Source organism: Anomalospiza imberbis, chromosome 4 (genome assembly GCF_031753505.1).
Source record: "Anomalospiza imberbis isolate Cuckoo-Finch-1a 21T00152 chromosome 4, ASM3175350v1, whole genome shotgun sequence".
Classification (NCBI taxonomy): Eukaryota; Metazoa; Chordata; class Aves; order Passeriformes; family Viduidae; genus Anomalospiza; species Anomalospiza imberbis.
In genome coordinates this window covers 15,913,433-16,057,611 of record NC_089684.1, presented here as the reverse complement: position 1 = coordinate 16,057,611, position 144,179 = coordinate 15,913,433, and the positions used below count along the sequence as shown (strand labels likewise).

Here is a 144,179-nt window from a genome sequence, read left to right as displayed (position 1 = left end):
TTTGTATAACACACTGTCAGGTTCTGTTCTCAGTAATGGAAGACTTAGTCCATTTGGTACTTGGAAAATTGAATTGTAACTTATAAAGCTTAAAAAATTGTCCTTATCCCTGTAGAATTGAGATGGTTTTGAAGATACTAGCTCACTTTGGTAACTCACTTGTCGTGACTATCATTACCATCTAGTGGCCCTAGAGAAATCACAGAAGGTGCTGTCTTGTGACCTGTATGGCTGTAGCTAATACTATTAGTGCTGCAGATAAAGTGATTCAAAGAGCTACAACTGTTCTGGTAGCAGCTGTTTCAGTGAAAGTGACATGATAACCTCAGCACTCCTCAGGCTTCATTTAAAATTTTAGCAGGAGAGTATGAGTTTGCAAGAATAATTATGTGAAATTGCTATAGTGGAAGGTTTGCTCTGGCTTGGATTTTGACAAACAGCTCAGAAGAGTAATGCAATGAAGCTGGTTCTCTTTCAAAAAAAAAAAAAAAAAACTTAGTAAATCAATAGATTCAGAATTTGAGTGATTCTAGTAGCACTGTTTGAAAAAAAGATTGAGAAACCTGGAAGAAGTTAAGACTCCTAGAGGAGTTTTTCTTAGAGTTATTATACTTAGTATTGCAGGTCTATCACAAGCAAACTGACACTACCTAGAAATTTTTTTTTTAAATCTTCTTAATTCAAGTGGTCTTTAAGGTTATTACGGAATGTCTTTATACCCTTGAAAAACAGTTGCTGAAGCTCATTTTATGTGGTCAATTTTAAACTCTGATACATGATGGAGTCAGCTCATAAGTGAAAGGAAAACAGATACATTCCTACATCATCACTGCCAAAATCCTATCATATCCAATAGATTGGGTTACATATAAAGCCCTGCTAGGTGCTAAGTAAATCACAATATGTTTTACTGCCCTCTGAAGCAATGTGAGAGACTTTACTGACTTTCACAGCCTCCAGGTCAGAATCTCATTCAACAATCTAATAGTTATACAAATAATTTGAGACATTATTGCATTTGATGGTTGGACCCCGTGGTGGATAAGGAATTGGCTGGATGGTCACATTTAAAGAGTTGTGGTCAACAGCTCAATGTCCAAGTGGAGACCAGAGGAGTGGCATTTCTCAGAGCTTGGTCTTGGCATCAGGGCAGCTCAGCATCCTTGTTGGTGACATGGAGAGAGGGATCAAGTGCACCCTCAGCAAGCCTGCTGACAACACCCAGCTGTGTGGTGCAGCTGACACACTGATGAAAGGCATGCCACCCAGAGGGACCTTGACAGGCTTGAGGTGGCCCCATGTGAAACCTGTGAAGATCAACAAGGCCAGTTATAAAGTCCTGTACCTGGTTCAGGGAAATTCCAAGCTGGAAAATAGCCCTAAGGAGTAAGAACTGGGGTGTTGATGGATGAGAAGCTTGACATGACCTGCCAATGGCCTCTTGCAGACTAGAAAGCCAATGATATCCTGGGCTGTATCAGAAGTGTGACCAGACAGTCAAGAAAGGTGATTCTCCCCCTCTTCTCTAAGGAGACCCCACCTGAAATACTGCATCCAGCTCTGGGGCCATCAGCATAAGAAGAACTTGGACCTGTTGATCAAGTCCAGAGGAGGGCCATGAAGATGGCCAGAGAGATGGAGCACCTCTTCTATGAAGACAGACTCAGAAAGCTGGGGTTCAGCCTGGAGAAGACAAGGCAGTACACAGAGATTATAGAAGCCTTCCAAAACTTAATGGGGACCTAAGGAGAGCATGACAGGGTGAGGGGGAATGGCTTTGTACTGAAAGAGGGTAAGTTTAGATAAGGAAATGGGAAGAAATGTTGAGAATGTTGAGAACTGGCACAGGTTGTCCAGAGAAGTTGTGGATACTCCATCCCTGGAAGTGTTCCAGGCCTGGTTAGATGGGGCTTTGAGCAACCTGATGTAATGAGTGGCATCCCTACATGTCAGGAGGAGGCAAACAACCATATGATCTTTAAGATTCCTTGCAACTCAAACCATTCTATGATTCTGTGCTTGTATCATGACTAGAAAGTATCATTGAACTAAATAGATTGCAAGTTTAAATTAGTTAGAAGAGCTCTCTCCTATATTTGAACATTAACCGATTTTTAAATTAGTGTTCTGTTCTACCAAATTGAAGTTCCTTTTAAATAGGAAATATAATAAGGGTATTGAACCAGCGGAAATTGCAGCTATTAATTTTGCATGTCTGGACACCTGAAAACTATTGCTGTGACTTTGTACAACTGGGACAGAAGAAACCCCACAAAAAATGAGGCATAAAATTAATATTCCATACAGTCAAAGGAACATTAACAAGCAAAAATAATTAAAGAGGTGGCTATTGTTTTCCAATGAATAGCTGCTAAAGAACAGAAGTCCAAGGAAAGTAACACCAAAAAATCAACCCCTTAAGCATGTTGTTCTATACTGCCTCTTTGTTTGCTTTGCAAACACTATTAACCATGAGTTACCCCAATTACATTTTAGTTGACTAAATTACCCTTTATATAACTTTTACATCAAATTCATTAAAGCAGTTCTGTTGTTACAGCCTAACCTCGCAGTCTTCTTGTCAAAATAAGCCCATGGCAAATTAACCTTGAGATCCAGCCCACAAACAGTCCAGTCCAGTGAGAGATTGAATTTATTTGCCCTCTCTCCTCAAAAAGCTATAGTAGTTTACCTTGACCACCCTATGTGTAATATGCACACCCAGTGCATACACCCAAGTAACAAGATTTCACAGCTGTAGCATAGCCAACCATGCAACATTTCATCTTTGTTGATAACATTTGGTGTCACTTTTCAAAGGCTGAATTAAATTAGGTGTCTGTCAGACTTCCACAGACAATGTACCTGAGCTTGAGCTATCTCCTACTTCAGAAGGACAAACAATACCTCTCAGCTAATTACTCTCCCTTCTAACACCTCTGACTCACAACTAATGGGAAATGAATTGATGGAAAAATGCAGGATTTAAAGAAAAGGACATGGCTTCCCAAATAGGCATCCAATGCCACTTTAAATTCCTAGGGTATCCTACCTGGTATACAGCTGCCACTGCAGAAGGGCATAGGTCTCCCATATGTTTGTGTCATACCTGCCAGCTCCTTGCAGATGTCTTAGGCACTCAAGGGAATCTAAAATATCCCTGGGTACTTCAGCTTAGCCACTCATTTAACTTTGATATCAGAAAAATCCCACAGAAGTGGAAAAAGTACTTTCTAATTTAGTATTTTCAAGTATTACACTTTCTGGCCATCAACTAGATTTTTATACTAAACTCCTCAGAATTTCTTATTCATTTTCATAGTGTTGTATTAGTTTTGAAATCTATCAGAATTCATGTTATTGTTTTTAATCCTACACATAGTGTTTTGAAACTATATGGATTGACATTTCACTGTACAATAACTCCAAAACCTGAACATGTTTATGGTTTAGCTGCCGTTTTTCTGGCAAAGATTGGAAAAAAAATAAAAAAAAAAAGGCAAAACTGGTTTCTAGAAAGATACACCACAAATCCAGAGCAAAGCTCTGTTACCTGTGTGTTCTGGATGCTACTGACTGCCCCCAATCACCTGTGAGGTGACACTTAGTCTGCCCTAAAAGAAAGCTAACAGAATCATGGACAGAATATATTGTTCCTTCTATGCTCCTGGAATGGACTTCAGAGAGGAGAATGAGAGTTCTCTGGTTTTTCTCACTCAAAAATGAAAGCTCATTTTCTGCTGGAGACAGAAGAGTTGTTGCTTTGACTTCAGTGTCAATCAAGAGAGAAGGGGCACTGTGCAGCTCTGATTAAGCCTCGAGTTCTTTACAGGCTCTGAATAAATTACAGGAAAAACCATGATGCTGTAAGATTGCTGAGAAAGTTTAATCATGAGCTATTCACAGTGGATTCAGGAACACACCACTCCCAGATATCTGTGTTTGATATACCTCCTACAACTAAAATGACATCCAGACCTACTGCAGCTCTCTTCTTTTCCATCTGCATCCCAGCAGGCTCTGTTCAACCCCTGTGCCTCAGCACCCTGGTACCCCAGTCTGCTGGGAATTGCCTGCTGTGGGTGTCTTGGCAAGCCAAGAGGACTTGGCTCATCATCCAGCTACTTGGGCTCTACAGTCCAAGACAGGATGTTCTGTCCTCCTCAAGAATGACAAGAGGCAGCAGGGGCTCCTCTCACAACAACAGAAAGCCAGCATTAAGACCAACATGGTTACTTGGTCTGTCTTATAGTTTTTTAATAATCTCTTGATCAAAGTCAATTAAATAACTGGTCCAGTCTCACAGAGGATTGGAAATTCCTTTATAATAGGAGTTTTGGTTAAAGCAGGAGCACTCTCTCCTGCCCCCATAAACACTTGCAGTGATTAACACAGCTGTGGCTCCTTGCCTGCACACCAGTCCAGGTCAGTGCATTAAACCAGCCTCATCTCCCAGTTGTTTGATTTTTTTTTCCTTTTCAAAAGCAGGGGGCAGAAGGATGCACAGCTCTCTGCCCTGGAAAATAAAAGCAAGGCAAAAATTGTCTCCTGTTCCCTTATCATACATGAGGGAAAAACTAATTAGGTTGCTGAAGAGTTGCTTTCCAGAGCAGCTGCAACTGAGACTGCAGCCCTGGAGATACAGCTAGCCATAAGAGTCTTCTTCCACATGGACCTGAAATCTCTAGTATATTTGCATATTTCCCTTCATCATATCCACATCTCCAGCTGACATCCTCTCCCTTTGAGACTGGCAATGTTCTCTGTGCCTCATACTACAGATCCCCCTTGTTCAGTCGCTGTTTGATGTTGTTTGCATAGAAGAAGGTGTCTGGAACTGAATTTCTGGGGGTCTCAAGCTGTGCGTATGCTTAACTCATGTGTCCCCAAAACTGGCTATCTGTAAACTAAACTTAAAACTCAGCTTGAGGGCTGAGACAGTGGGGTTGTAGCTACAGAAATTTGGACCTAATATTAAACTACTCCTGGATTTCAGCAGATAAACACAAGCACTGAAATGAATCATGCTGGCTTGAGGTTTAAGGTGACTCTGACTCAGATGTTTCACTGAATTTCACTGCAAAGAAAGTTGTGCTCTTTTACTCTGAGTTGCATGTGACGGGAAATAATTTTATTGTGCTACAAAAAAGGTACCCAGTGGTCTTGTGAAAGCTGATAGAGCTAAAAGTTCATGGCTTTTGGTCTGCAAACCCCTGAAGAATCAGCTATGAGAGGAAACACTCCATGCTTGGCAGACAACTGAGGATGTAATATCCTGCATCCAGAACCCAGGGCTACACCAGGGAGCTGAAGAAGTGGTTCTGGACATAAGTAGGAACAGGCCTGGGAGAAAATCACAAGCCCATATGAAGCTACTGCCGTGATCCCTTCTTCATTTAGAAGAGCCAGCAAAACAACAGAACTTCTCTTGTATTTAAATGCCCTGTAGTGTTTGACTGACCTGCTGCCTATAGTAGGTAATAAAATGGATAGAGTAATATTTCATTCACAGCTCCCTACTATTTTATTATTCACAAGACAGTTGAAAAAATCCATACAGAGGAAGATAAGGTTACTCGGCCCATGATCAGCTAGCAAATCAATGGCCATGCCAGAGATAGTAAACGTGTGTGCTTATTCACATGCATTATCCTCTGACAGTGGTTGCGATGCCTTTCAACCTAGCTGGTGTTATTAAAATTAGATGTGGGTAACAGAAGCAAATGATAGCTTATCTACATAATAGACCTGGAAAACAGTGTGTTTCAAAGCCTTTATTGTCAGGTGAGGACCATTAGTGAAGTCTTACTTACTGCAGGGAGAGAATATTGAAAAAAAGTCACCTGAGGGTCCAGTCCCCACTCATTAATTTTACCTTTTAATTTTATCTGTAGACAGCTTTAATTTTTATGCTAACATAATTTCCTTGATTGCTTTTGAGGTGATGAATTAGATGTGACCAATCCTTACTTTTTGCAGAGGCTAATGTTCCTGACCCTTAATAAAATTATTTAATAATAATGTAACTGCTCATGGAGCCACCATCTACTATGTATTTCCTGTTTCTAAAAAGATCTTCTTTGACTTAGTATACAGGAAAGAGCCAAATTACAAGTTATGTGAGGCATCTTTCAAATTAAAATTACATTTACCTCTTAAAGCCAACACAGGTACATCAGAATAAATTTAAATATAGCCCATGTATTGAGCTAAGCCTGCCCCTCACCACCAGCTACTTATGAATGCACGAACAAGATTCTTGCACCTTTCAGTCACCATGCACTCAAACTCTGGCATTAGGGCTAGAGTTTGGTGTCTATCCTCTTGCCCTGTAAGTTGCTGGAGGCCATTGTCATGGTTAGCTTCACGCAACATTAGCAGACGCACCTGTATTCCTTCTTTGGTGATGTAAATCCCCGAGTTACAAAAAACATCTTTTCACCATTGAGAGTTTTGGGATATTGATCTTTACCTCATCTTACTTCATGCACTGTGAAAGAGGGAAAAGTTTAAACTGAATGTATTTTAATTGTGGAGGAAATGGGAAAATGAGCTGATTGATGCCAATTTGTGTGACTTTTCTTGCATAGTCTTCAACAGATAACTTCTGTCATGAGTTTCAGTATTTTGATTATTTTTCACCCATGACTGTAAGTTGTTTTTAAAATGTCTTATTTTCACGGACCTATTTTAATAGAATTTTCTATTCAAATGAGCTTAAGAGATGTTTCTGATTGATAGAAAAACAAGACATCTTGCAAGTAATGACTGCAGTTCCATCTGTCTAATTTGAGTGTGAAAGACACTTAAGAGCCACTGTAGTTCCTGTTTGATATTTGAACCCGTTGTAGATTGACAAAAACCATAGATATTTGCACAATAATAAGGAGAAAAGCAGATTTTATGCAAACCCACGAAAATATTAGCCTCTCCACTGCAGAGGACTAGTTGTTTATTTGGAATGCAAGTATTTCCTTGCTGAAGTGTTTTATACCATCAGATATAATATAATGCTTCCTTGGGTATATTGAACTGATACCCCAGAAGGTCATGCTGCAGGAATTGTGCAACAAATGCTTTACCAAGGAAGAAAAAGCTTAGGAACAAAATTGTTCCTAATTGTTGTCTCTCATTTTCCTGCTTTAGGTTACTAGTTTTTGCTACATACGTTTTTTATTACTCATTTAGAAAGAGTAGAATAAGAAAAAAAATCTTGCATTTTGTGTCTCTTTCAATCACATTCCTGTTTAGTCTCCATTTCCCTGACTAGCAATCCCACTTTATGCACTGAAAGGTGTTCAGCTGCTGACAGGAATCAGCCATGTGCTGTGTTGCCAGGGCAGCTCTGTGCAGCACCGCCCTGCTCTCTATTTCTAAAGATAGCCCTGTGATGATATCAAGATCTAAAAGCCTGTTATTTAAAATGTCATTTAAAATATCTATATTCTGAATATTTTCTCCTGTTAATTTAATTGCAAAAAAAAAAATGACCATTTGCCCTTTGTTTTTGTCATGCTGAATTAAATTCTTGTTAAAAGATGCATCTGGATTTGTGCAGAAAATCAGCCCATTAACTGTAACAAGCAGCTCTGCTGAGTTACATTTTCTGACAGCAAACCCCAGACTTTACCAAAAGAAATAGTTTATGTACATTTAATCTCTAACTTGGCATATACTGAAACACCAGTCAAGAAACTGGGGGTTTTATGTTCTATTACAACTGCACTATATTTCTGTGTATAATTGGATTAATCTTTCTGAGTTGTTACTGTTGGAGGCTCTTGAGGAAGATAAAGCTTATCCAGTGTAGATCTGTAGCACCAAAGCAGTCACAGTGTTGACAGAGGAAATTATATTTCACAAAGGCAGAGGTGAAGTGAGTTCTTTCAATCTAAGTAAATTCATGTGATGCTGTGAAGGTGTCCTCACTTTCCTGTTCCTAAAGATGAATAAATATTCCTTTTTGGGATGAATTTATGACATGGTAGTACTTTAAAATGAATTACTTCTGTACCCCAAGTCACTCAGTATATAAGCCTAGAGTGGAAGGTTTTACATAAGGCATGGATTTAATTTGTTGGAAGGATAAATAATCATAATAATAAATTGCACTGACCTTTCAGCTAAAGAGGGAACAAGAATACACACAGCCAAGTAAAATATGAACACCAGAAAGTAAACACTGAAAATGCTTGAGAATGTTGAAAAACAATAACCCAATTATGCTAAAATCATTCAAATTGAGACTTTTTCCATGCCTTGGCCTAAAAGATTAGTTTTCATTTAATAACAAGTAGGACATGTAAAAAATTCAAGTTGTGTGTTTATGATGATTCACATCTGTTTCTTCTGTATTATCCACAAGTACTAAATTCCTTTCCCATAGACTTTAACCCAACATTTTATTCACTAGCCTTTATTTCAGCTTGTCCCTTGATCATTACATTTCTTGGGAATGAGGGCTGGGGATATCATTCCATACAAGCTGTCTTCAAGAACAGACAGTTTCCCTTCAGCAGCAGTTACTAGATGTATGCTTTGAAAACCAGACAGATCAAAATTGCATATTTGAGTTACTTAGTTCAAGCACCTTAGATCTATCTCACTTCTAGTGGTCAGGTTAGACAGACGTTCTCAGGCTACGCTGAAATTCACACAAAAGGTATGAGAGGCCAGACCTTCAGGCAGGTACTGTGTTTTTGCAAAGACTCAGTGGTTATAGGACTCAGAAGGTGAAAAATCTTGGTTTATAGCTTCATTTTGTTTTATATAAAATAAGGAGCTGGATGCAGTTTTCTTAGAAATGAGCAAAATTCTGCGATCATCAGGAGCTGTTGTACTAAGAGGAGATAATCACAATCTTTTCTGCTGGAGATGGTTAACTTACTACTAGTGACTGAATATGCATTGAGTCAGATTTAAAAAATGTGCAAGGAAAAGGTTGAGTCTGTAGACCAGAGAGTTATGTTCAAGCCTCTGACTGAATGAATCTCAAATTATTTGCTCAGAGTAATAACAGGAAGAGCATTTACTCTAACTGCCTCAAAATCATGTGGTGTAAAGATGTTTTCTTGGCACTTGGGGGACCAATGGCTAGTCCTGAGGTGAACTTAAGCAAAGCATGGGCTGAAAGAAAGCCTTCCATCCCTAAAAAATATATTATATTAGTGTCTGAGATTTTCTTAATGATGTCCTTTCATGCCTCCATGACAAGATGGCCAAGAATCCTCACCAGACGCTTATCTCTCCTTATGTTGCTGACACGCAACTGAACTTTCATGGCTTCCATGTCTCCAGGTCTAATGAGCCCAAGGAGTTCAAGTTATGAACTTTTTACTCTTAGCCTTTCTTTCTCTTTCTTTCTGTTTATACATTTTCTCAAGTGTTATTTTTATGCTTTTATTTGCTGTATTATACAGGTAATAATAGCCAAGATGGCAAGATGGCTACATACTTGCTTTCCATCGCAACCAAACTGTTGTGAAGTAAGTCCATATATATAGATAGATAGATAGATAGCTATAGATATAAAAATATGGATATACACACACACATATGTTTACAAGCACTGATCATTCAGTGTCATTTCACTCTAATCCACCCCAAGGGATCTAATAAAAAGAACTTGCATTCTTCTTGCCCTCTGGAGTGTTTGGAATATCAACACTCACTGTTATTTGCAACCTAGAACTGGAAGCTAAGAAGTGGGTTATACAATGGAGGAGTTTTACCATTTCATGTGTAAGAAATTACTAGTTTTTTTAAGAATAATCCTTATCTAGTCTTTGCTTTCTTTATGAAGCTTATCTTTTAATGCAGTTGAAACACAGTTGCTGCCTGAAAAACTGCAGTTATGGACATATGGTTGAAGAAGACTTTCTAAAAAGTTGTTGCAAGAAGTAATTCTCAGTTGTCACCATAATAGAAATGCCTTGGATTATACAGAAGCAGTTGACAACAAATCTTTATCATTGCTTTCCACGACATTTATAGTTCTGTGTTTGACAGATAAATGTAAATAAAATATATGTTTTATACAGTAAATAAGCCCAAGCATGGTCAAACTTTATCCTGTAAATAATTTGGATGGGAATTTGGAAGAAGGATGTAAACTTGAAGGAAATCTTCCCCATAAAAACATCACAGTTACAGTCTGACTATGAAGAAAGAAACAGATCTTTAGAGCAAAACCATGGCCAATATATCTCCAGGAGCAAAAATGTAAAGCAATGTAAACACAGTAGCAAAATGTAAAGCTTGGGACAAGTATTTTGCTATTGCTCATTATCTGACTCACCTATAAATAGTTTTGTACAAAAGCAATTATGATGTAAAACATATGTTTATAGGCAGCTTTGTGTCTAAGTTATTAGGCACCACTAGTAGTGATTCAGAAGAAAAGTTCCTTTGGTGTGTGTTATTTGTGGTCTCATTTGCAAACAGCATGACTCATGAATAAGTCATGAAGCTGTATTGGAAAGCTGCTTCGAGCATTTATTTAGCGAGATTACTTCAACTACACGTACATGCATATGCCACTGCAGGAACACTAATACTATATTATGCTTTATTAAAGCCACGAGATAAAAAGCATGTGCTGAACAAATATAAAATTTCAAGAATAACTAATGGAATGACAGTTCATATTTGAATAAAGATTTTTGACCTTTCATTTTTCTGAGCCATTAGTATTCTTTCCACCTGGATATACTGAGTGCTCTGTCACTCTTCCTCATGCCATATCATAATTTACTGTCAGAAGGCCTTTTTTTATTGTAGGAGAAATCTTTAGAATTGTAGGTGAAATAATGGCAGGTGAAATCCCTACCATGCTGTATGATCCTGTGACTTCATCATATATAGGAGATAAAAACCTCAGTCTCATGAAGTCAAGAGAGGAAGTCAGGCTGATTTCAGGGGGATCCAAACAGCAAATGATTGCAGTGTTTGCTCTAGCAAAGCGCACACTGGCAGAACAGCAATGGTGATGGTTAGCATATGCTGAGTTGAACTTACAGTGAAGCACTTGCTCTATCTTCACATATATTTCAGTGCCTCTTCTGAATCCCTTGTTTGAGCTGTACACTGCCGGCTTTGAGGATGCATCTGCAAATATACTTCTACTGTCTCAGGTAATAAGGGGTTGGAATGTGACAGGAAAGAAACTGCTGTGAAATCTTATGCATTATAAAGGATATTTACCAAATTGTTTTACTTGTCAGAGTGCACGTTTTGAATAAGAAATAAATCCACTAAAATTAAAAATGTGGAAGATGTCATGTTGTAGACAGTGGTTTAACATTAATTACTTGCTTTCTACTCCACCTTAGAATGATGTAACTTGGTTATTGAGTAGGTTTGATTGCACTGAGAGATGATAGAGAGTAGACATGGAAAAATCACAGCAAATAATTTCATGCCATCTTGAAAATGTAAAAGATAAGGGTTGTGTGCATTGGCACAGGCAGGCATCTGGGACAAGCACAAACTCATGAATAAAACACAAAGAGTAAATTTATTTCAATTACCTTGCTAACCAGGGAATCCCTGATGCAACACCTGGGCAGAAGTACAAAAGTGGAGACACAGGCACTGTTAAACGTGGTCTGTTCTGGAGGATCATGAGTTTGCTGTTCACACAGGCTTATCAAGAGTAATTCCTAGCTGCAAGGCCACTGGAGTTAATTATAATCTTTCTTTCCCGTCTTCTATATTTAACCCCTTTCTCCCAACATTCCATGCCTCGCTCAAGAGACCATTTAATAAAGCATGTAGAAAAAAGAATAGCCATCCAAACAATGGTCTGAGCTGTGTCCCACTCTTCTCATCAGTGAACTAAACTTGTGAATTAGCCATGTACTACTGTGTAGGTTGTTACTCCATGTGTTCGGTCCTGGGGATGTTGGTTACCAACCTCCCTGCCAGCTGATCCAGCAGTCAGGTTGAAGGAGTCAGACTGAAGCACCACGTGCCTTGCAACTGAGGAAAAGCTTTATGATGCTGAAGACAGAGGTATTTCTTCAGTAATCAATGCTGTAAGTTTCCTTGGCACACAGCAGTTGCATTCCTACCACAAAATTCATCAGTGCAAACCATTCCATTTTACCTGGGGCTAATATTTTGAAGAAGTGCCATATGGAAGAATTTCTTTCCTCAGTGTATTTTGTACTGGAGATCTACAGTCACATTATTTTGGCCTCTGGTTCTTTCAGTTTCTTGCAGTGCCTGAGCTTTTAATTTGTTTATCCATCAGAGTATAATGAAGAATTGTAATGTCTTGGACTAAAATCCTACAGATTTTTAAATCTTTTTCAGTTGTCTGCCATGATCCCTACAAGACTATATCATCTAGAATTTTTACTTCTAATTCAAAAGGATTTCCCTGTCTAGGAGTATATCATTAGACACGGTCAATCAAAGCATTTTTGTAGGTGTCAGAGGCTTCTTTTTATTTCTTGATCCATTGCCAAACAACATTTTTCCTGGTCCATTTCTCCTGTCTTGGCATTTGCCAGGTAGACCCTCACTGTGGGGTGGCACATGGGATAGAGGGGAAAGAACTTTTTATTTGTAGACACTAGATTTTGCCAATGACTAAACATTTCTGATGTGATCCCATTTATTTCTGGTTGTGGGACACCATCTTGCATAAGATCCTTCCACACTTTGTCATCTGTGAGGTAACTTTGGTTTTGCCAGCTTATTTTCATTCACCACCTACACATGTGGTTCTGAAATTATGCTGTGTTTTCTAGGGCATCTCCCAGTAGCACTAAGACCAGTAGCTAATAGCTATCCCAATCTTCCTGCTAACTCACAAGAAGACTTTGATGTCACTTTCTATGGCAGTCTGCACACAGCCACCTGAATCATGTGAGGGATAACCACCATCCCATCCCACCATCCCATGTCAGGCCATGCTTTCGGTGGAGCCATTGTAGCTAGGAAGGCAGTCAGAGGGGCCCAGTGCTCAGTTCACCCAGAATGCAGGGTGTCACCATCACACTGACACCAGTCCCCAGCTATTCTGTTAGCTGTAGGAAGGCAATACTGCTAGGAAATCTGACAATAAACACCAGTAAATAAGAAACAACCCTTGCTGCTCTCCATAAACATGAATTCCTGCAGCTCAGTGCATTGATCTGTGAATGGACTCATTTAGGTTTCTCTCTTGTTATCATCGTCAGTAACACATTTTAAAAGACATTGGAGTTGTGCTGATCTCCCTTAAGCAGTTTGAAATTGCTATCATTTCTTCCTCCTTATATTTGAAGCAGAGACAGTTCTCATTATAGTCATTATTATATTTGCTTCCATCGTTAGAATTCTTTGGTTTTTGGTCAGTAAGGTAAATTAACAGTATAGATACAGCCACCAATATTTTATTTTTCTGCTTAATTATATTTAGTAATGTTTGCCTCTCCTGACTTTCCCTCACTCCTAAATATTTTCCTTCCAAATTGGAGGTACATTTGATTTAATAGCTTTCATTATCTGAATTTGTCTAGTAGTCGCCCTGTCCAATAAGGCTGTGCCCTTCTTTCTCTACAGTGTTGCTTGAAGATAATATGTCAGGCTTTACTGTTTTGGCATCAGTTTAATGAGCATGTCAGAGAAATGTGAGAAATGGGAGATGTCAGTTTTCAGTGACACCATTACAGAGACAATCAAACTTTTCAAGACAGAATTATGAAAGAATAATTCACTGGAGGCTATATGCAAATACAGTCTGAGTTTCTGCCCTCAAAGGAAAAGCAATCAATTTCTATACTAGGTGGATCTGAAGGGCTCTTCAGCCTAGTCTTGTCCTCTGCTGCTGGGAAATCTGGAGGCGTGTTGCAGTTGGACAGAAATGGGGTGCTGCCCTTCTGTCTCATACCAGTGGAACACCATCCTTTCACATGTGATAGTCCTGATGCAGAAGGGGAAACAGTACCCACTGTGAGCAGGAGTGAGAGTGTCTTGGGGCTCTGCACTCTCCCATGCCCTTCTCCTCAGACAACAGCACTTGAACTTCTTCCCCTGCACTCTGAGGGGAAAGGTTTTGAAAGACTAAAGTGCCCTGCTGAAAGACAACAGCATTGCACAGAAGAGCAGCTTTTCAGGTGCTCTCTGATAAAGTTTTTCCATAGTATGCACGAACACCTGCTATTAGAAGAAATGGTGTGGGTCTCTCCATGTGGAATGGGGCAGGCCAGCTCTGGCCAGCATGGTCTGCAGTGCCGGTCCCAGGGTGCCAGCACTGGGCAGTGCTATGGCAAGGTTTCAGTGCTGGCTGATTGCTCTCTGCTGAGAACTTTGCTGGAAATTTTTGTGAAGCACCCCCTGCATTAAAACCAGAGGTGGTGGTGGAGCCCAAATATCTACAGTTGCTGTAAAAATGTGACTCACCATCCACATGCACATCAAGGCCTCTGGGCCATGACCCCCTTGAAATTGTGCTGGCAGGGAAAAGCCACAGTGTGACAGGGCACATCATGCTGAAGGCAGCTGCAGAGAGGGGAAGAAACACTGTGGTCTAGGAGCTTGCTTTCAGAAGAAGAAAATTTGGAGAAGGAGCTTTTGATAAGCCTGGTACAAGTGCATTGCCTTGGTTCCTGATCTTTTATTCTTCTCACTGCTTTATGCCACCACAACATGAAAACATCAGGTAAGCAAGGCTCCTGAGACTGTTCCTCTGACAGAATTTTGCTTTTCATTGCTTCAGTTTGTATGGCATGGCCATCCTGTGATGGTAAACAGAAATGCTGTTAAAGCTTACCAGGTCTGAGAATTTTGGGGGAGTCTCAGCCTCTGTATTTAATGTTCAGTAGTTACTTGCAGGGGATTGAAAGTCAGGTCAGGTACCTCCTCATGTTAACGTCTAGAGCTTTCCACAGATAAAATAAAGTGCATTCACAGCAGCAGAAACTGAACTGTAGAGCTGTCACTCATGGGAAGAGTTGACTTAGAATAAATATTATGAGGGCAAGAACACTTCTGGGCTCACACTTTCTAGAAGGATATAAGGGAATTAAAAAAAAATATTAATCCCTTCTTGCTGCATCATTCATTTGCTTGGGGCAGGATCTCTATTAAACAGTAAATATGAAATAAAATATACATGATCCACAGACACAAATTCATGCTGAATGCTCTTTCTACTGGAAGGCAGAAGCAGGTTGGGGGCTATTTCTGCTCTGAGATTCCTGGCCATTTCTCCAATAGACAAGCTACAGAAACAGGAGCCTCACTTCTGAAGAAAGGGGTGATTTAATGCTGACCCTTTCTCCTGCCTTTCTTACATTGTGCAATACTGTTGATTTATCACAATGAATAATTAGACTGCTTCAGTTCCTGACAACATGGTGATTACTTTGGAGAAATGACTGATGGAAATGATTTGTTGGAATATCTCACTCTCAGCAGCAGCAACTCAGGAGCTTCAAGGAGAGGGTACTATTGACAGTAGAAGAAACAGGATTTCAGGTGGGAGTCACAGAGAAAGGATATTTTTCTTCTGGTTATTGCATGCTTCTATTGCACCTACATGTGGGTTATAATAATTAATCTGCTGTCATTAACTATTATTTATCCACAGCTAGGTTAAGCTGGTCTAAAGACATCAATAATAGGAAACAGCAGAGGAGAAAAATGCTATTTTCTGGAGTGACATTAGGTCACATGAAGACAAAGTTTGTAAATTTAAACTATGTGTGTTCAGAACCATATAGATTAAGTATAATCTTCCAGGGCTCAAAACACAAGCTCAGAATTTATTCCATAGACTTTAAAAATCCACAAAATAAAGGCAAAAGAAAACCCAAAAACCTTCCTCAATTGGTGACTAAGTCAGACCTTACAGTACACCTTAACTTCTCAGAAGTAGAAGCTTGGATATGTCTGTATGCTCCAGCCACAGTTCCTGACCTGCTTTACCTTGCTGCCTGCTGAAGCACTTTGATCTATTCTGCAGCACAATACAGGATCCAAGTGCCAACATAGCAAGAGATATATTAAGAAACAGCTAATTCTGTCTCAAGTTTAGCACTTCACAATTTTATATCCTATCTGGCATGATAGATCATAAGTGATGGACCTGGGAATAAACAATGAGAACATTTCCCCTGTGATGTTAATGGTAAGCAGGGATTTAAATTCCACTTCATATCCATCCCTTGCTTTTCTTCATCACACCACTTCCCCTTAAGTTGTTTATAAACAACTTATTTTCATTATCTGGAAACAAAACATGTTATACAACATAAAACTTTTCACAATGGTTTTTATTTTGTAAATTTGTTATTTTGACTTTGTAATGGCAAAAATAAAGTTCTACTCCTAGCAGGACAGGACAGTGTTCTGCTTATTTAATTTCTAGAAATGGAATTGAGACATGCTAGAGTCAAAGATGAGTTATGTGAGGCATACAGCATCAAAAGATGCCTATCAAATACCTCTCTGAATAACTTTTAGATAGATACAGCAAAAAAGAGCCAGAAAATCAATTCACTTTAGAATAAAGTGTTCTTTTTAGTGGTATATAATGAAAGCACCATTCTGCAGTTGTCCACCAGGTAGACAGACAGACTCTTGAAAAACAATAGACTGAAAAAAAGCTCTTCATTGTGAAAAAATTCCAAGTTTTTCAGACACTTATCCACCAGGCTGCATAAAACTTTCCCAGTCATTTCTTCAGGTTTTCTGCTTGGTAAATCTTTCAAACTGAGAACTGCAAAATTGCTTTGAAGATATAAGGCATAAAATGGAATTATCTTTTAATAAACACACAAATTGTAATAAAAGCATAAAGGTATTTGAACAGGTTCACAAACACTGTTATCTTGGTTTTCCTCATGAGAGATAAAGAACTGCAGGCACTGTGCACGAGGCAGTGAGCTGCTTTCAGCACAAGCACCCAGAACATGACATGTTCCTGGGCATTTACTTTTAAGCAAACAGTTAGCTGATGTATCAGAGCATTTGGAAGGACAAAGTTAGATCCAAAACTTCATAATATGGGAAAAATCTTAATCAGCATTAGGATCCCTCTTTTACTGTGCCTGCTCACTGAAATGAAAAATTAAGAAAAGCAAGAGCAAAAGGAGAAATATACCACCTTCCCTAGCTCCAGAGAGAGCAGTGGGAGCAGGGTAGAAGGCAGTGGTTCCTTTGATTCAGGAAGCTGTCAGATCCAAGCAGCCACCAAAGCAATGTGCATGCAGTGACTCCAAACCTTGGCAAAATCTCTAAGGCTTTGATTTCCATTTTAGACTCAACATGTAGATTGTACCTGGAAAGGTTCTCAACTCTTGGTCAATCTTTCAGTGGAAACCGATAACAAAGGAACTGATTTGTGATTGTGCTTTGAAACTGCCATGCACTTGCATTTTCTTCTATTTCTTTGTTTTTGACACGGAAGCAGGTGAAGCCTCGTGGTTTTACCTGGATTCTATTCAGAGGTTCTGTGCATTTTGAACCTGAAAGAAATGCAGACCAGGAGTTGCATAAGTTTTGTGAGAAGATTTAAACCGCTAGAAATATGATATAACACAACTGTTACGTAACATGTTGTATTTTGTAGAATTTTCTGGTACTTCAAATTTATCGTTTCCCTAAAAACAAGAATTTGTTACTATTCAAATACCTTTGAAATATTTGCGATTTTTGATAAGCTAAGACATATGCCTAGTTTTCCCTTTTTTCAGCAGAAATCTAGCATCTGGAAAGGACAAAAGCACACTGTAATAGAATTAAAAATACCACATACTACTGAAAGAAATATGTCTTTAAAATATATCTATTCTACTTAAATAAAATGCGCTGATTGCCTTTAAATCAGCAGCAACAGACTACCATTTATACATTTCTTTAATGATGTATGTTATACATGAAGAACTTTTAAACCATAGCATAAAGTAAGAGGCTTCAACCTTTGCCAGTTCTTCAGTTTCTCTGAGTGTTTAGGATTCAGCAAGGATGTTCCCACTCTGTGTTCTAAAACAGAGACTCAGCTGCAGCTGGGATCCCCTGGGCCGGGGCAGGGTAGGAACAGGAATCTCTTGGGGATGCTCCCAGGCCCCTCCGGTCTCAGTTTTGTGTTGTTAGCAAGCCAGGATCTATTGAGAGCAGGGTGTCTCAGAGACAGAGACTGCCTCCAGCTGCAGGTGCCTTTGCCTGGCACTGCCCAGCACGACAGGATTCTCGTTCACTTGGCTATCTAAGTACTTGTAGATAATGGTATTGCACCAAGAGTCATGCACTGACACACAGAATAGGCAAAGGTTTTGTATAGGCTGCCTTTCATTTAATGCTATCCATCTAGCCTGTGAAAAAAACTCAACAGCTAACCTGAGATGAAAATTTGTAATCTTATTATTGATATTTTCCTCATTTCTTCTGAAATAATTTAAGCAAATTGTTTTGTAGCTGTACTTTCTAAAGCTTATACTTTTGTCTGTTTTGGCATTTTTTCACAAAGGTTAGTTGCTCATAATGAGTCATATTCAGTGATTGGCATAATTAAATTAGCCTTTTCTCCAAGACAGTTCTGATGAGTAGGTTTAATTAGTACCTGTGTTTATTGCAAAGATTTACTTTGATGCTGTGTACCTGCTCTCCCATGCTATGACAGTGGCTTTAGTAATGAAGACAATCCTGGCAGAAACCATCCTGTAAAAAGCAGTATCACAAGGCAACAAAACAACTAAGTGACCTTTCTCGATTCCAGCTAAAATCAACAATTTCCTAATGTGGCTAGCATCAATATATAACCCCCCTTCATTGAAGTTAGTTTCTCTTTGATGTTAAACATCACTTGCTTGATTAGCTTCTAAGTAACAGTACCAGCAGCCATGATCACCTATCATTGCTTTGTCTTTTTTTTAAATCTAAATTAGACACTTCTGATTTTTATTTTATAAATAGCTTTGTTGCATTCCTGTCTGTTGCTATGCCAGAAATGAGAAAGATCACTACCTCATCAATAAAAATAGAAACAGCACAGCTGTTCAAATGTCTCAACAACTATTGGTGGAACAGCCATTTTTGCAACAAAGGCACCAAAGTAAGTTCTCGAAAGAACTTGGATTAGTTGAAAAAGACTTTTTTTATTCATCCTGATAATTCTATTAGAAAATGGTAAAGCTGTGTGAAAAGGGAACACATTGCTGAGAAGAAAATATATCAGTCAATATTTGTAAGAAATATGTAGGAAAAAAGATTTTAAATAGCAGGGATAAAAGAAAAAAAATAAACACAAGAGTAGGCCTCCAGAAGAAAAATGGTTTTCTATCCCCAGGAGGATTAATAATTGACATGTAGCAGCTTCTGAGGCAGCCACTAAGCTGGGATGGATATGGTTATTCCCTGTCATATATTTACTAATGGAAAGTTCCCAATATAAACATTAACGTAGTAAGAATTGTTTTATGCTCTTGAGATTTTTAGATTAATAAATATTTTTGGCAGCTTGGCTAAGGGGATATAATTCCTTGGCCTTTAATTTATTTCATAATTTTAAAGCACAGTTTCATTTCCCACAGAGCAGCACACTGAAAGCACAGAGCCCGTTGCCTCGTGTCTGAGAACACTGTGCTGTCTCACTGCCTCTCTGAAGAAACACATCCTGTGAAGATTTCCTGCCTCTACTTGCCCATGCATTGTAAGAGCAGGATTTAATATAATATCCTTGGTTTGAGGGGACTCAGCACTTGTACTAAATGTGTGTCTGTATTTTTATAGTATTGACATTTAGCATGTCATCTGGTACACTAGACTTTCCTGTGTTGGTATGCAAACAGGTGAATATTATTCTTCAGTTGTTTCCTAATATATACTATTATTTCTATTTTATTTCTGTTATACTATTTTTCAATTGAAAAATCTGTTCTAAAAGTACAGAACATACTGCTTATAGCTTTCAGGCTGCTTTGGTGAAAAACATGCTTCCAGGGGATGCAACGGTTTTTGCAAAATTTTCATCTCTTAGATATCCTCTTTCCTCATACATGTATATTGACCAAAAATCCCTAGAAATATTCTTCCTTTCATTAGTTAAAATTAATTCAGAAAGTATTTGATTATTTGTAAAATTAATATGGATCCTACTAAATGGGATACTTTTTTATGTCTCCCCCCCAAAAAACCCACATGGAGCATGTTTCAAAACTCTAGCTCAAATAGCTCAAGAGAAAAAAAGAATGATCTAGCTCTCTAGAAAGAGAGGTCTTACTAATTTAAGGATAACAGCCTCTACTTTGTCTCCAAGTCTCAGATGTATAAATACAAACAACAAGCCTTTAGTCTATAATCTTATTGTTTTTCTTCTACTGCCAACTGTACTGATAAACAAACACTCTCTGTTCTCTCAGCCTTCCTGATACATCAGTTCTTCTTCTAATGATCAGTGTTTCTAAAATACTTCCTAATCTGTGGACTGTAAAGTTAAAACAACCAAGCAAGGTGTGCAAGGGCAAGCTGCACTGTCTCCCATAAGAACACAAGATTACCTCTTTTTCTTGGTGGTATCCATCTGGTCAAATATCTTGTGGCCACTACAAGATGATCAGAAAGGAGAGACCCAGCTCATTCCCCTGGGGCACCCACAGCCTCCCAAACTCATATTGTGATAATCTCACATGCTTGAGATGTCACCAGGACAAATGCCCATCTTCATTTTTTCCATTTGGCAAAAGATGTTACTGCCTTCAAACCCTCTTTGAAGCACAATTTCTTATTCGTTGGATCAGCCTTGACTCTCTCTTCTGTATTATTTCTGATTGGACCCACAGGAGAAGACACATTAATGTTTTCCAGGCTATGAGGAGTTAGCATGCAAATAGCTCTAGTATTTTCGTAAAATTGTATGTGCAGTTTTTTCTTCTGTTAAACTGAACGTGTTCTCTTATATGGCTTAGGGTTTTGCACAACTGAGTTCACAAAACATGAGTATTCTTAAGACAGGATTGTTAAATTTATTGTCTGAATAAGAAAGAGACTCAGATTAAGCCATGAATAATTTATAGGCTTACAAATGTCAGAATATTGATTAGGGCAAGATTTTTCTTCCCTCCTTGCATCTAAGAAAACATTGATTCATTCAGTAAGGGGCTATTATTCTGGTACTGATTCAACAGTTTCTTTCCCTTTCTTTCATTCTTCCGCCCAGTGTTCCCAAAACATACACTGGTGGGGGAAGTTCATACCCTGGAAGCTCAGTGTTTCATGTTTGGCCAAAGCAAAGTTAGGCTATTACAGTAAAACGTCAAGATAATTTGCTTTTTAACGATCTAACTTAATTGGACACAGGGCTTCAGACAGGAATGAACTTCAAAGCTGGTTTAGAAAAGTAATCTCAGCACAACGGTGCTGTTGACATATTTTTGCTTTCAAGTACTTTTCATGAATGTAATAATGATGATTTGAAAGTTTATAGGGATTTGCCGTAATTACTGACTGAAAGCATGGAAGAAATGGTGAACCTGCAACCACAGGAAAGTCAGGTTGGCCTCCAGTAATGGGTACCTATACTGCAACACCAGGAAAATATAGGCAAACAAATATTCAACTTCAATTTTATGCATTTAAATACTTTCATTTTTTTTTTTGTGCTGTGGTTGCATTGAATTAGAAAAGTATGTACATGGTGCTTGGCTACAGTTGAGGTGAATGTGTACCTGACAGACTCTGTGGTTTGAAATAATCCTTCTAAATAGATCAAGCTTTTTAATTTTTTTTTGTTTGAATTTCAATCAGACACTGAACTCATGGCAGATTAACCATTTTATTTTTTTCAGTTCTGAGTTATGTTTCCATTGGTTTGGTTTCTTCTACTGAAGAAGGAAATAAAAAAAAACTGGGATGAAAAATCATCAGACACTTGTGAACCAAGGAATTTTCAAGTTTTACCTTTCTTCCACTTTTTTTTGTTATTTTAATAAGGTATTTACCTGGTTTTAAATAACCTGTATTAAACTTATATATTAAAAACATAAATCTGGGACTGTAGCTTGATTTCTTTAAATGGTTCAAATAAAATATTTTATTATTTTCTTCATTGCTGCTTAGTGCTGGCTTGGACTCCCACTTAGACCTTCCCTTCTACTTTTGGCAACGTGTACAGAACATCTGGAATTTTTTCACATTATTGGCTGGGTGGGAAAACTGTCAGGCCCTATTATTTTGGCAGTTTTTTAGGCAAGAAAAGGCCCTAGTAAAACCTCTTTTTTTAAGCCCCAAGTCAATATTCGTTCTGCTGTAGGTAAATCTTTAGAAGGAAAATTTTATTTCTTTGATTTCCCTCTGAATTAGAACATTGTGTTCTAATATCCACTATCCACTGTATTACCTTTCCCATGTGTAAAATTCTTGCAAAGTGATAATCCCTTTCATTTCCTGCTTTTTAAGGAATGGATTTTATATAACTGTTCATTAGTGTAATTGTTGTAGTTTTTTTTTTTTCACTTCATTATTTCCCAAACAAAACTTCTGCCATGGCTACTTTGTTAGCCAAACAGAGTAAATTAACCTCAGCATCTGTGAAAACACTTTGTAGATGAGCATAAATAAGGTGTATGGCACTCTCTGCAATAGAGTTCTTGCTTATGCTCATCCACAAACTAAGCTCAGCATGTCTAAGGACACATTTAGGGGCTATTTAGCTGACACCTAGAGACATCCAGCTCTTTAACTTTTACAAGACACCTCTTTGACATGACAGTCAGCTCACTCTAGTAGGGTTCTCTGATAATTCGATAGAAACTGACTGAGAGGATGAGAGCTCTGTTTTGCCACTAACAAGTTTCAGTAACTACCAGTTTAAATGAGAGCTGAAATAGCAGTCTGAATTACTCCAATGCTAATAACCTCAGTTACTCATTCCTTCCTAATTGATAGCCTTAGAAATTGCTTGAAGACCAGAAATAATTTGAGCGTCGAGCAAGTACCATAAAGAAGCATTCTGTCTCCCTCAAGGCTTGTTACAATTTCCCCACTTGTTTTTGATTTACATATCAGTCACAGACATGCTGGTGCTGTTCTCCTGAGCAACATCTATGCAATTTCAGAAGAGTAAAAAAAAAGAATGGTAGGACTGAAATAAAGGCAGACACTTCAAAGCCTGAATGTGAATAGCTGGGAGACCAATAAGATGAGAATATATAATAATCACTTTATGTTAAGAGATGTTTAAGCTTCTGTGACACATTTATTGTGCAGTTTGAATCTCTAGAATGAGCCTCTCATGGAGATGTCAAACCAGCAGCAGAAGCTTTATTAGAAGTTGTGGCTGTTTACTCTCTGTCGATAAAGGCCAGTCACAAATACCATGAATTTTACATTGTTGCTATTTCTAATCAGTAATAGGGGATTTAAGAGTTTATAAATGAAATCTATTTATGCATTTCTAGCAAGGCTATTACAATGGAAAGCAGCAATAAAATTCTATTTTCTGCTTTATTTCATTATTTTTTCTATTTTTCTCTCTATTAATTTCATTTCCCCCTGACTTATTCACTTGTTATTTATTCCATGTCAGGGTCATTTACACATGGAATCCTGTATCTTGACTTGGGTATCAGATGGCACCTGGATATGTGCCAAACCTTTTCCACTGCCTCAAAAAACTACAATTAATCAAAGGAAAATTAACCTTTACCACAATAAGATAGGTATTAAAAACCAGAATAGATTAATTTCTAAAATCAGAAATTAGAAATCTAATTTCTTTTCCTTGGGCACTTTGTTAACCAGAATTTTCATCAAAATAGGATGAATAATTTTAAAGAACTTCTGGCTATTACAAGGTTATGGTTAACTCTATTCATGCTGACCACTGATTAAAACATTGCATTTTAACTTTGAAGCCTGGTATTGGATAGAAGGCTATCACAAAGGCAGGATACAGAAAAAACACTTGCCTTATAAAAAACTTTACAGGATGTCATAATTATGGGAGTCTTCTCTGTAAGACTGCAGTGGAAAAGAAGGGTAGCAGTGAAATTTTTTAAGACTGAAATACTGGAGTAATCATCTTTGCCAATATAATTCTACGGGAGGGACTGGGGAGGTTCTACATGAGGACTGTAGGGGTGGTGATGGAGATGGAGCTGAGGAGGTGGGCAGAGGAGCAATGGGTCTGAGTAGATGAAAAGAGATCACTAGTTACCTCAGAGGTGAGCGAGTGGGACTGGGAGGAGTCAGTGGAGATTTCAGCTTCCTGGAGAAAGAGAATGACCAGTAAGCAAGGGTCAGAGAGGTTTGAAGAGCTCTGAGTGAATGAAAGCAATGTATCAGGGAGCTGTGGAAGCCTGGCTGGGCAGGAAGACCTCATTGCCACTTTTATTCTCCCCTCCTCCATGTATTCCACCATGCCTCTTTTCTCGGGATCCCTGTCTACTCTTCCCTAGACTCAGAAGTCCCACTCCCCACTCATCCCCATCCCAGCACCTCAGACAGCCATCCTCCAGGCCTGCAGGATGCAAGAGTCCTGCTGCTTCCCTGCATCTGAGCCCTTCTTGATCTGCTGCACCCTCTGGGCTGGAGAGAAGGGATGGAGCAGGGCTGGTCTGCCAGATGGAGACTGGAGAACCTCTTTGCTGTTGTCATCCCCAGAGGAAAAGCTGTGACTGTGACACCTACTTCTGTTGGGAAGGGCTAGTCCTGATGCAGTTGCTGCTGCCCCACTCTTTATCCCTGCTTTAGCAGCAGCAGCAGACAACACCAAAGCTTTGCAAGCAGGAGGTGGGGATTGGCACAGGCAAAGAGCAGTCTGTCACTGAATCCAGCCATTCATGATCCATTAATGCTCACAGAAATCAGTGGGAGTTACTCTAAATGTGGGGTAAGTGTAAGAACGGGAATACAAAACCCTGTCAAACCTAAATTATTTTTCTCTGCATGATTCCCATGCTTAATGGGTTGAATATAATTAACAATTCCTGGGTGTCTTCTACAATTTTATTTTCTGTGTAGGAATGCCCAATACAAAGAGACTTTTTGATGCTCCATGCTAAAATCTCTCTGCTCAAGCAATGTCATTTCTGGCTGTGGAAAAACCTCACACTTCAGCATGGTTCAAAGAACTTATTGTGGCCCAGACTTAGGTATTCAGATGCTTACAGATGGAAACTGGAACATAAGACATCAAAGCCCCAAACTCCCACTGATTCACTGATACATTTTTAAATACCTCCAGATCAAAAAGACTAAATCCACCAAGGAACCTAGATCCTACTTGCAAATTAAGATGTGTACTTTCAAAAATAAATTACTATTAGAAATTTCAAAAAGTCTAAGTAACTGCTTCCTTACCCCCAAGGTACTTAGATTCTGCTGATATGCATCCAAAACAGCCCCTCCATGCCTCGTTCTATCTGGATTTTGCAAAATTCTGTGTGTGCCGAGGAGATCCAGACTTACCAACTAAATACCCAAAATATCTCCTAGATTAGTTGTTCTCAGACTGCACATTACTCAGGCAAAAGAGAAGGGATTGCACCTTCCACAACAGCACACTCCTGAGGTGAACAAGTCCCTGTGGCACATAGGACACAACTGTTCAGTCCCTTCCCCTGCAGAACTGGAACAGATGCTGAAGCTGCATTCCTCTTCACTCAAGTGAATACACAAACAGCCTTTTCCACTCTGTGGTGTTTTTTGGCTCCATGGTGATACTAAGAAATCAACTGTCTGTCACTGAAATTTCTTCCTGATTTTTGGTTGACTTGGTGCCTCCTGGGATTTTCTTGTGGGTGCACAGTGTGGTTCCTACAGGTCACTGCACTGTTCAAAGATTAGGCTTCCCAGTGCACATTACTAAGTTTTCCAAATCCCTTCCAGGCATTTTCCCAAGTGGCCCACTTCAGCACTTTGGCTTCCTTAACTCCCAACTGGAAAGTTTCTCAGGCTAACTTCTCCCAGGTCCACTTTTTTGCATGTGCCTGGCCCTCTCCTGATTACCAGGGTTATCTGGCAATCCCAACACAGAGATACTGGAAGCCACTTGCCTCTTTCTCCTAACTCTTTCCAAAGGGTGAGACACTCAGTGTGGGAAACAATGCATTGTAACAACCCTCAGCATCCTGCCAGGGTAAGACTTAATGTTTTCTCTTCAGTACCTGTAGGATTTGTCTATGGCCTGTGGGAACTGATAAATGTTTTAACTGCTGCAACTATGTCCAGCAGGTGTGATAAGTCAAGGCATTCTGCTTCTTAAGCTCATAGCCCAGCCAGTCAATAATGTAAGCTGAAATCAATGCCCCAGGTCATGAACAGGGCACACAACCTGCAAGCCATTGGACTGTCTCTGCTGCAGGAGGAATAACCTCTGCAGAGAGAATGGATGGGCAGCTGGGGAGAATAACCTTTCAAACTGCTCCAACACGCATTTGGAAAGCCTATAAATCTGAATCCCTAAACACAAATTCTCTGCCATGAAGAGTAACTGCAAGTGCCTGACACAGGGTTTTTTCTATATTGCAGACTGCCAAAGACAGACAGATCACTCAATCTTTAAAGAGGTGCAATCAAACCTTTCGACCTGTGGCTCAGTGCAGTTTGCTTGAAAAGAAACTGACCATGGTTAGGACCACTGTTAGGACCACTGACTGATAAAAATGTAGAGATTGCAGTGCTCTCCTCAGGCAGTCATTCAGTGCCATGTGCCAGAGGCTGGGCACATACTTCCTTCAAGAAAATAACCCACAGCTGTCCCTTCTCTCTTTTGGGTCAGAACAACCAAACATCTGGCTCTGTAGCTGGATGAATGGCTTTTTGTTTCACTGGTCAAGACAGAAGCCTGAGTTCTGTCTAGATGAGGAACTGTACTCTGGAAGCATTTTCAGAACAACACGGATGAATTGAGCTAACTGCATTCAATCTCATGAAATCTGAGCTTTCACATCAGTTAGAAATTTTTTGTTCTCTGCTTATGATGCCCATATAGGTGGGCCTATATTCATAAAAATGTATTGTGAAATTGTGACATTATATCCCTTAAAGCAGTTTAATGTCTTTTACTATGTTAAGACGTAGAGGTCCTCTGAAAGCAGTGATCAGTGACATATTAAGTTGCAGTCCTTACTGTTAGAGGGCTGCAATAAAAGGGTTAACATTGTGCAGAATCTCCAAGAATTTTAATTTCCTTTGAGATAAGGCCCAAACAAACTGTTCTTTAGAGTGCTCCACACAATCTACTACAATATCAAGATTTTTACTTTAGCGCCTGTTGAATAAATTAGGAATATCAGTATTTCGAAGTTTGCTTCATAGCTACATAAAATGTTTAAAAAAGTGTGGACTTGGATAGTGACTTGAAAAAAACACAGCCCTTTATAAAGAATAATAGAGGACACATATTATTCAAGCAACAGTTCTATTATTTTCCAGCTACACTATACCTTTCATATCCACGTGCACACAGAATAAACACACTGTGATTCTGTATGTAACAAACTCTTTTTGTTATATGTTTAGGAGATCTGTGTTCATTTACATTGTTTGCATTCCACTTTATTTATAATTAATTCTACTCTCAGACAAATTTCATTCTTTATTTCCCTCAAAATTACTTGTTTCTTTTGGGGTTTTATCACATTTTTGTACAATCTTGTTTTTAAAAGGGCACCACAGTTTCATGACTTGTCTTTCCTGGTATATAAAGCATTTTTGTGATGAAAGATCTAATAAATGATTTACAAATAATTTATTTGACAAAGTTAAACCAGGGACACTATCCCCAAGATAGATTAGTATGGAGGCAATTACAATGTTACTCTTAACAGTGATTATTTATTTGATTTTTTTTCTTGTGCAAAAATCAATGAAACTATTTCAATTTTTCTGAGACTAATTTTGATCTTGATCTGAACCATTCTTCTCAAACACCATGAAGTGCAGTAAACACTTCTGATATGCTCCCCCAGTCTGGGAGAATTGCTCCTGTCTCCATTTTTATATAGATGTTTGACAGGCTCACCAGGAATTAACACACGTGGCCTACATCCCACCTATTTCACTGCTGGCAGCTTGAGCTGAGCATGAGTCTGAGCCTGTTTCAAATGTCCATGTTCACAGAAATTTCTTGAGGAGGGATGAGATGCAAGTCAGGGGCGGGTCTGCTACTGCAAAGAAGGAAACCTCTGCTACCAGTGTTTACCTGAGTGTCTGTCTCCATTAGAAACCATCATCACTGTTGAAACAAACACTACACTGCTGTCTTCAAAGGGAAACACAGCAACTGGGAGGAGGACCCTTGTAAGAGAAGAGTTGTACAACAGGGGGTAAGGTGTTATTGCTAAGCTGTGGCTTGCAGGTGCTCAGAGTCCATGAATAAAGGAGACTTTGCCTCCACTGATAGCCTGAGGAGCAGTCAGGAGTCCTTCAAAGCAGGGCCAGTGCACTGCATGGCAGTTTATTTCTCAGCTGATGCCAAAGGCATCGTGAAAGAAAAATCTGGGATATAGCCCAGCTGAAATGTTAATGCCTCCCAAACTGCAGACAGGAGAACTCCTGCCCAGAAGCAGCTGAGTGGAGCAGAAGTTGATTGGCAGCTTTCCTGGGGTATTGAATAGGGGTCATTTCATGCTCATTTGTGCAAGTTAAGTAACTTCTTTTGGAGTTCTGTTAGCTTGCAAGCATAGAAGGGTCTTGAATCAGGAGAGCACCTGAACGTAAAAGATTAAAGTAATTCTTAGTCAGGACAGTGTTTTCCTGTGCTCTAGGTAGCACAACAAACAGGTTTATTTTCTTCTACTGGATTAAGACTATGATGCACAGTATTGCCAATCTCATCTTCAAAATGCATGCAACTGGAAAAACATCACAGTTGTTTAAAAGTCGCAAGATGTTAAGCTGTGCATTTTTTATTTACTTACTATTTTATTCTTTAGGCTACATTTCTGAAGCAGCTTCAAGCCTTTCCTTGAGATCAGAATGACTCAGAATGTACTCAGAAATGACAACTCCTTTGCAATGTCTTGCTGCTAGCATTTGGGACTTGAAGAGAAAGCATTAACAGTTGTGATACTTGCAATAACATTAAAAGAATTGGCAAAGCTGCCTCTGCCTCTGTCTAAATTTCAACTTTCCATATTTAAATTTTTTCAGCCAAAAGCAAAAAAAAAAAGGAAAAAAAGAGACATAACCATTTCACAGGTGTGGATGTGTTCAATTTATGTTATAGAATTTGCTTCTGAACACTCTCAGTAACCACATCTGGCTTGGCTAATGGTCCTTTATAACAGAACTATTTATTCCCTTCCCCATATCCTCACAAGCTGTTTTAGATGTATCTTTTCTTTCTTTTTCCAAGATGCATAGAATATCTTGCCTTATGAGAGAAACAGATTAGCTGAAAAGAGGTATATCATGTTATGGCTCATGTAAAAAAAAAAAAAAAAAACAAACAAAAAACTATGCTGTTGAAAAAGCCTGTATATTTCTTCAGTCATCTGAAGTTAAAGCAAGAATGATAAAAGGCAGTTGCAGTAGAGGAGAAGACAAAGAAAAATCAAAGGAAAGAACACAAGGTTGACTGTACAATGGATGTATACTGGCAAACTTAGAAAATTTGGGCTCAGGATCCACACAGAGAGAAAAGGAAGGGGAATCCATCTGATTGTAAGAATAATACAGTTTTACAGATTTTTCCTTAGGATTCAACCTGTGATTTCCACTCTGTACTGAATCAAGATTAGGTAGGGAACAGAGAGATGTAAGAAACTTGCTGATGTCTTGTACGACCTACTGGATCTCTGAGTAGCTGCAGCCCATGAGCCAGCCACCTCCCTCGTGTAGTGCTGTCAAGGATGTAAAAGCACATGCCCTTGACAGCTTCCTAAGGCACTCTGCCAGTACTGATGCAGATATTAAAGCTGGAGAAAGCTCAGAAAGTGTGTGAGGGGCAGATGCTCCCCAGCTGACTTCAGTAAGCTAACTCAGGTCCCTGCAGCGATGGTTTAAGGGATGCAGCCTGTGGGATGGATACTGCCAGTCACACCTGAGAATCTGAAGGTTAGTGAGCCTTCAAAGGTGATTTAAATACTGTTGAATTTCCTCTGGGGGAGAGCAGAATGGGTATTTGTCAGTGCTGATCCCAGGGGTATTTGTAAGCAAAGAATGTGAAGGATAAACATTTTGGCTTCTACATCAGTAGAGGTGTTGCTATTTTGCCTCTGGATTTGCTTCTGGACAGCTTAACTGTATTCTCTCTCATGTTTCATGGCAATGCCATGATTTGTTTGGAATTGTGACAGAGGAAGATTTATGGTTATATTTCCGGAACATCCAGTGCAAAAAAACCACTGAAAACAGATCGGAGGAGTTGAGCTGTGCATCTCAGCAGCCTTTAGTCAGTCCCTCTTGAAACTGAAAACAGGCACAGAGAACAGCTGCAGTTCCTCCAGCTGAACTCACTGTGAGATGTAGGGAGTGCTGTGGGAGGGGGAGAGGTCTTACCCTTGTTTCAGAGGATACTGGCTTTCAAATTTTGATTCCTTATTACATCCTGGGTAGTGATCCCTTTGTGCTAGCAGTGGGAAATATCAAGCAGCTGAGATCAATGATCAGCATTATGATTTGATTGTCCAGGAACAATGTTAGCAATGTATTATAAGAACCCATCAAACAAGAAAACAAAAAAGTTCATACCTTGAGGGATTGTTCCTCACCAATCTCCAGCTCATTTGATCTGAGATTTCACCTAACACATCCTAATGTACCCTCTAAACAGCTACTAAATTTCACAGTGTTTGAAAATGCAGTGGATTTTTGAGAACTTTTAAAGAGAAAAAAATTCTTATCCTTAATTACAGCAAATTTTTTGGTTTTTTTTTCTCCTGTGTATGGCTGCAACAGTCCAAGTTAAGGCTGCTGCAAGAAACAGAAGATTAAACTTAAAAGCAGTAGTAATAATAATAATAATAGTAATAACTGATAATAACTGATTTTGATCTTTTCTCTTGCTGTTATATGTAAGGACATACAGAATATAAATTATATGAAGAGCATATTGTCATCCATTAGTACAAATGTCAGTTAATTAGTCTGTCAGATTTTTCCCTGTTTGATTATCTATTTGCTCTCCTACTTTCCAGGGAGAGAAAAATAAAATAAAATAAAAAAAAAAAGGCACCTCCCCTATTTGTAACCTTTTTCTCAAATGCAGCACATTTCCAGAGGATGTGATTTGCTTGTCTTCTTTTGGCATTGTGATACAGTAAAGTGGTATCAAAACTGCAACTGCTCATCACCTCAAGAGTTTGTGATAACTGATGAATATAAATAAGTATTTAAGCCTCCCTTGGAACAGTTAGCAACCTACAAAATCAATATTTTTTTCAGTATTTTCTCCAACATACAATCACCCTCTGGTGTGGGGGTGTGGAGATGTCTTTGGCATTTTTAGCCTTTTCTGTGAGCTGGGAGAAGGAATGACAAGAAATCAGGAAAAGGGAAGAAATACTCTGCTCTGTGGGGTATTTGGAACAAGGTGGACAGGGAAAGACAAAAAGGTGCAGCAGAAGAGGTGGAGTGAGGAGAAGGCAGTGTTGGATACCTATGGAAACCTAAAAGTGAGAGGGAATCTCTGCTGAAAGGGATGAGTTGGCAAAGGGGGTTGTACAGTCTTCAGGACTTCTGGTCTTTCTTTAATTATTTAGGCCCAGCTTAATACTTTTATTTGAGCAACTCCTCATTCCCGAGAAAAATTGTTTGCTCACCATCAAAGTACAACAGTAATGCCATCAGAAAACCTGGGAACAATATTCAACTCTAGAAACTGGACTCTGATCCAGAAATTTTAATGACTGCAGCAGAACAAAGCCCTAAAAATATGTTCATTAAAAATAATTATTTTGTGCCTGTCTAATTAATTCTCTTCAATCAACATATTTCTTATTTAACTGAATTTGCATAATTTTAAAGTTCTACAAAAGATTCATAGCTATTTAAAAACATTTGTCCACCTCCTTTCATTTTTGCAAAACCCCATATTCTCCTTAATTCTAATGCAAGAAAATGCCATGGTCAAAACGACAAAAAATATCCCTGCCATTGATAATTACCACACAGTTGTTCCTGTTGACAAATTCTGCACCATTGACTGCCTACTGAGATGCAATCAAAATTAAATGGGTGGAAATAACTCTGAACTGGCAGGTTTAAGCTCTAGCAAAGGACAACAGGGTCTTATTTTCATGACAACACAGAAAATTGCCTTCTGGGTCAAACTAATAATCCATTCCATCTCCAGCAGTGGCAATGGGAAATGCTGTTTGGAGACAACTCATGATCCTGTCTCTCTGCTGTCCATCCCCCTCATATTTCTCCACTACCCTCCACTGCACCAGAGATACCAGCAAGTGGGTTCCTCTCTTCATTTTAGTGTCCCTTTATGGATTTGCTGCTGTGGAATTTGTCTGCTTCCTCCTTTTTTAACTTGCTGGTATGGTGCACCTCCACAGCCTTCTGTGCCAGCAGATTTCAGAAGGGAGAGCAAGTAGTGCTATTCAAAATAGGACTTTCTTTTGCAGGTTCTAAAGTGCTGTCCAAAAGCTTCAGTGAGTGCCCAGATGACATCACAGGACTTGGGAAACAACAGTTCTGTATGTTCTTTACACTCTGCCTCTGTGATTTTATAAACCTTAACCATATCCCACTCAGCTTGGGGGAGGAATAAGATCATAAAAAGTCCCAGACTTCTCTGATTCCTTGTGAAGGCAGCTGCTCCATCCCTTTAATCATCTTAGCTGCTTTTCCCTGCATTTTCTTGAATTTCTCTATGTCCTTCTTAAAACGTGGAAATAGGATTGTACAGAATGTTCAAGATGTGGATGCACAGGCATTTATATTTTTTGTTTTGTGCTAACCATCTTTTCTGAGAACACCCAATATTTTGTTGGCAATTTTTGGCTGCTGTTGCATGTTGAGTAGATCAGTTCAGAGACCCTCAGGTCTCTTTCCTGAGCTCCAGCTGCCAGCTTTCAGTTCAGCCACGTGAAAGCATGGCTTAGATTATTCTTCCTAGATGCAATACTATATATATCTAGACAGGATCATCTGCCACTTTTTTTGTGCACGCGCTCAGCTGTGTGTCATCTCTCTAGAGCTCATTTCTGTGTGTGAGTGTGTTGTCTGACTCCCTGCAGGAGTTCAGTATCATCTGTGAACTGAGACATACTCCTGCATCCCTTCCTTCTGCATGTCACTGATGAAGATCTTAAATAAAACTAATTCCCTAAGATACTCTACTGCTTACTCTTTATCCTGAAAAGTGGCAAAGACTCAGTAGGCAGATTTCAAACCTTATAAGCACCAGTCCTACAGCAACTTGATTTCTTTAGTAGCTTTCTGCCAGGGTCTTATCATGGGTTTGTTGAAAATCCAAACAAAATATATTTTTTGATATATAGGTAACTTGTAGAACTTCAGAAAGCTTCAAAGCGGGATTTCCCTTTACAGGATTTACTTAGTGCAGTGAAAGCCACAACTTGTTTACAGAAATGCTATTAAATTCTGCACTAATCCAAGTGTTGGCTGCCAGAAGCTGTTTTTGAGTGGTGAGAAGATGACAGGGGTGGCTTCTTTTTATATTGACTTGATCTTTTGAATGTCTACCTAGGGTGGAAAAGCTTAGACAACTGCCTGAGGGAAGTCTGAGGGAAGATATGCTACAAAATTTGCAATAAATTAAAAAAGATCTACTTTGGATTGACCAAAAAAAAGTCCAGTGCCTGCGGGAGCCTTCTCAGTATGGAAACCTCATCTGGTATAAACTCCAGGCTAGCTAGCTAGTAAAGAGCTCCAGTTTTCAACAACAGCCACAAGATCAATGTCAGAGTCTCCAAAATAGCAGGTAAATTTGGAGTGGATAACTCTGTTCCCTGACCCTGATAGCTCCCCAGTGTAGGACTGGTAGATTCATTTGTGCAACATCAGAAGTTGGTACTCAAGCAGAATTAAACTCATCTGGGATTAGAAAAATAGTAATAACCTAAAGACTGCTGCATAATCACAGAAGCCTGATTTTTAAGTACACAACCGTTTTTCTCCCCTTTATTAAGCTTGGTATTATTTATTAATTTCTTGATGCTTTAAAGTTTTACTAATATGAACCCTCTTCAGTATAAATGGATATCTTTTATGGAAAGATAGATTATTTTGTTATTTATATCCATAAATGAATGATTATATTTGACATAGGAATTATTCTAAAATAATATTCAACATATAGTGCACTATACCTCTGCAGTCATATTTATGAATGTGTGATAGCATTACTGCACTGTACTACTGAGTTTAACAGAAAAAAGTCAGAGAACTGAGTGTGTAATTTATATTATTTTGTAACTAGGAATGTTCTGTTTCTTTTGTTGTGGAAAAGTTCACAAAGAAGCATAAACAAAAAGGAAGTATTTCTCTGTGACAAATACTAATAATTTAAAACAATATTGCAATAGTAAAACTATTTTAGGTTTCTTTAAGGGTCAAACTAAATTGTACACCTGCAAATAAAGGTGGTCCTGGAGATGCATGTGCCTGCAGCAAGGTGACAAGATGAGAGATGCTGGCTTGTGGATGCTCTGAGCCACTGCTGTAGCAAGGGGTTGAAGCTATGAATTACTTTGCCTAAAGAGAAGTCTGAGTGTGGTGAAGCCCTTCTGTCTTCAAGCTCATGGATTTACTGCCTTGTATTGTAAAGTATGTCTGCAAAATACTTGTTACTCAGGTTTCTTTACAAAAGTAATGTTTTCACTGCAATGAAGGTAAATAGGAGGTATATAAGGGTTTTTTTAGGCTAGAGAAATTTCAGGATTTCTACAAGGAGCAGGTTCATGGTTGGTCATATTAATACTTAGCTGCACAGCATAAGATACAATGTTATGGATAAAATATTTGTGCAATGCTTTTGCCTTTTTTCTCTGAAAAGGCAAATCAGATAAACCACTGAATTTTTCATAGGTATGATTTCTTTAAAATGTCATAAGGTGGTAGAAAATTTAACAAAATTTACGCAAAATTTATTTTCCCACTCTGTAGGCCAGGTACATTTGCACTGTAAAGAACAGAACCGTAACATTAAAATCATAAAAAACTACTTGGAAATTATTCTTTGCTGAGGGAAGACATGAGCAATGTCCCAAATGTTGCTGTCAAATTTGGTAGAGAGACAAAAGTAATAACACTGATAAAGAAGATCTCTCTTTTCACACACAGATGTTAACAGCATTTTCTTCAGTTTTGTCAGTGAACAAAGGTTGCTATTAGGAAAGACAAGAGTGCATCCAATACACTCAGGAGAGGTTAATAGCCAAAATAGGTATGTACAAATGTTTGTTGATGAGACCATGCTGGGAGGAAAGTTATAGGAATAAAAGAAGACACAAATGTATGGGATTATTCTGACTGGCAGGAATCAATGCTGGCGGAAAGCCAGAATCACAGGGAAAACTTCAGAATAGAGGGGGGAGGGTGAGTTAGTGGGAGCCACAAACTAAATTTTCTGTACATAATAGAGAAGCCAGGGTAAGATAGATTGTGTGCAGATACAGAGAACAGGGTGGTCTCTAGTCACTCAACAAAACTCTGCTGCAGAATCTGTAGAGAAATCTGCTTTTTCTGGTCTTCACTGGAAGGCACTGATTGGAAGGTGTGGTATTAATTTCCTGTAATGGCAGATCCATCTAAACCTGCCACCATCTTCACCTGTTAGGTGAAGAATTAGTGCACTGTGAAAATGTGTAAGATTGCCAATATGACAAAAATTTTTATGGACATCAGAATGGGTTTACAGATTAAAACAATTGTTGTTTTGGGTTTTTTTTTTTCTTTCTATTTTTGGCAGTCTAGGACTTGCCATATAGGAATTTTTGCCTGTATCACAGTAAAGGATATTTAGGAAAAATAGAGTTTATATCTGGAGCTTGTCTGGGAGAGGTATTTTTGACAGTTTCTGCATACTGGCAAGCCCCCCAAAGTCTTTGTGAACAAGAAAGAGAATACCATACAGACCATCTATAAGGATAAATTTGATACAATCTGCAAAGCATTAAAGTTCCACCCCTGAATAGCTCTTGTATCTGAAATCAATGGACACTATGTGTTTAAACTTCACTGATGATCTGGTGAACAATCTAGTATATATACTAGATTTCAGCCCAGATACTGATGGAGAGAAAATATACTTGCACATCCCTGTGGTATCACCAGAGACAGGTGGAGTTCCTTTCACTGGAGTTTAGGTACTCACAGTATACAAAGAACTAGCTGAGGTTTCCACTAGGGTTAAAGAAGGTCTTGGAAACAGCTGATGGTGTTTAGGGTGAAAGTTGTCCAACCCAACATAATAAAGTTTTAAACTCCACTGGTTAGACTAAGTAGGTCTCTCCTGACTTTAAAGGAAGATTAAGATAAATATCTCAGACGCAAACACCTCCACCACAGCCAGCCACACACAGACTCTTGAGATGTTTTTGCATTTCTGGGGGGAGCATATGTGTCTTACCATTCCCCAGGACCCTGAGATGGTCATGCTGCAGCTTGCAGGACAGGGAGGTGATGCTGAAAGGCAGTTGAATCTTCCCCTCTCCAGCCTGCAAAAACAGCACTGCAGAAAGAGCTTCTTGCTGAAGGAAGGCTGTGCCAGCCAGACGTGCAGTGCGAAGGGAATAGATCTTCAGGGAATGATAGCAACATTTCAGTGGAGCATGAAGGAGGCTTTCAGCTGCTCTGGAAAAGCAGGAGCTGGCAGACTCCTTTGTGCCAAAGCTGGGCGGGATGGATAAGCTGTGTGCACAGAGGGTGCTCTGGCTGCTGGTCTCCTGGCTGTGTGCAATCACTGAACACTCAGTCTTACAAACATGCCAAACCCCTACCCACTTTTTTCCCAAGCCTCTTCCCATTCCCTCTCCTCCATCCTAAACTACTCCTAGCAATTCAAATGCCATCACTCTCTGGAAAATGTGGGTGGTAATCACAGGCAATTAACAAAGGAAAACGGAGTTCATGGAGAAAACTGCTGGTTCAGTTCTGAGGGGGAGGCAGACTTTTTGGATCAGAGCACTTTTCAACTTTATGAAGAAGATAGGCTGACAAGCTTAACTTGTTCACAAACAGTGCTGTCAGTCAAAAATGAGGCACCGAAGTTTTACTACACTAGAAGGTGTGACACCTGTAATGGAAAGTATCAGCAAGGAAGAAGATGAAACAGTTGAAACTTCTCAGCATTTCTGTATGTTAGCATTTGAGTCATACAATTGCAGCTTGAGGAGGGGGATGTACAGGTTTGCTGCATTTAGCCTATAATTTAGTCATTCAGAAGTTCCAAAAATTGTGACAGAGTGCACAAATGAGACAGTAACTACTTCACTTTTTAAAATGAGTCATATCAGGTATGGACAGTACTCTTTTCCCACTTCTTTAGCAATTAAAGTAATTTCTTAAGGATAAGAAATACTTACCAAAAAATCCATTAATTTAATGTGATGTATTTTTCCCAAAAGATATTATTGCATAAAATGCCACACAGAGGTACAGAATGACCCTGGATGAAGCCAGTGAGGGGTTCAGAAAAGCCTGCAAATTCTGTGTAAATGTGGGAAAGTTTACTGAAATAGTGTGCAGAAACTTATAAGAATTAATTTACTTTCAGCAACATAGGAGAAAGATATTCACTTTGTGTCTTAGTGAGTGAAAAAAACCATTTCTTTATATAAGATGACAGTTTCATAAATTTTCACTGGAAACTGTTTTTAATTGCATCTTCTATTTATGCTCATAACAAACACGATGTGTTTTACATGGCATTATATATCAGAAAGCATTCCCAAAAGGGCTGTCTTCATTCATGGATGCCATTATTCATCAAAGTAATTAAATTTCTGATAGGTTACTCTATCCATATTGATTCTTTGGAGAATCTCTTCAGGACCTAGATGCCAACCACACCAGCAATCTTCTTCATCTTAATGAAGACAGGCTAAGCAAGGTCAAAAGATGACCCATTTCCTTGAACTTAAGAGCAACATGAAAAGGGTTTGTCACAAAAAGAATAGCATATGGTAACAAAAAAACCCCTCCAAAACATATGGACATTTTTGAGAAATAAGCTCACTAAAATATATTTCTGAGTAATGTATAGTCAACTGTATGCTCTAGGCACTCTCTACAAGGAGGACAGAATGTGTGTAAACTTTGTGATCAGTTTTCTGTATTCTGAGAGCTGTAACTTGGAGAGGAGGGAACACATATTTGAAAGTTTTTCATCTTTGAGACTTAGTTCTGTTTGTCCTAAAGACAACATTCAACACTGCATAGATATCATCAGCAAGTCAAAAACTGAGCCTGAAAAGCATCTGATTCAGTTTTAAGAACATACATAACCTTTAAAAATTGTTACGAGACTAATTTTTAGACAAAAAAAGAGTGAGTGGTATTGTTGTTTGTAAGAAGCAACAAGCCAAGGATCTCTAGAATTAGAAGTAACTGGCATGCAAACAAGCATACAACAAGCAGATACAGCTGACTTTTGGAAAGCATCTAGAGACTCATTGCTTTCCCAGCTACCAGAAACTGAGGACTGAAGTGTGTGTGATATTCAAGCTGTAAGCTGTGAGAATCTATTCTCTGTGATGAGTACTCTAAAATAAACAGAGCATGCTTGCCTTGAGAACATCTAAAAAACTCTTTAGAAATGGCAACAACTAGTTGTACACCATGCTTTCAATATGGTAATGAAGTGTCATTTTCCACATTACATTTTTGAATTTTCAGAAATTTTTGTACTTAGAAGAAGCTAAATTAAGGAAAAATAGGAAGGAAAAATGTCTAAAATGCAAGCAACGAAAAAAATAGTGAAATGGTTTATTCCTGTCATTTTAAAATCCTATTAAATTTTGGGCAGCTTCTTTGAATTCAAATGACAGAAAATAAATCATAATAAAGGTTGAGTATTTCTGATTGAGATGTAATAATGAAAAGAGCATAGAAAATGCTGTGAAGAAACGACAATTTCTATATTCTCTGCAGAGAAAGGACAGCATGTCAATAAAGAGAAGGAATAAGATGGCAAAATACATAGTGAGAATATAAAGAAATATCAAGAACATGCTCATTGCATAAGGATTGCCAACTGGGTACAGTGAATGAAGCCATGGACCTTAGAGAAAAATAGCGTGTCTAGTTACTTACAGACTGTGTCACAGGTATGTAAATAAAAATAGATATGTGTTGGTTTTAAATGGGCAACTTTAAACCTGTCACTTCTTGGATGAGCTACTTGATCTTACAGTGTTGACTTTGTCTGAATGAAACAAGTACATGCGATGCACTAGGTGATTTGGGAAGGCTGCGTTTGAAATGCAGTGCTCAGCTCTGCAGTCTTGCCTTGTGTGGAAACAGTGCTGAACTCAGTCACAGCCTGTGAGCAAACAGCCAGTTGAACTGAGCCTTTGGTGCAATCATTTTTGAACGAGATGCACCCAACTATTTGTTTAACCAGCACAAGCTGGGAAATACTGCTGTTAGCAGCTCCAAGTTGTATTTATACATACCTACCAACACCTCTCATTACCTGCTGACTTGCATTTACCCCTAAGGCAGACTGATGATGCATTTTTGTGCATACAGTTATATTGCTGCATTTGAAAAGGAGAAATAAGTAGAATTGAACCTGTGAGAAAAGGGAACAACAACAGTTTATAACTGTATGGCAAAATGTTTACAGATCTATATAAGTAGAAAATTCACTCCTTAGCTATTGAAACACTTTTGTTCTGACCTTTTAAGTAAGAAAAGTCTTTTTCCTATATAATTTTACACCATATGATCTCTGTGTGGGTACCATATAACAGAGTCATCACAGATATTTTTTCTCAAGGTCATTTTTCAGGGGTTTTTTTCCCATTTTATTTTTAAGGGATTTTCCATGCTATGTAGAACACTTTAAGTCCTGAAATCTGACTCACTCCAGGAAAATCTGTGTGAGTAAGGACTGGCAGAGTTTGGGTTGACTGAGTGGCATGCAGCACAGCACTGCCTTTAAAGGTCAGTGATCAAGGGGCAGGGGCTTTTTAAATCCAACCCTCACAGTAAATAATATAAGGAAAATTATGTCTGGGGACAGGAGATGGGACAGCTGCTGCCTTTTCTTGTTGTTATTCATCAAGCCTTATTTGCCATTTCAGCAAATCCGCTGTTGGACAACTTAATGGATAAGGACTGGCAACTCTTTCCTCATTCTGCGATTCAAGCAGAGATCACTACTGCTTCAAGTCTGGGCACTACATGCAGACCTTTATTTTGCTCCTGAGAGCTGGTAAACTTAGGAGGAGCTGGCATAAATGCCCATTGTTCCATCAGAAAAAGCCCTGCATGTTGGACAGAATTTGACAAGACAACTGTCTAATTGTAAAGAACGTTGAACAGAGACTGCCAGAGGCAAACTACGTAAATTGGATCTCTTACACCCTCCCATACCTCCCTAAGTGGGATTTGCAGCAGAAACAACATAAATCCGGCAGCCTTTTTTTCCAAGCTGTTATGTTATCTAATTTCATCTTAGTACATATACATATTCACAGCAAAAGCTCATGTGTAGACTTGCCTTAAATAGGAAGCTGAGATTTAAAGTTCATGTGGCTCATTTATTTAATGCAAGTCAGTTTGCACAGTTGTCATGGTTTGACACTCTCGCAATGCCAGCGCCCCCATGAAAATGAACTTTCCCAAATAATTGCTGTGAGATGTGATAAGGAACAGAGCAGAGCAGGCCCAAGCTTAATAACAAAAGGAAAAAAAAAACTTTATTAAACTACTACTACTATAAAAAACACAGACACTAAATCCAGGATGGAGACCCTCCAAAACACTCCTCCTCCTCCCACCCAATTTCCAAACAAACCCACAGTGAGACACCACCCAGGATTCCTCATCAAGTTGCCACCCTTCAGATAATCAAAACTCAGGCCCTCAAAGGAGAGAGAAGTCTCTCTTGCACCACAGACTCCCCCAGGAAACACAATTGCCACCCTTGTGTTTCCATGTCACACATGGCAACCGCCTGGAGAAAATCTGCCATGGTGACACTCTCCTTTCCATGTCACAGTGCTCTCACCACCGTGCATGGACAGACTGCTCATAGGGCTCCTTTAAGGAAGCTTTGCCACAGACCAAAAGAAAGAACAGTTCAGCTTCTCATCTTGGGACTACAGTCCCCCCCTTTTTCTTCCTCCCCTGGGGCCAAGGGTCTCAAGAACAGAGATCATCTTCTTCCTGAAGACAGAGGACATCACCACACCCTCTTCAGATTTCCTCTGTTCTCTCCATTCCTCTGTTGGCAGTCACTGAAACAGATCTCTTGGCCCACCACAACATCCCCCTAAAATGCAGTCTCTGTTGCAGGAGAATTTGGTTCAGTCTATGGCTACCAAGAAAAGTCCAGCCACAAGCCACTCCATCATCTCCTCCCACCCAGAAATTTCCTCTTCCAGCATCTCAGATCCCAGACTGTCTCTCTTGTACTTCAAATAGAGGAGGAGTAATATTTTACAAAGCCTTCATTTCCCAGGAAAGGGTTAAAAGTTCAGACTCCCCGGACAGCTGAAATCTCTGCTCAGAAGCCAATTCCCAAGGCCAAGGCTGGGCACCTCCCCCCCTTCTCCTTCTTCTCCGCAGGCAAAGTTACAGGTGCCGTCTGGACTCTCTGTCTCTTCCCTCTGGTGGGGGGGGGAGGGGTGTGGAACGACAAAGGCATCTTCGCTTCTCTCCACCCTTCCGTCCGCAGGACCTGGCTTGGCTCCAGTCCCTCCACCCCTCGGCTCACCTCGACCAGGCCTCATGGCTTCCCTCCCCCACCCAGCCCATGGCTGGGCAGGGGAGATCTGCACTGCACTCTGACCAGAACCAAAGAGAGAGCTCACCTGGGGGTTCTTGCTTTTAACCCCCTGTGTTCTCAGAGGCGTGTCCATGCCTTCAGTGGTCACTCCAGGTGCCAATATCCAAACCTGACCACTGATTGGTTTGACCCAGCTTCATGAAAAAATTCACTTCCATGTCAAACCACGACAACAGTCTAACTTTACAGTCTATATCAAGGCATCGCAAGAGCGTAGCCAACAGGTTGGGAAGTGATTATTCCCCTCTATTTATCAGTTATGAGACCACATCTGTGGTCACAGCTGGGTTCAGTTTGGGGCTCCTAGTGCAGGAAAGACTTTGGTAGGCTGGAATAACTGCAACAAAGAGACACCAAGATGATTGAGGCTCGGTTACATAACAATCAAAGTGGTGTTGAGGGAACCAAGTTTTGTTCAGCCTCAAATATGCGAAGACTAAATGGAAAACTAACTATTGTTCACAGCTACTGGGAGGAACATAGGGCTAGGACAAGATGCATTTAGAACAAGCTGGAACATGGGAAAGTCTGATTTGATAAAAAAAAAAAAAAAAAAAAAAAAACATGTCTTACTTTGATTGTTGAAAGGATGGCTTGCCCAGTGAGGGCAGTATCTCTCACTCAGAGATACTCAAAACTCTCCTGGAGAGGAGGCATAGCCTGGCACAACCTGCTGCATCTAGACTTGATTTGATAAGGCTGGAAGTGAAGATTTTTGGAAGTTACATCCAACACATTGTTCTGTGATTCAATGACTCATGGTTTATCATGGATTTGGGGATGGAAATTTGAGTGCACACAAAGCAAAGTATCCACAGTTGCTTTGGAGGTGATCACCCAGCAGCTCATTTCATATTGAACAGCCCATTTGCTACTTGACTCTTTCTGCCCTTGATGTTAGTGCTTTCATGGCTTTTGGTTCAAGGCAGTGTTTATGGGGCCATTAAATTCCACTCTTTAATGAGCAATAAAAAATGCTGGTTTTTATTAGAAATGCATATCCATGGAACATTTCAGTTGTGCCTGAATGCAGGGAACAACCTATAATCCTGTAACAGGGAATAACGCCTTCTTACTCTAGCATGGGAAGCCAGCCCTTACTGGCAAAACAACCTCTAGGAAATTGCACTTCTTGACTTCTTCCAGGAACCTGGAAATATAAGTAAGGAACAGCCTTCCCTTAGCTATGGAATCTTGAGCTGGGCAGATTATAAAGATTTGTAACATTTCACTATACTGTCCAAGACATTAGAAGTAGTCTAAGTTAGAAATGTTAAGTTAGAAGGAATGTGCAGAGTAGGGCAAAACAGCAACACCCCTGAGATCAGTGGAAAGCCACTGCTAACTACTTGTCAGAGAAGGAAAGGAAAGGATTGCAGGCTGTCACGGCCATGCATTATACAAGTGCTGTAATTACTAAAATGGCATGCATTTATATCTGTTGAGAGATCAAAAAATCCTACAATTGGATTGACTTGGGAAATAAATAAACAGGGGTAGGAGAATTGAAACTCCTGGCTCTTTATTTAGTCATCAAAGAAATCTATTTTGCAATAAGCTAGGGGCATTCCATTAACAGTCTCAGAAGAACTGAAGGACTAAGAGCAAGGCCCTTCCTGAAGAGATAGCCTGAATTAGTAAAGATGCAACGGGGTTCTTAGGACATGTTTTGAATTTCAAAGACAGCTCTACATCACTGAAGTTACTCCTTGATGCTCCCTTAACATTCTCTGCTGTAGATAAGGGCATACTATTAATTGAACATTACCTTTGACAAGGGAAGTGCTTTTGTACGAGTCTCCTTCAGAAGAAAAAGAGGACAGAAAAGGGAAGATAATGTTGCTGATCCCTGAAAATACCTTAAGTATGAATACAAATTTACCTGAGTAAAGGAAGTAAAGGAGTATTCCTAATCTGGAGAACAGCTTCTGCAAGATTTGGGAAGAAAATTGTTTAAGTATCAGTGCTATCAGCCATAGAGAAAGCAAAGTCTCCTAGTTCCTATTCTTGGGAACTATGACCAGGGCTGCAGCACGTTTTGGTAAATCAGGTCCCCCAGATATGCACTGAGGAGACAGTCCCTTGAATCTCAGAAGGTATACCTATAGAGAAGCTTCAGATACCCCGTAAAATGCTAAGCAGAACCCATTGATGTATTGATTTAACAAAGCTGGAGCCTAACAGAGGCTCAGCAATGCTGGCTGGCACTAGTCCTCTGTCAAGCTGTCTGGCAGGAGAGCTGTTTTGAAAGGTTATTGGTACTGAACCAAATAAAAGCAGCAGCTGTTGTCTTTACCATTCCAGCCTTGTAAATAAATATGAAGTATTTTATTTTGCTCTTGACAGAATATGTAAATGCTTTATTCATTCTTACACCTGCTCTGGCAACAGCCACATCTGGGGATCAGAAAATCTGTGGAAGCTGCGATGTTTGCAAGCAGTTGTTCGGAGCAAAGGCATCCTCTTTATGCCGCCCCAGAAGGCATCTCGGGACTGGGAAAGCTAGGAAGCAGGCTAGGGTGTGCGGCACGTACAGCGGCTCGGCTCTGGCACGACTCCCTCTTTCACCAAATCCCTGCTTGAAGCCGGCAGCGCTGCTGCCGTTGGCTCCCGAGCGCGGGGCGGCCGCGCATCCCGAGCGCGGGGCGGCCGCGCATCCCGAGCGCGCTGCCCGCAGCCTTCCCCACGCCCGGAGCCCGGCGGGCGGAGCCGGCACCGCCCCGCTCCGCCCGAGCCCTTCCCCGGCGGCGGGGCCGCCCCGCCCGTGCCACCCTCCCGGCGTGCGGGGGCCGCCGCCGCCGCCTCCAAACTTTGTACGGGGCGAGCGGCGCTGCGGCCCCGCCGCCCAGGAGGGGAGAGCGGCGCGGGGAGAGGCGGGACCCGAGCCGGGCAGCGGAACCGAGCCGGGCAGCGGAACCGAGCCGGGCAGCGGAACCGGGGCAGCCGCCCTGCCCTGCCCTGCCCTGGCACACCGGCTCCTGGGGCAGCGGCCGGCCGTGCCTCGCTCGCCTGCGCGGGGCGAGAGGAAGGTAGGAACGGGAAGGTGGGACGGAGCGGCGCTCCCGGCACGGGGCGGCGGCGGGATCCCCGCAGCGCCCGGCCAGGGGTCTCTGCCCCCGGGATGGGTGTCTCACCCCCGGGATGGGTGTCTCTGCCCCCGGGATGGGTGTCTCTGCCCCCGGGATGGATGTCTCCCCCCCCGGGATGGGTGTCTCTGCCCCCGGGATGGGTGTCTCTGCCCCTGGGATGGGTTTCTCACCCCCGGGATGGGTTTCTCACCCCCGGGATGGGTGTCTCTCCCCCGGGATGGGTTTCTCACCCCCGGGATGGGTGTCTCCCCCCCCGGGATGGGTTTCTCACCCCCGGGATGGGTGTCTCCCCCCCCGGGATGGGTTTCTCACCCCCGGGATGGGTGTCTCCCCCCCCGGGATGGGTTTCTCACCCCCGGGATGGGTGTCTCTCCCCCGGGATGGGTTTCTCACCCCCAGTATGGGTGTCTCCCCCCCCGGGATGGGTTTCTCACCCCCGAGATGGGTGTCTCCCCCCCCGGGATGGGTTTCTCACCCCCGGGATGGGTGTCACCCCCCCCGGGATGGGTATCTTCCCTCGGGAACAGCAGCGGGGGGCGGGAGGGAAGCGGCGCCGCATCCCAGAGGCGCGTTTGCTGCCAGCTGCGCCTCAAGCAACCCCAGCCCCTTCCCCAGCGCAGGCACTGCGGTCCTGATGGGAATGCTGCTTGCTAATGTAATCACGTATTCTGCCCTTTTTGCTTACTTGCTCTCAGAATCCATGTAAATCCTCTTTGGGCCTTTCTCGGCCGAAAGTTAGACGCAATTTGATGCCTGACCATGAGGATCTGACTGCTGGGGGGAAAAAATCGGGAAAAAAAGCCCCGGTGTGGTGCAGTATGCAAGGTGTGCCAGTAAATGCTATCACCTGGAAAGTTTATCCCATAAAAAGAGCAGAAAGGGTCCTGTCAAACACTACCTGGAGTGTCACCTCAGTTTTATCCCCATTTTTTGAAAGCAACTGATATTTTGCCCGCATAACTGTCCCACCGACCATGTCAAACTTGTCCAGTTTATTTCATCACTTGCTGACACACGAGCTCATTTCTGTTTTAAACTGTGGTTGTCCTTTCTTTCTCCCTCAGCTTTGTCTTATTGACAAGACCAAAGCATCTTTCATCAGCCTGACTAGGGCAGTAACAAATAAAATAAAAGTGTCAGAGCAAGAGAAGGCTTTGCTAAAAAGGAGTTGCATGAAGGAATCAACAGAAAGTCAGGGACTAGAGAAATAGGTGAAAATACTTTTGGGAAGAAAGGGAAGCTATGTTATTTGGCTGAGATACATCCTTCTGGCTGGATTTAGGGCAAAGAAGGGAAAGAATTTATATTTGTCAGCCTTCTCACCCTTCTACTTCTGTGTAGACATTACCTGCACTGAAAAAAAATGAGATTTTGAAGCATCTGACAGTCCTGAGGCCTGACCAAATCTCTACTGTAATAATATATAGAAGAGTAATTCCTAGGTGTTGGAAAGTGCTCATCATAGTTCTCAACTTCTGCATAGCCTTGACTGTGCAAATTGTGGTGGATCTCTTACATTTTTAACCTGGTGGACTAAAGGTGTATTGATAAGGAATCCCTTAGGATTAGGCTAGTAGTTGAACACCAATTATACTGCTAAAATCAGTGGTGTAGACTAGTATGAGCAGCTGGCACATCTCAGCTACTTCTCCTGTGATGTTTCACATCTCAGGCTTACACTATTAATTGTTGAATAAATGTAGACTAAACAGTATGGCATAATTCTGACTTGTTTAGTTGGGGGGGGGAAATGCCTCTCAGTTCATGCAGTCGATCTGCTTCTTTTGCAAAAATAGTTTGCCCTGAGAATTTCTTTGGGATGTTGTGTGGGGTAGAGGCAAGCAAAAGAGTTCAGTCTCCTGCTGGTAGACAATGCTCCTTTCTCAGTTTGGAAATCATACTGAAGGATCTCACTCATTGATAGTTGCTGGGAACAGAGGTAGGGATGAAAATGCACCTCTGTTCTTCTGAAATATTTGTCTAAAGATGGAAGGAATTAAATGGAGCTGATGAAAAAAGAACAAGAATTTTTTAAAAGCCATGTTCATCCAAACACATCAATAGCTGTTTCTTTAGGCACTCTTGAATTTGAGAAGGGTTAAGCTGTGTATAACACTTGATGGCAAGAAATTGCCATCTCTACTCTTGCTTTCTTTAGGGAAAGTAATGAATGGGGAAGTTGAGTGAGTAACTCAGGGTTGCCTTTCCCCTTGGTGGTGAACAGTGGTGTTTTATTGGTAAGTTTGCTTGGCACTGGTAATTTCTTATTATTTTCCCAAGCCAAGGAAAGGAGTCCCCAGGTTCTCATTTCTTGGTTAGCATGCCACCCATGCTCTGGGCAGTTTTCATGGGGACATGTACTTTTTTACATTGGACTGAAGTCCAAGTCAGCAGCTGATTGTAAACCATTCATATGTTGTGCCTACCGAAGTCTTAGGATACCACAGAATTTGGCTCAGCTTGTGTAAGGAAGGGAAAAAAAAGTGATTTTTATGCCAGTGGTGAAATTCTTACTGACTTAAGCAGAGGAATGATTTGCTCTTCACTATGACTGCAGTCAGAAATGAATGCCTGATTGGCAGCCTCCAAGGAGCTCTGTTTTCTGAAAGATCACACAGAAAGGAAATATCATGTATAACTGTGTTTCAATTGTTTCTTGAGTTGATTTGAGTATGAATAAGTTATGCAGGCATTTCAAAGAAATGCTATTATTTCAGTTCTATTTCAGTGGTATTTTTTATTTGCCTCATGGTACAAACTGTTGTAAAACAGTTTCTTAGAGAAAGACTGCAGCAATTAGTTCACTGATACTAAGGAAGGGCATAAACCTGAAAGAATTTAGTAACTATTTAAAGGAAACACTTTTCATTAAGGAGAAGCTGGAAGATTATTATACTAATAACAATCCAGATGGTGCTGTTCCATGTAGAATTCCCATAGATATTACTGCTAGTAATATCTAATAGTGCTATATAAGCACTAGTTTTAGGTAGTGGATTGTAAAAAAGTGATATGCTGCCCAGCAGGATCTTAATCCTTCTGCATTTACTTAGGCAAACCTTGTCTTTGGAATGCTTTTGAAATCTGTTCCAATTTTCAGCAGGACTCATGCCTAAATAATATTACTGGATCAGCCTTCAAAATGTAAGGGCAAGAGAATTCTGATATATTAAGACAGATCTTCTCTTAATCCTGCAATGTAGCATGTGGGTTAGGAAAGAGATGTAGCTATAGTTTTTTGCGTCTTGTCTTAGCCCATGTGGACCATTTTTTCCACTTGTTCTTGTACTGTTTTGTTTTCAGGGGCAGTTCTGTGGCTTAGACCAGGCTGCTGCAAGGATGGGGCCCCTGGAAGCAGTAGGTGAGGACAACCAGACAGATGAAATGAAAATGGAGCTGTTCACTAAGCTGTACTTGACAAGATACACCACACCACTCAACGAAATGGCTCTGGACCCTAAACCAGAACTGAAGGACAGCACAACACTTGTTGAAGTACAGGTAATTCTCATCTTTGCTTACTGCTCCATCATCCTGCTGGGAGTGATCGGAAACTCCCTTGTGATCCACGTGATCATCAAATTCAAAAGCATGCGCACAGTGACTAACTTCTTCATTGCCAACCTGGCAGTGGCTGACCTGCTGGTGAACACGCTGTGCCTGCCCTTCACCTTGGTTTATACGCTCTTGGGCGAATGGAAACTGGGCCCGGTCTTGTGCCACCTGGTGCCCTATGCCCAGGCCCTTGCTGTCCACGTGTCTACTGTCACTTTGACTGTGATCGCTCTGGATCGTCACCGCTGCATCGTCTACCACTTGGAAAGCAGAATTTCTAAGCGGATCAGCTTCCTGATTATAGGAGTTGCCTGGGCAGTCAGTGCCTTGTTGGCAAGTCCTCTGGCCATCTTCCGTGAGTACTCGTTGATTGAGATCATTCCTGACTTCAAGATCGTGGTCTGCTCTGAGAAGTGGCCAGGGGAGGGACAGCTCAACTATGGCACCATCTACAGCATCTCCATGCTCCTTATCCAGTATGTTCTGCCTCTGGCAGTCATCTCCTATGCCTACATCCGTATTTGGACCAAGCTCAAGAACCACATTAGCCCTGGGGCAGGGAATGACCACTATCACCACCGGCGCCGGAAAACCACCAAGATGCTGGTGTGCGTGGTTGTGGTCTTTGCTGTCAGCTGGCTGCCCTTTCACACCTTCCAGCTGGTCAGTGACATTGACAGTCAGGTGTTAGACCTGAAAGAGTACAAACTGATCTACACGGTGTTCCATGTCATTGCCATGTGCTCAACATTTGCTAACCCCCTCCTCTATGGCTGGATGAACAACAACTACAGGACGGCCTTCCTCACGGCCTTCCAGTGTGAACAGCGTCTGGACTCCATCCACCCCGAAGTATCAGCAGCTTTCAAAGCCAAGAAGAAACTAGAAGCCAAGAGGATTCAGTTCCCTGGGGACTCTTTCACACAACCGACCAATGTCTAAAATGTCTGACTGTAAAGAAGAAATGAATATCTTGTGGACAAAGGGATGAACCCAGTTTGGTACATGCATTTTCAATGAGTAGTTTTATTCATAAATGGTGAAAGAGCAGTAGCAGAAAAGTCAAGGCATGTGTTATGATTTGAAGGGAGTTGATTGATATCAAGAGTATGTAAATATACAACTGCAAGGAAATAAAAGGGAGAGGCTTGGTTTATGGCTGTCTCTAACAGGGTAAATAAAAACTCTTCCATCCCTCCCATATCTTCTTGTCAAGTTTAAATGACAAGTGCAGGGTTTGCTGGTTTTGCTGGAGGAAGGCAAATGGCTGATTTGTAGCACAGGAATATTGGTGGTGGGAGTGGGTAGTTTTTATATTTGATGTGAAAATCAAGGAGTGCAGAAGTCTGCCAGGAGAAAAAAACCTGTCTGGTGGGGGAAACTTTTCAGGCCCCTTCTCTTCTACAGGCATCTTTTACAAAGACAAGGGAATTAAGGAGAGAAATACGTTACTTCTTTTTGACTTGTGCTAGACTATTTCAAACCAGAGCATTTGAAATAGATTAGGTGGTGAAAACAGAAGAGAAAAGAAAAACAAAACCCACTGAAATACTGGATTCAGTGAGAGGAAAGGTCAAGTTTCTACACAAAATGAAATGTGGGTTTGGCAAATCAAATGGGGTAAAAAGTCATCCCTTAAGAATTGGCAGTTATGCTGGTGAGAAAATCCCGAGCCTGTGACTTGATCAGTCATTCCCTGCAGATTCCTGCCTTTCATTCTGCTCTGGGAACAGCTCACAAATGCAGTGCTTCAAAGTGGCATTTGAGGGCAGGGAATGCAGGCTCAGGTCTTCTGTGAGCACTTCATAAACTGCTAATATTTTCATTTTCAGGACCTGCTAAAATGTCTAATGTGTTATTAACTCCACAGGCTTTGAATTGTTGCTGCTTCTGCCTGGATAATAAAACAGCAGATAATTCTGATCCTCTGGAAAGGCTGCTAGATGGTAAAGTGCTTTTCCTCATTGTGGTTTTATGTCACATACTCATCTAGTCTCAGAGCTTTTTCATCTTTAGCCTTTGTAAAAATTAAGAATATCTGAATGACTGTAACCTAATAATAGTATGCTATGTTTATGTGATAACTTATCAGTTATTCTGCATGCCATAGTTAATAGTTAAATTCCTTTTTTGCTCAGGTATAAAATTTTAATCTGTTTACCGTGTTGTACACAGCAATGTTAAACTCTTCCATGTCTTTGTTAAGCCTCTTGAACTCATTAAAGAGATGAAGAAAATTTCAATCCATGTTTATTCCCAGCTGCCCTGTTCCTTATCTAGAATAAAAACAAGTGTGATATTTTCACTTGAAGTCTAGTTTGATGGCTACATTTCAGCAGCCTCATTTTTTCTTTGCATTTTTTGTTGTTCCTAAGTTCATTATTTTCTATCTTACAAATTAAAACCCAAGAAAACTCCAGTGCTGAAATGTTTGCAATATAATGAATAGTTTCAGGTCTTTATCAAGTGGAGACATTAATCTTTGTCTATTCAGTATTTGACACAATCCTTTAAATATCCATGAAATCATTTGGACTTGGATTTTCATGAGCAGAAAAGGGAGGTCTAGAGAATTAACTAGTGTTTACTCGAGCAGGAAAAAGTATCCATCATTCTTAAACAGTTTTACAAAAACAGATTAATTCTCCACCATGTTCAGGGCACGATATTGCCCACAAGTTATTTTTGTCTGAATATTAATAATATCCAAAATGTAAAACTCTTACGGGTGAGGAAGGATTATAGAAGTGTGCAATTATTATGGACATCAATCACATCTATCACTTGACTCTGAACCCTTCATCAAAAGTATTATTACTACAAATAGCCTTCTTTATTTAAAACGCAAATGATTTAAAAGTTCTGTTTCAACTCCTTTAAGCCTGTTACAGTGTGGTATATAGACAGTTTTGAAGTAACCATGACAGTGTGTGCAAAATCTACAATTGCTGGACTAATTCTCTGTAATTTTAAGTCTGCTTTACATCATCCTGTATAAGAGCAATTAATTACAAATAATCTTTTCGTTTATTTCATGGCATCTGTATTTTATGGCTTCCTGGGCTTTCTCTGCAGCCATCATGCTGAGCCAGGACTGGTGCACTGATTTACTGTGTTGCTTTCCTCTCTGCCGTGTGGAGGTGGTGCCTTGGTCAGTGCCTACTTTAGGCACAGTGTCCCACTGCAAGGTGTGGATTTTCCCACTGGCACTTCAAGAGGGGATGTGGAAGAGCCAGCACTGACCTGTGCCTCTTGCATGGCTTGGTCACTCCTGGGATTTGGCTCCTGCACAAGCACAGCTACACACTTTAATACCCCTCATGTTTGTAGGAAAGCACAGCATTTTATCATCAAAAGCAATGATGTAGCAATATCCCTTGGGATTGCCCCAAATCCCAGATGTCAGAAGGATCTGGAAACTCAGAGTTCATCCCCATTTCCCTGTAAGGGAAAGTGAACCTGTAAGCAGTATCTAACCACTGGACTGAGATGTCTGCAGGGGACCTTCTGTTTTGCCTGAAATGGGAACCAGAATCCAGGTCTCCCCATTCACCTATTAGTACTTGAATTATATTTTTAAGGCATTATATTGTTTTCCTGTTGCCTTTATAAAGTAAAGTAAAGGTAAAAGTTTTATACAAAGCCAAAGAATAACAGCTGCATTCACCCATTGCATAATTTGCTAGTGGACAGCAGGGCATCCCATCCAAAAGGAAATGTCATCACTGGTTCAGAGCAAGAATTTGAACTAACGTACCTCAGTTCTCATCAGTGTGATCGAGCCAGCACACTGCAGCCTCTCCTCAGGTAGCAAAATACGTCTTTTTAGAGCTGTTCTATTGTTCAATTAAACACTGAATAGCATGGTTTTATGGGCAGGAACTTATGACCTTTGCATGGCACTCAGGTTCAGGGACAAGGATATCAGAACAGATACAGACAATTAAGGTTAGGCCTCCTCCCTCATTCTCCATGAGTACATCTACTATAAAGATACTGCAGTACAGGCAGGATGAGCTCACTGGGACTAGTGCCATGCTGATCTTTGATATTATACCACATACGTGCCATTAGATGTGATGTAGGATCCTAGCTAGTCTTCAATTTGCTCTTGACTTCTGTGGAAGAACATGTTTTGATGCCTTGCAAGTTTTACTGGCAGAAATGTGTCTCCAGTCTTTGGCTGCAGTGCAGTCCTGAACGGTCCATTATTCCCTAGGTACAGCTGCAGCTCTGTGCTCTCCCAGCACTGGCTGGGCACCAGGCAGCTCAAGCCTGGAGGCAGAAGAGCTGCACTCATGCCCTTTTCTGAGGCTGTCGTGCATTTGCCTCGGAGAACACAGCACTGTGCTGCTTCTGGACAAGTGTTAAAGTCACATTGCCTCTTAGGGGTACAGCCAAGGGCTACAAGGGGAGAAGCAATCCTGATGAGTTCCAGGGTTTTATGGGAAGCCAGTGAAGCTGAGGTTTTGGTATGTGGGGACACTGCTGAACCCTCTCACTGGGCCCTGTGGGTAAATAGCCTTCACTGAGAATTGTGATCTCCACACACGGCTGCTGCCTATGACTGAACAGAAAGTACATATTGTTAATCTGAGAAAAAAATAGATTTGAGGCCATAAGCAGTTAAAATAAAGGGACTAAGCCCTGACAGCAAATGGGTTTAATATGCATATCTATTTATATATAAATTGTATGTCAGCGCTGTGCAAAAGTTGTTCTGTAGAATATGTGTGTAGAAAAGAGTTGTCTGTCTGTATAACTCTGCTTCTATACAACGTGTAATGGACATACATACCTTGTCAACATACTAATAAGTTAGACAGCACTAAGAGTAATAACAGAATGGAAAACACTGCCTGCATTTCATCTGTCAGACCACAAAATAAAAAAAATCACTGAATTCACTGATTAGTATAATCCATTTCCTTGCTTCATAGTTTCTAAACTCTCTCCAGGATTTTCTTGCTTTAATCCAGATCGTGACCTTAAGGGATGAATTTTGTCTTTGGATGCCTGAGTTATTTACCTAATACTGTCATTATAAATGCCACTCCACAATAGGGGAACTACTTGGTGCCAAATTAAAGGTTCTTTTCCCTAAAAAGCTATGAGATATATGTAAATCCATGCAAGACTGGTTTTGCTAAAGACCTGTGTACTGCAGTACAAATGCTTATTTATGCAATCAGTAGTGATTTTCATTTTTTCAATGGGCTGTCATTTTAAAAGAAAATTAGTACAAGAAATTAATGAAGAACTCTGAAGGTGGTAAAGGTGGGGAAGTAAGAAAGCCACAGATGAGCTGCTGCTTCAAGAAGAAAGAAGGAGAGAGCAAGAATGAGGCTAGTGAAGATGCCATTGATTTATAGACTTTCCTTCTTCCTTTAGTCAAGGCAGTGAGAGAAACGTGTGGAAATGAAACCAGGCCAAATGAAGACATATGTACGAGGGACAGTGTTGCCCAGGGAAACTGAGGAACTTTGAGAAGAAATTCTCGTGATTGTTTGAGCCTTAAAACTCACATCATGTTTCCAAGCAAGTAAACCCGGATGTGTACATTACTCCACCTAAATGCAATACAGCTGAACAGCTCTGTGCTGATAAGGTTTCAGAAGGAATGGATGTGTTATTAATTCTAGCCAGGATATGGGATGAATAATGCATACAAGCTCCTCATAAGCTCATTTCAGATGGGATATATGAAAAAATTGGTGCTTGCATTAAAATCTTTTCCCTCTCAGACTTCACTGAGCTCCTGTGGAAGGAAGAGAGCTTCAAACTCTAAAACTTAAAGATGGTGGAATTACCTATCTGATGGAGGTACAGTTTAGCTTGAAAACATGATTATAATTTTTGTTTTGCTGATCTGCACTGGAGAAAAAGGCTGTAGTTTGCATCTTGAACCTGCAGCTGAATTGCACAACTGGAGTTTATATGAAACAGACTTTTATTTGCATGCTTCACAACCCTCATAATCTATTAATTCTGCTATGCATAATATCTTCAACAGCAGAATCCATGCTTACACATTTATTGGGTCAAACTATTTCCATCCTTTCAAATTTGCACAGAAAAAGAAAAATTTAGGACAATTCTCCTATTTATTAGCATCCTTCAAAATTAGTTATTTGTAGCCAACTGGATTTTAAAGTTTTTTGGCAGTACTATGACTTAGTATTTTATTTAAGGTAGTCAAGCTGGTGAAACAGCTAGCCTTGCTCTCATTGCACTCTGGCTTGGGGCAAGCCCATCTCAGCAGAGCATGGCTACACTAGCTCACCAAATCAAACCTGAGGGTTGGAGCTGAGGCCAAGACACCCTTTCCCAGTAGATTCTGAGGATTGCTCCTAGGAGCTGAGCTGGGGAAATATTTTTCAGTTTTTCAGTGCTTTGAATCTTGGTTTATGCTGCTGTGAGGACAAAGCACGTTGCATTTGGCAGTGCTTCATCCCAGTGCACTCTAAAGTAGACAACTCCACAGAGTGTAAGTGTGCAAGTGCCATGTGTCTGCTGCCTCTCCAGTTCAGTGTAGCCCAGCTTCCAGAGAAGTTGTCAAATAGAGCTGACAGAAAGTGTTTCACAGGCACCCTTGGACTGAGCACGTGGAAGCTGCGTACTGTCACAGGGAGACTGAGGGCAGTGAGTGATGACAGGGTGGCTGTGGCAATTCCCCTCAGGGAGCTCATTCTTAGCCCTAATTGAAACTTGCTCTCATACCTCCCACTCTCTGGAGCATTGAGGTGGCCTGAGGCACTAAAAGCTGATGGCCACTTCACATTAATACGTGAAGTGAGTGCCGGTAGACTGGCACTTTGGCGGTGCATTTCTTCTCTGTGCCTCCATCAGCTGTACTACTCATACCAGAACTGAACTAGCAGGGAGATCCATGGGGAAAAATGTTTTACAGATAAGAAGTGTTAATGTTCTTGTACTGACACTAACACTGGTTGATGGGTGGTTTTACAAAATATAAATACTTTAATGCAGAGCTGGATGCAGCCGTGGTGGGATGGGTGTGTGCAGCAGCAAACCTCTCCTCTGTCACCACAGCATGAGGCAGATGCTTACACAGAACTAGTTCAGGCCAGTATGATGTGCAGGAATCAAGAAACCTCTTCCAGTTTACATTAATTCCTGCTTCTGTAGGTGACAGGTGAACATTTAGCATTAGGGATACGCTATGGTTTTCAGTGTGGAGATCTCTCATGAGTCATATTATGCCAGAAGAGTGATTGCAAGGACAAGTAGAACTAAAAATTATGCAAGGGTGAAGCAATAATAAAGTCAGTCTCACTATGCATAGTAAGTTTGCTTTCTTCGAAGTTAAAATTCCATGGTTATCTCAGATAACTGGAATCAAAGATACAGAAAAGAGAGGAAGAGAACTCATTGCATTCAGAATCCTTATTTTATTTGCTCGTTTCTTCTAATGGGGCAGCAAAAGGGCTTATATCCAGCTGAGTGTATAATTGATTACCAGGACATAAATTGAAATGAAAATCATGCTCTCCATAATTGCTATTCAAAAGCCTAAGCTTGCAATATTCCCTGAAAGTATGCTTTCTGATTTATCTATCCCATTCATCATTCTTTCCCTCTTAGTACTTGTGCCTGTGCCATGAATTCTGATTTTAAACCTCAGAAGAAGCTGCCTTTCTGACTCGTAAGTTAGCTGAAAACCCCAATGGTGTGTTGTCTTATTCTTGATAAACTACTGTGTAGTATCTCTCCTAATCTCTTCTTCTATCTTGGGCTATAAGAGCAAATAGCAACTTCTACTTTGCGTTTATTGTTTAGCTGTTCCTGACAAACCCCCGGAACACTTCGTAATGTCATATGCATCTGTTGCATATGTATGATACAGCTAATTTCTAGCTTCTCTGGCTTTCCTATGGTAGAATATAGCTGTTCCAGTCCATAAAAAAATCCAATTCATCATTTTTGTTGCTCAGCTTGCTACTTCTCTGAGACATAATATGGGTAATACCGGAAAATTTTTCTCTCTCTCTGTGAGATTGTATATATATGGAAAACTTCCATATATATACAATATATATCACATATATATCACTACTGTGATGGAAATCAGAGTATTTGGCTGCATAATGCTTAAATCTTGATTTCTGAATAAAACCTCGGACTACTTCAAATGATTATGCAAACCCCAGTAATTTAGCATTAACAAAGCAGCAGAAAGTCCTGCATGGGTACTTGACAGGACAAGATGGCAGGATGAGGCAGCCATGTGACTTGAAAAATACTGAACTTTGCCTTAAGAAGGCATTTTTCTTACCTGTTTTGTTGAAGTTGCTTGTCCCTTCTGCTGGAAACAGGTGCTTATAGTGCGGACTCTGCTGCTGAAAGGGGAGGATCCTGGTAAACAAAATACACAGGCCTTTGTGAGTGATGCTGGCAGAACTATACAGCGTCCCTGTATACCTCTCCTTTGACATTTGGTTGCCCATCTTCCCACCCAGTTTGCTGCAGAAGAGATTTTCCTCTAGGGATCTACAAGTGACAATCCTTCATGGTCTGTTTGCAGCCTTATGTCTTCAGAAATCCTAAACAAGTGACATTCAAATAGTGGGAAAGAGCCAACAGTGCAAATAGGACTACAACTCTATCACAGCAAGACTTTCTGTTTGAAACAAATGAAATGCTGACTCATCAAAGAAGAATAGGTAAAATGAGGAATGTCAGAGCACTGAAGAATTTTTTGGTCCTGTACTCGTGATTTCAGATTAGAAACTGCATTAATGTTTTTCTACAGAAGTTACGCCTAACCAGTATCACAGCTGCTGAGATGAAAAACAGATTAAAGAGGTAAACTATTCAGACTGCTTTTTCCAGCACAAACAGACTGAAGTGCACTTCTAATATTTGTACTGTTGTGATTCTTGGTGTTGGTGTCTATAGCTGAACTCCTGCCAGCTGATGTGCTTACTGCTGAACTTTCTGTTACAAAAAGAGCTGAAAGACAGTGAAAAGCAAATTTTGGTGACAGTTGCTTTTGAATTTATGCTTCCAACTCCATTTTATTCCTTTGAAAATCTCGTCATAAACCATTTCATGCCTTTAGATATACGTGCCCTTAGCTCACACAACCTGCCCGGAATGCTTGGCAGCACCTAACTGAAATTTCATTGGACATGTCCTACCACTCTCACAGAAGGTAAGTAGCAGGCCTTCATTTTACCTGGATAATTTGCAGCTCTAATTAAGCATACATTCTCTCAGACACAGGCTGGAATGCTCTCAGGGTGGAAAGCTTGCAGACACTTTACTGTCCTTGCTAAAGTCCTGGTTCACCCATAAGGATGCACCAAGTCTGAATAATCAGGCCCTCAAGAGCTCTGTCCATCTGGAGGTCTTCCTAAGACTAATGTCTAGCAAAGCCAATGGAAAACATGTACTTTGCACATCTTGCCACGCTTCTTTCCTTAAGTTGAGCCTACACCTTAGGATGTCAATGTAGAGTGGCTTTTACCAATGTTACTTGGAAAAAATGGGTCCTACTTTCTGTATCTCCACGAGTGTTTTAGAGACCATGTATTTGTCTATTGCCCCTGTTCAATAACCCTCCTGAAAATGTGGGAAGGCCCCTCATGTAGCCAGGTTTTTTGGTCTACCCCATTTCCTGGGGCACTTCACTGATCACTACTGGATACTTCCCTCCTGGCTGTCAGGAGGTCAGGTTTTAACATTCAGCAATAATTTTGGTGGCTTGAGTGTGTAACCAAGACCATTCTCATCCTTCCTTACTACCTACCTCAGTGTTTGAAATTGGAGTTTGTGAGTTTTTTTATGTCTGAAAGTCATATACAGGCACATTTAGTCTTATCCTCTCAGAGGCTGCTGAGAACCTTTGCCTGATGGAGATTTCAGTTTCTCACTAGACACTTTTCAGGTGGAAAGAGGTGAAAGCCAACCCTGAACACAAAAAAGCAGCCTAGTTTCTGCTTTCAGCTTTAGAGAAGGACAAAATCTACACAGGGAGAATTGCCTATTAGAGTTCAACAATTCATTGGATTTTCATTTTCTATTAACACACAGAGCTTAATTGATTTTTAAAACAGTTCATTACAGAAGTATGGTCCTAGTCAGTGTTCCTACTATATTTTTATATTGTGACTGCAGACTCGTTAAAGGGAGATGTAGGCTATTAAGGCACAAATGTGTTCCCATTGCTTATAATGCTAATGCAGACCCTGCTGGATCTGAACACTGTGGCACCTAGCAGCTCAGGAGTACTTCGGTCCTAATGTATGCTGGGAGGTATTTTATTCAGATGAACAGTGTGCCACTTGAGGTCATGACTGGTTTGTAAATCCATACTTAGGAACTCTACTGAACTCTGTAAAATTATACCAGATCAAAATATTCTTTGTCATGGAAACAAACAAAAGACAAGCATGATGTCTTATTTTAACCTCAGTTATTTGCTGTGTTTTATACAAAGTTATTAATTGCCTAACACTGAGACTTGTCTATCCTTTTTCTTCTCATTTTCTTTTTTACCTGAGTGATGCTTGATTTGAGTAGAACAATATTTTAAAAGGAGAGAAAAAAGTCAGATGTTGGCAAATATATCTGGAAATGATGGAGTGAGCCATTGGAAAAGAAGAAAAAGTGTTTTTCATGCAGAAATTTGTATTACACACTTTTTTTTTTGCCACTGCAAAATGTAGCTAAATGCTTCCATCCGGTGTTTTCCAAAGCAAAGCATAAACAGAACAGTAGGCATGTAAGCTGGTGACCAGATTCTCAGCTGCCATAAATTAGGTCAGTGTAGCTCCACTGCACATAGTAATACTCAGAGCATTTATATCCCATTGTGGCACCAGCCTGAAGAACTCTCCCTTTCGCACGCTCCATTTCAGATAGAGGCAAGAAAATGAAATCCACTATGTTAGCACTATGAATAATTTTTTTCATATGCCCTACTTTTATCTCTTTGGAAATTTGTTTGGATGGGTTATTGGTAAATGCAACTTGTGTCCTCCATGTGAAACCCCCTCCCACATGAAACACAGGAGAAAGGGGCTCTGCAAGTCAGAGAAGCCAGGGCTGTGGTCATAGCTGTTGCCAGCAGCAATGGGCACAGGGGAAGAAGGCTGGTGAGTAACTGGTGGGAGTAACTGGTGAGTAACTTGGGTAGGAGATTGAAATGGAGATGACTGAAGATGGGATAACAAGAGGGTGGGGGATTTTATTGCAAGAGAGGTCAAAATTACACAGTATGGGGATAGAAAGGAGAAGCTGAGGTCTTAGAGCCAGGAGATTGAATTTTATAAAAGAACAGTTTGTGAAATGGTAACAGAGTCAGGGATTAGAGCTGTGGTCAGGGATGGGTAATAAAAAGAGCTTTCTCTTAGGCCTGTTAACCCCATATCTGTTAGGTACTCTTCACTCAGCTAAGTCTTTGAGTTGACAATCTATGATAATGGTGATATCTACTGATCTCCACACTTTTTAGGTATTGTTATGAAAATTCAAAAATGTTCAAGGGCATTTAATCACCTGAGCAAGAATGTTTACTAGTCTTTGTGTTCTTTCTTTTAGTAAAAACAAATATTTTATTCTCACTTTGTCCTAGAAATCACAAGATTTGAAGAGATCCCAGGGAAAAACTATTTTCACTGGTTTTAAACCTGATTCAATTCCCTGTTTCTCCACACTACAAGATGAAACCATTTCAAATTTAGCAACCCAGTGGACAGTCCAAATGAAGCCTGAAGCTCCTCATCAGCAGCCACTTTCCTTGGCTTGAGTTTCAGCAATCCAGCTGATGGCTGCCAGTTGCTCCTTCATCTGTTCTTGTTCCCATAGAAACAGAGAGAAAATAGTCAAACTTAGGTAAAGCTTTTTTTCTTGCATTTTTTTTTCTTCTTTCTCTGAAAGAAAGAACAGCAGCAAAATGTTCATGAAGTGCTGCTTTTTTTCCATGACCTGGGGCTCTTTATCATTGGAACTGGCAGAAAGTAAGCAGACAGCTTCAGAACCATAAGATCCTGTGGAAACTGTAAGAGGTACAGGCACAAGTGAAATAGAGACATCGAGATATTTTTTCAGACAAGCATACAGACTATGAGTCAACAGCAGTACAAGATCAGTAAGAGTTTACCAGATGAAAAAATAAACAAAAAAGCATGAAGAAAACACCTGTAGGTGTGAATTCTTCTCTTTGTAATTCAGTAGTATTCATTGACTCTAGTAAGGAGCAGACTGTATTGTTTGGGTTTCTTTCATTATTCCACATGCAGACATTATCAAAATATTTGCTGAAATTGAATTATTCCTTTTATTGTAACAGTTTTCTGTAAAACTACAGCCTGGTTGATTTGTGAGTGCTTTTGCACACACTTATTTTGGGCAATATGGTGCTTTCACTTAATTCTCCTGAAATTATTCTGGTTCTGTAACAGTGCAGAGGAGCAGCAGTTAGCCCAATGAGTGTGTTTTACACCACACATTCCTGTAAAAATAAGACAAATGGAAATAAGACTTGGAATTTAAATGTGCCAAAAAGGAGAAGAAAGTATCTCTTCCAGGATGGCATCCCTTCTGCCTCAAATTTTGTGGGTTTTATCACTACTGTGACTGCTGTGTGGCCCTTCAGAAGGACCTGGACAGTGTGGAGAGATGGAAAGAGATGAACCATCTGAAGTTCAACCAGGACACATGCAGGGGCTCCTTCACCTGGGCAGGGTCCTGCACTTGGGCAAGAATAACCCCCTGCACCAGTATGGACTGGGGGCCACCCTGCTGGAAAGCAGCTCTGGGGACAGTGGACCAGCAATGTTCTCTTGTGGGCAAGAAGGCCAATGGTACCCTGGGGTGCATCAGGAAGAACAATGCCAGCGTGGCAGAGGAGGTGATCTGCCCCTTCTGCTCAGCCCTGGTGAGGCCACATCTGGAGTGGTGTCTAGTTCAAGGGAGACAATGAAGCCATGGAGCAGGCCCACTGGAGGGGAGCAAAGATGATGAAGGGATTGGAGCATAGACTGGTGCATCTCTTTTATGAGGAAGGGCTGAGGGAGCTGGGCCTGTTCAGTTTCGAGAAGACTGGGAAAGGACCTCATCCTTGTCTATCAGGAGGCTGTTAGAGATCTAAGCTCTTCCCAGTGGTGCCAAGCAACAGGACAAGAGGCAGTGGGCAGAAGCTGATGCACTGGACCATCTGAACATGGTCAAGAACTTCTTTACTGTGCAGGTGACCGAGCAGTGTAACAGGTTGCCCAGAGAGGTTGTGGAGTCTCCCTCACTGAAGATACTCAAGAACCCTCTGGACACAACCCTGTGCCATGTGCTCTGGGATGGCCCTGCTTGATCAGGGAGGTGGTGACCCACTGTGGTCCTTTCCAGCCTTACCCATTCTTCTGACCCTGTGATCTTCCAGAGAGACATATCACATATGAATGACAGTGCTTCATCTGCCTGATTCAGACTTGTCACAGAATCATCACAAACACCCATCATGCCCAAAGGTTAACATGTTTGGTTCTCTTAGTGAGACATTACATGATTGGCTGGACATCCATTTATAGCCATTCTCCAGACAGATTTGGGAACAAGCTGGAAAGGTATCCATCGCAAAAGTTACCATAATGAAAAGCATAATTCTGGGAGCTACTTTCCATATTGTGACATGATTTCAAAACATCTTTTTGTTGGGTTTTCATGATAATTTAGAATCTTATATATGCAGACACTAATTTCTGTGGTCTTCAAGCCTTGGCAGCCCTGAGGTACTTTTACTGCAGGAGATGAGAGAGTTAACTGAGCTGGTGATTGTCGAGGTAATAAAATGGCTACAGAATACCAAACCCTCTTGCCTGTTCTTATGAGAAATACCTATTTCCAATAAAATTTTTACATTTTAATGTAGCTAGGAGGGATTTCTTGATGGTTTTCATTAGCAAGGAATATTTTAAGATTTTACTTTAAGTGTATTTGCTAACAAGAGCACTTAATTTTCTTTCATAATTTTCTTCTTTGCCATGATAGGCAGCAATTTTACATGTTATAAGAGGTCAAATAATAGTGCATACTGCCTTTCCTTAAAATCTGAGAGACAAAAATCTCCAATTTCATTTTGAAACAGCCAAGAGAGTTAAAAAATGAAATTTACTTATTGATTGATTGATTTGTAAGAGATAGATGAACCTAGATTCTCTGCTTTACTGTTCTTTTTTTCTTGGTGCCATATACTCCAATTCATTCACTTTCCCTCATAGCTGACTCAGAAATGTGTACTCTGAATGTGGACTCAATATAACTTATTTTTATTCACCAGCTGGGACACAAGCAAGGTAACAAGACAAGCTCTTTCTTCAATTATCTTTCCTATATCAGAGGTTTTACCTTTTGTGTATAGAAGGTCAAACTGAAAATTACTTAAAGAATGTAGGAGTTTATTTTTTAGAGCATCAGAATGAGTAGACAAGATTGAATCAAAGGTCTGTCTAACCCCAGAAGGACAGAAGAAGTGAATAATTGATGAGGAAAGAATAGTGACAGAGCAGGCATATCATGACAACTCACCCCAGTACATCCTGTTTTCTGGAGAGATACACACACTGCACACTGGTAATCTATATTAAATAAATCCTTGAATGCTACAAAATTATTATATTTCAATGCCAACTTGTCCAAGCAAACCTGTCTTGCTTTTTTTGCTTATTCAAGCACTTAATACTCCATAGCCAAGGATTTCAAGGTTTAAATATATGTTGCATGAAGGACTAATGTTTCTTGGGTTTCTTTGCATCTGCATATTGTCATTGTTTTTTTCTGTCTCCCTCAAAAAATGAAGCTCATGACCTTCACCATAAGAGTCTGGAATACCTTTGCCTTGTGCCCACTGATTAAAAGATCTACTAACCATTTGCTTACCTAAAGCTGCACTGTAAGAGAAATAGGGACTTAAACTTCAGCAAATCCTATTTAAACTAGAGGCAGAACTGTCTCTATTAATAAATGATTATTTGGGTGAAGATAAAACAACTACTAGGAAATCAATATTTAGTTATTACCCAAGGATACAGGCTGTTTTTATCTCTTTTCACATGAAATTACATAGTAATACATTCAGTATTTTGCTGATTGGCTTTTCATCAGCAAATCATTTCTTATAAAAAGCAAGCAATAGCCCAGCTATCAGCAACAGGCAGGCACCATGCATCTCATTATCTGAGACACAAGAATATAACAGGGAAATACTGCTGCTTCCAAATCTGCTGCTTCCAAAATTCCTCTGCTGTCTGTATTTAATAGTGTTGTTGTGAATATGCTTGTAGTACTTTTGAAGGATGTTAGGCTGACATCAAGAGATGGCTGAAAACAGAACCTGTTTTCTGCACCCCCAGGATCAGGAAGAGCAGTGACAGTAGGCACGTGTCAGTCAGACTGATGCTACACGCTACTGATTTTATGCCATTTTTCATAATCCAGGTTTCTCTATGTCCTTCAGTAGGACTTTTGTTTGCAGAAGTGAAGGCATAGGATGCGTGCACATCCACTCAAACCTCAAGGAGTCATATGACAGGTTTGAAGTAGGTGGTTGAAGCAAGACAATGTTTATTTCCTTGGATGTCTGGTCTTATAAATTATGGACGTTCGGTAATTCTAAATTATGACCTTTTTTGAGAGTTGAATGAAAGAAGATCAGCACTCCCCTTGAAAAGGATGGAAGAGGCCCTTGTGGCCTGTCCAAAATGCATACAGTTAAGGCACTGCCACCTACTTTGTGGCATCTAACCATGTTTAACCCAAAGGAACAGCATGAAGCTGCGTCAGGGGAGGTTTAGGTTGGATATTAGGAAAAGGTTTTTCACCCCAAGGGTGGTTGGGCACTGGAACAGCTCCCCATGGAAGTGGTCACAGCACCAAGCCTGAGAGAGTTCAAGAAGCGTTTGGACAACGCTCTCAGGCACCTGGTGTGACTCTTGAAGTGTCCTGTGCCGGGCCAGGAGTTGGAATCAATGATCCTTGTGGGTCTTTTCCATCTCAGAATATTCTGTGATTCTGTGACAAGGCAAAAGGCTAGTATTTAAAGTTACTGCCTGTCGAAATTCACTGGTGGTTGTTCAAAAATATTTTGGGCTATTGAATTGCATGAACATGTCTATTCCAGCACTTCAGGTATGGGCACAAATGCACAGAACCCCTTACTGTAGGTTACAGAAGACTTCAAAATGCTGCTGTCAGGTGTGCAGTCAGAACTGACTCAGGGCTTCTTCACAATACAGGTACAATTTAAGTTTCAGATGTGATGTGGTGAAATTCCTTTCTGCCTTCTTCTTGCAGGTTTTACCTTCCTTCCCACAATGGAAAACAGAGCTGTGCCCCATTGGCCCGCACTCCCCTGCCTGGCTCTGAGTCCATGCTCTGGGAAGGAAAGCAGCAGGTATTCCTGGCCAGGGCTGGGCTCAAAGAGCAGGATGAAGGTGCCAAAAGGGCTTCTGGTGAGCACAGAGGCCCTGCATCCATGCATCACTTCTGAAGTCTCCCTATGGAGTGCACATGGGAGTTTGGTGTGCAGCAGCAGTGGGAAGGCCATACAGATTAAGGTTCCTTCTCCCTCAGTGCTGGGCTCTGTACCACAGCATGGGCTCTTTCAATATTTCAGATCGTTTTGGGGGTTTATTCACTTTCCATGTGTACCAAACAGGATGCTAGCTAGCTCATTAATATTCTGCTACGCTGTGGCTGGATCCTGAAGCTCTCATTCTCATTCTCACGCAGCTCTGCTGCATTGCATGAGACAAGCAGCATAAGCAACAGCTGCCTAGCTCAAACCACATTATGAAACTTGTAGGCATAAAATGATTAACATCATTTCTAAAATCTAAAGAAAATTTAGCCACAGCTAATTTCCCCAGGTACTCCAGAAATACCTTTTTCTTGTTTAAGTGGTATATAGGTCAGTCAAGTGTTGTCAGTAACTAGCATTTAATGAGAAAGCTAATGCTTTCTCTGCTTCAGTCATCAGTTTTTCTAAAGCTGACTATTCTCAGACATCTAGTTTTTTTTGGTTTTTTAAAAATATATAAATATACTAACAAGTGTACAATATACAGTACAGATGAGCAATCTATGTCCTCATATTTCATCAGGAGCCTCTTTCACTCCTCCTGTATGTAACACTTCACTCATTTACTAATTCTTTAAGGACTGACCTGACTTATAGAGTTCATCATGATTCAAGAGCAGAGCACAGCCAAACTGTTTCAAAAGCACACTGAAGCACAGTTTGTACCCCAGGCCCTCCAATCCTTCTTTGACAGTGTGTATTGAACCAGACTAGGAAAATTATCTGAAATATTCCAGTGCCACATATATTCTGAGCAAAAAAGGAGCAGAAGAAGACAACAGTGAGGGAGGACAGAGCTGTCCTTTCTTAAGCACTCAATAAAGTGCACTGACATACACCTTATTCAGTATGGGGATGGTCTGGCTTTGTGTTACAGGCATAGTTCATGTTGAATTTCTGACTTCTCTGCCCAGTGTCTGGAAGATCTGTTACCTGTGATAAAGACCCTGGCACTGTTAGATCGGAAGTCACACAGGGCTTCCTACCTATCTGCAGTCCTGCCTGTTAGGAGTAAAACAACCCCATGAAGTGCATTAGAGACACTTTCCTTCTGTTAAAGATGCTTAGCAAAATTTTTATGTAGAAAAATGAAAACAGTCACCATCTTCTGCTGCAAAAGGACAAATCAGTTCAAATTGTACAGAAGGCAGTGTAGCTCCCCATGGACTTTCTGTTCTCAGAAACAGTAAGAAACTTGAAGTAACGAGTCAGCGACAAAGACAATGAAGCAAACACTTCTTGAAAGGACTTATTAAACACTACTGTTACATCATATGATCGTGGTCTTGTCTAGCATGCTTTATTATCCACTTATTCAATATTTACAAATGTTTGATCCCATGTGATGGGGAGCTTTCCTTCCTTTTTTTTTTTTTTTTTTTTTTTTTTTTTTTTTGTTTTTTTTTTTGTTTGTTTTGTGGAGTAAATAATTAAATATCTGTGTATGGAAAAGGGGGAAAATTCACAACACTGAGCAAGTTAAATGATGAAAAAAAATCAGGTTTGGAATTACTCCCAAGTGATTTTCATTTAGTCACTGAGTTGAAACAATTCTTTTGTAAGACATTACAGATTCAGTACACAATGCTGCTCAAGAATGACACTGTATTTATAGTGAGGAAGTATTGTGAGGCAGAAATTAGACACATTCTTTTCAAAGCTTGAAAAAGGTTAAATTTTGCCAGGGTGTCCTGGCAAAAGCGAAAAATAAATGTATGCAATTTATGCAAAAGAGATTTTGTTATTAAGGTAAATGTTTCTGTTTATTACCTGCCACGTACTGGTACCATTTCTCCAAAGTAGTAAACAATATGCTATATGCTTCTGATAGGAAAAACACTCATTTAAATGGTGCTTCTTTAGAAACAAAGTTGTATTCATTTACACATATTTTTAATTAGAATTTTTGGCAAAATTTAATTTTAATTTTTTATAATCTAATACATGAGATCACACAGTTTCAAAATGCTGTCCAAAGAGCTGCTAAAATTACCCAAAGATCCACTATTAACAGAGAGAGCAGCATTCTTCAGTCTCAGATAATAAAATCAAAATACAATGGAAAAAAAATTTGATTAAAATATCAAAGTTACCAATAGCTATAAATGAAACTGGATTGAAGGCATAGAATGTCTAGGACTGTTTAAAATGACAGATTGTAAATCCATTGAAAGGTGAATTCCTTGCACAGAGCTGTGACTGCAGCTGCAGAAGGACTTAAGGACTCGGATACAGCCTGTGACAGGCACATGTGTCCACAGAAACATCAGGGGAGGTAACAATGCAGACAGCCAGAGCTGTGGCTGAGCAGAAAGTGCCACTGACAAGAGAAAACTTCTGAGGAAGTCAAAAAAAGTTTCTTTTACAAAGACTTCTGAAACCTTTCCAAGTTCTCAAAAGAAAATGGCAAAACTTTCTAAAACATCAAAAATGACTTTTTAAAAATAAAAATTAGTAACTATCTTTCTGTGGCATTTTGGTTTTTCATTGTTCCAGTAATATGTAATGGTAGTCTCCTAACCTTATTTCAGTATCAGAAATATGGAATTCTACCAGAATATGGAATAACTGGAAAAGTTGTCTGGTTTTACTTTGAAGACCTGTAGGAAGACTTTCCATTTTCCTGCAAGATTCAGATAAGAGTAAAGCAAAAGGATGACAAGAGCTGGATACAGTAGAAATGCATTTATTAGACAGAAGCAAGACTAGAATAAAACTGTGTTAAGAGTAGATGCTTGATAGGGGCAAGACCAAAAGTAAAGAAAGTGTGGAAAGAGATTCATTGCTTATCAAGCTGGAAGGAAGATAAAATGTGAAAACAATTGAGTGTCTGAAAGATTAGAGTATTGTCAATATTAAGAATGCGGATTAAAAATATTAGCATAATTGACAATAATTTCACATTGTGTAAATTTAGAGTGTAAAGAATTTCAAGAGGCTATAAATGGTAAACCAATGTTGTCAACAGAAAAAGCATTCTCTTCCTGTCTATGTTTACTTTTCAAATATGTTACATCAAGACATTTTCAGTGAAACATTGAGATTTTGATTAAAGCAATTTTTATAGGCTGAGGTTGTTTTCTATTAAAAGAAAAAAATTAAATTTTCACTGAAAACAATCTTGGGCTTTCATTATTTACAAGGAAAATTGTAGAGCCTCTTCAGAAAAAGAGACATATTCTGATGCAGACACCTTTGGATATCCTTGGAAGAAGCCTGCAAGTGTATTCATGATGAAATAGCAAAGACAGGAATTGAGAGAAATGAAAGCAGCTTTGGAAAGGACATCTGTGGAAACAAAGACAAATGAGTGTTTTAAAAAAATATTTATGCTAGGCTGATTCAAATCACATTGTGAGGCTGGTGAGTCATGGGAAGCAAGAAAATAATAGGATTAAACAGAGAACTGCCTTGTGAGATGGCTAAAACTCGTACTCTCCACCACCCTTCCCAAAGTGATGTCCCTCAGGCTCCTGGGTGACCAGGTGAGGAGGAGCCATCCCCTAGTGAGGGCCAAGCTGAGTTGTCCTACAAAGCTGTGCTAAAGCAGAACAGGCAATTGATGCAGGGGATTGCATGCATGTGAGCTTCCGATTTGCTTGCATCTGTTTGCCGTAATCAGCGAGCGGTTAGTGCTGGCTCCGTGTACCCAACCGTAGGAGCTGAAAGGACAGCACTGAGAGAAAGATTTGCAGTTAAATTGCCTGAGCAGACTAAACACAGAAAGAACACTTTAAATTAGCGGGGTTCAAATGTCGGCTCACTTCAGAAATTAGAATTAATCTGATCTATCACTGTCTCGCACATCTGTCAGCATGAGAAAATCACTAACTGGCAAGGAAACAGAACTGGCTGTCTGCTCTAGTCCAGAACAGCAGAGCTATCAGATTTCAGGAAGGTTTTTATTCTCTTGTGAAGGAAAATTAGGGGTAAAAAAGGAAATTAAAAAAGGGAACCCCTCTTCCATAATGATAAGAAAGGGAACTCAAATAGCATATATTATTGTTAGGGAGTGATAACAGAAACATTATTAATAAGAATAGTCATCATTTACATCAAATAATTACATTCTTTAACTGATCCTTGTGAATACAAACATGAAATTACTCATTATTACTTCATATAGTCATTGCTACATTCATGCTTCTTTATTTTGGTCCCAATCTTTATTTTCCTCAAGAACATTTCCCAGAGAAGGCGTGGGCCAGGGTAAGGAGAGCCCATGGTGCCCAGCTCCAGCACGGGCCGCAGGGCTCGTGGTTTATTCCTACCCTGTGTCAGACTGAGGGCACACATCTCAAGAGTGGCCAGAGGTATGGCACCATGGGAATACTGCTGTTCCTTCCTTATGTTGCTGTCTGGGATGTGAACTGTCCTATTAAGTGAGGCCATGTCAAAGGCTTCCCAGGTAACTTCTTGTCTGGCTCCCAAATCCAGCTGTGAGCCCAACAAGGAGCCTTCAAAAGCTGCTTTCCTTTTTCTAACAAAAAAGAATCACTCAGAAAATGAGGCTGCTGTGTGCTGGGCTGTCAGCAGGCTGCCTGGGGAGTGACACGCTGCCAGATGGTCAGTCAGGACACAAGCAAGAGATTATTTCTTTCCTTTATTTGTCTGAAGCTAACTTGCTGCTCAGCTCTTAATTGCTCAGCGGACAAAATGTATGCAAGGCTCTTTCCCTTTCATCACAGGTAGATCAGACATAGCCTGTGGTGTCTAAGCAGATGAGGAGGAAACAAAAGTGTCTGTTGGCCTGGACCCCTTGGGTTTTTTGACCAGGGTACAGAGAGTGACGCTGGTAGGGAGTAAACCTATGCCAAGTCCTTGTGAAATGGCACAGAGGTCTAACCTCAGACATATTACAGATTATTTGACTTCATGACCTTAAAGGTCTTTTCCAATCTAAATGATCTATATACCAGCCTTGGAGTAGCAGCAGTCCTCTTCCCTCATGAGCTATTTTTCTAACATCCCACTCACTGTTCTTCAAGAAGCAAAGGGAAGAAGCCACTATTGCTGAGGTGCCTCTGACCAGAGATGTCAGACCAAGAAGAGTGGGTCTATCCAGCATGTGAGGTGTGCAACCAGGATAGACTAATCAAGCCCTAATTTTGGTAAAAAACCAATATATTCAATTTATTCTTCTTGCCTTCCCCTCTGCAGTATGCACTTACAGAAAGTAATCAATGAAAGAACAGTAGCTCCAATTGCAGCCAGTTTCCCCACTTGCTCCAGGGTAATACTCAGACTGAAACAAATGGCAAAGCTGTAGCTTCCCCTCAGTCTTTAAAGAATCCATCTTTTCTGACATTCAGACTAAATTTAAACTGCAGTTCAGGACAATTTGGTGATGGCAGCTGATTGTCCGTCTTCAAGTGATTTTTAGCCACTGTGTTGCATTATCACTATTTCGCATCTTGTGGCATGGAGTTATTCTACATTATCCATGGTATTCAGGGAGAGAAGAATGAGATGTGTATAGGACAAAGCAAAGCAAAAGGACATCTCTACATCAGGCTTATACACCAAGAAGAGAAAAGAAAGGTCAGCAGCTCTGTAGTGTATTTAGGCTCCAGCAGGGCCTGATGTGAGCTGGCACACACATAAATCCTCGTGCAATATTATGCCAAAGTACCAATTTCTGGAAAGACAAAGATAATTCACCAGAGACCTTTACTAGTTGACTGTGTTTTCCCTTCTTCTTGCATAGCCAATGACAGGATGCTCAGAATTTAGCCTCCTTTCCTCTTTCCCTGGTGCCTCCAGCCACGATTCAACACAATGAGCAGCCCATGCTCATTGTGACTCCAGCCGTGACCCCATGCCTGGGTGCTTGTCCCCATTTCCATGCTCTGGGGATGCCAGACAAGAGGAACCCACCTAGGGTTAGGTATCCCCCACAGCAGAGCTGGTTTCTTTCTTCAGCATTGGTCATTTCCCCAGTCTTGTTCCTGGCAGCATGGCCTATAATATTTTTGCTGTCCAGGAAGATCAGGCTGTGTTCAGCATATGCCCTGGATCTTTACTAGTGACTTCTAGAAACAGGAAGTCTTGTGAAATATTCAAGTATTATCATGGGACCAGCCTGAGTTATAGCAATATAAAGATGCAATGTTGACTAAATTTATTTTTCAGTTTACGTTAAAATCCAAACTAGCAGCTTTTTTTTATTTCTGCTAACTTTCAACTAACATAAAAATAATTAAATTTTAATTGTGCCCTGTTCATGAAAAATGAAAGTACATAGTTTGTGTACCACTACTTTCAAAGCTACTTTTGACTTTCTCCAGAAGTGAACATTTGTAGCTGAAGAGTTTAAATTTACAGAACTGATCTACAGCAATAACCAATCCAAGTACTCTAAAGGATGAGAAATTGCAGGGAAGAATTTGTCATCAGTGAACCTGGATGATTAAGCTAGTAAGAATCTTGATTGTCATGTTCCCTAATGAGAAAATGACTCGTTTGTGGAACAAGTCCTTCATTATAGATTATTTCTTCAGCTGTGGTATTTTCTGCCTGCACTGCAGTCAGCTGTGGTCAGAATACTGTGGTGCCACAGCCCCAGATAGCTTTGTGCAGAGACATTCTAATTGCTAGTTCTGATGCAACGTTACTTTTTGACAGTGAAAAAAATCTCAGACTGGTTAACAATGCATTTTATGGTTAATTCAGACACTATTGCTTCCCATGCCATGGTCTCCACTTGCTACTTTTTAAAATTAGCAAAATTAGTACAATTATCTCAAATATCACATACTAAATTACAAGAAAATGATACAAATTAGAAGTACATTAGTTGAGAGGGTGGTTTGTTAGCCATAAACATTCAAATTGATAAGACTTTAGCTGTAATTGTTTGTTAACCTATGTGTTTCAATTCCCTTTATTACTGTGCTTTAACACGTTGATTTTGTCACCTCTGGGTATTTGTTTTCTCTCCAAAGATGATTAATAATTTATGCCAATCATGATACATAAGCCTTGAAAGATTCACAGCTTTATGTAACTGTGTGAGATTTAGAGGCACATTTAATGTTAATACAAATTATCAGCACATTATTCCCTCACAGCTTGCTACTCTCTGCCTTTCTCAGCTATTGATATTTCTAGAAGAATCTCTTCTAGTTCAATCCCTTGGTCATACAATCATTTAGAGTTACTAGGATTTCATCTCTGACTGCAAATGAGAAAACAAGGTAATTTTTTTCTTTAACTCTAGTGATTTTTTTTTTCTTGATTATGCCAATTGTTATTTTTTCTATAAAAGGAAGTAATTAATTCAAGGTGAAGAATTTGTGAAGGACAAACTTGAAATGCAGGCAACAGCTCATCCCCAGAGATGATTCACTGTAAGTTGAATGGGAACTAAGAACCTGACTGTTGAGAAAGTTAATGTATTCATGCAGCCTGTGAATGGCCACAGACCTAAGGAAAGGCTTTTCATAGATTACAGAAAAGTGAAAAAATGGCCAATCCTCAGTTACTGAAGTCCTCAGAAGCAGTGGTGCCCAGAGAATATGAATCAGTCCACAAATTTGAAAAAATAAGCAAACAACCCCAAAAATCCCCACCAACCAAACCCCCACCCCCTCCCCCCACCCCCCCCAAAATCTCCACACCTGCTTTTCTTCTTTGGATCCGGTTAGTTCAGTAGCAGACCTCTGGAATAAGACATATGTTGATCTTGACCAGGAAACACCATAAAGACAGCATAAGGAACTCATGGCTGAACACACTTAGGGGACTGGTTTGGGTATTGACACAGGAGCACAGTAAAAAGAGGACATTGTTGAAAAAAATGTAACTGGTGACAAATGCTTTGTGCTGCTTAAGCAGGAGCACTTAAGGGATTCACATTAAAAAATTGTATCAGAGATCTCTGGGACATTCAGCAAAAATAAAGGCATGTGAATAAAATAACACTGTTGCTTTAAAATTTATTTTATGCTTAAAACCCCAAACACTGTTCATAAGAAAATTTCTTAGTTGGAAAAAACAATGAATCAAAAATGGTATTGAGTTGTAGGAGTTAAGGATGCAACTGTGCCTCAAATACTCTCAGGAAACAGGTTTACAAGGCTTATCTTAATGCAAAGAAGCACTTTCATTTACAAGTGTATATGGATCCTCAGCCATTGCCTCTGGACAGATTTTTCAGGTGTGTGAAAGCAGTAACCAATGTTATATTTGGTCTGTTTTGTTCCCTTGAGTGTGTGGATTTGCTGACCACTCCATTCTGTCTGTGGGTTTTTTTCCTGAGTCTTAGGGGAAAAAATTTAAACACATAAGAAACGCAGGGCACTGAGGAAAATGAAAAACTTCAGTGTCTCCTGATGATAAATATGGAAAGAGTAGAAATGAGCAGATGGCACACTGTACACCATCATCCTTGCAGAGTATATACATATATTAAAAATATCTCTATCTCCGTAACAGAATTAAACCTGCTACACATAACTCAAATATCCTCTCTCCTAAAGATTATCTTGTTTGTTGATCTGCAGAAACTCAGAAGCTCTCTGTGAGAAAGACACTGGGACTTTTTTTTAAAGTACATTACATTTTAAAATCATTAGGTGGATCACAATTTTCTTTCAGATTTAGACAATAGTTATTTTATGCTACTAATGCAGTGTGAAGATAAACCAAGTTAGCTTCAGCTGTTTACCAATTAACTCTATCTAATACAATTCATCATCACTTTAATTAATATACTTAAATTGATAGAATTTTATGGTTTTAACTAATTTTCCAGTCATTGTGAAGTCTGTTATAAAGTTATGATTTTTTTTACATTTACTTTGGCTTGGTTTATCAGTAATAGGGAATGGAACAGTGAAACAATCTGTCTTAAAATGAAGCAAAAATTCTCCACTCTAGCTACAGTTTCAATAGGAAAAACACTGTCTAAACAAGCAGTTAGGCAGCTAAAATAAATTCTAGAATTATCTGGTGGAGGTTCCCAACAGAATGCTCAACATGCTTCAACAGAATTACTCTAACAATAGAGGAACACAGAATATAGTGGGATGTGTAAAGCTATAAAATCCAGTCTTTCACTTCATATTTTCTTCTGGTAGTTTGGAATCTGCTATTAGATCTATGACTCAAAATGCTAGTAATAGGAATATTCCTAAGAAAAAATATTATTGGATAAGCACAACACTGTACTCTCATATCAAAAGCAGATTATCAAAATCCTCTCATGATATTTATGATGGCCAAAATATACTTAAACACACACCCTCACCTTTTCTTTCCAGTGATTAGGTTACCATGAAAATGTCCTTCTCAAAGCTGGGATGACAAAGCTGTGCTAAACTAGGTTTTAATAGTAGAGTCTACTTATGTCTTGTTTTGCTAAGTAAGCTTTTTTTTGGATCTAAAGCAGTTGTGAAATATTTAATAACTGATGCTTTTCTATTGCCTGCTTTCAAATAAAATCTCTGTGGCAAGATGCATAATCTAGCTGGTTTAGAGTTTGAATTATTCAAACATTCAGCAGAATAATAACCATTTTGTCTACAGAAAAGCAATATCCAATGTATTTTTCATAGTAAAATGAGTACAGAAAGGACAACTGGAAGAGTAAGATACATCTCTTTAGATGCAGTACGAGACTTCAAAAGTAAAATGTGTTAAATTTTCTATTATCTGAATTCTTCTGTGGTCACAGATGTTCTCTCCACTTTAATTTTATTTATTGATGAGAGACAATCATGTATTTAGCCCAGTCACTTTATTGCCTTGTTTTCATCATGAAAAATATGCTCATCTGAAGTGATTCTTTTTGAGTCTTGCCAAAAGCTGTCCCATGAAATTATAAATAATATAGAAACCTTACTTGACCTGTCCTTCTTGAGTTATTTTATATGCAAAAGACAAAGCATAACTAGCTTTATGCTTACTACAGTAGCATGTCTTAAAGTAAGAGTTGTAGGGCTGAGAAGAGGGGCAGGATCACCTCCCTTGATCTGCTGGCAATGCTGTTCCTAATGCACATCCTCTGTTCTTCAGAAGGTTTGCAAGACAACCAGGTGATGGGTATCCTCACGTTAAGGAAGCTCTAAGTAAGGGTTCAAATTCATGTAGACTTTGGCTTATAATGGGGGCTATTTATTCCAGCAGTGCTCTTATTCTGTAGCCTCCTGTAATATCCTTTAATTCCCATTTCATCTTCATAATATGAAAATGCAGCCAAATTAAAACCTCACCATTAATTTTCCTCACTGAAGGCAGCATGGTCTAGATAAATAAATTAGTACATATTAAAAGTTCACAGTGGTGCTGAAGGAGCAAAACAGACCATTTTTGCAGTGCTCCTAGCAATACTAATAGTAAATTCTTATTTAGAGACTTTAATAAAAAGTCCAGGAACAGCTGGATCCTGAAGTGCAGAAACAATGTGATTTTCCAAAAATATTAATAGAAATCTACTAATGTATGAAGGAATGACAAAAAGAACAGGTTCTGTGCTCCTGATGGCTTCAAAATGGGGGGGTTTGCCACATTCTGTGATTCAGAAAAGCACCTGAATGTAGCCAAAGATTGCAGAAGTTGACTAAAGGAAGCTGCTGCAGCAGTGTTTGATATACAGTCTGTTGATTGTTTCAACGCTAAGGCATCCTTTGGATTTTGAAAGGTTGAGAAATGCTGGGCTTGAGAGCTATGTTTTATCAGGCAGAACTGTGAACTCTAAGTCTATTGAAAAATGCCTCTTCTCTGAGTCAAATGGCTGAGAAGGAAACGGTCTCCTGCTCTTGGAGCTCACAGCTCTGGCTCCCCGTGGAAATGGGCAGCCAGATTACTTGTAAGTCAGGTGCTAATGCAAGAGGAACTATCTCCATAGGACCCTTAAACTGACATAGTAAGTAAAAAAAAACGGTACTAGAAGCAGACTTCTTCTGTGTATGGGCCACCCACTGAAGAAATAAATCTATTTTTCTTACATGCCCCATACCATATATTAAGAACATCGCTTACTAATTTAAAGCAAATTTGAAGAATAAATAAGACTTATCACAAATTGTATTATATATCGAAGGAAATGACTTTGTTTCCTTCACTCCTTAAGCTGTGCCTCAGTAGTCATTGAAAGATGCTATTCTTGAAAAGGGGGGAAAATATAGAATCATTCTAAACTCCCAAGTGGTTAACATAATTTGCTGAGATTGATTACTCTTAAATATAAAACTTAAAATTCAGTGGTCTAAGAACATAGTGAAGGATTGACTTTTTCTGTACAGAACATAAAAATGCCTCCAAGCCTATTAATATATTTTATGGCATTAATACATAAATATTCTGAAATGACCATTTTTCTTATGGCTTGTTAATGTTAACAATGTGTTAGCATCTGGATTAGAGCCATGTCAATGTCAAAGTGTGTTTATGAAAATGTTCACTTCACTAAAACGATCTGAAAGCACAATTTAGTTTGAAGTCCTTCAGAATTTGGACCATATATGTGTGTGCATATGCCAAGGTCTTGGAAAAAAATAATTGGTAAGAAGAAAGTTTTACAGACTTTTCTAGTGCTTGAAAACATCTATAATTGTACAAAAATGAAAGAATAGTATTCAGTTGCAAATGGTCTCTGAAAAAAAAATCAGTGAATAAATTTATGTCAATTTGCTTTGGTCTCTAAGCACACAGAAGAAAAATGGGGGGAAAAAAGGCCTCAGTAGCTTTTCAAGTACTATTACTCAGAAGATCACATCTAGAGTCAACTTTTTATACTTGAAAGAAACAGTTGCAAGTGAAAATTTCTTTTCAAAAGAAAAAGCTATTCGTTTTACAGCAAACACAAACTCCACATTTGAATTAAAGTAGTTCAAAAGATTCAGTCAAACAACTTAGTTTCCATTGGGCCTTCTCACTAGAGTTTGATTGCTGTGTGGCAGGTGTCAGAGGCAGAAGGTGAGAAGCTGTGTTTAACTATCTTTGAAGTCTCCTGAACAGAAGAAATCCATGAAAGGTTGACAGATGTGACCATAACATCCAGGACAATGACTTCCCACATCAGCTATTGTAATGAAGATTATCTCAATAGTATCAGATTACTTTAAAGAGTACCTCTAGTCTCTTCAGCAAATTGACGAAAATAATTTCACAGATTTTTCCTTTCCAGGGGGAGATAAGAACAACATCAAGTTCAACCTTGATTCAACAAAGACACAATTTTGGTTGCATTGGTTTGTTTTTTTCTGAATGGCAAGTACCTTTGAACAGTAATAAAACTTATCCTGATGAATTTGTTTATTCTCAGATAATATGCTGGATGCCCAGCCATCATTCTGCTTCCATGCTCTGACCAAAGCTGTGTTTTAAAACAATTACATTTCATACTGCTTCTCAAAAGCTTTGCAAAATTAGTTTCACTAAAGTAAGCACATTACATTATTCTCCTTGCTACTTTCAAAAGGCACCCTTAAATTACCTTGCCCTACCTTCATACTGCTTGATCCTGCAGAAATAGGATATCATACAAGCCAACAACTGGTCTCTGAGTCCTGCCACTGTAGACTCTTGGGCATGCTTGGATATGCATGGGTAACTGCACACTTCAGTGAAGAGAAAAATGGGGCTCAGTGCCTACCATAACGTTGCTGGTAGGTTCTGCACGAAGAGAGAGTAGATTTATCCTGGAACCAATAAAGTATCAAAGCAGGATGATACAGTCATTTACGTAATCACTCCATGCAAGTAACAGCCTAGCAAATCTCCTTCAAGGCAGGGAGATTCCTCCATTGCTGGGTAAAGCAAAATATCATGTTATTTCCTTACTTAAATAAGAAGTGCAAGAAAAATGGGATTTCAACCAGCTGTGTTCAGAGCTCTGCACACTTGTCAAACTAGCCTGCAGATTCTGGGAGGCAAGAAAGCCAGAGTGCAAACTCAAATGCAAAGAAATAATGTACTTGCAGGACACTTGTGGTGGTCCTAGCTACATTAACACTCAGCAAATGTGCACAAAGCTTAGCTTTGACATGCTATTTACTTATTTATGCATGTCTCCTCGTTTTTCAATTCCTATTTTAATAACAGGGAGGTCACAAGTGAAAGAAAAAGCAAGTTCTTAAGTAGCCACTGGGTGATTGCCATACAGAATAGTTGTGTCTCACACTTGAGAGTGGGAAGCCTCATGTCAGCAGGTGCAGAAGCAAGACTTCATGTAAGCACACTGTGAAACCATTAGTCAGCAATCCTTGTTCAAGGATTTTTCTTCTTGGTCAATTTCAGTATTCTTCACAAAGTGGCCTTAGATGAATTACAGTCACTTTGAGTTTCCTCACTGAAAAATCAATGATCTCCCACAAGTAAAGGTACATTTCATTTTTCTACAAAACAAATAAGGAAAGCACTGCTCCTCAGGAAAGGAATTTTTCTGAATACCATGGTTCCAAGACTTACTTCACTTGTAAATAAATCACATGCCTCAAGTCAAACATATCAAAAAGCATTCCAAGTTGGGAAAATTTATCTGCCTCAAAGTTTTTCCAAAATAAAAAGCAATAAATAAAAATAAATATATAATATTTTTTTAATTTAAAAATAATAAAAAAATAAAAACCTTGTTGTCATCCAGAGTACTATTGTAGTAATTAGTGAAATCAACTTGTTTAGAAACTCTTTTTGGTCTATTCTGACCTCCAGGGTAAAGGGAGGCACTTTAGGCTAACTTGTTCAGTGCAGACAGGCTGAACATACAGCATTTTCAAGGCAGCTTAACAGAAACTCAGTGTCTGATGGGAGAGAACACTCAGAGCACTCAGCACTTCTACACAGCTCTGGAAAACCCATGTCTAGAATTAACGTCTAGAAATGTATTTATTTTCTTTCCCTCAGAAAAACAAATATAGTCTAACCCAAAACAATGCTACAGTGTATCTTAAATCCTATGTCTTTTAGTTAAAGATGCTGTGATGCACAGAAAGTCTACTACATTTTCTCCTTGCAAAACTTCCTTCAGTGTCTTTCTGGCCAGACACAGGAGGGAGCCACTAAATGATTTTCTCAGAAAAGTTATGAAGGCTCCTCCATTCCAACATTTAATTAGCTTTGGAAAAATTCAGTGCAGTGAAGTATGCAGCAAATAGAGTGCAAGGTAAAAACATACTGTCTGTGATGGAAAAACAAGGTTCACAAATTTACACTCTCAACACATAATGGTACCACCAGAAGAGATGGGTCTTTAGTGTTTTCATGACAAACAGATATTGAGATTGCCCTTGTATCTATACACAGCACTGCCCAGGGGATGATGTTAGAGAAGACTGCAGAGCATAGGAAAAAAACCCTTTAGTCCATGAGAAAAAGGAAGGTGAGTGAAGGAAGACAACATTAGTTACAATTACTGAAAACAGAGAAAATTTTTGAGAGGGCAAAGTGAAGGATGTGAGCAAAGCAAGGTGGCAAATGTGTGCATGGGGATGGTGGAAGACTGCTTACAAGACAGCCTTTTCTTGTGAGCCTGCAGAGGTGATTCTGGCTTTGAGACTCACTTTTCTGGGCAGAAAACAAATTACATTCCTCATGCATTTGTCTTGTATTGGCAGAGGTTAGTTGAGGGACCACTGCAACCCAGCTGGTTATCTCTACACTACAAAGCCACTTCAGAAGGAAGCTCAAGTGTCACTGAAAGAGGAGAATCCCACTGGAAATGTTGTGGCTCTGATAAGCAGTAACAAGCATCAGCAGCAAGCTCATCAATGTGCAGGCTCCAGATGAAGAAGAAATTTCATCCCAGCACAGGCTATCATGGCAGCAGCTTCCCTGGGTCTGTCAGCAGCAGCTCTGTGTGGGACACAGCCAGCAAAGGGCAGCAGACCAGAACTGCCTGCAGGAAAACAGAGCTGGCCCTTGGGTGTGTGGGAGGCAGCACTAAATGGCATGCCTGTTCAAGCTCACCTTGCTGGATGCCAAAGCCACCAGAAAAATGAATGCTTGGGATTAGTGCCCATTGCATAAAGAGACAGTGTATGCACTTACAGAAGCTGTAGTGAGAAATCCTGATTTCTTTCATTTGGGCTATGACTATTTCCTCTCCATCTGTTCCCCAAGGTATAAGCCATTTTTCTGGAGAGCTGCTGGTCCACTGTAGGTACGAGATGGCATCACTGATGGCCCAAGTGACAGTGCTGCTCAGCCAGTTTGCAACAAACAGTATGGGAACAGATGACCTCGATAATCCCACCAGTGATGATTAGAACAAGATCAAAGCGTTAGGTAGTATGCTCATCTGCTTTCCTTCTTTTCTCAGATTTCTGACAGCAGAAACAGAAAGGACAAGTAGAGTGCAAGTGCACCCACTGCACACTCTTTACAACAGTTTATAGGGACCTCATCAAAATGTGCCTGTAAAAGACACCATTAAGGTGACTAGAGCAGAAAAAAAACAATATTCTGGGATTGTTGTGCTTGATTCATGCATTAGAAAGCATAAACTCAGGAGAGTTCATGACATTATGGATCGGTATCAATCAATGTCAATCAGTTACTGATCAAAGCAGACTTAACTTGTCCGTATATGTTTTGTCTCTGCTCAAACTGTATCATTTTCATGGACTGAAAATTATAGATATGCAACTTTTACTTTATAACTGTTTTGCATTATACATATACCATTAAAGCCTTATCTTAAATTAGCAGGTCTCTAACCCTTAAGGAAATACATTGCTTGAACTCTGCCTTTATACTGCAGTTAAATAAATTTTCCTTTGATGAACAGAAATAACTCTGAAGTCTGCTGGCATTGTAATTCATACGTGGTTTTAATGCCTTCTGAAGTATTCTCTCAAGGTTTTTTGTCTCTTGCTGAAGGGACAATTCAAACTTCACACCAAAGAGTCTCTTCAAACTGAAAACCCAACTGTGCTTGAATTATGGAACCCATAACATACATCTGACAATTCCTGAAGAATCTAGGACTAGATTTATTTCATATGCATGTATTTCTTGTATTCATTCCATAGAACTCTAGACAATTAATAGCATTGTAGTCCAATGCTCTACATCACTAACACTTGTCAGTGTTGCTGAACTGTGAGCTGCCTTCCTAGACACCACTAAAACAGGAAGCTGAACAAGAGATTAATCCATAAATTAATCCAGGCAACCAAATACAAGTGTCTCCTCAAAGACTAAAGACCTGCTCTCATGCAGGTCTCCAAGTACAACTATAAACAGGTTCCCTACTAGTTAATTTAGAGGGATTAATAACTGGGTGACTGTATAATTCACTTCAATAAAACTGGGAAAACAGATCAATAAATCTTGTCTTTTATCCACCCACTTGTTCTGCAGTCTGTTCTGCACCTATGAATGATTAGCATCAGGTGTAAAATAGTTTCCTGAAGGTTGCTACTGGCAAGTCCCATTTATTCCTGGATCCTCCTGAAAACAGTTCATTAATTCTCTAGGATTTCAGACCTAAGTCCTGACATCCAACTTAAGGGTGAATCACATCGGTTTCCATTAAGAGGCCATCAATGATTTTAGCCATTAATTCAAATCTTCAGCAGTTTTACCAACTATCCAATGCATTTTAATTTTTTTTTTCATAAAAGGCCATTAAAGACCTTCAGATTCCACTGGCCTTTTTTTCCTTTAAGATAATTTGCATATTATTTTAAATGTAAGTCTTCCTGGAAATGATACTGAGTGTTGGAACGTTGCAGGATTTTGAGATCCTGGGACCCAAGGCAGCTAAATTTATGTCACCAATGCAAGGTGTACTCTAACTTGCAAACAAGTGTCTGTAACACTTCTGATATTACATTAAAATAATGTAATTATTAAAAAAAATCACATGTGACTTAAAACACGAAAAATAGAATATTCGATGGAAAAAGAACTTGCAGAAATGAGGTGGTAAAGAAGATCGAGAATGTCATCAACATAATTCAGTGATTTCTCAGTCAGAGCTAGGATTCAGTTTAATATGGTAAAAATGGGCTCAATTCAGTCAATAGATGTCTGGTCTTTAGATACAGCAGTTAGAACCAATTCAGCATTGCAGCTGAGGCTGATGTGTGTCCAAGGAGTAAGACATTGCTTACAAAAGAAAAGCATTTGAGCATCAGTGTGAACTACAGCTTTGAGATAGCTCTTCCTTAAAGACACAGCTTGATGTTATAGATATTTCCAGAATAAGGGAAAAAAAAAACCCAGATAAAAATTCTGTAGGTGAGCCCCTGAATCTTTGAGGCAAAAAAGTTATTTATGTGTAGTGGGGCATTAAGAGCAAGTAGTGCACATGTACTAAAAATGCAAATCACACCCTTGAATCTTTAAGCTTGGCCACATTTGACAGCAGCAGCATGAAAAGGAGCATATTTGCAATGCTGCTATGACCTGTCAGCTGTCTTGGTTATCTTGATCATATATCAGCTTCCAGTCACTTGCAGCAGTGTGGGAAGAACTGACACCAGCTGAGGACCTTTGGGAAAGTTATATTAACTGTAATTATTACTACAGTATACAAAATGAAACTCTCTCCTCTTATCACCAGATGCCAGACTGGGTGACTGGTTTAATCACAGGCTCTGTGAAGAGGACTGCATGGCAGACCTTACGGAGTGAGAAAAAAGCTTTATAGGCTGCTTCTTCCCTTCCTTCCCCTTATTTGTTATATGCTTATACAATCAGTCCACATGGTTTAGCTGCCAATGACAAAGATTGCCTGAGGCATCAGAGAGGAGCACAAATTAGGACCATCTCATTTTTACAAGGATTTTCTTCAGTGTCTAGGCTCTAAACAGCAGCTTTTCTAATAATGTAGGTTATGTCTTCCCATGTGACAGCATTTGTGGTTTATCTGTAAACAAATTAGAACAACTGCAGGGAAAGCAATTCCTTCTATGCCTGCAATGCTGGCATAAGGATGACTTTTATAAGCCAACTCCTTAGTGAAGTGTAGAGAACTTATTAATCCTGACTTCCAGTATCAGGTAGTTGCAAGTATGCTTTTTATTTCTTTTTTCCTTTTGAACAAGGATAACTGTAGTACATAAGCACAGACTAAGTTTTACCAACATTTTCTAGTGATAATGACATAAAATTGTCCAAAACCTTGCCAGATTGTGAAGCTGCTTGTAAATGTGATGAAGCATTAAGTGAAGATACCACTATGTTTTTTTTGCTCAAGAACAAAACCCTTTAGTGAATCTCAAATCAACAAATACTTTTTCTTAAGATCTGCCAGGGGAAAGAAGCATCTTTGTTGTACTAAACCCAGTGAAAAGTTGGTTCTCTCCCTAAGATCTCCATGAGAGAAGTTTCAATATCCACTCATTACTGTAAGCATGTTTACTTATACCAGTCCAGGGCAGATAAAGAGAAGATGGGCAACAACACACAGCAGAGCAAGAAAACACCTTAGCAGAATATCTAGGGTCTAAGAGTAGTGACTGGCATTTATTCTAGATGAAAAAGACACTGTTTTTTTAGCAGGAATGATCAACACTGGGTACTTACTCTGAATTAATGGCTAGCACAGGGTATTTTTTGTTAATATCATTTCAGATGGTATGTTGAGAGCTTTTATAGAGGATTAGTGGGTCAAAAAAAGACTTGCTCACTTGCTTGAACAGTCCCTCAAAGTTGCTCTCCACTTCAGTTGGTCTGTGCTACCATGTCACAGCTGAGATGGGTGACTTGTGTGTTTCCATTTCTGCCCTTCCCTGCTGCTCCAACAATTCCACTTCTACACACACAGTTCTGGTCAAATATTTAGGCTGCAAAACTTCATCTAAACAACCTCTCAGCCCTACTGAATTTTTCATTCTACCTTGGTGTCCACATCTACATTTTTCTTTTTGTTTGGTTCCTGTTCATAATCAGAATCAGCTGCTTTCAATAAGGAAATAGTTACTTTTCTAAGTATAGAATTTTGTTAAAAAAAATCCAGAGCTCATGCTCTGAGCTTGTGGCTGAGACTGGATCAGGAATTTTCAAAAACACTTTCATGTGAAGAAATTGCACAAAGAATGTGCAATTTACCTTTAGTATGTTTTGGGAGATATTAATGTAATATAAATACTTGCAATTGTTCATTGTTCTTGTGTTCCCTTTTTGCTCTTGAACAGTTGTAAGAGCACTTTGAAAGAAAAGTAATCTGGTGAATCTGGAGCTGAATTAAACTTACAGTTGAGAAAAATGGATTACTATATTAAATGTTGGAGAGGCAGTGTTAGCATGAATGCAAAACTGTTGTTTTAAGTTTCACATTATAAATGCTAGCAGCAAGCCTTGCAGCCACTTACTTGAAACAGTCCAGAAAGATTCTTTCACTTCCTGAGGCAGGGTCAGAAGGTAAGGAGGTCTACTTCCAAAACTCTAGGACCATACACAATAGGGGGTTATGATATTACAGAGCATTCTGATGCACCAAATGAAAAGTCATTTGACATTCACTCCCCAGTCAGAAAATGGTTCAGAACAGACTGACCAAGTAACAGCAAAGACCATAAAACAGAAACACAGCATTTCATTGCACAGGAAGACATTTGAAATTCCACACCCTGTTCTCATCTTTAACTTGGAAGGCCATGACAAAGAACAGGTTATTAAAAATAAGTATATTTTGTTAGGGTTTTATATTGAATTAAAAACCCTGAAAAACAACACTGATATTTTGATTTTCACAGTACTGTGCTCATGTCCACAGAAATGCTGCACAAAGGTAGGATTTCCAGACATGAACAACCAATTGATATTCATAAGTTATACATTTTTTGAGCCTTCTAGCTCCTGTATTCAAATGAATCTAGATGAAGGCCAGTATTAGGAACATTTCAGTGATAATCCTAATTTTTAGAGGATCCTTATTGTCAGGTATGTGTAGCAGGATTCTCTGCCCTGGATTGTGGGCAAGGAAGCTGGACAATGCTCTATTTACAAGGCTCTCAGAGGTGGACTGACAGGGGCATCATGGTGGTTCTGGTGTTGAATTATGCTAAAAGCAGTCTGGCACATCAACCCCAAATCAACATTTGGGCAAAGATTTGGCAGATAAACCACTAAGCTGATCTGGAAACACATGACTGGCAGTCAATCACTTTACACTATAGAAGTGCAATCCACTTTCATATGGTCAGGTTCTTCTAACATATCCCTTCTTGGAGTGTGTATGAAGATTCCTCCTTTGGATGGAGACATCCCTCGAAATTTCTCCTCAAGGCTGAACAAAAAAAGATGTCTTTTGTTTGCCCCAGACGTTGGCATGGGTGAGTTACATCAATCCCTACTTTAGTATTTCATTTTGCTAGCTCTATTACAATTGCTTCAATATAATTACTTTGATAATGTGCACTATCTTGTCACACTAGTAGTTTTAGCTTCTGCACTGTCTAGTAAATAACTCTGATTAAGATCTTTTTGTCTAATCATTGACCATAATAAATCATTCATTTTTATATAAATATATCTGAGTTGTCATCATTAATCCTGAGATTGTACAAAGGTTCAATCACAATCTATAATTTCTTAGATTTGAACTGTTGACAGTGTGAGGATAAGATTGGATCCAGCCCCTCCTAGGCTCCTCTCTGAGAAGGAGTTTAGAAAGAAAGGGGGTCCTTTCTGCACCTTGTGACTCAGAGGGAGGGCTTCTATAATAAACTTTGTCTGAAGCTCCCACTCTGTCCCATGACACTGTGCTCCCTAGCACTAGCTGACATGCTGAGAGCAGTGGAGTGTCTCCCTGCTCTGAAAAATACAGATTAAGTGCTATTCAGTAAATGTTTAGACACCTCTGAAGTGTCTATAGAAGAATGCAAATTTTCAGTTTTATGTTCTATTTTGAAAATCAGAACCATTTCATTTTCATCTCACCTTCAGTGACCTACATATCTTCTCATCACTCAAAACTCTGCAAATTTCTTAGCTACATTTGTCCTGGAAAAATAAAGAATAGAATGAGCCTGGTTTTATAAGCCATGTTGAGACATGCAAGAAAATTCTTCCAGACAATAAGTATTTCATAAAACCAAAAAGTAGCTGGAGGTCACAAGCTGGAAAAACTTCTTCTCACTAGATAAAATATCAAGCCATAGAAGAGACCTGAATGTCTGTATTAAAAAAAAAAAAAAAAAAAAAGTGTTCTTGTGTAAATATGCAGCTCCAGATAAATCCCATTTAAAGATACTTGCAGTCTGGCTGACTCTAAGCACTGAGCTGATTATATCTTCAGTACTTATTGGGCAGAAGAAAACATTTATTTTTCAGCTACAATAGAATATATCTTCAGATGTGAAAAACAGATCGCTGATGTACAGAGTGCCTATGTGCTCAGGGAATAAATGCACACACTGGCACATTCCCTGTTCCCTATTGTCACTAGAGCCTTGCACTGACCATTCCACATTCCACCATGATGCACAGGATGCATCCCTGGGTGTGCCAACAGCCTCACCAATTCCACACCAGTGTGTGCTGGAGGAATGACTTTATATCCACAGGACCATAGATTATTTCAGATTTCTTCCTGTGTCCCTTTCAAATCCCTAGGCACAAATGAAGCATCACATACCATGTCTGTATTTTAAACTGTTGAAATGGAGGAATATGGCTTTTTTTTTCATTGCAATTTATTGTCAAGACCTCGAAATGTTGGTTTCCTTTATATTTTAAGAATGGAAACCTATGTGAGAGGAAGCAGCATTAAAACTGTAGCTCTGACTGAAACTTGGCTGCAATGATTTAGACTGTAGGTGTCTTGCTATGTAGCAAGACCTTTATCTTCAAGCATTCTTGACAGTTATTTGTAGCATATTTCTTTCACAGAACACATGTGATCTGTAAGCACTCCAATGAATCTGTTGGTACTACTGAGTATCTGAGTAACTGAAACTATGCATTTCATTTTTACTTTCTAGAGTCACTTCAGTTATTGATCTCATCTTCTTTGACTTTAACATTTTTGGGATTATTTCTTTGACTTGCCTTGATAAAGGCCAAAGCAAAATTCATTATGATCTACAGCCCATCAGTAGTCTTGGGCAGAGCAAGATATCAGAGACAGCTGTTAACACTAAGTAGAAGTTCACATTCCTCAAAACTATTAAAAGTTGGTGAACTTATTCTCAAGCAGCCCCAGATGGATTAGCTCACTATAAGTACCTTGTCATTCTAGCTACAAATCTGTGCCTGAGACCATTGTGCCGCTGACTTTGCCTGGAAGTACAAAGCAGACTGTACTGACAGAGCTCTAGCAGCAGCATTGGAGCTACTTTTGTGCAAGGTGTGTGTCTATCTAGACAGAAGTAGAGCACACAGCAGTTCAGCTATGCACATGTACTAAGCAGGAAACACTGCCTCAGCATTGATACAGTGTCTGATTTTAGTCTCAATACAAGACATTTTTTGGAAAGATTAAAAGCATCTCACTGAAGATCAAGAACCACCCTCTGATATCCTCTGACATTCCCACAGAAATAGTTTCCTGCTCTCTTGCCTGTTAGAACAAAAAATATAAAAGCTAAGTAAAGATTACATGCTTCTGAAATATTACCACTGCTAAATATTTGACCTGATGACAGAAATAAATACATACCAGTTCAAGAATTATAAACAGGGTGCCAAACGTGCTTGACCCAGCCTGTGATGTTAATAGAGTTGACGCAAGTTTTGTATTATTTAAAGCATGATGTAAGAACTGTAAGATATAAAACAGTAAGAGCTTTATCTGCTGTTGTTACAAATTAAATCCAGGATGACTGAGAGAGAAAGTGATCAGAGAGAGTGTCTCTTTTTTCAGCTTATTTACTCAGTACGCTTGACAATACTTTGTATACAGTCAGATTCTTCACGCTGGAAAAGATAAGCTTGTACAGATGCACAATCATTATGATAAAGTTTCGGCCAACACAGCTTAGGCTCTGTGCATAACTCCTGCTGCCTTTTTATTTGCCTCCAACCCCATTTAAGGACATGATACCAAGTAGCCTGCAGTCACATTAACTTGGTCATGCTCTAGTCCTGAACGTGGAATGGTGGAATTAGTGCAAATTTGCTACATGGGTGAGGTTAAAACGTGACAGCTGTTACTTGCTAGATGTCCTTTAAGCAATTTCACTCCACTTTAAAGTCATGGCTGAATAGGGCTCCTCAAGCCAAAAGCTTGCCTGTGAGAGCCTTTGGACAACCAGAAAACCCTCAGGAAAAAAGCCCAACTTCACCTCGTCACACAAATGACTCCAGGAGCACTTATCACAGAAACCATGTGTCTCCAGCCAGAACACAATGCTCTCATTTTGGGAGCTCTTCAGATTTTGGGGGTTCTCCTGATGTGACTAGTCAGAACAATGGCTTTTCACGGGCTGCCCTGGGTGGCCAGAAACCCCTGTGTGCTCTGCCACTGCCTACATTTCTAGCTCCACTCCTTGCATGCAGGTGCCACAAAGCAACTTGCTCTGACTTCAGACCCAGAGGTCTCTTGCTCCACTGACACCTTTCTAGCACACTTTGACTTGCTCTACTTAGCTAATGGGTTTAAAAAGTAGCTTTCTGGTAACAAGGAACTGTTGGTGCACCTATCTAGCCTAAACTGAGCTCACAAATAATTTAGGCAAGAACTTGTTCCCATTTCTTATTAATTTCCCTTGAAATCTGTATTATGCCACTTTGTTCCTTGGCAATATACCAGGAAGGATGCCCAGTACCTGTGGGAGTACAGGCAGCCAAGTAGCTGTTGTTTGAAACCACAAGCTTTTTCTTAGTAACACAGCAACCACACTTACTCATCTAATAAAAATCTCATTAACTGTCAGCTCTGACAGTTAAATCATCAATAGGTCTGAGCAGATTTATCTGCAATAAAAGGTTTAAATATTTTCCATTTAAATCAAAATATTGAGACTTAGATCCATAGGAAGGAAAAAATACAGAATTCAAATAATTACTTTTAAAATGAAGAGGCAAGGAGAATCAGTTCTTGAGTTTTTAACTAAAACCTAAAAAACACTAGAGGTATTTCTATAGCATGATATCATGGAGGACAAGACATGCAAGAATTTGCCATTTTGAATCTCCCAGCCTTCAGCCCGTTTTTTAAGAAAAATAAAATAAAATTATTATATGCAATTATATGCAACTATTCTTTTATGAAAGAGTGTTCCAATAGTAAAAAGGGTTGTGTTACATCCATTTTAAGAAACATATTTTACTACTCTGCTACTGTTGTATTCATGCACCTTTTCCACCTATTTATATCCCTATTTGCAACATTAAACATATTCTCTCAAGAGAGAAAAAGCACAGTTCACTTTCTTGAGTCATTAATCCCAGGTTTTGACCGGTTACCCTCTTCAAGAAGACAAGATTTATATTAATTTCAAGTAATTTATTACTGCAATACCTAATAGCAAGTGACTCTGGTTTCTCTTCTCAAACATAAATCCTGACTCTAGAAGTAATAATGAAAATCTCAGAAGTCGCTACTTGCAAGCAAGAAACTTCTCTCAGTAAAATACTTTACCCCACGTGAACTTAGAAATAAAGCATGGAGAAATAATGTGATTATGATAGAACATTGACTCAGTTGCTTCATAATCACTTAGACATTTCCCAGAGAACATTTAAGAAAAACATTGTTAATAAGGCCCCCAAAAAACAACTAGAGATATTCGTTACTCTGCCAGAAAAAAAAAAAAAAAGTTTCACTTTTGGAAGTTCTAATTGCTCTTGTTAAACACTATAGAAGAGGACAGGAGAAAGCTGTGTAACTTTCCCCTTCAATAGCTTCAGAGATTACAATAGTGTTTGTGATGATGTATTTTACTAATATTAGAAATACTGAGAGGAGGCCTAGGGTAACTCATTAGTACGACCAGATATCTAGGTGTTTTTCTAGATGAACCTCTACTGGGAAGCAAAAAAATTCTTCTGTTAATTTTCAAAGCACAGTCAATAAGCCTGTCAACTCTAGTGAAATCCACGAAGATATTTAAATTCAGAGCAGCTACTTACACACTCTTAATGGCTCTGGAAGATAGCACGGTGATCCCACAGTTATTTAAACAACTGCGCACCTGCCACATTGCCAATAGCTCAACTGCCTGTGCATTTTGATTCTGTAATTCTGTAATGTTTCCTAAAAGCAGTCTGTGGCCAAATTTTCCAGCTTTGGTACCATTAAAAATGTTTGAATCACCTGTTCAGATGAAGTCCAGCAGTGTTGCATTTGGTTACCTCAGTTGGGAACCTAACCAGCTTTAGTTAATACCTACACTTCTAGTTAGAATTGGTATGCCGTAGTGATTGGGCCTTCATTAAAGGTCAAGATTTGGTGTTTGCTAGTCTTAAAAAGGAAAGGAATCTGATGAGCCAGTGCTGGCTTTGCAATAAAAGTTCTGCTATCACTCACTGCTGATGATTTCATCAAGAAAGCAAGTTCCTCAGAAATAGTTTTCCCATTCTTTCTACCATTTTGGCACATTGCTGAAAATATTTTCATCAACATTCTCTATGGAAGCCTCATTTCTATCTAAACTTGCTCATGACAAAACCAAGGTTTGCTTTCTGCTCTTGTACAGGAGGAATTCAGTACAAATACAAGACAAAGGATGACAAATGACACTGGGTAGCCAAAATCCAGCATTTGAAGAGCAGGATCAGACAGACCACTGACTCTTAGCATCCACATAAACACAGTAAGAATACAAAGAGGGTGATCAACAAACCAAAAAGCTAAAATAGCCGCACATACTTTTCTGTGTATGCCCCTTAAACTGGTGGTTACTCTTAGACTACCCAATAAGAAGTACACTGTAGATTGCCGGAAAAGACATTTCTCACAATTTTGTTCTACACTCTCCTATGGAAATCTCAGGCTAGGATGATTGCTTTGTTTCCTTACTTAGTATTTTGCCTTGGCTTTAAGGCTACTGCTTGTCTGTTCTCATAGGTAAAAAATAGTACACTTAATAAATATATACTTCCAAAATACTTAATCAGAAAAATATGAGCAGCAATATGTTTCTTTTTATTCCTCACATTATGTTAAGGCAAAGAGCAATTTAAGCAGATTGTGATACTGATACAGTTTAGATTTAGAGATAATAATCCTAATATTCTATTGAAAAAGTTACTTTATTAACACTCTTCGGCACGAGTCAATAATTGTGTGAACATATGCTGTAGCACTTGAATGTATGACTGGTGCCACTCCTCACTCAGTAGAAATCTTCCTACCATTTTGGGCTGTCTGATTCAGGCCTTAGAATTTTTTTTTCAGTTCCCCCAAAATGAAAGGCTTAGTATTCGATACAGACAACAATAACTGCAGAGAAAATGTTAGTAAGTCACAAAATCCCTGACCCTCTCTTTCCAAAACAGCAGGTTCTATGTTTTGAAAAACTATTTATTACTCAAAGAGTGAGCTATTACTTCACTGCATTAGTCATTGGACACAGGGAAGGATGCAGGAATGTGGCACCTCTGGATGAGAAGGTATTTAGAAACCTACAGAGATTTCTTCAGGTTTTCATAATGACTCAGTTTTTCTACAAAAGTAGAGCATAGAGATTTAGTATTAGTGAGGACTGAGCAACACAATCGCCTTAAGAAAAGTGTTTGATCTTGATACAAGACGTGTATATTTTGAAAGGAGAAGTTTGCTTAAATATTCAAAGTGATTAATGTATAACTGTTGGAATTTAAGCTTTCAAGCAGGTATTCTCAGAAATATGGTGTCACAATTATATCCCTTTCCAGCACTAACTCCACTTTTGTGCTTGGTGTTTAAAGTGTTTTAGCTATATTTAGGTCCATTGTTTTCAATTTGCTTCAGGTTTGTTTCCATTTTCCTAGGGAACAAATTAGCGGACCTAGCACATAACTTGTGCACATAATTAGATAACATTTTTACATATTTTACTATGGAGAAAGCCTCACAGAAATTGTAATGGCAGAAATGGACACCACAATATTAGTTAACCTTTCTTCTGGCCCAGAGGGAGAACTGTCATCCCTAATATTAGTCATAGAATCACAAAATGTCTGAGTTGGAAGGGACCCATTAGGATCACCAAAGCCCAACTCCTGGCCCTGCACAGGGGAGTCCCAAGAATCACACTATGTGCCTATTCCTTGAGTCTGTTTTTAAACAGACTTCCCAGACTGAAATGCCCTAATCTCACCACTGCCCATCCCATATCAGTGTTAGAGTACTTTTCTTACTTTTTCTAGTGATTTGCTTAAGTCTGCTTGCTATCATTTACTATTTGCCCTAACTGCAGCACGTGGCAGGGAATTTAATTCTGTTACACTGTTTGATGTAACTTTGATCTCCTAAGTATTTTCATCACTAAATTTGAAGTTACTGTTCCCTCACCACTCTGGATCCTGACATTTGATGTACATCCCTCCTGATCTGCAGAATTCTGTGCTAAATAGGTTTGGATACTCCTATTTCAAGACTCTGTTTTTGATGATGCATCCACTCTGGTGTGTGTCACTCCAGCAGCATGACATATTGAGTCATATTTAGTTTGCAATCCTCTATAATGCTTAAATCCTTTCCTGCAATACTGCTGTTCAAGCAATCTTGGCCCTTTAAACTTGGCATTAATTTCAAATGAATTGTTAGATAATTCCTCAAGAGTCTGATAACCTAATCATGTCTTCCAATGTGTTTACAGCCTTTTGAATAAATATCTTCTGCATAGGTAAAACAGTATTCCTTCACTGAAATCACTGACAAAAGTAATCAATAGTGCTAGACTCAAGAAAGGTTTTTGAATCATGTTTGATTTTTTTGCCTTTTGGTTTGATATTAAAGCATTAATTTTCTATTCTAGAGTAGATTTTTCTTACCAATTCTGCATTTCCTGATAGTCTCACTTACTACATATTTTCCAAGTTCTTAGATACAGTGAAGAAGCATAAAAATCTGTAAAAGTTAAATTATTTTACTTCTATTGCATCTTCCTTGTTCACTCTGTCAGAGAAGAAAATTAAATCAGTTTGACATGACTTGTTCCTGGTATATCCATGCTGGCTCTTACTCATCTCCTTATAATTTTCCAGGCGCCTACAAATTGCTTTTTTTGAGTATATTCTGGTGGTTTTTTCAGGCTGTAAGTTGCGATGACATCTGCGTAATTCTTTGGCTGCTATTTTTTGCTGTCTCAGCACAGGTACCACCACAGCAGTGCTGGCCACCACTGCTCTGGACCTGAGTCACCACAGACCCATGCTGGAAGTGATCATGGTCACAGGGCAGGTTGGCGTGTGAGGGAATGGTGTCTCCAAAACATGGCTGAGGGGAGAGGCTCTTGGGAGAGGACTAGACATGGTGAGGCACAGCCCAGCTCTTGTAAAGCTCACCTACAAAATAGGTGATCCTGGTGGATGTTAGTCCTGGTCTTGAGGACAGAATTTTTCACATTTCATCCCCCTTCATGAAAGCCAGCAGAAAGATTCTCAGACTTATGGAATCAGCATTGCAACAATTAAGGTGTGATTAAGGAGTAGATCTGAAGAAAATAATCAATTCTCTATTTCACCTTTCTCTGAGGCAGATAAACTTCTGTGGTAAGAAAGTAATTGGTATGCAGGTAACCACAAATATCCTCTTAGACAGATTTTACTATTGCTTTCCTAGAAGCCACATTTACCCTATTCATATTTACTAATGTTGTCAACAACTGATTTACCTGCATTTTGCCTGCAAAAGAAAAATGTAAGAATTTAGCTTAGAAAGGTGCTGCAGTAGAAGATTCTATCACAGATGCACAGACAAACTTTACAGATAACATACCTCATCTTTCACTGACTCTTCCAACTTTGTTATTTCTTCGGCAAGTCTTTTGAAACTCCAAATCCAAATTCCATAACACCCTGCAGTCTTTCCAAGTCTGCAAAGATGGAATCAACTTCACTTTATTATTTACTAAAAAAATCTTGTTACCCTCCTGCTTGAAGCAACTGGTGTCAAAATCAACAAAATACCTTACTTCACACGAAGTTCAATCTTACTTATAGGCTGCAGAGATCTTGTCATGCTATTTGCATTTTTATTAGTGTGTTGTGTAATATGGGAATGAGGCAGAAATATATATCATCTCTGACTTACTTTCCTAACTGTGGTTGAGTGTCAAACAACAAATCTGGACTGTCCCAAACATCTGACAGTTATGTTGAATCTCCATTTGATGGAGCAACAGTCACTGTATGTCTCTAGAAATTAATGTAAAATTGGAATTTTAAATGTTATTCCAGACATCAAAAGATAACATTATGTCATCTGTTCCATCAAAGCTTTAAAAGCCCTGCTGGATAAATTAAGGAATACATCCTATTTAATTTAATACCTCCTATGATCACACAGCTGTGTGATATGATACCACCAAAATAGCTTCTGAAGCAATGAAAACACTCCACCATGTTAGAACTCAGCAGTAATAAATGTTAATGATTCAACTTGCTACATATGTTGGATATTACAGCAACACAGTGCGCATAGTGTCAGAAAAAGAGGACATGTGACAAAAATGCAATTTGTTGTTTTCGAAACAGTTCTAATTTAACTTTATTTAAAAGGTGAAAAAGCTACATCTGACAGTAGACTTGTGTTCTATTTAATCCTAGAATTCCTCTCTAGGAAGACCCTTCTAGAACTTTTTTCAGATCATGCTTCAGGCTGCAAAAAACCTGATTGCTATTACAAATCAAGTAAATAATTTGGAAGGTACACTTCATTTAGCTGCCATAATCTATCCCCTCTCAACTTTGTCTGTCACACCACTAGGGCAAGTGGAATACAGGTCCTTAGACTCAAAATACCATGAAAGATCCTTTGTTTAAGATTATCCCTCAAAACAGATCCAAGCAACCACATAATACAACTACATTCTTGTCACAGAACATATGCTTACCAACAGCTAGTGATGCCTCCCCTGCATCATCCTTTCTGCATTTAGGAATTGTGGTGCTAGATTTGTCTGTAAACGAAACAAAGGTGTCAGGCAAGTATAAAGAATTAGTGTAAACAAAAAAATGGATTAATGGTTGAGTGCCAGCTGAACCATCTGAAGGAGATTTTTCCTTACATTAAGGTAATTATGTGCTTATAAGCTAATAGATATCATTTCATAAGAAAGCGCTGTTTTCTGTCTTGAAAGAATGTGGTTATGTCAACTTATGTCAAATAACATATTTCCTAAAGCCTTTTTTAATCACGGTTTCTGGACTTAGGAGTAAAATCACAGGCGGTTAAATTATGAGAATTCAAGCCAGCTGGTGGACAAAAAGAAAGCAAGGAAAAAGAAGAGTTTAAAAGGTTGGATATATAGCTTAGCCTTTTTAAAATATACTAATGCCAAAGGGCAGACCAGAAAAAACATTGGCATTTTATTTGGTGAGGATGGTCATCTCACAAACAGGGACACAGAGCAGAGATATCAAATTCTTTCTCTGCCTCAGTCATCAACACTGATTGCAGGCTCAGGGGGTCCTGAAGCAGCAGAACCATGACTGTGAGAATGATAAACACACAGTCAACCCTGTATTTGTGGGATTTGCTGCTCCAGCTGGATCTCTGTGAGTTTATGGGGTCTGTTTGGGTTCATCCCATGGTACTCAAAAACTTGTTTGGTCATTGCAAGACCTCTCGCAATGGTTTTTGAACAGTTTTGAGAATCTAGAATGGTTCCTGTTGACTGGAAGCTGGCAAACATTGTCACAATTTTCAAAAAGGGCAAGAAAGTTGAGCCTGGTACCTGCAGCCTGTCAGTCTCACTTCAGTGTCTTGTAAAATCATGGAGAAGATTATTCTGGGAGGTATTGAAAAGAACCTGGATGACAACACAGCCATTGGTCAATGGCACATAGTGTGATTCTTGAGGCCGTCCTGTGCAAGGCCAAAAGGTGGACCTGATGATCCTTGTGGGTCACTTCTCACTCAGGATACTCCATAATTTCATGATTCATCAGATAAAGCTCTAACCACAATGGGAGTGTTGCCTAAGTACCTAATGTTCTGCAGATCTCTGCATATATCTGGATAAATGAGGATAGACATTTCTTGGAACTGATATGAAATATACACAGATTTATACATGCTGATATTTTTCTATGCTCCTGTAAACCTAGGGGATCTGTTGCTCAGCTGCTGAAATAAGATTTGGTAAAGTATACAAAACTGTTTTCTGTTGAATGAAAGATGTATCAATAATCTGGATATGCAGTTATAGTGGATTGTCTTAATATAGATGATGCATGTTATGCATAATTAATTATGCATAATATAGATAATACATAATTATTTATTACATATTATGCATAATATAGAGTATGCATGTTCTGCTTTGTTACTAAAGGCTGAATGTAGAACACTCAGTTAATGTTTTACAGCCAATTAAGCAAGAAATCACTTGACAATAGCTTTAAATGATGCATATATTTTCAATTCTGATTTCTTGGGAATAAATGTTATCTTTCCAGATTTCTATCTAAAAACTTCAAAGAATTTCATTTTTTATTAATGGATAGTTCAATCTTTTTATTTTTGTGACTGTGAAATATGCCAAATATGGCATATGACAAACTCACTGCTCACATTGCCACAGAAAACACACAGGAATATATATTTAAAACCACTTCTCCTGTTCACTCCAATCTATACCCCAGAAGCATTACGTTTTATGTGAACACAGAATTTTAGTAACTCATGTCCAACTATGGTAGTACAGAAGAGAATTTGTCTGGATGTGCAGTCTCCGTGCACAGTCAGGGTTTCAGCCCTTTACCAAAAACTTAGTAAAACCATCCAGCCATCACAATAAACACCTCAATAAGCATCTGGAAACCTCTCTGCAAGACACAAGACTGAGGAAAACAAAACTGACCGTGCATATATATACACCACTGAATGTTGCCAATATGAAGAAATATAGCCAGAAAGAATACAGGCAGCTAGGAGTTAGTCACTATAACAGCTAATGTTCAGGCTCACAATTAATACAGCGGGGTTTGCAAGCTGTACTGGAAGCCTAGGTCAACACATGATGGTAAGCTGGTATCTCACCCAGGGATTTTATAAAGACACCATGCTGAGAAAATTGTCATGTGGATACAAGGAAATCTACAGGTTATAGGAAATACAGATCTTGCAACCACTCTACAGTATCTTAATGTTCAACAACAGTGCTGGAAGGTTGTGTCTGCTTGTTTAACAGTAAGTAAACACAGCTGAAGTATGGGATGCTGACAGGAAAAACCTGGCCAGTATTCAGCCCACTCCCACCATATTCCCAACACCCAGCAGTCTGAGGGCACTTCGCTGCCCATGTTTCCACAGAACCAGCAAATTCAGCATCACCTCCTGGAGTTGCAACTGCCAGTTTTGAGCTCAGCATCCCAAATGCACAGATATTTTTCTCTGGAGGCACTTCACTTTAACAGAGTAATCTATATTGATGACTGCATGCCTTTTTTTTTATTCCCTCACTTAGACCTGTGAGGTCCTTCTGGAGCTGCCTGCCTCTATTGCAGAATTTAACTACCCAAAGAAGCCAAAACACTCCTTAACTAGAAAGAAAGTTTTAGGCAGCGTAACAGAAAAATGTTGATGCTTAGTAGTTGAGACACGTACTAGGGTAAGACCTGTTTTCTGTCTGGAATTTGTTTAAAGTCCTTTGGTATCTGGCTGAATGCAGCCTGTTACAATTTCAACAGAATTTGTAGTAAAAATGTAGTTCCGTTATCAGTGCACTGAACCATTTACTTACTCCCACACACAAGTCAGATGCATGGCAAATCAGTTTACAGAGATCATTTAATCACTCATGAGTGCACCTTGGGCAATACATCCTAATTCTCATAAATTATCTACAGTTTCTAATGTTTATTCAGAAGAGAAACATTTCAGAAGGTCAGAAAGGATTATTCATCAGAGGCTGAGAAATTGCTTCTCTGTCAGTTTTACATACAGTAAAGCAATACATAGTAATTTTAAGACTTGCATCAGGTTTTATTATTTTTCTGATAATGGGCTGGGTTTTTTTTCCACAGAAAGAATAAATTCTGAATAAAAGGGTTTGTGATCTAGTATTTTCTTTCATATTTAATCTAGTACCAAACATCATTTTATGCAATCATCGTAGGACTGTGAATAAGCATATTTTTTACCTATTCTGACACTCAGAATTTGATTCCTTTTGTATGGCTACATTTTATTGCAATGTACATAATGTTCCTCCCCCTAAACATGAGAAAGGAAAACAAGCCACATTAAATTTTGGACACTCATGAAGTTTCACGTGATTACCCTGAATATAAAGAGAATCTAATTTTCAGCATTTTACTACAGAAAATTTAGAATGGTTCTATTTACAAGGATAGAGGCGTTTCCATATGAATGAGAGAAGTGAGGTAGAGCTCTTTGCCTTGCCTCTCCATCCAGGTATGCCATGCAGGAAGGAAAGCTGTGTTCTCACACTGCTGGGGAGCAGCCCCACGACGTGGGGCCCATCAACACAGGGCATCCAGTCACTCCAGTAAGGGTAGATGGGGAGCAGCACCACAGCCACAGGGAAACCCTTGAGATCCTGCCCCTCTACCACCTCCTCCTTCTCCTCTCACTTCCCTGCTACAGCTCTGCAAAACCCCAGGGAACACATGAACCTCCCTGCCAGACAGAGAAGGAAGAAGGGGAGAGGTAGCATGCTCCAGCATGGTCTGCAGGAGAAAATTAGACTCTGCTACAGCTTACACCTTACAGAGGGCAAGGTCTGCCCAAAGGCTTCCTTCATATAACTGGTAGGCATTGATTTTAATGTCATGACTCACTTATTGTGTCTCTCTCTATAACTAAAAGATACAATAATAATGATTGCAGTTCATTCAGCAGCCAAATTCAGAGCTGTGGTGCTCTAAAAGGCTGTTACAGACAAAGATTCTTTGGCTTGGAACATGTTTTAAATCTTCCCATCTCCCAGGAAACATTTATGACCTGCTTAACACACACTAAAGCAAATGCAAGTCTTTCTGAAGTCATAATTATAGCTGTAGATAGGGTATAACTTACTATATCTCTACTTTCTGACAAATAGGTTGAAAAATTACTGTGGTTAAAATTTTCCTTGCTTAAGTTTAAAAAAAAATATTCTGAAGCCAAAGATAAACATGAATGTGAGCTTTAACTATTCAGATTCCTGGAATTTCAGTAACTGATAACTGAAAAAAAAAGGTGAAATATGTACTCCTGACAGTAAAAACATATTTGGAAAAGAGACAATGAAGATGAATAAAAATTGAAATGGGAGCACCAAAACCAGGACAGAAGCCATTGTAACTCTTCCCAACCACAGCACTAACAACTGTGAGGGCAGCCTGAATATCTGCATAGCTCCATAATTCTGTGCCATGTGAAAAGCCTGTGAAAGCTCTGAGAAGCTGCCTGCTCTATGGACTGCTTGTCAGTGCTGATCAGTACTGCTGAGTGCTTATCCGCAGGTGCCAGGGATATCAAATGACCTGAACCTGAGAGCAATGGGCTCTAATCTGCAGATAAATTTAAAGACCCCAATTCCCTGCTGACTTAAAAGGGGATTCAAGAATCTCTCCAGCTTCAGACATTCACTAGTAAGAAACATCAAGGCAGAGGAATTAGGGAATATTCCTTGCAGTAAGCACAAGCTCACTGTAACCTTCTATCAATCAGAAGATCCTGGGTAGCCTTAAACACCTTGCAGAAATAGACAGCTTTGTGGTACAATGGCATTTGCATTTGAACAAAACATACTTAACCAGCTAGACCCCAGCATCTCAGTTTCTGATATATTCTTCTTCTCTTCAAATCACCCAAATAACTAGATAGTCTTTTCAAGGGTAAAGAAATTTAAAGTTGCCCTATAGAAAGAACTTCCCCATTTTTTCATATTCTTCATTAAGTTCTTCTAGACTCACACTCTTTATAATTTCTACTACAGCAGTTTGAACAGCTTTCCATAAAATTAGTGACTGTACTCCAAGCCTTTAATCTTGTCTTTTTTTTTTTTTTTTTTTTTTTTTTTACTGATTAGAAACAAATAGAACATGAGCTACAAATGAAGTACTTTTCTTCTTCAGCTGACAGAAGGCAAGTTACTCTCAAACTCCAAAATATGAACCTGCTGGTTTATCAATAACTTCCAGACAGTCAATCAGTTACATCTAAGCCTCCCTAAAAGAGAACTGAGGGGAAGAGACATGTTTGGACAAAACCCCTGTTCTGGACCATTTAATCATTAAATTGAGCCAGGAATACAATTATTTGGCTACACTGTAAGGAAATACTTGGGCAATATCTTTTCTATCAGGAAACTGGACACAATTACCCCTCTTGCTTTTTTAAAATCACAGAATCACAGAATTGCTTGCATTGGAAGGGACCTTAAAGATCATCTAGTTCCACCCCCACACCCTTATCAGGGTCCCATCCAACCTGACCTTGAACATTTCCAGGGATGGAGCATCCCTTGGCATTGCCTCCAGTTCACCTAGACTGAAAATACTTTTAGTGTTTTACTTGCACACTCCTGGTGCCTTTAATACCAAACAAGCAGCATAACAGGTAGGAAGGTGTGAGGAACATACCTTGGTGCCCTTGGAGGGTGACATCACATACCCACCTGTGCTGCACTGAGAACTGACACTTGCATTAATTTGGCTTCCTGCTGCTTTAACATAGAATTGCAAGCACCCAGAAGTGGTTGTGCAGCAATATTCAAAGAGGTACACGTTATTTCATGCTAAGCATGAGCACCAGTGGCCTTACCAGCCTGTAACTGTGCTCAGCAGGAGGGTGATGGGCAGGGAAGATGATAACAAAGTCAAGAACAACATGAATATATCTGACAGAAGATGCTGGCAGAAAATTTACTTGAACTGCTCTAAATGAAAAGCATGACTTAAATCGACCCCTTTAACATCAGAAAGGAATGTGCTTCGGTGCACTGAGCCTTAGGAATTTCCACCTGAACACCATCCTGCTCAGTTTTTAGCCACTGAATAACTCCAATAATATATAGGGCAGGAGGGAGAGGAGCACCTCAAAAAGTGCAGATTCTCAGTTTGCATCCCCATGCCTACACAGCATCATTTCTAATCTTGCTCCCATACCAAAGTGTGCTTGCATGCAGGAGCCACACAGTGGGAGATGCCCATACAATTATGACTGATGGGATTACACATTTAAAGATCAGTGTGCAGCTCCCAAGTTGCTTTGAAGAGCTGAAGGAAAAAGGAGAGCAGAGATGCTTGTTTCCACAGGGCTTGGCTCAGGCCTCTTCACTGATGTAGCCAGAACTTAGCCCTCAATATGAAGGTCCATTTTAGAACTGAGGACCAGGACACATCTCCAGCGAGATCTTGAGGCTTACCATTTCCTCACAGGGTATCCCTGTTTTGTAAGGTACCCACTAGAGTAAAAAAAATCACTTCAAAAAAGGACACTGTCTCTTGGGCCATGTTTTACAAAATACTTTACACAGATGCACATAACTTCTGCTGACTGTGAAAATTCTTTAACCTTTCTGATATTAAAGATTTCTATTAAAGAACACTTCAGTGAGCGAGAATCTATTTTCAAGTGGCAGTGCCAGTTTCTAGGGTGCAGTGTTGTAATTTAGCAGTGCCAAGTACTAGCTTGAATTTTAAAGCATGCTTTTAGCAGTTTGAACTGCATTTTCCACAAGACTCTTTCACCACAGATGCTCTGAGTTTTCTGTTACACAGTTGAAGAGCCATGCGTTTGGGAACATTTAAATATCACAATCAAATCATGACTGCCTGATATCATCACAGTTGCTGTACCATGTCTAGCAAAAACAGATTATGGAATGTCATACAATTAGCAAAATAATCTTACAATAATACTATTTCTGGACAGCAGACATAAACATTCAGAGCCACTATCTACAGCTCCTCCAGCAAGCATAAGCAAGCCAAATATTCCCCAAGACTTTTTGTTCTTGAGTGGAAATTCCAACCAACCTTTTCTTAGCTGTGTTTAGTCCCTTTTCTGTCACCTTTTAATTACAGTAATGTTTTATCTTAAATTTTTCTTCGTGCTTTTGTTTAGGTGCCAGAATTCAGCTTTTCTCTTACTTGCTCTGTATTTTCATTTAATTAAATCTTCCTTTGTTGCTATATATTTGTTTTTAACTTTTGTATTTTCATGGCAAGTACTCCCTCTGGCAAGGCTTACTGCAAGAATTACTGCACCATATTTCTTTCCTAGCATTTGCCAGGTATTTACCATGGATTGTCTGTCCCTTTCCCATCTGTGTGCTTCCTTTTTTGAAATATAGGAATTACACTGAAAATGCACTGAATAGATAATAAATAATAGCAGCAACAGCAATAATAATAATGATTATATTTGTCCAGGGGGAATTTGAGTCTCATTGTCTTTCTGCAAAAATATATAAACAATCACTCCCCAACAGGGAAACCTATGTCGAAATACAAGGCTGTTGCTAATTACAATGGCCAAATATACAGCCCTAATGCTGGTAACAGTGTCCAGGAGAAAGGAATACAGATGGGAGTGGATAGAAAGGACTTGTGACTGCCACTCCACTCTTTTCACTGATGCTGCCTATCCCACTCCTCAGCAGCCTCTCCTGTTGGCCTCCATTTCTCATTCCCTGTGTGCAGTGCCGGCATCACCCATGGCTTCCCTGGGCATTGTCCATTCAGATTTCCTCCTCTCCCAGTGCCTCCCACATCAGGCAACATCTCAGAGGCAAGTCAGGTGTGATCAGGATCTGCACCACAAAACCCCAAGCATGAGGAGTGGAACTCAGGGTTAGAGTGCACCTGAAAATACAGTTGAAAAGCTCCTGTTATTCCACAGTTCCCACAGGTGGCATACTGGTCAGGAAGCTGCCACAGGTTCCCCATCTTCTGAATTCCCTTTCTAGTGACGCCCACCTTCCCAGTTCCTGCTCCTCCTTTACAAACGTGAATCCTCCAGCCAAATTTGAGTGCACATGGCCCCATAAAGCCCATCTGGCCACCTCCCCTACCGGCGCTGCTGCCAGGCTGTGAGGGTCCCAGGGGAGAGGCAGCTGGCAGAGCACGTGTGGGCTTGGTGCGAGGGATTCGCCAGGGCGATGCTGAGCATCCGCGTGCCAGCTGCTTCACCAGGCCTTCTCAGCAGCACACTGAAGGCAGCTCCAGACCTCCCAAGTGCTGCTCTGTAAATCACACCTGGGCCTGGCTGACAACCCCTCCCTCCCTCTTAGACAAGCACTTTCAACCAGCTTGGTGCTTGCTAGCATTTTAGCAAGGATACGGGGCACATGAATACAAGAGGTGAGTTATACAACGCCACAGGCCTGTTCGGCGCAGGAGTCAGTGTTTTGGACACACATCTAGAATATTTGCAGTGCAGTAATAAAAGATCTGTCTCTAGTTTCCCTACTGCTTTCAGCAAGTTTCTTTGCTGCAAGACTACAGCAATGCCTGTTTTTTCAACAAATCAATATAAAGTGTGAATGAAGAAAAATAAGCAGTTCCTGATGCCCTTCACAAACTCAGTGACAAATATATGTGTGCACTTGTGCTCAGGGGAGATTGAGTTTCCAAGGTGTACCCATGCCAAAGTTCCTTTGGTAGAACATTCATGCCAACTTCTCTGTGTGTTACTGCTGTCAAGAATGAGAGCTGAATATTAGTGAGCAGGGTGTCCCTGCAGGATCAGGCTGGTAAAGGAGACCCTTAGAGCAAAGAGCGATTCTCTGCTGGCCAGGTGCAGATGAGGCTGAGTGGGATTCCTCCTGGCTGCTGTCCAGGGGTGTGGTAATGCACCATCTGTATCTGTATCCTGTTGTTATTGCCATTTAATGCAGCCTCCTTCATTAGCTGGCAAAGTGAATCTCAGCTGAAAATCAGCTTCCCAAGGGCAGTGAAGAGAGGAGAGCAGCATTTATCCCAGGCTGTAAGGCAACAAAAATAACCCATTTCCAAAGCTTTCTCACTTAGAAAAGTAAACTAAGCTATTTTGAGAGTTTCAGTCAAAACAGACATTCTCTACCCATAATTGAATATGGGATTTGGGTTTACTGAGCTGCTGAAAGTGCTTTGTTCCTCCCTGTCTGAGCACCAGCCGGCAGCAGCACTTAGCCCTGTTTGAGCAGTCGCCTGGGAGAGCTGCTGGCCCTATCTGCCCTGTCAGCCCTGGTCCCTGGTCACACAAGGTTTTGAGTATTGGACTGCATGCATACAACTGAAATAATTATCATAATCATATTTACAAGAGGCTTTGCTCCCAGGAGGGACTGAAGGCCTGAATACCATAGCAGAAGTGAAATAACACATAGTGTACTTTGTTGCAGTTTCTGTTTTTCAGTTGCATTCAAAAAGTTTGGAGCCAGACAAAAAACCTGGTTTGTTGGGGTCAGTGGCCACAAGAAATACTCAAACATGTCTGATGGGAGTCATAAAAAAAAGTAACTGAGCAGAAGTAATGCTTATCAGCAGAAAGCCTCTCTTGTTGGCAGCAGGCTTCATGAAGCCCCATGCCACCTCTCCCTGCTACAGTATTGTTTGCTCTATCCCCATCCATCCCAGAGGTACAGCCACACCAGCAGCTGCAGCAGGGCAGAGTTATAAATGTGTAATGAATGCTTTTAAGGTTCCCCAGCAGGTGTGCAGCTTGTGAGTCCATGCTGTGATCTAACGTGGCCGGTAGGCTGTGGGAGAGACAAAAGGGCTATGGAGAGTAGCAGTGGGGAGATGCAGGGAGCAGGGCCAGGCAGGAACACAGCTGGTAGCACAGCTGTGGGGCATCCAGCAGCCTGAACTCCAAAAGCAGGCAGATGAAAGTTCCTACTCCACCTGGAGCTTAAAGCCTATAGAAAGGGTGAAAAGGTAATGTTTTTTGCTAAAGCTTTTGCCCATGTGCAGCAGTGGGGGTAGGTCAGGTGCTGATCACAGGAGGCACCCTGATGTCCATCCTACAATTGTGGTGAGGGATTGTGCTTGTTGGCTTCATGAATCACTGTCTGTAAAGGCTGTGTCTTCTCACGTGATTAGCTGGAGGGGAGCTTCAGGGTATGACTTCGTGGCTATAGCTTATTGCCTCTTCCCCTCAAACACTTTAATATATACTTTACTCCAACACAGAATGTATTCATGGTGGTTCAACAGTCTCTTCTACTCATGTCTAGGTACTTTATATTTCTCATCTTTTCCCTCAAGTGTGGGTCTGTCTAGCCTGTCACAATGGCAACATTCCATTGGAATGAACAGTTTTGGGGTTTCTATACTTGCCTTCTTTGAGGTTTTCCTCCACACTTCTTTTCCATGAAAACTCCCATGAGCTGGTGCAGTGAGCTGTAGTAGAGCATGACTGTGTCACCTTCAATTAGCCTGGCGGATCTGCAACACACTGAGTGCTAATGTTCAGGCACTGAATTTTCTCCTAAATGTGGGTGATAGAGGCTACTGGCAACACTACCAGAATTTGGAGCTTCGAGCATCTTTCAAGGCACACTGTGTCGGTTGCTGAGCTTTGTTCAATGCCTATATGTAGCTCTTCAATGTATTGCACTATAATTATCTAAAATATGAGTTCCCATTCTCCTCAACAACCAAAGAGTATGTGTGATGGATGGAGTAGGGGTGGGGGGGACACAGTCTAATGTGGCAGAAGCTGAAGTCTTTAGGAGGACCTTTGCACAGCTCAAACTTTGTAGGAAAAGCAGAAACATCTTCAGGGAACAATCTGGGAGTTAAGGAAGTGTGTGTTCTGACCCCTGATTTGGTCATGACTTGGGGTTGAGAAGCCACATTTGTCTGACACAGGAGATCAAGTCTTACCTCTTTCCATGGGACATTGGGAGCATCTATTTAATGATTACCCTGCCACGCTAGCTGTGTGCTCTAATTTATTCCAGGTATGGCTGGACCCGAACACAAGTGAAATCTCTGGGAAGTTCAGATGCTTAGCACCTGAAAAACTTACTTTTTTGTATAGAGCTAGAGTTCAGTATTCTTGTGGCAAAATGTCCTTCAGCTACTAAGATTTTAAGTGAGGCCAAAACAGCAACCCTTGCTTTTCCTCTTAAATATTCTTCTCTGTATTCCAGTGTAATATAGGCCTCACACAAAAGCCACAAATATATGTGTGCTTATTCTTAGCTGCCAATTTTGCCAAAGATGAGTGAGACTCACTTATTGCCCATTGAGTATTCTATTGTGGCAACAGCTTATTCATTTTTTTAAAGGAATTATATATTTAAAATGGTGAAAACAGAGCCTTGCCAGCTAGGACTATAATACATTCTACTCATAGTAAATCCTGCTCTGTCATGTGTGGGCAGAAGCTTGTTAAGGGCACCTTCCCAAACACTGTCAGGTCAGAACAGGGACATTCAGCCTCTGTGAAAGACTGAAATCTGTACAAAACCCCACTGGCCAATTTTGTCTTTGCTCTGTTTTACCCATCAGTGGCGAGACAGCGCAACAACGTGGGATGTCATTGCAGCCCTGTGGCATGGCCCCACAAACCTGCTGGGTTTTTGGCACAAACCTGATGGCAAAGATGTGCAGAAAATAGCAGCTGGGAACCAGGCCCAGTGGCATCCAGTGCAGGGGCTCTGAGACTGCATTGCAGACTAGCAGACTTCACTTTCTTCCCTCGTGGCAGTACTTTTGAGTGGTACAGTCTTGCTAGTTCAATTTTATTAAGTGACTTATGTTTTGCATCCATTCTCATTTCATAATTGTACTTCTACATGTACCTCTGACCGGGAGCAAGAATTTTATGTAGGCAAAAACTCTCCCACTCTTTCTCCTATGAGTGCTCTAAATGGTGCACAGGATTATTTAAAAAATATCTGTGTGAGAAACTCTGAAAGTGAATCACAAAGAAGAGAGTGTAAAGGATATTTAAGTTGCAAACCAGTAGAAAGTCTTTGTTAAACACTTAATGTGCACTTGCTGTCAATTAATCCAGTTTGTTTCCTCCTGTAATTGTCCTGATTTATTTGCACATAACCTCCCTTTCTAGTGATACTTCATGATCCAAACCCTTGAAAATTGGGGGTCACAATCAAGAGCCCTTGCTCTGAATAGGTTACAAATGCATAGCCATTTGCAAAGAATTTTCCTCCAATGCAGCATTCCTACATTTTATTGATTCACGTGAGGAATAGAAACATTTTTAAAAAATGTCAATTTTGTTGCAGTGAAATTTAACAGCTTGATGCACTACCATCTGTTTAAGGGAAAATAAGAATCAAGCTGCTGTTAGGGTTTAATGCCATAATAATTCTTTAAATTGATGGCAGATTCATCCTTTGAGCAGATTGATCTCTTTTGGAGATGCTGCATAACAGCAAGAATTATTTTAAGCAGAAAAGACAGGAAATTTGGTACATGAGAAGAAAGGAAGCCAGAGAGGGTGCTTCACCACATAGTCAGCAGAAGACTCAAGGGGAAAATCAGCACACTGGCTTTCCTGCTGAAGGCAAGATAGCAAGCACGGATTGTACTGGTGGACTGTGAAACCAAAGTGCCAGGAGCTGTTACAATTGTACAACAGCTGCTATTCAGCAAGTGATGCTGCCTTCCTCATTCTCCTTATGTTTTTGACTAAATGTCTTTACATGTTTTCTGGGATGGGGAGCCTTCTGTGGCAAGTCATCTTTACATTTTGCTTGTTCAGTATCCAGCATCATGTTCATAATCACTAATGCTTCTACAAATGATAAATTGAATAATGACAGTACTATTTGCTTTTATTTTCTCACTGCTATTCATTTTGCTTGCTGATCTCTTGCAAAAAATGTTTCTGGCTCCCATTTCAAGAAAGAACATAGTCCAGCACTTAGGCTCAGTGCTAAATCACCTCTGGATATCCTTGTTGTACTTCAGTATTAGAAGTGCTAAGAAGCATAGAGGAATTCAGGGTAGCTAAGAAAGTTTTTTCCCAAAGCATCATTTATTTGCAATGATTCTCCAGATGCTTCTTCAAGAAACTGAAATAGATAGAGAACAGCTAAAATATTTCCCCTTTCTCTGAATTTATTTTTCCTTCATGGTTTGGTTAGAAATCAGCATATGGGAATTACAGCATGTTAAAAGGTGCAAAGGAAAATAAAAGGTAACTAGGGTATTGTTAATACAGTGCTCCACCTGGGCATTACAACAGTTAAATGCTGAAAGTTACTGATGTTATACTTCTATCATTTGCTGTCATCAAGGACCAGCCAAGCCAGTTTATAATTAATGAACATGAATAGATATTAATTTTGTATTCCTATTCATGAAAAATTATTAACCTCTAATGGGAGTTCTTGCTGCTTCCTTAAATTAAAAATTATATGAAAAAAACTTTTTAATTGTTCTAGTCTGAAGCTATCCAGAAATAAAAGCATCCAGAAATAAACAGAGAAAGAGAATTCATAAATTTAGGAAATTATAGTAAAAGAGAAACATACCTTGCAGTACTAAAGACTTTTAGTAGAAATTTTCCTCTGAGTGTAGGTGCTAAAATTATGTGCTATGTTGAAATCAGCTCAACTGCCTGAATGCAATCTGCTAATAAGGGCAGACTTCCCCATGCCCCCGGTTGAAATAATTAGGTAAGACATTTGCAATTACTTTCTTGCCCATTAGGGGAAAATCTAACTAATAAATGTTATTAAAATCTCAGAAATTGTTCTTTAAAAGCCAACAGGTCAGTAGAAATCTGAAGGTGGAAGTGCTGATGCTCTAAGAGGCACTTGGGACTTGACCTTAGCTAATGGATGGTTACAGGGATGAACTAGTCTGGGTTGTGAAAGCTGATGACCTCCTGACTGCTCTAAGTCTGAGAATGTGAAACTTTTAGCCATGTAAGAAGCAGTAAAGGAAATAGAACCACAGCCTTGGCTTGAGGAGGGATGATGATGGCTTATTTAGGGATCTGTTTGGCAGGATCTCACAGGAGGCTGCCCTGGGAAGCAAAGGGACCTAGGAATGCTAGCTGACCTTCACTGACATCACCATCAAAGAACAAGAAAACTCCATTGTGACACATGTGTAGTCAAGCAAGTGGGGCAGGCAGCCAGTGTGCAGGAATAGGCTCTCCTGCTGGAGTTCAGAGAGTAGGCAAGCACAGAGATAGTGGAGAGTACTTGCACCATGGAGCAAAACAGAGACATTACTCTACACCGACTAAAACATGGAAGCATTTACTAAAGCCAAAGCTCAGCAAGACTTAAAGCTCATATGGGACTCAAAGGTGCTTCTGAAGTACACGGGCAGAAAGAAAAATGGGATCCTGCTCCTCAGGAGCCAGGTGACTTAGTGACACAGGAAATGGTAAAAGCTGAGGTGCTTAATGTCCTTTTTTTTTTTTTTTTTAATGGATGTGGTCTAGCCTCAGACACTGAAGCACTGAAGAGAAAGACAGAATGGGGAGCACTTGGACACAACTAAATCCACAGAGCCAAGCAGGGTGTTTCCCAGGAAGTGGGAGAAGGGGGTGGTGGGAACCTTTAAGGTCAAAAAAGACAAACTACGTCCTGCATCGGGGCCCAAATTACCTTTTATGCCAAAAGTACAGCCTGAGCCTCAGTGGTCAAAAAACAGCTTTGCAGGAAAAGTACCCAGGGGTGCCAGAGGAGAAGCAGCAGAGCATAAGCCAGCCATGGGCTCTCACAGCAGGGAATGCCAACGGCATTGTGGGCTGTAGTAGATAAGAGTGTGCTCACCAGGTTGATGAAAGGGATTGTTCTCCTCTGTTTGGCATGTGTGACACTGCAGATGGGAGTGAGACAGCATCTGGAGCATCATGTTCAGTTTTGGGCTCCCCAGTGCAAGAATGATATGGACAAACTGGAGCAAGTCCAGGTTTTGATGTGCAGCCAAGGCTGCCATCGGTGTTTACAGCCCAGAAAAGTTTATCCCTGTTAGTTTGAATCAAGTAACTCAGTTAAACACATAATTAACCAAGTGAAACACATCAGTCTATGATATACAGACCAGGTAAGATGATCTCATATTTTGCGAATATAAAAGAAACAAAGATAAAATGGAAAACAGCATACCATTTTTCTTACCCAGAATGAGAGACTTGAAACATAAAATCATTTATCATCAGCCTGTGCCTTTAGTGCACCAATGGAGCAACTTAATGCCTAAATCAAATACTTTGGAAAGAATTAGAGATACTAACCATCTTCTAAGTTACTGTTTAGAAACTGTGCTCCTTAAATGAATGTTTGCATTGGTGTGTCAGCAAGTGTCAGGGAGCTGGAGGAGACAGCTGGAATGCTGTAGAAGCTTGCCTTCTGTGGGATACAGTTCCCTATCTACTTGCCATGTTAACCATGATACCTTGTGCTTAGAGACACTGCCTAGTTAATTTCCATATATTAAAGCTTTAAATAAAGATTTGTATTCTAAAATCCAATGAAAACATTGAGGCTATTGTACTAAAATATACTTTATTAATACAAAATATTTTCTGTCATCAATAAACATATAGATAGGGTCTATACAGATATATGTATATTCTTATACATTAATGTACATATTTTTATATTTCTCAGCTCTAATTCTTCTATGAAATTTGTGTTATGCTGTAACATATGCACATTTTTACAGTTTAACATTAAATGAAGTCCCCCAAATTTTATTATAAAAGTTAAACATATTAACTGTTTCCCTTGTCTACAGACTTCAGCATCTTTTCCTAATTGAAAAGTTGTGAATTTGTGAGCTTCTCCTCATTCCTCTGAAAGATGTCACCCACATCTTCTCACTTCTGTCTTCTGTCAAAACCTTCTATCCAGTTTTAGAAAGGTTTAAAGTCAGTGAGGATGCAGCATTCAGTTCAGGAACAGGCACCTGACAAACTCTTCAATCTCTGCCACTAATTCTACCACACTTTTCATTTCCATCCCTCAAGTCAGCATAGGGACCTTCCTTGCTTCCTCTAGCTGGACACTGCAAAAATATAGATCCAGATGATCCCTTTCTCACAGGCTGCCTTGTCTCATTCTCTTCAGTTCTGTTGTACAATAAACTCTGGTGCCTGCTACAAATTTCATCCCCCCATGACACTAGAGTTGGAGTTTCTTAACAGACTAAACTCAAATTCAAGGCTCCAAGTGCTAAAAGCCTTGGTGGTGTGCACTAATGATGCACACCACCACCCCAATCTGAAGGCCTGAAGTAATTTAGTATTTTCTCATAAAATTCAGGTGTGCCACTTTTGAATTCTTTTACATTCTGCCAGGACTGCAGTTCCTCATCTCTCCTGCTGCTGTCTGATATTTTACTGTACCTCTTACGTGAGCCGCTGAAGCTGCTCTGTCTGGGCATCTTTTCAGCTTCTTGAAAGATTCTGCTGGCAGTAGATTTTTTCTCTTTTCTCCACTACTGCTGGAAAAAATGCCTGGCCTGCCATGAAGGAACAGCCAGAGCCAGACTTGGAGCTTATGAAAGCCCTGTATTCACCTATCTGCACTATGTATTTTCTCTGTATCTTGTATATTAATGTATTAAAATAACATTCTGCTTCCATACTCCTAGTGTTTTGTCATCTACCACCACAAGAGCCAACATCTCCTTACCATCATCCTTACCCCACAGCCTCCCCATATCATTTCTTCAAGAATTAACTCCTTAAGAGTGTGGTCTAATAACTTAAAAATAACTATTCTGCTACTTATTGGGTGAAAAAAAGTGACAGAGTCCAGCTTTATGTATTCTGGATATAAATTTTCACCAAAAACATATGACATAACATGGAATTTAGCAGAAGTAATTTAAATGCGGAATTAGAAAAATTATTACATTTTCTAAAGCAATGCAAATAAGTGACAGGTTTATTTAAACTGCAAATATCAAATAAATTAAAAATAAATAATTTAACACCTATAATGGATTCAGTGAAAATCAGCTGATAAACAAAGAGCTACTGGCTATTGACAGAACTTTGTAAACTATCTGTTCTTCGGGAAGGCAATAAACTGCTTAGTAATTACTAAAATATGTGACTTTGCCAGGTGGTCTCCAGGGAGGACTCATTTCATTCCCATGGACAGCCTGCAACTTCTTTTGGCTCTTCTCAAGCCGTTCTCTCCTCATTTTGTTTTCCTGAGAATAAAAAGATGTGTGAAAAAAAAGCCCTAACCAAAACAACCCCCCCTCCCACCCCTCAACAACAATTCTACTAACAGAAAAGTTACATTCCTGTTATGCCTTTCTTGTGTAAAATGAAAATAAAATGTGCAATGGAAATTTGCCTTTTGCAGCTTGGCACATCCCTTTTAGAGGCTCAGTCAGACTTGCACAATGCAACACAAGAGGCTGCACATTGGGTGTCACTTACAATTAGGGTTACTGTCTCAAGGATGGGCTGGGTTGAGCACTGTCTAAACAAAAGCCCAACAGAAGGCCTACTGGATTAGGTATTGGTCTTGTAGGTAATTGGTCTCATATTAATTGCTTCTCATCTTTAAGAGGATACCTAAATCACAATGCAAAATATGTTGTTCTCATATAATGATGCATCATTGTAACTTTCTGTACTTATTAAATCACACTTGTCATGCATTAGAACAAACTGGTAATTAAGCAATTTCATTTTAAACAAAGATCTATATAATTTATGTTATAAGCACTGCAAGGTTCTAATTCTATTTTCTATTGTTTCAAACAGCAATGGGGCAATTAGGATGATGGGGGATAAGCAAGATACTTGCAACACTCTTTTTGTGTCTCATTAACAAATGATTTTCAAGAGACCTGTCATTCAAAAATTAAGTTGCAATTATTTAAAATTATTTTTAAATTTCTAATCAGCTCTATTCTACATAAAATAAGCATTCTTCTTTGCAAGGATGACTGCCATTTCACCCTCAAGAGGACCAGCATCTAAAGGTGCATCTGCATTAGCAGTACTCTGGTGAGCTCTCTATGAGTGCAAGTTTTCCTTGCAGGTTTGTGGTGCATACGGGTGCACATTTCTTAATGACTTAAAAGTAGTTTTTTCTTGGTGGAACCAAGGTTGGCCATATAGACCACAGCAAAATTTACAATGCCTCCTGTGATGGGTGGATAAGAGGTCCTTGAGCAGCTGCCTTTCTCACACATGAACAGTACATTCATTCCCAAGACCAACAACTAACAAACACATCCCTGGTAGTAAAGATGCAATGTGGATATGCCCACTTAAAACCATCATCAGCTATGCCACATTCAGCCCTGGTTCGTTCATTGTTTGCAGCCCATCAGCCAGCATTTTGAAGCATCCATTGAAGTTCTGTATTTTCAAATGTATGATCTGCACTGCAGTGAAAGTGTTGCTGCTTGACGACAGCTGTAAAATAGCTGGTACTCTCATATATCCCACGATCCTATTCCTCTGATGGACACTGTATATCCACAAATTCCCAAGATGCAGGCAGTGTTTGCTTCTTACTCATATGTGAGCAGGGAAAGAGTGAGGTAACTGTGGCTGAGGGAGCAGACTGAAAAAGGGGTGTGGAAGCATTACTGTAAGAAAGAGAGCTTGAGTGAAGTTTTCTCCTGTTTTACACATATATGTGTCCAAACACTGTAGAAAGCAAAGCAACACACTGAAATATCAACCCTATCAATATGATTTTAATCTGTGCCCTTCAGCTCTTTGTCAACATAAACCTGAAGATCCAATTCAGTTAGGAACCTCTGGTCTGGCTAAATAAACACACAATAATTTCATGTCGTTACTAATAAGGCTGATTAACAGTAGCAAGGTTTGCACGGAAAAGGAATGCCCTTTCCTAAAATAAGCAATATAAAAGTTCATCACAGTCTAATAAAAATAGTATCTCTCTGTAAAACTGTATATTTCTGATCACATGGAGTAATTGAGACAAACTAGGCTTGCAGCACTGTGACATTCTGACTCTTCTCATCCTTCACTTTTGCTTTCTTTCTCCTTCCATAGAGATTCTGTCAGATGAACATAACTAGTGGCTTTGGGTCTTTAGAACAAATACAAGATATTCTAAAATTCTTCAAGGGAACTGTTTAGTAGCCTGAGAGAAAAGCAGTCTGCATTATCAGTAATATTTTTTCAAAAAAGACATCAGGATATGTGAAGCAGTACACATGAGCTTGGGAAGAACATGCTCTAATGGAACACATATATGATACATGCTCCTGTATCTATAATCATAGAATTATATTGTACAAAGATATGTATGCCATCAGGACAGGTAAGTGAAAACTCATTAAAAGTAAGACTTTTTGCAGCAGTACTGCAAGCATTAGAGAAATTGCATGCTACAAAGAAATGTGCATATTTTATGTTTATCAAGCACTCTCTACTGAATACATGTTACACAACAAACTCAAGTATGAAAAACCACAACCAAAAAAAATGCATATACCCACCCAGGAAAGGAACAAAAGTTGCTTTGGATTTTTTAACTGTGCTTCAGTTTTGAATGTTTGGGTTTGAAGATCCAATTTGCATTAATAAATCCCAGTGGCAAGGAAAGAGTCTTAAGTTACTTTAACTGTTTTTAGAAGATTAAATTCAAAGTGAAGATCTACTGACCTCCTCCCTGTCTTCAACACACACAAAGTTTTTATATTCTTGTCGTAACTACAGTGCAAATTCTCACAAGACAAAACTGATAAAAACATTCCATAGAATAATAAAAAAGATGTTATTTGCACTAATTGAAGAAGAGTAACAGAAACAGTGAAAGGTTAAATCAATAACTGTAGCTTGTCTTACACTAGATCAACTCAACTGTATGGCATGATTTCTGTGAAGTTTCCTACTCAACAGCCTAGTAAGATGAATATATTTTTTACTTATCAAATTCTGGGAAGAGCACATTCTTTAGCAGTATGACTGCCACATAGAAATTTAATTTTAGATATTACAGAAGACTGACAACATTTAAGAGGAGTAACAATAGCAGCCTCATTTCTAACCTATTGCAATGACAGGCCATGAAAATTGCAATTTAGAAAGTATTTTCAGAGAGATCTTATGAAATTGATGACTACATGAAATTAATAACCCACTTCAGCTATTTCTAACCCAGAAAAGCAACAAATCCATGGGACTTTTCCAGTACATCCTTTCTTGATGTTTTTAAACAGTTTAAAATAGATATTGCATATACTCAAATTCAAGGTAAAATGTCCAAACTTCTTCTAAGGCTTTCAACATTACTATGCTGGTCTTTGATAATTATTTGAGAGCAGCCTTAGTTTTCAGAAGCTCACTGTATATTGATTCTGATCACAGAAAATGGACAATATTAACTTATCTAGAGATGATACTCACTTCTATCCACAGTAAACAGGTATCAAGATTAGTATCTCAGAAATAATGGAAACTAAACTGATCTGTCATTATCAACTTTCCACGTAATTCTTGTCCACATTCTGCTCCTCAGAACAGGTGCATGTCAATGACAAGTGTCAGACACAGGTATTATGCAGTAAGTAAAAAATCATCATTTATCAAGATAGATTGGCTTGAAGAGTTCTTGGTGAGTAGCAAGAAGCAAATTATACAAAAGAAACAAAATAATCAGAAACTTGAATTTCCAGGCAATACTAAAGCATCTCACCTCAAGATTATCCTTTTTATGTCAGTATTTTACAAGTGCTAATAGCCTTTTCCAGGGCATTTATTTCCAGGCTTAAAAAGTAATCTTCTCTATCCACTTATGCTATCAAACATTCACACAATGACCTCTAAAAGCAGAAGTAACAGAACTTCCATTAACACAAAAGCAGAATGTTTCTTCTATTTTAGAAGAACTACAATGAGATCTTTATGACTGTTTTACCCATGCATTATGGTCAACACTTGTTTCAGGATGAATGTACACATTTCTTTCTGCTGAATGTTAATGAAAACATATTAGAATACTTCCCACTATATCACTCTTATTTTATTTCACTTTAAAAAAATAATTTTAGTTGAAAGTATACTTTTAAAAGACTTCCAAATTCTGCCCTCAGATCTGATGCCTATCTACCTGCAAGCTGATGTCACCTGAGTTCCCTTGGTAATGCAATGACAACTTTACAGTGTTTCTCTCCTGCAGTTCACTAATGGTCTGTATTTTTTCTGTAACTGTACAAAGTGAGGCAATATTCTGGCCTAAAATGATGACAGAGCCATTTCCAAATATGCTTTCTCAAATAAATGTGTGCAAGTTGCAAAAAGCACAAATTCTGAAAGTAAAAAATGTAAAGACTCGGCACGAGACACATCAATCAACACTTGCACACAGACACTGAAAATGGGATCATTTTAGAGGTACCTCTGCCAACCAGGTCAGTACCTATCCCATCCTACACTTGCTTATTTCTCATGTAGGCACATGTATATCTAGTTAGATCTGGTCTTTCCTCCAACTACTAAAATTTTCATTAATAATCCCACTTAAGTGATCACCTCAGGAATTCACACACAATTGCTAGCTTGTGCTAGGCAGCATCTTTCACTCCCAAAAAAAGGAATATTTTTTTTTACCTTAGTGCAGAGTCCAGGACAGCAAGGAAGTCAAATGTACAATGAGAAGTAACATTCTTGCTTTAGTACAACTAAGCTGATTAGGATAGTCTCAGCAGAGCATACCAGGGCATTAGTTACTGCTCAAAGCACAGTACTCCCTACCTTGGCAATCAGGAATATTGACCAAGCAAGAAATAACCTAAGATCAGACATTAATAATCTGCTAAACTGAGCTGAAAATCTCTTGACAATGGAGACCAGAAAAAAAACCTTATCAGTGATTACAGAAATGAGAGGTATTTCAACAGGGGACCAGGTCAAACATCTTAAAAGATATAAACCTAAGACTAAAAAAGTTTGGAAACAGAGAGAAGGGAAAACATGGAGGCTCTTGCTGTGTTGTGCAACTGTGTATTTCTGAGTTAGCCAAGTAAAGGATGGTTGTCCTCTCTAAATCCTCTCGAAACCTGTCCCACTCTGTACAGCTCTCATCTAACTGCCTCCCCCTCCTAAAAAAAAAAAAAATTAATAAAAATAAGCTATTGACATTAAAGAAGAATTCCTATAAGGACCATAATCCAGCTGGGTTGCAAGATCCTGTTCTTAAAAATGGCAACAGAGACCATATGTACAAGGCATGCCAGAAATCACATGGAAGAGAGACAACAGAAAAAACACTTCCTAATTAAAAAAACCTTGACAGTCATCATGAAGAAAGACTGCGTCACAGGATTAAAACAGGTTCTTTTTTAACTGGCAAGTCACATACCTTTAAGAAAAAAACATGCTAAGAATATTAGTGATCTCTCTACCAGTTTGTCTTTCTGAAGCAAGGAAAAATAACCCAACTTATTTTTGGGACTAGAGCACTGGATTAATTTACTGCTTTACAACAGGGACTCTGCTGTGAGAAAAAAATAATTGGGAGCATCAGAGTTGTCAGAGTTCCACACTTTCTCGCAAATGGAAATCATCATAAACCTCATTACAAGAGCTTTTATCAATTGTGAGGTCTCCAAGTCTCCATTTTCAACACTTCCTTGAATGTAAACGCATTGATTGTTGCAGCTGGCAATGCTGTTTGACTTTGCAGGTTTTGTGCTCTGGCTAATTGGCCCTTCAGAGATGGTTACTCCTGATATGGAATGGCAAAAAAATGAAACCTAATGGAAATTGGAAACTCTGTGTAGGTAGAGAGAATATGTTTTCCATGTATGCCAGATATCAAGTGCACTGTACTTAAGCAACATTTTGCTCAAATGTTCAAGGGGGACAAGTGATATAATGTTGCCACCATCTGGCCTCTCTCATTACAGCACAACACCCCATGAGTACTACAATACTCAAGTGCTCACAGTACATCAAACATTTTGACTTTGACAAAAGGCCAAAAAAAAAAAACCAAACCCAACCAAACATACCAGCCATCTTTCATATTCCTCCATAGCCTTTACACTTTTTTCTTCCTTTTTTGCCTGTTGTATTTCTCGCTTTCTTTTCTCTAGGAATTTTTCTACTTTCTTCTTTCTTATATATTCTTCCTTCTTTTCATTCCTGCGTAGTGAGAGGGAAGAGCAAGAGGTCATCATGTACAGACTAAAAGCTGTATCTGGGCCCAGTTAAGTAAATTGAGTCAAAATATGTATTTTACACTTTTAATAAAAGATTGAGAATATGTATTTAAAATATTCCATGTCCATTTTTATATGCTACCAAGGTAGAAATGAATCTACTACTCTATCTATTATGGCATCACCTTTTCTCTACTTTGTTTTCCCTTATTTAGTATCATTAAAAAAAAGCATTCTGAATTTCTGTAGGTAACTGTAAGCTGTGCATTGTATGTGAAATCTCTTGGCTTGTAAAACTAATATATAGTATCTCCAGCAGATACATCTCATTTCCTTCTTCCTACATTGTATTCCATGAAACTTTAAAGATTTACCTTCCTTCCTATGGCTTAGTAATGAAGCATGAAAATAACCATGCAAGGCACTATACTACTCAATGAATGTTCTCATTTGCAGATCTCTGCCTGGGCTTAGTTAATGTCCTCTTGGGGAGGAAAGCATCTAAATTAATAAACTGAAGGGAGCTGCACAGCTGGTTTTCACTGTTAGACTTTGTCTCCATTGGGAAGGAAGAGTCTGATCCCAAGCATTCCATTGTCTTCCAATTACAAGCACATCAAGCATTCACAGAAGACCTATTATATTTATAAGCAAGGATTTTGGAAGCTATGAAGTAGCAAACACAGTGGAGAAGCACCATTTTTCAACTGCTGTTACACTGACTCTCCTCTTCTCTGCATCTCGGTCCTCTTCTATCTTCTTCCTCATTCTTTCAGACTGTTTTTCCTTCCTGCTTTGCTCTCTTAAATATTCCACTTTTCTTTCTTTCCATTTTTTGAATGCCTAAAGACAAAGAAAGATCCATGAAAAATCTTACCATTCACCTTTCTGTCAATACTCCACTAGTCTAATCTGCATTATTATTTTTTGTAATTTCTACACATTCTAATTTTAGAATATTCACTTGTAGAATTGCTCAGAAGTGGGTATTGCTATGCCTAAAAAGAATCTTATTTTTCCAGTAGGTAATAGTTAATTGCTAATGTATGAAGTTTATTTTATACTCAATTAATAGACTCCAAATATAGAAGCCTGTTTGCCTGGAAGTGTAAACAGTACATATTTCTTACAGAACAAAACCTAATACAAGTTTCCTTCAAAAACTAAGCATGTCTATATTTAAGATTGTGGTTCATTTCCATCTCTTTCTGGATTAATCAAAATTATTTTTACCATCTCCTGAACCACATTCAAATACACACTTAGGTACATATTTCACATCACCACTTGTGCTGCTTCTGTTTTTTCCTTCTTCTGTTCTGCTGGTTTCTTTTCCTCAAGTTCCTCACACTTTTTTTTTTCGCTTAACTTCTTTGCTTCTTTCTCTTTCTTTTTTTTCCAGGCTTCATAACATGCAATTGATTCTTCTCTTTTAAGTGCTTCTTTCTAGATTGGAAATAAAAGTCTACATTTAAATCAATTTCAGTATAAAATTCTAAGTGAAATAGTATGCTTTAAACTTATTGCTAAATGGAGCAATAAGGAAACAGACATTGATTTGCTGACAACGTTGCAAATATTACAATTAAATTTTAAGCATATAAAGGGTTATTTTTTATGCCCTTTTTTAATTTAATTGAATGAGACTAACTGCTTCTGCAAAATATGTGTAGAAGGACATGAAATGCATGTTAAGTGCTTAGAAGTGAAACATATTAATTACTTAAAAGCCAAATCAAAGAATGTACATGATACTATCCAAGACAGAACCCTCTCTAGATAAGCATCTCTTGAGGCAGGGAGTGAACACCTCAAGTTCTCATGCACAAAACAAAACTTGGCACCTTACGGTTGAGCATCCCAAGGTCTCTGTAAACTAACTTGAAAATTAATCTAGGAAACAAATTTCTAACACACCTTATATAAATGTGTAGGGAAACATTGGACAGACACTGCTTACCACAACCCTAACATGTAGGACATGCCATTTGTTGTTTCATGTCACCTCGTGCTATTTGGAGAAAACCAGATACCTTACAACAGCGGAGGGATGCACTTAGGCAGGAAGAACACTTCAAAGAGTCAACTTTGAGTTTGTCAATTTCTTTTTAAACAACAATGTAAACAAACCTTTTCAGTATTGTTCCTTAGAATTTCAGCTTTTTCCTTTTCACGTCTCTTTAATTCCAGTAGAAGGAGCTTTTTCCTTTCCAACCAGTTCTGTGAGAATCATTAAAATATTTTTTAAGTCCTTTTAAGGTATAAGTAAAGAACAGCAGCAATACAATGACCACCAAAATTACTCTCAGTTCTTCCATGCGCTAGTTAAATAAGCATCCCATGTGGAAAACTAAGATGTCACCACATGAACATTGTGATCAAAAAATTTAAGGTTCTAAAATCACAGCTACCAAATCTAAAAAAGCTTAAAGAACTTATAAAAAGCATCTTCCTAGAAACACCAACACAAATGTAAACATTAATCAAAATTAAAAAGAAGAATGGAATAAAGGTTCCTATCACTTGGTATATAGGAATATTATTTACATTTGTGTCTCTCTTGAAAATACCTATAATTAAAGAGAATAAAATCCTACTGGGAAAAGTGAGACTTCAGGCAGCCATAAAAGCTTATGAGCCATCTGCAGAATCAGGCTTAAACTTTCAAGAATTAACTGTATCCTTGGTATGCAGCTCAAAGATAAAAGCATCCTAAATGAAGACTATTCTACCTTCAAAAACTGTGAAGACAATATAAATATGGATTTCAGGGTCTAAAATTAGGTTTAGGACCATAACAACTATCAAAAACACATACCAATATGAATGGTGCCTGCTAATGAGAGTTGTTCTCAAACAGATTAGCAAAAATTTGTTGAAACCCAGAAAATAATTGTTGTGAAATTCTACAAGGAATTTACATGTATTATTCTTCTGGAAAGACTTACATGATTTGTTATCACTTTTCCTGAATGGCATTTGAATAGAACATATCAGGGAAAAAAACAAACAACTCTAAGTAGACACTTACTTATGTTAAGAATGAAGTAAAAATAATGGAAAATATGTGCCTGAAAATAGTCTGAAACAATAAATTATTAACCACATAAAAACATTATGTCCCTTTCATTGAGCTTTTTGTTCATAATATGAGGAAAAGGCATAGCCAACAGAAGGATTACTATACCTGAAGCCAATGAAAGGAATATAGTAAAAAATATTGATTTCAAGAAAATATGAGTTCTTGACCCCTGTATCAGGACCCTTATATGAACAATTTTGTTTGTTGGCTTGTTAATTTTTAAAATCTACCTGAAAAACAGCTGCCCTTAAATTATCTACTTTGTTGAATTCTGGACTTTTCTTCTGCATGCATTTATCCTCCAGCACCTTTAACGATCCCAGATACTGAGATGAAACAGGTGAAGTTGATGGAACAGCTTTCCCCTTTCTCTTTAAATGCACAAAAGTTGTAGACCTAGGAAAATACCAGGACACAAACACATTAATGAAATTTCCTTTTACTGTAGCTCATACCAAGCAGTGTTCCTCTTATTTCAGTGCATACCAAAAGTTACTGTGGTTTGTTTTTTTTTTTCCTATGCACTCTACTGGGGACTGTAGAGAAAAGGAGAAAGAACTTACCTCTCATAAGTTTACAAATTACTTACACTTTCATCTAAAAAACAGCTCAAAGCCTGTAAAGACTCCAGTAACACACTCATCACAGACACTGGCAGAAGATCTGGGAGTCTGATCTGACATGAACCTGAGCAAGGGTCATAACAACATGCCACATGCACTAAACTGCTTTCCACAGATGGTCAGAGGTTGTCAGCAGTGAAGACAATGCTGACAGAAAATGAGAGGGGAGCAGCATTGTCGGGGTGCTTACAGTCATCTTAAATGGCTCAGAACAATGCTTGGCATTCTTCTCTTACCTGTCAGATAAAGAAGCCTTTGGGTTTTGTAGAACTCTCTCCTTTGTTTCACTTAGTTTCTAAGAAACACAGAGGAAAAGTAAAGTAATAGAGTCTCTTAAGCAACAGATCAGGATGAAACAGATTTTTTACAAGATAACAAGGACACTGAGAATTGGACTCAGCCCTTATGAGTCCCTTCCAAGTCAAGATATTCCATGGTCTCATGATGTTAGAAAACCAGGCAAGAAAGACACCCTAACAAAGAGGGGGCATAATACAGGATAAGAAAGTAAGGAGAGAAAAAAACCAAAAAAACCAAAACAAAGCAAGCCCCCAAACCAACCAACCAACCAACCAACCAACCAAACTTTCAGAATGCCTGTATAATTTTGGAATGGCAGCTAGGACTGTTCATTTGTATTATGTAAAAATACAGTCAATAGATTAGAAATGATAAAAAGTAAAAAGAAAACAGCTTGTTTATTCTATAAACACTCTTTTAAGTCTTTTGAATATTTAGCTTTAATAATTACATGTAGCTACATTCTTTTTAGGATAAAACATAGAGTGCTTTGCATCCTATCCACTATTCAGGTCACACATGGATTCCATCCTCTGCCAACACACACTGCTCACTGCTATTCAGCTATCCTCACAGCACACATCTGACATTTTCACTTTGAGATGGGGACTTCCTTAAGGCTGGAAAACACATTTCAGTACCTTTATCTGACTTAAATAATTTGTGGAAAATGTATTCCTTAGATCTTTCATAAAGCTATACAGAATTTATAAGAGCCTCAGCTCTAGAAGCCAGATATAAATTGTCAGCTTTACACACAGTGTTCTACACACTTAAGATACCAACAGTAACTTTACAAAATTCTCCACTGAGCTTCTAGGACATTGTTCCAAACAATGGTAACCTGTATATGAGCAATACCTTGACAGAGTTCTTGGACGTGTTTTTTGCTTCCCCATGCTCAGATTGATCATTCACTGACATCTCCTGCATTGTATCAGTTATTATTTGCTCTTCTGTTATTTTCATCATTCCATCTGCACTGTCAACAGAACGGGATTTCCTACCATTGTCCTCCAGTCTCAAGTCACTAGTGCTGACAGTCTTCTGATCTTCATCTAAAGGGAGAAAAAAGATTGAAAGGACAAATTACCAAGAACTTCATTGGTTTTGGGTATTGTTTTTTCTGTACAAAATATATTTCTAGAAAACCCATCTGTCTATGACAGTTGTTTTTACTAAATTTTATATAGTATAATGTATTTTCTGTATGCCTCCTTCTAAGAACTATATACGAATAAGAGCAGTATTCACTTGTATTTTCATGTAAGAATGGAGTCGCATCTAAAGCTTGAACTAATGTTAGCGAATGTGAGCGCAAGACAAAGGCAAAATTTTCCATCTGCCTGATCAGCTCTAGTGCAGAAACCAAAAGCAAGAGTCATTGCAGTCACAGCAAGAGCTCTTCTGACATCTAGCAGACTTCTAATGAAGTATGCCAGTTAACACTCTGGGTAACAAATACTGCTTTCATTGTATACTGTTCTTCAGGGGTGTGGAACATGTGAGGGAATAACTGAAAAATTCCACAGTGAGGATTTAAAGAAAACATCACCTCAATCTGAATGTTTGCCTAAGTGGTGAAATTGTTATTTATGAAACACATTATTAATAAGACTTAAAAAACATTTTCATCAGATTTTAACTGCCAGTGATGCAGAGATCTTAATTTGTAAAACAATTCAGACAGAAGCCAAAAAATGCCCAAATAAAACCAAATTAGAAGTCTTCCACAAATTTCTGATGGAATTCTTTAGAAAAATGGAATTTTTGGATGACAAATTAACTCCAAATTACCTGAAGAAAGGAACATTAATATCCATAATCAAAGAAATTTACCCAAAATTTACCCTAAATTTACAGTGATGAAGGTAAGTTCAAGATAACAAGAATTCTTAATTTACTGAATTTTAACCAATAATGCAGTGTGTCACTGCACTACTTTGATTCACATGAAGAACAGGAATAGTTCAACTTCTTTTCTGCTAGTCTAAAACTACACAGGCACACCAGCCAGGAAGGAGAGGTGTTTGCACATTCAAATACCTTTGATGGCACTTTGGTGCCATCAAGTGGAAAGGAAAAATGAAGCTGATACCTTTAATCATGCTCTATTAATTTCAAAGTTGCAATCTTCCATCACAGGTAATGACCAGCCATAAACTTATCTCAACATCAAACAGGACAAATTCCTCTCATATTAAGAATTCCATAAGAAATAGTAAGTCTTTTGACACATACAGTTGATTAGCAAAATTCCAAATTCAGCATTGCATATTAAAATGAATTAGCTATTCTTATACTGAAGTTTGGGGGCGTTTATGTGTTTGACTATACATCCAAACTGTGTCAGTGACACTATGTGAATGCCGCTTTCTGTGCCACGCACACACTGAGGAGGCGTCTTGGCAGCCCTCTCACGCCTTCCATGCACATGCACTGATGGAGAGCTGGACTTTAGGGACCTAAACAGCTGTTTTTCATCTTCTGAAAGGAAAAGGCAAACAGGAACCTCCTGCTCTTGGCCCACACTGGTTCAGTTTACCCCAGGGCATACAGAATTTGTGTATCTTTAGAAGCTTTGGCAGTGAGCCAAAGAAGATGATAACACAGAAAATAACACAGATTGAAACACTTTAAAATGCTGTAACATGGCTAGGCAGCAACATTAAAATACTTTCTTTTCACCTGATAATGAAGCATTTCCTTTTTTGTGCATCTGAGGCTTTGCTTTTGGTTGGTTTTCCTCTTGATTTCTTTTTTCATGTAGTTCATTAATAGGCAAGTCATCACTTTCACTATTATCATGCAGTACTTCATTATTTTTTCTGTCATTATCCTCATTTTGACCTTCCAAACATCCTTCTTCGCCATCTTTTCTGTCATTCTGTATGTGCTCACCTTCTAAAACTATTATTTGCTGAAGCTTCTTTTCATGAATGGATAAATTCAAGTCATCAACAGCTTCATTTTCCAAATCTACTGCTTTTTGTAAAGCATCATAATTCAAGAGAGGACTCCCAGCAACAGATCTCTCAGTGCTTGTAGAACCTGAATTACTTTCAGCGAGTTCTTTCCCAATATCTGCAAAGAATATATTACCAACTTGTATTTGATACAAGTGGGAAAAAATGCAACACAGAACCTGTCTCTTCTATAACTTAACACTATTTTTCATGTAGTACCCTCCTGATTTAAGTTTCTGAGCATTTCTCTTTCTGTGCCTCTGATCTCTGCAAAGCCACCAAACTACAGCCTTATTCTACTTCCTTTCCTGTTATCTATTTTCCTGGACCCAATCCAAAGAAAAATATTCACTCATTAATTATTTTCTGCCATGCAATTTAAAGTACTTCTGAAAAAAAATGTCTCAATGCTATAGAAAGTGCAAGCAAGTCATCAACAACAAAGCTGGGTACCTTTGGTATTAGAACCTATCCTCCCTTTCCGTCTCTTCACTTCTGCCCCATTTAAAGTCTACTAGAAGATACTCAAAGAAAGTATCTTCTACAATGCCAAGGTTCACATGTTTAACAAAAATATTTATCTTCCTCTAGCCTATTATTGCTAATTGACCTAATTTTGGAGCTCAAATGCTTGAGCAAGGTGACAAAAGAATGTCATGATTGTAGAGTAATGCATTTACTGCTAGAGAGCTTTTTTTCCTAAATCTTGTCAGCACAGGGAGACCACAGCATCCCACAACTGTTAAAAGATGTTTCAGGTGAGAATGAAAAAGAGGCCACAGAGGAAGTCCTTTTAAAAATACATTATCATATTCAATATTCCTATTTTCCTTAACATTTAGTGTCATACCAGGAAGGAAGAACAGTCATTTGGCCAATCTTGTCAGACTAAGCATAAACATTAGCAAACATCAAATGCATCCTGCTCCAAGAAAAACAGCCAGATCAAACTTATTTCTGGTTTACACAGTCTGCCAGTAAATGTGTCCTGCAGGCACTATTCACTGATTGTACAGACTGGGAAATCAGTAAGAAAAAAACACTGCCTTTCTCTCTGCCCATGCCTACTTTCATTTACAGTACTGTGCACTGCTGTCTGATCCAGGTGTCAAGTAAACAAGATGACTAGGGAGGAGAACTGGGGACCACAATGGTAGGGAACAGTACAGACTGTGTATGGCCTAGCAGGCTGGCACCTCTGCTGATTTCATTGGGAATTCTGCTGCTAACTTGGCAGAGGAGGACAGTGCTTTAGAAGTTGTTAAAATATGAAATCTTGGAACACTAAATCATATTGACACATTATGATTGCCTAGGATCTAGTGATGAGTTAAGAAAGGAAGAACACAAGGAAAAAAATATTTTTTTTTACCATTTAACATGCCATCTTCATCACTTTCAAAGTCGTCTGAATATTCATCTTTTTCCTTGCTTGTTGCATAATCAGAAATTGCTTCCTGTAGCTCATCCTGAAATGGCTTCACAAATAACTTTTACAAAAAAGGGAGGATTCACTTGTTCAAGTTCAGCACTTATTCTCCCCTCCCACACATACATAAGTAGAACTGAGCAACAGAGATAAGCCCATTTAATTGACAATTACGCTGAAGCATAGTGCATCCATTCTATCTCCACTCCCCTAACATATCTGCATCAAAAAAAAGTCCCCAAATCTCCATGTATTTATTTATATTTCTTCTTCATAAGAAATCTATCTTGCAAATCTCTTTTTCAGTTTTGGGCACTTATGATGCATCATGATGTGACACTTCTCCTCTTTTGTATGTTTCGATCGGCAAGAGCACAAGAGGAGGGTCTATGAGAGCAGGAGCCGCACAACAAGAGCCTGAAGCAGGCGTCAGGTCCAAACCAACGGAAGAAGTCCACATATTTTGGACTCTGCTGAAGGACATCACGGACACAATACATTTACGTGATTCTGAAGGGCACTGGCTTTAATTACAGATTGTAAACACATAAAGAAATGCACCAGGACCTCCAGATTCCGGACCCTGACGCACAAACCACGAGGAGCAGTGGTTCGTCACGGGCCTTGGGCGCCTCCCGAGGCACCTGCTGGTGGCCGGGCTGCTCCTTCATGCCCTGCTGCTTCAGGGCCTGGGCAGCCGGGCGGCTCCCAGCCTAGGCACGGGGCGCAGCTCCCGGTGTCCTCACCGCGGACAGCCCGCTTTCATTTCCAAAGCAACGCGGAGTTCTGTGCGTCTGTAACGCACTGCCTGTAAGGGCGAATTAACGTACTCCCAATGGCAGAAACCCGTTCGCAGGCCCCGCTCCCCAGCGTCGGCTTTCCCCTGCCCTGCTCCTGCCGTGCCCTGCCCCTGCCCCGGCGGCCGCCGCTCACCTGCAGCCCGCAGTCGGCGGTGCCTCCCCCCGCCATGGCGGAGGCGTCTCGCTGCCGCCTCGCAGCGCCCGCGGCCGCCGCCGAGCCCGCCGAGAGCCCTGGCAAAGAGCCTCGGGAAAAATCCCCGGCGGAGAGCCCCGGGAAGGAGCCCCGGGCAGGAGCCCCGGGAAAGAGCCGCGGGCCGGGCCGGGCCGGTCCCGCCCGGTCGCCCGGCAACGGCCGCGCCGGCGATCGCCTTCAGTAGCCGGGAATTGCCTCACGTCCCTCGCAGCGCCACTTCCTCAGCCGGGCCAAAGCCGCGCTGCCAGGACGTATTGTCGGTGCCCGTACTCTGCAGGGATTTATTGTCGATGTCCCTATGCTGCGGATAACCCCGTTCCCACAAGGAGCACATCCATACGTCCATGACACTCGTACCAGGGCTGACACACGGTTGTCAGCCCCACTCTTGCAGTCAGGTAATTGTGTAAAACCTTCCTTCTTGGGATGTGAGCGCTTTACGAAAGAAACATACTCACTTCAGTGCCTTCTGGAATACAGATCTGATAGCACCTGTGTGTTAGTTTAAATCAGAATTTAGGCATGGCGAAATTACAGTGGCATAGCCTGGTCCTTACACCTTCTAATACTGTAATTTTTATATCCCCAAAGAGTGGTTGTGCATCCACCTGGCGAGCTCCAGCCCCCCAGTGACCAGACACTTTGCCCAGCAGCACACATCCCTGCAGAGCTGGTGTCCTAGAGGTCATCTGTCCCCTGTGTGGGCCACGACGAAAGCACCCGAATGCCAGGGTGCTCTGGGAACACCAATATCGTGCGTCAAAGGAAAGCTGTCCACTTCGGGACCCTTTACAGGTACAGACATTTCTACTCTTCCTCCAGTTTAAATGCTTCTCATCTCACCTTTCTAAAATAAGGCTAGTGCTCCAGTTGTCTTAGTGATAACAAAGAACTTCTGACGTGTTCTCTATACTGGTGTTATATTTATTTATACTAACATTCCCCAAAATGCATTGCATTTTTGTAAGTAGTGCAGAAGAAAATCTCTCTGACAGAAACAGGGAGAGAAGATGTGGGACAGAGCTCAGAGCCTTAGGACTTGTTTTCCTCTTGTTTATTGATGTAGAGTTATATTTTAAAAGCAATGCTGTTATGCAAAGGCCACAATGCACCTAGGGGGGGAAAGAGGCCCTGAGTTCTAATAAGTAACCTTGGATTTTAATTAACAATTATTTGCAAGTGATTAATTGATATTTAGGTATCATCTGTTAGCAGCTCCTTTCTTTGTTTACGCTGTTTATTTATGGCCAAATAATGCTTGATCTGCTGACTAATCATGGCATTTATTGAGAGTTATGCTTGATGCACAAATTTTTTTACTATATTTTCTTCTCATGTGAAAGCCTTAAATTTGAATACGTGCTATTCCATCTCAGTGAAAGTGAAGGGTGAAACTCAACATACTTGTTAAGAATTTAAAAAGGAAGAAAGAAGAAATTAATATATTCTTTCTCGAATAATGTTAGTAATTGCTGTCGAGGGCTAAATTATATATGCCTGTTAAAAACCACCGAGATGAATATTTTATTAAATTCCAAAAGGTGGCAGCAAAATATTCTACAATTGAACAATTGGTTGTTTTTTCCCAAATGTCCAGTTTATTCTAGTTTCTTTTTATATTACTGGCAGTGTTTATGGGTTTTTTTGGGGGACACTATATTCATTTAGCATTGCATACACTGTAGAGAAGGAAGACTCAGTTTAAATTATTGTGTTATTTACATGAGTCAGACAACGAGTCCTTATATCACCTGTATTATTAAATATTCAATGCACGGAGTTCGTTGAATGCAGGAAAAAAAGTATCAATACTGTCAGCACTGAAGAACTCAAAATGTGTGAAGATGTTTTTGTCAAAACACATGAACATCAGGTCTGCATCTTCTAGTCTTACCTGAGGCAAAAATCCCATTGAGACCCACTGAGGTGGATGGGCCCTAAGCCTAAATACGAATCTAGTGCTTTGGGCATAAGAGACTTACTTAAAAAGAACCCATGCACAACAACAAAAACAATAAAAACCCACAAACAAACAAAGCAAAACAAAAAACCAACAAAAAACCCCCTTATTGATGGCAAAAACCAGAAGATTTTATGGTATGAAAATGAGCATTAACCTCTGTTTTTTAATAAGTACCTGACTAATATATCACAAATGTAAACTGTATAGCTTTTTCTCTTGAGTAGAGAAGGAGCATTGAGAATAAGGCTCTAAATGATCCCAGCAATATATTAATTTGGATAAAATAAACTTAGAGGCAACATTTTATTCTGCTGATCAAATGTGTGTGAGTCTCTGCCATGCCCAGAGCCTTAAAAAAAGCACTTTTAAAAACAAGCATCACGATGCAGTGTGATTTCCATCTGCAGGAATGACGTTATATTCAGAAAGCAGTCAAGTATGATGAGATTTTTGGATGGCTAGCTTATATGCATATAAACAACTTCCTTAAGTGGTTTATTTTATCAATATGTCTAGAGTTTGTAAGACAGGTTTTGGGATTCCTTCTGAACACATGATACATAGATCAAGTCAAAATATTTAAAACCTCTTACTGGAGGGAAATGTTCTGCTTGCTTCAGTTTTCCTTCCCAAAGTCAAAAGTTACACTTGAAAGGAAATGTAATGCCATGAAAAAAATCTCTGAGTTGGTGTACATTCCTGTGGAAAGTGATTTTTGTGTTGGTTGCCAGGGTCTCGGCTCATAAATGACTATTCTTGTTCTTGACATCAGGGGGAATTAGACATCATCTGCAAGTGCATCTGGCTCTTGGCCCTTGCACATGTATTTTTTAGCCGAGTAACAAGTAGCTTCAATTCTAAACAACAAAGAGCTCTTCTATCTAGGGGTCACCATCACAGACATTCTTAGGTACGAACATTACCAATTATTATTCTCACATTTTCCTCCCAGTTCATATGAAATAGTCTATTACAATGTGCCATGTTTTGGAGGGCTATGCCTGTCCTGCCAAAATATACTGTTCTTCTTATGCTTGTCTTGAAATAAAACCAGAAATATAATCAACTTTGAGCATCAGATGGAAATCCCCATTGTCATCAAATTCAACCTCTCACTTTTACATCTTGACCTGACTTGTAAGTAGATAGAGAAGATGCTGTCAGGGTAAGAAGGTATGCAACCTTGGCTTAGTAGATTGCTGTTCTTAGGCATACAGCCAGGAAAGTCGAATTGGATAAAATTAATACATAGAAAAACATAGATACTGAAGGAATAGACTACAAAAATGGTGCAAAAGAAAGAATAAACTAGGATGAATAATTTCACATCTACATCACTTACATGGCAGTTTATGAATACATGTGTTCTGGACTGGTTGATTTATTCCTGAGCATTAGACTTAGAAGTAACAGATGGAGGTAGATATCCCAAAAGGAAAAAAAAATAAAAAAAAATCATTGACTTTTTATGTTAGGCTTATTTTAGGCTTTATTTTTTTTAAGCTGTCTTTTTTTGTAAATAGTACATGATGTGATTTTTAAGGAAAAGCATTGGAACACAGAGGAATGAAACATCTGTCTTGGTGTTGTGCTTGGTCATAGTAACAAGGCAATGAACTTTTCAAACAGACAAAGCTTGTTTGTGTTGGTGACAGCAGATTAGACTTCCTGTAAAGGGTAGTCAGAAAATGCAAACCTTTTCACATCAAGTGGAGTCATTTTGTGTGCAAATGACTCAAGCTACTGCTGTTGCTTGTATATAGATACATTCTTTTTACGTCTTGCAGCTGTGAGCTCTGGTTAAACAAACACCTTTGAGAGAAACCTTGCAGACCTGCAATTGCTTAAAAACATCTCTCAAAGTATCTCCGTGTCTAATGTTGTATTAATGCTGTCAGGAGAAGCCAACAGCTGTTAAGTGCTGAGCAGTAACTCACTTTAATGCTGTGGCGCATTTCACAGAAAGAGGAACCACGCTTGTCAGATTATCACCTGCGCATTTGAGAAGCGTCAGGGCTCCAAGCTGCTGGCACCTGAAGGATCACCAGAGAGCCAGACATAGGACCTTGGGTGAAAGACTTGCATAATGTCCTGCAAACTTCCAGCCCCAAGGGATGAGAAGTCTGACATCATAATAATTAATCATAGAAAATGGATGCAGTAAAAAGCCAAATTAAATTGCTTTGTGGTTAGAAAGACTGGCTGGCTAATTCTCTTTGGCAATAAAAATGGCTTCTTCTGCTCTTTACATCTATATTCCTCCCTTGTCTCCTTTTAATTTTTGGTGCTATTGTAGTTGCACTATGGCAGGAAGAGTTACAGGAGAATAAAGCTGCCAGGTCTGATTTTTCTACCATTATCCTAATGAAGATAGACCTTTACAGTGCAAGTAGCTTTAGCAAGTAAAGATGAATGATTACCTTACTCCAGTGTAGCAAAATAAAGGCCTATTGGAAACACACTGAATGTATCACTTAATCTTTTTAGATTTATAACTGACCATATAAGATATTATCTTTTAATATCTTTTGAATGTATTGATTTGTCTATCAGCACACCTGTAAGAACCTTCCATATCTGAGCACTTCCTAGTCTTGAAGGGAGTTATCAGCTTTCCCTGCTAGACTGCTGAGACAGAATTATTATTCCCATTTTGTATATGTAGAGAGAAGACTCAGAAGCTGTACTAGTGACACAAAGGCATGCAAAAATTCCATGGTGTAACTGGGGAGGATTTCTATCATGCCAGTTTTGCACTAACTCATACCCTTAACCAGTGAAGAAAATTCAGACATCACATGATGACTTGTACCCATTAGAGGCAGTGATGCAGAAGATGCAGAAGAATCTCAAAAACATCAGTGGTATTTCAGTGTTTGATAAAAGGTTTAGGCATTTACTAACAGCTGCCCTTTTTAGTTGTCTTTTGAGAAGAGAGCAATTTCTTTTCAGCTTACACTAGAGACATGGTAAGATTCTAAGATAACATAGAAGAAAAAGCTACAACATCAGACCCACACCTGAACAAATAAATAGACAAGTGTAGTACCTAGTTGGGCATTTTCTATTTTCTCTTTAGCTCATAAATGGGTAGGTCACTATTATCTCGTAGATTGGAGCCCTGGTTTCCTTATCTTCAGATTCATTGTACTCAGCTGCTCCTTTAAAGAGAGTGGTGTTAAGGGAGCACACTTACATACCCTTTCCCCCTTTCTAGGCTATCCCACACGTCCACTGCTCAGGGCCAAGGCTGCAGATTGAGCTCCACACTGGTAACACCAGAGAAACCTGCAAAATACAAGCTCCAGATTTTGTGCAGTTCCTATGGAGACCATGATACATTAGATATTTTTATTGTGGATTAAAGATTATATTGACTTTCCCATTATTAATATTTCTGTGTACTCTTATGTCATCTCTGCAAGGGCTATGGAAAGAACATTTCATTCAGACTTGCGAATGGAAAGCATTGATTAATCCCAGCACTTGGAAACAAATAATCCAAGTTAGTAATCTGGAACATTAAAGCAAACTCTGTATTTGCAAAGGAAGCTTAACAGTTCATCTTTTCTTGTTCTCCATGTTTCCTTCCTTCCGTCTTGCGACTTAGTTTATAGACCCTGCAACCAATTTGAAATTTTGCAGCTGCTGAGATGACTTGGCCTCAGTTTAACAGCAAATGTCATCAACCCAAATCTGGGCTTTGTGCAATCTTTCTTCCATTTCCTATTTCTTTTCGAATTGATTAGTCGCCAGTTTAGGGTATTATCTAAAGCTACTGTAAGACTGGTTCTCTGTGCCAGGGCTCTTCAGCCTGTTTTGTCAGAGGAAAATCCTAAACAAAAGCTAATGGGCATGCCAGAAACATGTGACGGGTGGGAGAGGGTCTGAGTGTCCAACTCTCTGAGGAGGGACTCTTCTGTAGTGCAGGAGGGAGTCAGAAAGAGGCATCATCCTAGTGCAGAAAGCAGCTGGGCTGGACATGGTGAGGATGAGACAGTGCAGAGGGGTGAAAAGGGATAACTGAGCTTTTGTCAGAGTATTTTTGACTGTGTACTCTTCAGGAATGGTGCTTCCTCTAAGTACATTTTGTGCACACATAGTGTGAAATTGCGCTTTCAGTTACATAGGGCCACCCAGGCTGTTTGGGGAAGCGGGAAGGAGAGCTGTTTGGCTTCAGGACTGTAGGATCATGCTAACAGCTGTGCTGTTTCCATTCCTGAACTAAACTCATCCATAGTGCTGGTATGCCTTACCACCAATACCTTGTGCCATTGAGATATGTTCTAAATGTCTAGGTACAACCCAGCCACTGAAGCACTGCAGTAAAAGATTAATACTTGAAAATTTTATTTTAAAACCAAATCTGGAAGATCATTTGTAACATGAACTTTCATCACCTATTTAATTTCTTTCTTAGTTCCAGTGTTTGAAACTTTAAAGGGACAGTGGCTGATGCCGAATCACAGAATCCTGGGATGGTTTGGATTGGAAGGGACCTGAAAGATCATCTCATTCCAACACCCTGTCTGTGGGCAAGGACATCTTCCACTAGACCAGGCAACTCAAAGCCCCATCCAACCCAGCCTTGAACACTTCTGGGCATGGGGCATCCACAACTTCTCCAGGCAATCCTTTCCTGAACTTAAAGCTTACTATTTAAATCAAGGCATTTAAAAATTGCTTGCAACCTCACCAGCAGCCCATGCATATGTGCACACATGTTTATTCTACAAAATCTACCTGAGGGCCTACCTGTCTTCTTGGTCACTGACTGTCTATGTTGAAAACAGGAATGCTTTATGAGAGGAACCAGCATGATCCTTTTCATCTATTGCCTATGAATTATCCATAGCACAGCAACTGCACTTCCCATCAATGGCATTTTCTGAAGCTTTATAGTTCTATAACACTGGCAGGCTTTAGATGCAAAATTAACAGTCAGCATCAACAAAGCAAAATGTATTTACCCAGCTGCTGGGAATATTTTCCTGATAATAGAGCTGTGAGCTATGAAAGCCATTTCATGACAAAATACAGCTGGGAACTGCATTTTGTCTTGTATCAAAACATTTTTTATGTGTAGATGAATAATGGAAACCAGATAAGAGAGTGATCACATGCTGATCTTTTTATGCAGTGTTTCAAAGTTGAAATGTTTCATAAAAACTCTTCTTGCTAATGATGTGAGAACCATTTACATTACAGCAAATTGATGAATGGATTATGCAATGCTTTTCTTAGATGTGATTGTTGCCTCTTTTTCTCTTGTTCTGTGGTTTTTTTTTTTCCAAACAGACAGCTATTTACCTCATGATTCACTTTAAATATATCAATTGTATATGCAGATCGTCTAGGGAAACAGATGATTTCTGCATGCAACTCAGCCACTGCTAATAAGAAGCACAGTTCACACTGACAGATGCTGATGGCTTACTGCACAGGAGTACCTAGTATTGATCTAGTGGGATTTTCTCTAGAATTACCTTCTTAGTTTTTTTTTTTTCCATTTTCTCCTTAAAATCATAAAGGGATCCTTGGAAATCAGTGGGAATATACCAAAGCCATTCTATATTCTTCTTGTTCTAATTTGTGTGACCTGCTACTGAAAGAATGCTCTTATATAAAAGTCCTGGGTTTTTTGATCTTTTTGATGCAATCCAGTTAGTGTTCAGCTCATTAGAGAAGAAAAAAAAAAAAAAAAAAAAAAAGGAAAAATCTCCAGCAATGCAGTGTCCATTATACATGCTTAAGCAAACTGGATTCAGGGCCAAAGCAGGCAGTGGATTTCCTATATGCTAATCCATACACTCAGGATATTCGCTGGATATTCACAGTGTGCTATTCACTCGAGATGTTCACTGGTGGCCTAATTCTGCTCCACTCGTATTAGCAGCAGGACTATAATGATCTGTGAAAGAGCAATGCTGAGGGTTTTTCTAATTCTTTACTGCTGCATTATCTCAGTGAGAGCACTCTTCTGGTATTGAGCTGCTGTGTTTTATCTGTGCCTTAGTGCTGTGTAATGAATGGCTTTAGCCAGGTCGGGATTTAGCACAGCGAAGTTGTTAAGTGAGCTCAGAAAGGTGCTAAGTGAGCCTCCACAAAGGAGACAAGTGGGGCCCTTGCACAATTCAGCACCTCGTCTGCATGCTATTTGAGCTGGCTTTAATCTTACCTAATACGGGTAAAAACACTGAGGGAATCTGAGCTGCGGAGACTTCCCTGCGTGTTGTACAAATCCTGTTGATAAGACTACATATGTATTTACAGCTGACCTCTGCTAAAGGAGAAGCTGTCTGTCTAGAGAAAGCTACTCTGTGCTGTAGTCAAATGAAACATATAGGAAAAAGAAAAATCCAGAAAAGTACTTAAAGCTCCAAATCAGTGGAGTAAAGCACCTGAGTACAATTGCAAATGGGAGAATGGGACGGTTGTGCTTTTTTTTTTTGGACTGGGGCTAAATGTATTAGTTTGAATAAAGCTGGAGTAATCCTGCAATGCCTTGTAATGAGAATTCTCCCTGAAAGTTATGATGCCACCCTACTTAAACTGGAGAGGTAATAGTGAAGTAGAGAGAAACGAAGCTAAACAACAACATAGAGTGTAAATTAGAGGTGAGCTCCCTGTCTTCAAAGTGGGGAAAAAAAACCGGTCCCGATTTTATTCTTAGGTGGTGCCTTTCTCTCCTCATACTAATAGTGCTGGTGTCATTATAGAGGATTTCACTTGTTCAAAACGTTGCCATTAATGAGTGATTCTTACAAACCCCCAGGTGAAGTAGCAGCAAGTAAATAGTACCTGCCTTTTTAATAAAGGAAAATGAAATTTGCACCAGAGTCCTGTGATGAACATTTAAATATAAACAGTACTTAACCTCAGAAACAGTCTCCACAGAGATTGTATGTTTCTTTGTTGTTGGAGTGTGTTTTTTTTCTTTTTTTTTTTTATTAATTTCTGCCTGAACATGCTTACTGCTGGCCAGCAGAAAAAAAATTTGGTGTGAGACCCATTTTTCCAAGTGGACGAACTGTACAAGATACTGATCACTGTGATTGTTGAAACTAATCTTTCAAAGTGAATGTTCAATCAGCCTGGCTTGCACACGTGGAAGTGACTGAACCACTTCTATGCTACAGGTTCTCGGGTGTGCACTGGGTCTATAGGCTTTTGTCATAGCTTCTGTTCATGAAAATTTTAGTGTTACCTTCTGGAGAAGTTTCTCTTTGGAAGATTATTTGCATGTTTTTCCCTCTGCCTTTCTTTTGCTGTCTCATACACACATACATATATATAATCATGTGTGTAGTTATATATTATTTTTTGTAAGATTCCTATTTCTATAGGTTACCAAATGCCCATTATATTTACATATATAAGATACAGGATACAATGCAAACACCAGTCTCTGTAGGAGAAATTATACTTGCAGCACTGCTGTGCTGCTGTATCATGCTGCATACACTGGTTTTGCACAGATACTATGAGTGGGCATTTGCAGTATTACATATTGAGCTAATATTCTCCTTCTAATACACACTTCTGTGGGTGGTGATTTAATCCCTTGGCTATGTATTCTTGTGAAATGGACTTTTGTGGGTTTTTTTGTTACATCTTCTTATCCTAAGATAAACAACTATTACATTTGATACAATTTTGTTGTTACAGAAGAGTCTATACTAACAGATCCATAGCTGTTAATTTGTGAGATGTGAGAATTCAGCAGTGCAATGCTTGATTTATTTGCTTGCCCAGTGCTATGTTCTATAATTAACTTTGGCTTCCTTTCACATGGGACAAAAAAACATAGTATGTTCCTTGGGGAATCATCCAAGTGTGTCAGATTTAATACTTAAGTCCCTTTTAATTTAATTTTTCTCCTACACCCTTTATTACTTAGCATCTCTCACTTACTGGGAAAGATTTGCCAAGGTAGAATATATTTTTGAAAGGTAGAGATGTGTATTTAGAAACCAAGTTTCAGATATCCAGATTCTTTCTCCTTTCTTTTTATGGAGTGAGAAAAGATACAGTGATGTGCTAAAGGTTTTTGTGATCTTCACGGTCTCTAAAGTTGTAAGGAGGTGATGACGAAATGTACAGCCTGTTAAGGACTGGTGGAATATACATGGAATTCAAAGGCTGCAGGTTTTGCCAGATATAAGTGCTGTCTTAGGCTGAGGATAGTCAAGTCTAAATTATGTGGACCCTGCTGTCCTTAATTTTTTTGGCAAATGCCTAGATAAACGTTCTGTAAGAATCTGGGATAAAGTCTTAGAACAAAGTATAATACTTTTCTAGGTTAGAGATGGTAATCAGATTGAGAAAGAAACTGTAAAATCTTGGTCCTGCACATGAAAGGGGCCACTTAGGTTTACACAATTGCTATAAAAACATACCCAGGGGCTAAGCAAACATTCCTTTCTTCATTAACCGTGACAACAGAGTGTCTCCCAGGTTACCCCCAGACAGCAGAGATCCCCATTACTAGAGGAAGTCTCTAAGTAATTTTTCTGAGAGATTTAGAAAGTACTTTCTTATAAAACCAAACATTTTGGAGCTAGTTAGCACATAAAACAAAATGGAGGAGTTATTTAATCCATTTCTCAAATAACCTGTAATTAAAGGAATATTCGGACAAGTACATTTTTGCTGCTATCGCATTATTGGTAATTGGCTAGGGTCCACAGGGAAACCAAGTTTATGCAAGTCATAATTGCTTCAGTGTTTTTTGTTCCAAACACAAATGATGGACCAGAACTGCTTTTCCTCCAGATGACAAGGTACAGCTGATGCACCAGAACTTTACCTGTATTAAATAAGAACACTGTTTTTACTAATCAGCAAGGTCCAAAATGTCCAAATCTGCCAAAGTCTTACTGCCTTTTGGCAAATTAAGTATCTGCCCCTACACCACAGGATGTCAGAGCGTATTACTGAGATCATGTGAGCTTAAGAACGGATCACTTGCCATTACAGATAGATGTTTCCACTGTTGCCATCTTCGTCCATGCAGGGTTTTAGGTCTTTCAACAAGCAATGTCAACCCTTTTTTTCTTATTAAGCTTGGCTTTTCTCCCAGGAAATGAACTTCAGAGAGATTAAAGAACTCATGCCTTTATAGAATTAATCAGACCCATTTGATTAGATGCTGCTGCCTTTCCAAGTTCATGACAAGTTTTTAATTTGTATTTTGTTTTAAAAATCAAGTCCCTCAACACACTTTACAACTCTTTCATTAATGATACACACACACATACACAATAACGCTTCTCAAATCTTAAAGGTGAATTTTTGTTAATTGACTTTCTGTCCACCTGTCACACAAAATTGCTGTGCAGTATATTCATAACTTGTATTTCTTTGAAGAATGGCCTTCTTTAGAAATACACACAGGGATTGGAAGGAAGGAATACATTATTCTTTAAACATATCCTCAGAGGCAAAACAACTGTCTGTCTGGATTTAGAGCGTGAGGAATGGAACCACTTATTCTCTTTAACAATAAAAGGTTTGTTTAGTTCCATTCTATTTATACTTGCAAAACTTAATATTGGATCTTGGTCTGATTTTCCATTTTGGTCTTTATTGTGGATTTATGTGAATAACAACGTACTACAGACATAACTTGTGATCCATGTACTCTTGTGATTTTAATATTTCACTAGTTGAACACTTTTTTACCACCAACCATGTCATTTATTACAGTTGAGGTAATAAAATTTTATGATTATCCATTTCTATATCAAAGGTTCGTCTACTTCAATATCCCATGTCAGCACCAAAAGAACATGGCAAGCCTATAGTGGTATTTCTGTGGACAGTTTTCTCACCCCATAGCTGTGTGTTGCTGAGAAGGTTCCTGAGTTATGAGTAACAGCTTTCTATTTATATTTAATAGCCCTCAGTGGATTCTTGTGCTAATGATCTGTGTGTGGAGTGACTCTTGGCCTGCAACTCCACCCCAGTCTTTTGGATGTTGCTGTATACACCGAGTCCACTTACACTAGGAAGGGAGCAAGTCACTGTGGAAGTTTAAGAAAACAGAAACACTTCTTGCTGACTACCCGCAGAAAATTTGGGAAAGTTTAGCCCTTAAAAATATTCTTAAATACACTGTGATTTAAGCACATTTCCCATTAATTCTCTGCTGCCTCTGGAATGTCATTTTACTATTTCAATGTTAAAAATGCATAGCTGAATTTCAGCAGCAATATAGCAAAGTAGTTGCAAAAAGAAAGAAAAGATCCCAAATAGGACTAAAAACTCAGGACACAAAAATCAATACCTGTCTTTTTCATATAGTTTTGAAACTTTTGCTATAAAGGGTTTTTATTTCAATATGAATACAAACAGAATTGAAATGGAAGATACATATATGAGCATGAGAAACAGAAATGAGTTTTTTTCCAGAAATAAATTCCTCTACTTACTCCAAATATAGACAATTCTGTATTTATCTTCCTCTGTTGTGATCTATCCTTACACATTTTGCTTTAATCCAAGAATTATAGCATCTAAACCTTCTCACATGGAATGCAGTGAGACAAAGCTATAATGGCAATGAGATCCTTACTGAGCATTTCTGATCCCTGCTCAGATGCAAATCACTAAACCGTGCTAGTGACAAATGCTGGTATTTTATTTTCAGCCACTGGAAACTCTTGTACTTTTAGTTTGTGGGCTTTGTTTTGGTTTTTGTGATTTTGTTTGTTTGGTTGGTTTTTTTTTTTTTTGCTCGTTGTAAACAGGCAAATACTTTGTCTACTCTGAACACTAAAGAGTTAAAGATGCATGACTCAGCTTTGTTGTCTCATTCATTCTGGTGAAACAACCTTTGAAACTTCTGGTGAAGGAGAAGCTTGTCATCCTACCCTAAGTCCTCTTCTAAGAGCTAAATGCTATCACTTACTGGCACCAGTCACCCAGGCTGCTTTTCATCAATTTGCAATTAAGAAATAGAAATCAGTAAGGTGCTGCTGTCCCAGCAGCCTGAGAGCAGCTAGGGAAGGCTATTGCTGCCTTCCAGCTGCTTCAGGAAAGCCCACCTGCTGCACTGAAATTCTCCCAGGAGTTATCGCTCTACCTTGGAGGCACTGCAGGGAGGAAAATGCTGTGTTGCACTCAGTCTCAAACTGTGTCTTCTCCTCCTGTCCATCTGTGCTGGGAACCTGCAGCAAACCTACAGAGCCCTTTTCCTCGATGTGCAGCAAACAATTGCATAAATGATAAGGCAGGAATCCTTTTGTGGCCTAATCCGTTAATTAGAATCCTTAATTGTAGGGCTACTGATTAATTAATTGGGAGTGATCTGGCATAGCAGTATTCAGTCTCCAGCTGAGATTTTATGGCAAAGATTCTGATTGATGAAATCAGAATAATCTCTCTTATGATTCACAAAGCATCAATTATCTCAGTTAATAAAATACATATAAACTGAGGATATCATTGCAAATATAAAGTGGTTTCTGTATTATCATCTTTAAAATGCTGTATTAGAAAGTTTTTCATGTTAGCTGTTTCACCAGCAGTCATCCTGGGTCATTTATGCTAATGCTGTCACCACTTCTTTATTAGCTGATGTGTTTTACTGTAATTCCCTAATTTCTAGAGTTCCATCTTTCTTATGAGCTATACACAAAATGCAGCTCCAGTCGACACTGGTATCAGGCTGCTATTACTATTATGATGCTACATTTGCACAGGGAATATCTCAATTTGTTTTTATTTTCATCCTACTCCCAGATTTTAGTTTCATTTTATTCCTGAAATTCTGGCATGTCTCCAGGATTTTTCAAGAACACAGTGCCTGAACGCTCAGTGCTGAGAGTCCTAGACATTGCCCTTGTGTTTACACAAAGCGTTTAAGCCTTGTCTTGTATTAGTCAATGCTTTTGTTACACTCCTTGGCCTTTTCCATACTGAAGCCCTCTTGAACACATCCAGCAGTCAAACTTTGGGGGTTTTTAAGTGTTAACAATTGGAGACTAATATTAAATATAATCTCTCTTCTGTGAGAAGGTACAATGGTTAATCAGTCTTAACAAAGGTGATGAAAGGTAGCTAAAAGAATCATTGAGGTAAACTCTCTTGTGTGCTTTAAAAGGTATTTGGAAGAGTGTTTAGTAATTAATATAACTTTAAAGTATCAAAGGATGATCATGATTGCGGTCTATTTTCTATTTCAATCTGATCTAACATCAACCTGGCCTTACTTGGATGCTGGATTCTTTTTTGAGCGCTTGTTTGGACTATATATCTTCTGGGAGTCCCTTCTAATCTTAATTATTGCATTATACTATCTATTTTGATTTTGCATGAATATGATAGCATTAATTGCATTAAGCCTATTTGTGATGCAGAGTAGTCTGAGCTCGAAGATAGAAGCAAGTATTACTGCTGCAAGAAAAGATGACTCCTTTTGCTCCACTAAATCTTTTGTTCTGCTAAAAAATATGGCCGTTTCTAGTATCTGTTCACTTTGAAGGTTATCCCATGAATGTGAGCAGAAAATCTGTGGAAGAAATGAACATTGACATGAACAAGGATGACAGAGCAATGTGGCCTGACAGATTTTTGCAGTTGTAGTTCTTTGTTTTGTGGATAAGTATGTACAAACCAACTCTGTTTTCTACATGTGTGGCCATTATTTTGTGGATAAGTATGTACAAACCAACTCTGTTTTCTACATGTGTGGCCATTATTTGAAAGTATTTGATTTTTTTTAATCAGAAAAAATCAGATTGTAGATGGTTAACAAATGATTCATATTGAATGCTCACTGTTTATAGCATGTGAGTGGTCAGTCAAAAAAGAGGGGGCAGATTCTGCTCCCCAGAAGAATGCATCTTTATTTTCTCTGTTCTGAGATTACTGGTTACTGTTTGATCTATTTAACCAGCTCCTTAGACATTCTTAGAAGGCATTTTCTAGAAAATATTATCAACATTTCTATGTATATTTAGGCTCAGCCCCATGCACTCAACATCTGCAGCTCTTTGCAGTAAAAGTCTTTAATACCATTGTCCTCCAGAAAGATACACAATTTATGTCATGACTGCAATGGGTGTCTGTACTTTAATCTTGTTGGGTTTATGGTTCACATAGAATAAGTAATAGACAAATATAACCATGTCAGACATGAACAGTTTATGAGAAACACAAAACCTTTAAGGACATTGCACTCACTTGAGAGAACATCATAAAAGAAAAAAAAATCTAGTATATAGAATACTGTTAATAGAATCGCAAACAGAAATGTTTAAAGTACATTTAAGTGCCAGTTGCCAAGATCTGTTTGTATCAACATTACCCGTGCCTTTTTATGTCTGGTATTTCACTTGAATCTTCTTTATAGATTTTGCTGTTTGCTACAGATTACACTAAAAAAGCACTAAGAGCCAAAGTTTAAAAACTTCCCCAGCTCCTTTTCTCTCCTCCTAACATTTTGCATGTAATATGATTGGGAAGTTTGATGTTGTCTTTGTAGTTGAACTGAGAGACTCATGTTTTTTCCCAAGGCCCTTATTTTCAGAGCCCTGCTACAGTTTTATTTGATTTTTTTTTCCGGGGGTTCTGTTTATGATTCTCCTTTTAATAGAGAAAGTAGAAAAGAGGTGACTTTCTGAGTACAGAAGTAATATGGAATCACTTCTCCAAAGGTTAAGGATGAGTCAAATTCGTGAACTGTGAGTGAGCCTATGTGCCTTTGTCGGTTTTGGAGAGGAAGAGGAGAATTTCAGTGAAAGGACCAGGGCTGGAGATGGACTTTTTTCTCATGACAAAATAAGAGTGCAGAAAGGATACATGCTCAGTAGTAAAAGCATGGAAATGCTCTTTGCTCCCACACTCTACATGTGAAACAAACATAATGAAAGCTCAGATCAGCACCTCAATGGACAAATCACATGCTGTGATATTTACTTTTTGAATGCTTAGCTACTGATGGATATGCTTGTTAATATTTTTGAGAATGTATCTAAGAGCCATGTGTGAAGAATACAATCCAAGGAAACATAAGATCATTTTTGGCAGAGCTCATTGTGGTCTGATGTATGCACAAAATATTAAATCTTAGTTATTTGCATTAAAAAATAGACTATGTGCTTGATTATTAAAACTTGCATGATAAATTAAATAGCATTATCTGATTTGGAATAGCTCCTTGATCTGTGGCAGGTGGCATTAGTGTACAGGTGCTTCGATTTTTTTTTTTTTTTCATATTGGGCTTTTGTCCTGAAAGGTTTCTATGGGCATTTTGGGCGAAAATACAGAGAATAAAGAAGAAAATCAATTTATTTTCAATAAAAAATTGGGAGCACAGGTGTATAATGACTAGTTTAATGGCAAAAGTATCTGTTTCAGAGCATCTGTATCAATTTAAGTGAAAATGGACCAGCTGGAAAAAATTAAATCAGCATGAATAATACATCCAAAAGGTCACTGATCTAAAAATACACATCAGAAGAAAAAGATAAAAAAGTGTGTATGCAATCTAAAATTGTCAAGTAAAAATTAAAATCCTTCTAAACATTCTAAACTTAGGACATTAATTAATTTGAAAGTAATTTGGGAAGAGGCAAAAAGCTACCCTGTGATGTCACTTTCATTATATGGAACAGAGCTAAGGAGATAAAAGAAGATCATGCAGGGCCCAGGAGAAGATTAAGCCTCTT

The 144,179-nt window shown here is 39.3% G+C and overlaps 2 protein-coding genes, 1 long non-coding RNA gene and 1 other non-coding gene across 9 annotated transcripts; 2 read left to right on the top strand and 2 right to left on the bottom strand.

Moving 5' to 3' along the window:
- Positions 1-28,616: 28,616 nt before the first annotated feature.
- MAP9 (microtubule associated protein 9) lies at positions 28,617-127,759 on the bottom strand. 6 transcript variants are annotated; one of them, XR_010998097.1, is made up of 12 exons: positions 127,481-127,758; positions 126,491-126,587; positions 125,054-125,236; positions 123,014-123,210; positions 122,089-122,147; positions 121,460-121,625; positions 120,278-120,367; positions 119,432-119,593; positions 118,845-118,990; positions 117,998-118,130; positions 115,681-115,807; positions 110,525-112,195 (listed from the first exon to the last, which is right to left on the bottom strand). XR_010998097.1 is itself a non-coding variant. In XM_068187246.1 (11 exons), the coding sequence occupies exons 1-11, from the start codon at positions 127,514-127,516 to the stop codon at positions 28,632-28,634; spliced, it is 1,281 nt and encodes a 426-aa protein (XP_068043347.1). In that variant the 5' UTR covers positions 127,517-127,757; the 3' UTR covers positions 28,617-28,631. The 6 variants fall into 6 exon arrangements, 5 of the variants coding, with proteins under 5 accessions (XP_068043347.1, XP_068043343.1, XP_068043346.1 ...); XM_068187246.1 differs by lacking the exons at positions 110,525-112,195; positions 115,681-115,807 and adding an exon at positions 28,617-28,643 and having other exon boundaries at positions 127,481-127,757; XM_068187242.1 differs by lacking the exons at positions 110,525-112,195; positions 115,681-115,807 and adding an exon at positions 56,820-56,889 and having other exon boundaries at positions 127,481-127,759.
- NPY2R (neuropeptide Y receptor Y2) lies at positions 47,077-50,824 on the top strand. Its single transcript, XM_068187247.1, has 2 exons — positions 47,077-47,195; positions 48,262-50,824. Exon 2 carries the CDS (start codon positions 48,298-48,300, stop codon positions 49,453-49,455), a length of 1,158 nt encoding a protein of 385 aa, XP_068043348.1. The 5' UTR covers positions 47,077-47,195; positions 48,262-48,297; the 3' UTR covers positions 49,456-50,824.
- On the top strand, positions 64,165-64,285 carry LOC137473509 (U6atac minor spliceosomal RNA). Its single transcript, XR_010998860.1, has one exon. It is a non-coding gene; the product is annotated as a U6atac minor spliceosomal RNA (small nuclear RNA).
- LOC137473361 (uncharacterized) lies at positions 69,243-71,000 on the bottom strand. Its single transcript, XR_010998718.1, has 3 exons — positions 70,779-71,000; positions 70,088-70,212; positions 69,243-69,590 (listed from the first exon to the last, which is right to left on the bottom strand). It is a non-coding gene; the product is annotated as an uncharacterized lncRNA (long non-coding RNA).
- Positions 127,760-144,179: the final 16,420 nt, after the last annotated feature.

What these genes read in the sequence shown, in the direction of transcription:
- NPY2R (XM_068187247.1), top strand. Translation starts at nt 48,298, where the DNA reads ATGGGGCCCCTGGAAGCAGTAGGTGAGGACAACCAGACAGATGAAATG.
- MAP9 (XM_068187241.1), bottom strand. Translation starts at nt 127,516, where the DNA reads ATGGCGGGGGGAGGCACCGCCGACTGCGGGCTGCAG. An exon ending in TAAGGAACAATACTGAAAAG is followed by an intron (nt 119,594 to 120,277) that starts GTTTGTTTACAT and finishes TTTCCAATCTAG; the next exon opens with AAAGAAGCACTTAAAAGAGA. An exon ending in AGGAATATGAAAGATGGCTG is followed by an intron (nt 112,196 to 117,997) that starts GTATGTTTGGTT and finishes TTTTATTCTCAG; the next exon opens with GAAAACAAAATGAGGAGAGA.